Source organism: Corapipo altera, unplaced genomic scaffold (assembly GCF_003945725.1).
Source record: "Corapipo altera isolate COAL_440 unplaced genomic scaffold, ASM394572v1 58, whole genome shotgun sequence".
Classification (NCBI taxonomy): Eukaryota; Metazoa; Chordata; class Aves; order Passeriformes; family Pipridae; genus Corapipo; species Corapipo altera.
In genome coordinates this window covers 3,388,741-3,513,021 of record NW_020884898.1, presented here as the reverse complement: position 1 = coordinate 3,513,021, position 124,281 = coordinate 3,388,741, and the positions used below count along the sequence as shown (strand labels likewise).

Sequence of the window (124,281 nt, the reverse complement as noted above, 5' to 3'; positions counted from 1 at the left end):
TATTCTATTCTATTCTATTCTATTCTATTCTATTCTATTCTATTCTATTCTATTCTAAAGCTGGGATAGCTGATTACGTTATAGTCAAGCTTCAAATAGGATTATAGGCAGTGTGTGTGTGAGGGATCTTAGCTCATTCTTGCTGTCAAACTGAGTCCACAGCCTTCAGTGAGATGTTTTTCATCATCTGCAGAGGAAATCTTCCTCTAAGCAGTAGAGCTAGGAGAGTAAACATGAACCCCCTTCTCCCAAACACATACTATACCCGTCAGTGTTCAGAGCTCCTGTATATCTTTATTCTAATGTATATCAAGGCTTTTAAGTAATAACAATGCAGAAGGTTGTTACAAAAAATAATTAGCCTTCTGAGACACCTGTGTAAGTGCTTTTGATGCAGGAGAAGCAAACTTACAATGACTTTTTGTTAATATAAGAGAAGTGATAATGCTTCCTGATAACTTGGTTACAACTAGCATAGTACTGTATTAAATTTACTTCTTAGCTTTAGATGTTTGTAAACTTACTAGTAAGGATATCTTAACACAAGAAGATTACTAGGCCAGAGTGCATTAACATTTAATTAACAATAGCATTAATATTTCTGTATCTATCATATGGGGATATGGAAGGACAAGATTAGCCCACAGAATGAAGTATACTTTGAAGCATTGAATGCCAGATATTAACAGCTAGAACAGTTTGATGGATTGTAGCCTCTTTTTTATCACTGCCAGAGGCAGACTGCTGGGCTAGACAAACTGCTGCTCTGACCAGCAGATCCATCTGCTCTTCTGAGTCAGCCATGCTAATGACTTGGACCTGAATTTGCCCAGGTCCTCTCCTGCAAGGTCAGGAGAAAATCTGACAGTGGAGCAGGTGGTGCCACAGCATGGCATCAGGGATACAGAAAGCAACATACCCTGGGAACTCAATTGGTAAGCAGCACTTAAAAATAGTGTTTTTAGAGAGAAGAACATACAGAATGGAAATTTTGCAGCCAAACAGAAAGGGGAGACTTAGGCCACTGAGTTCAGGAAAGATTGTGTCCCCCCTATGGGGGTGGTGCAGGGCAGAAGGTGTGGGGTTGTGGCCTCTTAGACCTCTTACCTACCTTCAAGGCAGTTCTTCCAGCTCGTCCCATCCAGCCATTTTGCCTGCTGTGGCTGTGACTTTGTGTTAGAGGAAGGTGGCTGCTGTTCACATTCATCGAGGTGAAATTTCTGGTGGCATTTGTCTTGCCATTTGTCTTGCCATCAGTCCAGATTTCCTTCGTCATCTTATTAGCTTTTATTAAGAAAAACTGCTATTCTCTTCATGTTACACCTGATGTCATGTCTATGGGCAAGTTACATATTAAGACTTTGCACTGAGCTAATGCCCCACCACAACTGAAAGGTGAGCTCCCACATGAGATGCACTATCTGGGGTGGTCATCTGCTCCTCTGCTGAGCTTATTCACCTAAGTAACAGAAAAATATCCCTGAACAGGCAGTAAACACAAAAAAAACATGTTTGACAGTAGCACAGGGGAGGAGCCAAGATGCCCTGGCAGGTATAAGAGGAGGTGCTAGTGTGGACAGGACCTTTTCAGTGGCAACTACTACAGATCCACTAAGCTCAAACCATGTAATGTGACCTTCACATCCCTTCTTGTTCTGCTCTGCAGTGCTTGGCTGAAGTGGGGAGATGTTCTTCCTCCTGACAGGGAGATAGAGCTTCCTATGAGCTGGGGTTCCATTTACTCATTGATAGAAACTTTTGAAGCTACATCAACGTGTCACTGGCTCCAGGGCTACTTAGTAAACAACTAGCTGCCACCATGTGTCACTGGGTTTAAAGCCAGACAGAAGTCACCCCCACCTATGTATGTAGGCACTCTGAGAGCTGTCTCAGAGAACAGATTACTCTCATTTGTTACCTGACTAGATATTACATTTTCAGGCCTTCTTGGAAGCCTGTCATGAATTAAAAAGGAAAAGAAAAAAAAGAGCCCACTTGCCTGTGGGGAAAAAGTGATTTGGTTTTGCGAGTGTAGACAGCAGAGACAGTTAACAGCAAGAAAACCCTGCAGAGAAAGTTGCATGAACGCCTCAAGTGTATGTGCCACACAGCCCCGAGGCAACCTGAGCTGACCAGCAAATCAAGTATGTGGAGTTAGCTCTGGTGTGCTCCTGTGGCCAGATGACTGTGGCTGTGAGTTCTACTGACACTTCAGCAAACTGCCCCCGAATGAACCACCGGCCACACTTACAGATTGTTTGAGTTTGAACTCTGGGCATTTTTCAGGTCAGAATTGTTCTGGTACTTTTGTTCTATTTCTTCCATTGCATTTAAGACACACCTTGCTTTGTGTTTTGTTTGATATAGTATCAACTATCAGAAGATGAAGCCCGTTCTCACCTCTGACCGACAGACTGTTCTTTCACAGTGAAGAATACCCCAAGTTTGGAGACTCGTCTGCTGCCGGCTGTACTGAGTCTGGCTGGGATGGAGCCTCCAGAGTGCTGTGCTTTGGACTGGTGACTAAAGAAGTTAATAACACACCAGTGTGGTGGCTACTGCTAAACAGTGCCTGAACAGTGCCAAGGTCTTCTCTCTTTCTCATTCTGCCCCCATAGCTGGGGTTGGGCAAGAAGCTGGGAGGGGACATAGATGGGACAGCTGACCCCAACTGGCCAAAGGGATATTTCATACATTGTCGGGGTCAGCAACAAAAGCTCAAGGAGTCACTCAAACAGGGCTCTGGGTTAGAGATGGGATAGACTGACCATTGAAAATACCTAAATTCTCTGCACTGTACCATGTGGTCATTGGTTTTACTTGCTTTTACCTCTAAATAATGAGTCTAAGAGGTGTCTTTAATTTGTCTTTATTCTTAGGTCAAACAATATCATCACTGAATTGAAGAACGAGGTTACTGGTTGAAATACAAGTGCAGTGTGAGACAAATATGGAAGATAACACTTTGCAAATAAATTAATACAGAATAATTGTCTTTGCATAGTTCAGAAGTGAAAAGTAGGAGGCAGCAGTGCGCACGTGCTGTGAACTGATACACACCACCACAAAAACCCAAGTTCTTGCAGCTGCAAAGAAAACAAACCAAACCAAAAATACCCCAAACCTTAGAGAGCACTAACTATTAAAAACCAGGCAGAAAAGGAACTAATGAGATTTTTTTGTTGTGTTTTTTTGTTTTGTTTTTTTTTTCTTAACAGACCATGCTGCAGAAAGAGTGTTTTCTCCACAGACAGAGACGTTTTAGATAATCTGCCTTGGCATTCCATAGCCTGTCATACCCGACTGTGATGCTCCTTTGTTGCTGCCCATCTGAAGGCCTATTACGTTCTGTCCCTGACGAAGCTGCTCTTCTGAAAATCCTCGTCGATTCTGCTGTGCTTTCCTGTCCAGATACACACAAAAAAAGCAACATACACCCATGCCATCATTCTCCATATGCTCAGAGGACCACAAAAAGCAATCTGAAATTGGCTCATGTCCCTTGTAATGTCATTTGCACCATCCCATGTGCTGGACAATAGTGGCTGGGCTCACTGCTGCAGTTAGAAGTAATGCTCTAGTCAAGCCTCAGACTTTCACTGTACCACTTATTCCAGAAGCCCGAGGGACTTCTCTAGCAGCTGTGACAGGTAAAATATTTATGTAGTGCTATATATAACACACAAAATAGGGTTAATTTGTGTTAAACCCTATAGCTCTTAACAGTTGTAGTCCATGGGATTGATCAATGAGACACTTACCTGTGCTATACTACAAGTTGGTGCCCATCTAGAGCAACAGTACAAATTAGCATAATTTAACTCAGTGGAGTAAATAAGATCTGAATGTCCCCAGAGCAACAATGGGTTGGTGAAGGGACTTGCTCATTTTTGTGGAGTAGATGGTGGTTGCCCTCAGGACAGAACAACTGCTCTGTTTCCATTTCCAAATCTCTCACCTCTAAGCAACAGACTTTTCCCTTTGCACCTGTGTCTTAACTGTATGACAGTCCTTTAAATTCCATCAAGACACACTGACCTCTTCTGTTCGGTGTCCTAGGTCTCAAAAGCCCTTTAGATTAATGAACCTTTGCTGGAATGTAAAAGGAGCCTTTATCTCCTTGAAAATAGCACTGAGGGCCATAGTGGTAAAGAAGAAACACAGAAGTTTGCACTCTGTAGCCCTACAAGAAACTGTACGGCTTGGATTAATCTTTCATTTTAACAAGGTGGAGAAAACAGGCAATTTACAAGGGAGAAGGATCAGTCTCTTCCTATCAAACGAGCCATACGAAACAGCAGAGCTCCAGACCGAGGGAGGCTTTCCATCTACCACACCCTACTCCCACCCAGGTACAATGTTTTTCCTTGCTGTGTCTGTTTACCCTGGGATCAGGTTACGGCATCGAGTTACAGTTCCCCTTTTCTCCCCACCCCACCACTAGATGAGAATGCTAGATTAGGTACCTGCTGTGATTGAAAACCATCAACATGATCCTCTCCATGAGGGTCAGATCCTGTACTGTGCTAAGAACCTTGGCTCAAGTCCAGAAAAGCACTTACACTCTTTGCTAGGCTCAGGGTGTTGAGGACATTGCAGGAGAAGAACCCACATCCACATGAAAGCCCAGCAAAGCAGAAAGGTGAAAAAGATCCACAGGAAACCAGTACTGACCTGTCATTTTTTAGAATGAGTCTTCAGTGGTAATGTATTGACTAGTAAGAGGGCTTACAGTCGCAGGCTCTCAGATTCCACACCTCCCACCAGAAAGCATAAGCACACTGTTTTGGAGGGAGGGACACAGAACCGTGGGTGCCTCAGAAAGCAGCCCCTCTCACTGCTGCTTAACGTCTTTTCCAGAATACTTACACTGTCATGGAACTGCTGCCAGGATCTCCACAAGAGGATGTTTTTAGAACTACTCCTATTACCTAATTGAATCTCGGGTTCGCTGTGTCTGCCTCTACTTTAATTAAAAAAACAGGAAAGCATTCTATTATTTTTTTCTCTTTCCTCCTAGGATTTTCAGCTGTGTTGATGAGTACTTCCACAGAAAGTCTAAAAGTAACTGAAGAGAAAAAAAAAATGAGAACTGCAAAAAAGAAATAAAGAGACTAGCTGGAAGTCTGGGTATGCTAATAAAAGTTGATTATATGTACAGTTCGGATTATATAGAGGTTTTTTTACCATCATAAGCACCCCATTTAGTCTATGATGGTCTTACAAGATAGCAACATGTACACAATTTGGGTTTAGGTGGGTGGAAATGGCCTTAACTGAGACTGTAGAAAAAGGGTTGAGGGCAAGTCTGCTCCCTCTCAATGTCTCACACTATGTCAAGTTCTTTTTGGCTTGCCTGCCATCACCTGGCATCGCTCTTACCTCAAACCGATCTGTTACCTTTTTGTGCCAACTTTACACCAGTGCTTGTGGTTGGCAAACCACAGGATAACAAACAGCCATGGATCCATGAACCTTGGTGGGGCACGCAAGGAAGAGAGAATCAGGCCTGGTGGGATCAGGTATGTGAGACACTGGCAATGGAAAGTTAAATGGCTTAGCTCAAGTGTGGCATTATCCTAATCACTGTAGATCCCTGCACGGGTACTCTTACACCATCTAATATTGGTCTCTCAATTTCACTAAAGGAGATTAAGAATCAGCCTGAAAGCCCTGAATTATGAGTCACACTGGGTGGCAGCAAGGGGGCTTGGTCTGCCTGAAGGGATGGGTAAACTACTCAGAAAACAACTTCTGATCTGCAACATATTGTAACACCAGCTTTCCTTAAATTAGTGGCTATAAAAGAGTATTTCAGGGGCTGCAACACATATGGATTGGTTATCCAAGCAGTACGGGCAGGGCAGCCAGCTAGAGGAGAAGGGAGGTGATCACCTCTTCATCTATGCCAATGAAAACTGCTCCCACCCACAATTAAGAGTCCAGATGAAAATTAATTTTTCCATGAAGGACTTTGTTTTAGTTACATAAAACAAGTAAGCCCGTCTGGGTCATAGTGATTTCATGTCTGGTTTATATTAAAGCATGTAACTGGATTTGAAATCAATTTTAAACCCAATTATATTCCATAAATATAAATCTATTTGTGCACCGTATTAAGTTAATGTAACCTGATTTCATATAAACAATGCATAGGAGTTTGCATTTATTCGCTTAAAATTCAAGTCTCTCTTAGACTCAGTTTAACCAGCTCAAGGTTGAAGACAAACAAACTGAAGTTTGCTTTATTTTTGCTGAGCCTCTCCTAGACATCAGAAAATTCAAGGGAAGAAGAGAAATGCAGTCAGCATTCTTTTTGCTAACATGCCTCAGACGTTTCCATGTAAGAAATACTCTTGGATGGCAGAATCTCATGTCAATAATATGCCTGTGGGGCAGGAGGGCTACCTGTGGGAGGATTTCCTTTTCTTCCTGTCCCTGCTTCTCAGATTCCCTAGCCAAAACAAAAGGAGGTTCAGAACAACTAAACAGCTTTGCCAAGACAGAGATTTCTTCACAGATAAATGGTGCTCCCCAAGAGAAAAGAAGACTAGGAAATGATACAATTTTTGGTTTGATGAGAAAGGGAAAAAGGCTTCATGCCTTGTCTCTGCTTGGTAAAGGGCTCACTATATGGGGGTTTCCAGACATCCATAACAGCCTTCATTAGTCTTTCTGTCTGCTATCTGATGTGAGGCAAAAGTGTACACTTGCTGCCAGCTGCTCTTAGGACACACATATCTGTATGGCTGCTGCTGTTGTCATTCCCTTGGATTCATATATGGATACTGAGGATTAGGTGAATCTTCTGAATAGATGAATGTCATCAGAATTGGTGCCTAATTTGCTAAGTATCGTTGCTTTCTTTCTAGGGAACGAGAATCAGGGATAAAGTGTGTGAACAAGAAAATTATGCATCTTCTTCAATGATCAGTGCAGGCACCTCAAGCAGTAAGATGGATATGCTACAAAGAGAAAAAGCTGCAGTACACAGCTCCCATGGGGCTCCTCCCCACGCAGTCCTGGTGTAACTTTAGGCCAACAAGATAGGGTAGGACATACAGCTAGAATGCTGGCAGCCAGTGAAGGGTAGAAAATATTGCTGCCTGGGCCTTTGATTCCCTTCTCTAGACTCCAGCGAGAAAAATCTCTCCATTACAAGGAAACTTTGGAAAGATTCATTCTTTCCTTTCCCAGTAAATTTCATTTAATTCTAAAGGCACACAATATTACCAGCTTTCCAGGGAAGACAGCTCTGAGCAGCTCTGGACTTTACCTGTGAAACCAGGATGGATCTCCTTTGTAGCAGCCGTCATCCTTGGTGACTGCCAAACTGCCTAGAGCCATTAAGGTTCTCTGCACTGCTGCCATGTCCTTCCCTAGAAAGCCAGACAGTGAAGTTAATATATGTCCTTGCACAACAAATAGCTTGGCACACCGATAAATAGTTTTATGCAATGTATTAACTAACTCCCTCAGCTCCCCTGAAGAAGTGCATTAATAGCATTATAAATGCTATTTTACTATTGCTAAAATGGAGGTGCTGGCATGCAAGAGCTTATTAAAATGTCAACAAAGGGATAGTATTAAAGTGAAACTTAATTATTCAGACACTTCAAGGTTTCCTGGCCTTTGGTTATTTTAATGCCTTCTGCCGTACCATTTTAAGGCGATATAATCTTTTTGGTAAAATTTTCTCCAAAGAAGAGATTACTTTGGTGTACAAATAATGGTAATATACTCAGTAAAATATGTCTGAAGGAGAACAGTGTATCAAATAACAGTGCTGTGTCTCATTTTGTTCAGAGTAAAGTTGATCCCTGTGCTAACAAAGCTCACAGCAGTCCTGGTGAGCTCCTGTGCAGATAACTTTTATCAGTTCTTCCCAGTTTAACCATCAAATCACCACCCTAATCCTTCCTACTGGCTTCAATTCTCTGCACTTTCATACCTTCAGTTTCTGCCATCCAGTCCACTATTCTTCCCCTTTCTCCCTATGCTGTTTTACTTCATTCCTCAGTTCAAAAAGTCATGGCTCATCTCATCTTTAGCCAAATAAAAATTATAGAACTCATTGCCCAATCTAGATATGCTAACTTTTGGAAAACTTTCTAGTGAAACTGAGTTTGCAGCAGGTATTTCCAATTGTATGAGGTGGTAAGTTGCTGGAAATCCACCTGCTGCTTCTCACTTCTTCTGAAATTCTTTCATAAGTGTTTCTATGACTCCTTTCCCCTTCTTTCCATTCCAGTTCTCCCTCTTTCCTAAAGTAATGTATCTAGTTAACAGATCTGATTATGGTTCTTCACGTGTGAAAGCAAGTAATTCATAAAAACATGAGATACCAGAGAGATGATGATAATAGATCTCAGAAATACCTCCAGTGGTCCAGTATCAAGGAATATCACTGTACACCAGCTGGAGTGTAGAGGGAAGTGAGCACTGCACTGTCTGTGTTTATGCTGAGCATCACTCTGATTATAGGCAGATTCAGTCTGGAGCTTTGGTTCGTACAAACCTAAATGCCTAACGCTGCGGCTGAGGTGAGGAAGACACACCAAGGCTGAAAACACCTATCAGCTTCCAGTTGTGGCTGTCATACAGACTACTACAGTCTATCAGAATCCTATCTGCAGAGGACCATTTGCTCAGAAAATAAATTGTCGGTCACCCAGAATCCTCCTTTTACTGTATTTTGTTAATGCAAACTGCATCAGGCGAGTCCTTGCGTAAGGAGGGCAGCTGAAGAGCCGACATCCCACACGCGCACGTACACGGGCGCGCACCGAGGAGAGCGAGGCAGAGACACTCAGAGCTCCCCGAAGCAGCAGATGTACCATATGCTGCAACAGATGCCACATACAACGTCCTTGGGATGCCTCCCATATAACAAGGAGTGCAGTGACTGACTGGGATGAAAAGGGATGCGAAGAAAGATTTAAAACTGAATCAGCTGAATAGTGACGGCAAGTGAAGAAAAAAGAAAAAGAAACAAAAGACAGGCGGTGAAACATGATGATCAGCCTCGCAGAGCCATCTGGCAGCCCCCCCACGCTCAGCGCTCAGCTCTGCTTTGTCACTGACGAGTCGGAGATGCTGCAGGGGAAAAAGAGTGAGTGGGAGCTGAACAACACGTGACAAAACAAAGCCACGGCCATGGCTCTGCTCTGCAGAGACTCCTTGCTGCATATGAGGGGTGCTGTGAGTGAGGAAAGACCCAAAATTCAAATGGTCTTGTGTCACTTGACCTGTTCTAGCAAATCTTACAAGGGGCTCGATGGTCACTGTAAAAAAAACCACTGTGAAAGATTTTAAATTTCCAGTGAGAAAGTCACCTAATGCTGCAGCCACCTGGCAGAAATGATCATACATGTTCTCTGAAGCCAGACTTGACTCTAGCATTGCAGTAAATCCTAGTTAGTGCCTTCCCTCAGCTCCAGTACTTGTTTATTGGCAGCCACAGGGGCTGCCCACCTGGCCCACAGCTTCGGCTCCCTGAATCATGCTGCAGGGACCCACGCTGATGGCACGCCTGCATCTTCAGTGTCCTCTGCTGTGTGCTTGGAATAGCACAGCCTCCAAGAGGAACTTGGCACTGCCAGTGCAAGGAGGAAGGGGCTTCTGCTCATGTCTTATGCCTTTCTCTTTGGTGGAAACCTCTCTGGAAGGGCCTCTTCTACAAGTTCAGAAAGGGGAATGCTCAAGCACAAAGCTGGAGAACTGCTCTGCCTAGTATTCCTGAAATGCTTTTTTGCAAAGGTTGAACAAATACCCAGAGGTGCAGCTGCCTCTTGCCTGCCTGGAAACATACCAAGGAGGTATCTGCACAATACATTTATATAAGAAAAGGCCAAAAGAGAGGTGATACTTCCCTGGATCAAGAAGTCTCAGAGATGAAGAAAAATGCACCAGATGGACTCAGTGAGTTTGAAACAGCCAACAGCAAATTGTATCCTAAAACATTTTCATTAATCATTGCTAAGAATTTCAAAGCAGAAGCTCCCAGAAAACAATTAGTGCCAGGGAAAAGCTGTTTTTCACTCACACCCTTTTTTTTTCACTATAAACATTGACATCTCTCTCTGAAGAGGTTATGGTTTGAGGAGTAGGAGTGCTGCAATTATGAAATAGCGAAAAAGAGATTGTCCTTTCTGTCCAGCTGATGCATCCAGGTTCAGATGATTCATCCCTGAAGAAGGACAGATGCTACAGGTCAGAGTTAGAGTTAGACACAAAAAGCTTGCAGTGACTCACTGCTGGAGAGACATACTGTTTCATCTAAGCACTGAAATGAGCAGCAGGACCAATGAAAAGGGAGTGGGAAAGTGAGGAGACAGATTAGCTTTGGGAAGTCTTAAAATAACAGTGAATATGTCTCCCTCCTAGGTTGCAAGTTGTGTTTTGACTTCCTGTCCTCTGGAAGTTACTACCTTTTCTCCTTACATCTGTTGAGAAAAGGTGATGAGTGAAAGAGAGAAATTAGGAGACAGCCACCATCATTAGGAACTTTTTGTCTTCAAAGCAAGTCCTTTTCCTAGTAAGGATCAAAGTACTGTATTTTCATTTGCGTGGTGTGAAGCCATTGTAAGTTGCAAAAGACTGCAAAGAACATCTGAAATGAGCCATTATCATCCTTTACAAGATAGATGGAGCTTCTCTGTCAACAGCCTGCTAGGCTGAGGGGTGGGAAGGTGCTCTGTCAGGGAAGTGAAAATCCCTTCATTTAAGACATTTAAAGGTAGATTGGATGAAACAGTAAAGACTGAACTGGAAGAAACAATCCTGCCCTTGGCCCCCAGATGTATGGTTTTGTCAAGCAAATTTGGCACTCTGAGACCATTACATATCCCAGTAACTCCAGCCTCCAGCTGTCAATATATCCTTTCCCTCTAACCCATTCACAATGAGCTCCCTAGTATTTCATTCCTCCAGCTGTCCTTCATAGGAGTGATCTCTTCCACATATCCCAACTGCCTGTGAAAACAAACCCCACTTTTTTCTCTCAGTGTGTGCTCCTACACAAACTATGCTGACCAGCGTTCCCAGTGGATTGTTTTCCTCTTCCCAGTGTTTCATTCTCAAGGCAGATTTTTGACCCTTTCAAATGTGCCTTTCACTACCCTGCAGCTGTCCTTGCTCTGAGCCCTCACCCAAAGCGTTGCATCACCTTATCCAGAGAGATGCAGGATATACAGTGTACTTGGTTAAAGCACCATGAAGGGATGCATCAACACCACAGAAGTGGGCAAAGCCAGCCACATGAACGTACAAATGACTCAGCTCTTCAGCAACTAGAACAAGCAGTTTCCATTTCGAACATGGGATGGAGACAGCCTTCACCTGGCTTACTGCAAAATCACAGGAGCACCCTGAATTTTTTTGCTGTTGCCATAGTGACCTCTCTTAAAAGACTCTCTCCTTAGAGAGAGCAGCTCAGCTAGCATGGTATTAAGCAGTGAGTTTTGCTTCTCACTAATTATAAATGAGGCCTTATAAGCTTCACAGAGGCATACATGCTCCTGGGAATGCATTTTATAGCTCCAATTAAAGCTTTGCTTGTAATTTGAAAACTGCAATAAAATCTTGTCATCAGAAAATCAGAGGTTTCCATACTTGTTATTAGAAGCTATTTACTTTAAAATAATTAGCACAGAGAACAGTTGTTTTATCAGGTCTGTGGATTTCTGTCAGAATGATGGGCTTTTGGATAACACATGAGCTTGGAAAGGTTCCGTTATGCCCTCAGGGTAATATAAATCCCTCAGAGGAGATAATGCAGCACGGGAAGAACACAGTAATGAGGTAAGGCAAACAGAAACAAAAGATAATTACATTAGAGACTATGTCTTAGACAAAATGCAGATCAAAGTAAAATGAAGACTGCAAGCTGACTTCCAGTTTATTATTTTTACCTTCCCATAAATCCACTGTCTGAAAAATATCTGTTGTTCTTACTCCGTAGATTTCAGCAGCTTTTAAGAACTGAGATATTTGTTCCATCTGCTTGAAAGCCATTTTTGATTCAGAGATCTTTGTGATGGGCTCATTTCCCTTTGGATGTAAACTGTTTATTAACTTGCATAACAGCTGAGAAATAAAGACAGAAACAAAATTAGAAAAAAGTCACCAACCTAGAAGGCAATTTCTGCACATGAAATGATGCTGCAAAATGTTTTTGACCTGGTAACTTTCTGTCAGAGACATAATTTCTTCAGATAAAAACAAAGAAGTGAATTGATAATAATCACAGTATATTAGAAAAGCATAAAAGCTTTCATTAACTGAGGCAATAGCCTGACCATATAAATCCTAATCTGCTAGAAACAACAAAGCAATCACTGGTAGAGGTTATATAACAACCGACAGAGAAGAAACCTCATGCCCAAGCCAAAAATAAGCAATGTCAATTGAAATATTGTTAAAGTCACTTTGGCAGAGATTCAATGATTAGCATAGTCTTACAGCCCACTGCAAACAGCAGCATCTGCCTGTTGTTCAATAAACAAATGGAATACAATGTTGTAGCTACAGAATTATTCCCAAGAAGACAGCTATGACACAATTCAATCCTTCAAATTTGCTGTCTCTTTGCCTTTCCTTGTCAACACTGATTATTCCTTAAAGAGAAAAGTATGCATCTGATTTTAAAATGGATCACATTTAACTGTATGAGAAAAGATGCTGAAGGAATGAGTCATAACATGCATGACTCATAAGAATCATAAATATTGTACTGATCCCAGTGCACTAGTAGAATAATTTATCTTTTGAGATTAAGACTCTTGGTTGAAAGGAAATAAATCAGATACTAAGATGTATATTTCTGCACCAACCATGAGCTGTGATGAATTTAGCTGGAGGAAGACAGAACATAAGGACACTGTGCATATAAACATATGAAAATGTATAATTGGACAAAACACTTACCGTTCCATCCATCAACCAGGTCTGAAAATGTTGCCTTCCAGGAGGAGGGTGCTCTATGTGTTCTCCACACTGGACAATAATCCAGTTCACCAACCTAGACTCTAATTCCGGGTCATATTTCTGTTCAATCTTTTCCTGAACTTCTCGACTTAAGCCATAGCTTGGTCCTCTGTTAGCCATCTCTGGAAACAAGGTAAAACTTATTTAGTGGGCAGAGTCCTGATCTACAGCTTTGAAGTACGCACCGGAAAACTAAAGAATAACAGAGTGAGCAGCCTGCCCTCAATGTTAGAGAGCTGAACAGATGTTCATGAACGTGGAAAGTAACTGTATGGCACCGGTTATAGCTGTTCCACAGAACAGGGGAGGGATCAACGAGGGAATATCCTTTTCCAAAAGCACAAATCAGCTACAACATTTTTTTTTAAAGGAAGGGAAAAACAGCAGTGCCCCCTGCCCAACCACAAAAACAGAAGAAAAGCAAAATTTAAAACAGAGTAGGTTTAAAGAGAGGCTTCTGCTATGTTTACAGAGAATACAACAGGGTTCTCAGATCAGTGTTAAAGCTGCCTGCAAATCCAAAAGCACTTTAAAATTGCCTACCTAATACTTGCTAAGAAGAAGAAGAAGGTTGTACATGGGAGCTCAAGCAATCCGATTAAAGATGCAGTCAGTCTTCCTCAGCAGAGATGCAAGGATGGATATCCAGAGATCAGCAAACCGAGAACCGTTGATGAATTTAGGAGACGAAGGCTGCCACAATGCCCTGCTGCTGCTGCAGCATCGTGGTTTGAAGAGCAGTGTATTGATTTGATTTCCCTCACATATGAGGAGGGTCAGAGCAGGGGCGTTGCTAAGAGCCATTAAAGAGGCCTGCCTACTCAGTCACAGCCCGGGGATCCTGTTTATCTCACCCATCTGCAGTTTGTTTTCATGCATCTTTCCTCAGCCTTGCGCTGCTCACCCCACAGGCTCAGATTTACTCCACCTAGTCTGCATCAACCCAAACTGCACCAAGCATCCCACTGACAGATAGATACAAATACAAATAGAGGCATTCTGCTAAATGAAGGTAAAAAGAAATTACCACAAATATAATTTATTTTTAACCACAAAGCAGAAGCAAACCCTTTTCCTCCCTGCTCTGCATCCCAATGCTAACAGGATTAGAATGTGAAAAATAATTTCTCTTCTTCCCTGTTCAAATGCTGATAAAAAGTTTCAACAAGGGCACAACAGGATGAAAAGTCAAGGAAGAGAAGGCAGGTAGCAGAATATTATCATCCTATCATTAGTATATATTAGGCTATCAAACAGTGCAATAGTGTCCTGAGAAAACAACAGGAACCACTAAAAACAAGGGGAAATCACTGAAAAGTAGCAAACCTACTATAAACCACAAGGATTTTACTTTTTGCTGGTATGAGTCAGCTAAACTCCAGAGATAGCAAGGGAACTATGCCCATGTACAGTAGTTTAAATTTTGATTATACCACTGCAGTGGTACAATGTGGAAGGGGAGAGGAGGCACGTTAAGACAAGGGACTTTTCTTGTGGTCTGATTTATACAGATTTAATCCTATATTAAATAAAATAACTTTGCTTCTTTTTGAATGACACAAGACTTAGTCAAATGTCTGTCATTCATGCTGTATTATCCACCCTGGTACAAAATAGTTTCTTTTTGGCAAATGATTCATATTCACCTTGATATGGAAGGAGGTTGATAAACCTGAGGTGGATTCACAATCAGTTTTGCCAAGAAAAGTCCTCCTGCTGCATTTGGAAGGGAAAAAAAAAAAAGTGGGGAGAAAGGAATACAGTTCCTTGTATATCTGTTTCATAATGGTCTCTTCATCCATTACTTTCTCATTTTAAGACCTTAAATTACCAGATTTATACTGCTTCAGATGCTACTGGGCTTGACAGACTCAAGAGATGAAAAATTTCATAGATGACCGAATTCATTGTTGTCCTCCACAGGCATTTCATTTAGTGCTTTCTCTTCTCTGCACTGGTAGTTTTAAACCCCTATGAAACACTTGATTACATAACTCAGAGAGTGCTACGTGACAGGGCCACCACTTGAGCACTTTCCACCTCAGTGAACATGCTGTTGAAGGCACAGCAAATACCCAGGAACCAAGGCTTCAAACCCAGCCCGGAGATCAGAGAAGGACCAAGCTGCAGCTGCAACAGTAAGAGGCAGAACATGAATTTGACATCCTTTCCCTTCCAGCAACTTTTAAAGGCTGGGCTTCACACTCTTTGGCCAGTCCCACCAAGAATAAGCTTTACTTTGCATTTTTAGATCTTTTTGTGTTCTTCTGTTTAGAAGGGAACTGTTGAGGTTGCTTCGCTGCTTCTGGTCACACCAGGGTGTTCAGGCTCACTGGCACTAAGATCTCATGAAAGTCACTTACCTTTGCATCAGACTCTGACTCTGTTTCCTAACTTGGGGGCAGGGATGAGTAATTTAACTCTCCTAAGCTGCAGAGCAGAGGTCTCCCCCTTCACAGCTGTTGGCTATGCAACCTGTTCTCGAGGGACCATTCCATACTGTGAAAGCTGAAAAGGAAGCTTGTCCATCAGTATAAATTTTTAACAAGGCTTTGAAAATCTGGAAAACTCCAGAGGATTGGAAAAACACCAGCCCCTCACCAATATTTCCAAGGCACCACTAAACAAATCATCTGGCCTGCTTCTGTGCCATAAACGCTGGGAAAACCAGTGGAATAATAATTTTTTTTTATAAGTGATAGTGTTGATGCAATTTACTAAAAGCTTGGTAATACATTAGAGTTGGCTACTGCATGACACACTAATTAGGGAACTAAACTGATTCTGAAACAAGACACATTAGAGAATAAACCTGGTAACTAGTAGGTACTGCAATATTACTCCAACTGAAAAAATCACTAATGATGGTGTATATTTTATTCAGTTTGTACTAGAATATGTTCCCAGGCCTAAACTATTTAATATGTTATTAGAAGACACCAAAAAAATCCAGGCTCCTAAGAAGATCCCAGCTCATGTGAGCTGTGATGAATAAAACAAAAAAGATAAAAAAAGCCTCCTTGAAAGCAGTCTACCCGGAAGCAGGCAAAAACATGTCTCATTGCAGCTGAAGTCCAGCCATCATGAGAAACGTGCTTTTCAGAGTGCAGCACCCTGTCCTACGACAAAACAGATGCTAAAAAAAATGCAAAGGGTGATGAAGATAAGCAGGTGGGCACAGATGCTGGGTAAGACACTGTGCTTGAGGAGCTTGGCTCAATGAAAGATAGAAGGTGCAGCAACAGCAATGGGAATATTATATCTAGTTCTGACAACCACTCTCCAAAAAAAGTGTTGGAAGAGTGAAGTAAATTCAAATAATTATTCCAGTAACCAAAGGACTGAAAATTAGAGCCTTTACAGTAATTGCCTCAGAAGGATTATCTGTTTAGCTCACCAAACCCAGAAGTTAAGAAATGGCAAGTGCAGGTGCCTACAATATACCTGTCAGACACAGGTATATTAAAGCCTGATGGTTAGAAATGGGTTACAGAAGAAAGGGGAAGGTTTTCAGCTGCAAAAATACTACCATTAGAACACTTCACTTATTGCTTCTGATGGATTTTGTTCTCTCACTTTTCTTGGCAACACAAGACTGGAATTTATGACTAAAAATAGAGTTGAAGCTTGAATAACTGAAGTAGCTTTTTATGCCTGTAAGCACTATGGCTCATCTTCTGCTTTCAGATAATCACAGTATTACCTTATAAATTTAAAAATCTTTTTAAGTCTATAAACAAGTCATGCCAACAACAACAAAACTGACATTAACTAGCTCTCTACCCACGTTTAGATGCAGGGTAACTCAATAGCTTTCAGTGTCTTCCAACTGGAACACGAAGAGAAAAGTAAAACTTACCCTAGCACAGAGCAACCCTTAATCTTTGCTATATGCACTGTTTGGTGATTCACTCCTCAGAAAGAGCCTTGTATTTCAACCATTCCAAAGCACTATCTTACAAGGTATGCTGGGTCAATCCCCATCAGACAAAACTATCCAGCAATTACAATAGCTGGGAAGTCCAGGCTTCATTTTCCTGGTATGCCACTGTAAAATAATGGACCTTTCATAACCAAGTTAAAAAACAAACAATCAAACAAAACAAAACAAACCAGGAAGCTTCCCAACATTTTAAGTTTACAGAACCTCCCTTCACAAGAAAAATTCTGGAGAAGTTTCTGCTCAAAGATCCTCCTTGAAAATAGACATGAACGTCTCTGTGTGATGTCATGTTTGCTAGAGTTGCAGAGGATGCTCAGGTCCAATACAAACTCGATGAAAGTACAGGGCCTTTTTCAGGGAGTTGCAAGGCAGGAAAGTGCTCTGCAGACCCTTGGTTTTATTCACAGCCTTGCTTTGTCGTAAGATACCTGGAGATGTTCTACAAAGAGAACTACTCAGACTAGGGGGAAAAAGTAGCTACTGGAATATTGCCATCATTTTAACTGTGTAAAAACAAGTGGCAGAGATATCAGAATCAGGGAGCAACATTAATTTTAAAAATTCTAACTTCCCCATTACTTTGAAATCTACAATCTAGAGAATTTCAAAGACAAAAAGCGCTAACCTAAGCAAGCATCTTCCCTTTCACCTGCAAAAAGGTTCCTTTGCCAGCTCTGAAGATGTTAATCCCCAAGCCAGTACATAGTTTGAACACCTCCAATCTGTGATTAAAAGAAAAGTAATTCAGGAAGGAAGGACCTTCCTATTTGTGTGACAGAACAGAATGCACTAACACTGCAACCTACGGAACAAGGCAGCTCCCAAGACTGCCATGACCGGCAGTGTTTCTGGAATTTGTAAGTCACTGCCCACCGTCCATGCAGCTTGCCAGCTTAGCACTGCAAACCAATTCCTGTGGATATAATTGTCAGCATTCCCACGATTCAAGGTGATCTTGAAGGTAGATTGTGCATTTTAGTTCTCACCGTCTCTTAAGTCTTGTGCTGGATTGACAGACTCCTGTGAAGGAAAACCAATATGTTTCCTTATACCAATTGTTCATCTGTCCCCAACAAAAATGGTACCTCCTGAGAACTACTTTGGTTTGAAAATTATACATTGCAGTACACATTTACCAGTAGAACAGAAAGGAAGAGTCATCTTTATTTTTCTGAAACATAGGTCAGAACAGACAGCAAGATTTACAAATAAACAAACACACAAGATCAAATCCCCCAACTAAATAAAGGCTGCTTCTTATGGTTAGGGATTTAGCTTTGCTGTTAGGAACTTTTTAGAGAGTTACTGTCCTAAGGACTAGCACAAACTGGTACATTTTTTGCCAGCAAACTGTATTCAATTAAAACTCAAAAGCAAGGATTCTTGTAAGGATCAGACCCAATCCTAGCCAGCCTTCAGGGACTGCTTTTCCCAGACTAAAGTCCGGGCAGGCCAACTGCATCACTCCAGTGCCCAGGCGTGCTACTGTTCAGCATACCTTTGCCACAGATATGAGCACCTGCTTCCACCCCGACAGGCAGCAGTGACCTTCTCATGTTGCCATGTGGGAGGCAGTGGACAACATCGTGCAGATCAGAAGGCCCAAAAAGAACACAGCCTTTCACGTGCTAGCCTGAAAACATTTTAAATATGTATTTTAATTTCAGGACCAAATGGCTCGAAGTTTTAGGAGCTGCCATTTGCTTTTCCTTCCAAATCTGAATGCAGAGCTGCCTGAAGCCCCTTGCCAAACACAAATCAAGTGACAGTAGCAGGTTGAGAACATGTCTATTCCTCACCCGTGAGCAGATCACAAGCTACAATTACTGTGTCAGATGGAGGACGCCCCTTTCTCTTTAATGGAATAGGAGCATTGGACCATATAACATACATATGCAGGACTTGAAAGAGAAATACAAGGTCAAGCCTGCAACCAGACTGCAATAAGTCCTGTAATTTAGATTTATCCATTACAAGGCCAGGGCTGTAAGTAACATTATTGTGTTCTAGGCAAATACGTATTGAAGGGAGATGAGGTCCTACAGTCAGAAAGTCAATCTGAGCTACAGAAACCGACCAACAAGCAGTAAATCTATGAGCAAGGTATTTTCGTCCTTCATCTCTGCCTGTCTTTCCCAACAGTAATCTCTTCCCTTAGAAAACACTTGCCAGGAGAAAAGCACTATGGACGGTGCCATGAAAACCTCATACTTAGCAAGCTGCCTGCTATTTAACATAATGGCTGAGTTCCCTCTGCCTTTCCTGTCCCTGCTGGGCTGGAGAACAAAGGTAGAAGGGTGAGAATGTGCACTGATTTGTGGTATTTCTATATGCATTCCTTATACAGCTGATGAATATTAGTGAAATTTTACATTCACACACATCTTAATAAATTAGTTCATCAGCTCAAAGCACAGACTGATCTTAGAGACAGGTGAAACACATAACCCTCTTCTATTTCCAGGGAAGCCTTCAGTTTTAACATAACTTTTCATGACTTAAAAAATCTGACAGGGCAAGGTAGGGCTCTTTATAACAGCACAACTGAGTAACTTAAAAACTAAGGAAGTCAAAATCTCATTATCTCCCCAGAACATGATTTTCCCTCCCACTTGTGTTGTTGTATTTTTCCTGCCATAGAGGAGAGGACAGGGGCCATGGAGAAGTGACAAGCACAATCCTAATGTAGAGGCAGTGGTTCAGAAAATGTTGTAACTCTGTATTGCAGCACGACCAGAGCATTGAAAATACTTGAGCAGCTGCAGACAAATCACTGGTTCAAAGTCTCTCTCTAAGCACATTTTCATTTGATATGAAAAGTATGGTACCATAAATCTTTTAGTCCCACTGAATAACAGCATGTCCAAGAGAGCACATAATCAAAATTAACATAAAAATGAAACAGCAGGAGTTAGTTCTGAAGCTATGCACCAAGGGTTTTTTTGTGAACACTGATTTGTTTGCATTTAGTGTTGATGCAAGAGAAAATAGGTTAACTAAACTGAAACTACACAAAATACTTAATACCAATTAAGTAAAAAAATAAACAAAGCCAAATAACAGAAGAGACAAAACAAGTAGAATATTTAACAAGATAAAAATACATGTATCTAAACCCAAGTAAGTACAGCTCAATATAAGCAGAATAAGAGGACTCGTTTATTAGGAAACAAGTTGAATAACCTTTAGAAACTTTCAGCACACCCTGGTTTACTGCAGAGTTCAATCCCAAATACAGGAAAGCCTGCCTCATCGTTTTTTTCCTTTTCAGAAGGCAGAAGAGTTTGCTTCACAAGTTAAATCTCAAGCAGTTTGCTTTTGCAACAGATTCAGAAAGAAAATGTTGATAAGGACTAGGGAGAGTCAAGGCCAGCTGGTAATGTTTGTGGTTCTTTTACATGAAAACTACTACCTGCTCCTCTGGTATGCTAATCGAACATCCTGCCTAGCTACAACAGCTTGTTGTTATTTACTCATGAAATGTGAATGATTATGACTCCTTGGCAAAAGTTAATATTATGTGGCTTAAGCTTTACTTAGAAGGCGAATACCTCGAGGTGCTTATTCAAGTGGTATTGTTTGATCATAATCAACAACACAAGCAGATGAGTTGCTTCATTAGTGTCCAGAGTTCCCTTGTACTGTGACAGCAGTGTCAGCCCTGACATGTCCACAGTACACTCAGTGACAGAGGAGCCCAAAAGTAATTTTTCAAACCTGCCAAAAAGCAAAAGACAATGAGAATACTAACAAATTCAGCTAAGTGCACTACTGGAAATAATTAAGCATAGATTAAGGTATTTGGAGAAAGCCAATCCCCACCCCAGGCAGTACAAGACAAAACTCTGAAACCATAAGACACTGATTATTTGATGAGAATCAAGCTTATTGCTGAGGAAATGTATATTTGAATGAATATTGTATATTCACAAAATATACTTTGTATTTGGCAACAAATCAACTGTTATTAAAAAAAACAAAACAGAACATAAGAATTCATTACAAAGAATTTAAAAAGTTTGCACCATGCAGAGCTTCCCAAATGTGCAACACTGTAGTTTAATACAGTATTTCTGTAGAGGAAAGAAATACTTGTTTTTAAACATGACTAAACTGAAAATAATTTACTATATAGGCATCTACTGGCAAAGACAAAAGCAATGCCACAGGCACTAAATCAGGGGACATAACAGCAGCAATTTTGAATGACACCATAATACGTGAATATTACATTATTCCAGATTGTCAGAACTTCCTGACGGGTCAAGAGCTAGTGAGAGGTAGGATGTAAATCTCCCTGGTTATCACTATCCTTTCTATCAGGCATCTGAACATGCCAAGTTTGACAACAATCAAAACTCTGCTAATTTCCAGCATGAACACAAGGAAAATGCTTGCAAAGATAAATACCAATGGAATTACCAGGGCAAAGTTAGAGAAGAAGGTCTGCCTGCATAAGGCCTACCTCAGGTTGCAAATAGAAACTGTGGCTGCCACATCCCTGGAAGTGTCCAAGGCCAGGTTGGATGGGGCTTGGAGCAACCTGGCCTAGGGGAAAGTGTCTCTGCCCATGGCAGGGGGAGTGGAAGTAGATGATCCTTAAGGTCCCTTCCAACCCAAACCATTCTATGATTCCATGACTGAGTTAGGGAATTGGTATGGTTCAATTAGAAAATCTGCATCTAAGCAAGAGCCATCTTTTTTACTCTCCTACCAAAATTCAAATTTTTTACATGACAGCTTCTTGTTTTTTGCAGTATTGAAGCCTAAATAAAACTGTACTTCACAGAAACTCATCTGAAATTTATGGTTTTGTTGTTGTTGTTGCTGTGGATTTTTGTTTGCTTTAGTTATTTGTGTTTTTTAAATTAAAACCCATTACCTCAGCAAAGCCCCATACAGCACACTAACAGTGACACAACTAAAGCACAAAAAACCAAACTCTCTAGAAATGTCATATCCCCAGGAGCTTTACTCTTTTAAGGTAACAATAGTGATGCCATTTACTACTTAAAATAATAAAACCAGAAAAACAACTATATAATTTTGACTGATGTTTCACATCAGGGCCAGCCTGAACTCATTTCAGCCTCTTAGCTAAGTTCCTCTCTCTCAAGTGTATGAATGGCACTGTATTCTTGGACAAAAACCAGGTAATAGTCATGTTTGCAATTAAATCCATTTACTTATAAATTCTATGGATTTATCCATAGATTTATCCAGCTATCCAATCGCATTTACAGCTTTTCAGGGTTGCACTCGTGCAGCTCAAATTCCTGACTCAGAAGACACTGTTCCCAGTAAACTACAGCTCCCAAGCCATGGGAAAGAGGCAGTGGTGCCCTATGGCACTGTACCCCCACTTTAAAGAAGTTACTATAAAAGTCACCATACAGATCCAGTTTCAGTTCACACCAAGATTATATATTGTTCCCTTAACAGGAGGCCCACAATGAACTATTACAAACAGGCAGCCTGGAAATGACAACATATACCCTCCTGATAACCATAGATAAAAGAAGTCTTAAAATTTTGAGGCCCTGCATTCTCAGAAGTTAAATTCTTTCTTACATAGCACCCCAAGCACACCATCAGAGTGTGCCTTCCACTTTTTAATTTTAACAGTACTTAAGAACAAAATAATCATTTATCTGAAATCTGTTTATTGTGCTTCATGGTATTCACTATTTCTAATAGTTAACTTCAGTAAACAAGTTGTATTTTGCCTTGCACAGATGGTTTCAGACATAAGATACAATATTTTTACAGCAAAAGGACAATAATAAAAGGTGTCAAAGATGTGAAAATAAAGCTTTACTGTACAGGCCAATAGTAACAAAAATTAATCAACATTTCAGTACAAAATTGTAGGAAATCTGTGGGAAAAAAAAAGGTTTAAGTGCTGAAAGAGAGGTTCTGAACGAAAGAGCAGCACTCCTTTACATTTTGGACTGTGTGCAAATGCAGCAATAATACAATACCTGTATTTACAATACAGAGGTAAGAAAACAGCAGATAAAGCTCAGTTCCTACTGTGATAGTCACAGGCCTGCCATCATCTGGTTAAGAACAGGGCTTCTGCTACTCAAGGAAAAGAGTCAGGTGTAGAGTTCATGCACTAATGCTACTCTGCAGCTTATGCTAGTGTTGACAGCTTGTCAATTAAATCATCAACAGTATTCACAAGGAGTTTCGTGTCCTCCTTCTCGCTCATCCGATGTTGGCCAATTTTGCGCAGGATGACATCCACATCTTTGCTCAACACGCGGTCAGCAACTTGCATGGAGATCTGCCAAGGGACATCACCATCCTTCATGCCATGAATAAGTCGTAAGGGACATGTTATAGGAATAGGACTATTCAGCACACAGTGATTTTCTGCTTCTTTGATAAAGTCATATGTCAAGGAGTAATATCCTTCCTCGTTATGCTTTGTTGGAAACTTCCATTCACCTTTTTCTTCTATTTCCTTTTGTGCCTAGCACAAAGAGAGCACAGAATAGACAAGACAGATGTTAGGAGTATTTTAGAGTGCCTCAACTTATTTTTGTTCTAAAACTCCTCAAATCATTAGATTTCACCTTGTTCATTTTCATTAGCAAAGGTGTATTCCTGTTCTTCTCACAGCACCTGAGAAGACTAACCCCCAACCATGCCACAAAAGCTGCTCTGCACACCTCTCCTGCAATTTAATCTAGTTAAAATTCATCAATGAAATTAAGTTTCTCAGCCAGAATCTACCAGAAAAAAAAAAAAAAAAGATGCATAGACACTGTGAACAGTAAGTCTCCGTGGCTTCAATCAGTTCACTGAACATCAACCAAAGACAATCCTAGGAAAAGGAATTTTCCATTGATCAGTCCTTTCAGTATTTGGCACAATCGCTGTATCTAAATACTTTACTTCTGAATTTTTACCTTAGTCCTAAGTAGTAATACTGACACTACAAAGTGCCTTAGAAAAAAACCAAAACAAACAGGAAAATATTTTAATTATTCTAAAGCGCAAGTTATTTATTGCCATGATTTACTTTCCTAAAGACTGGACATTATTATCATCAAGGAAGAAACTCAGAAAGGCAGTTCCCATTACCTAAAGTCTTTACAAACACATTATTGTGAAGAATTTCCTTCCTACACACACAACCTATGTCATACTCATCTGATCCAATGTCATGTCAAATATGTTAGTAGCTACTTCTCCATCCCTGAAAACACAAGGATTCAATTTCAATGCAAATATAAGATATTCAACACTGAAATCTAATGGACTGCTAACAGTAGGGATCTGACTTCACATCCCCTATGGCACAGTAATATAAACACATTCTGGGTAGTGCTCATACTAGTCTCATACTACAATGCACAGTATTTTGCAGACTTTTAGATTAATGTTAATTTTCAGCTTACATCCACCACAAACACAGAAAACTTAACTGCAAATCTGCAGGAAGAATACAGATTGAGCAACAGGGTTTCTTAAACAGTCGATGGATTTTCAGACTGCACAAAAGCCAATCATCAACACTTACCTCAATGGGAAGCCTCTTGAAACTCGTTACAAGGTGGTCTGCTGCTACAGCTACTCCAACCAGAGCAGCTACTTTATCTGGGCGTGCTATTGCAGCATGAAGCATCAGCCATCCACCCATACTGGAGCCCACCAGAATCTGGAAAAAAAATAACAAAAAAAGAGAAGAAAATACAGTGTTTTACAGGGAAAAGGGTGATAAGTTTTTTCTTCTTTTACAAAGTATCAGTTTTCACTTTGTTTAACTACTGAAACCTTGGGCATAATCCTGCTGTCCTTACCCAGGCAGAACTGCTGTCACCTCCAGTGGAAATTTTGCCTGAGTAAGCACCACAAGATCTGGTATTTATTATTCTGTTTGGCATGGTTGGTTATTGCTGTCTGAGACTGAAACACTGAAAACAAAATGAGAGTTGAAACAATTCAGTATCACATGCATACTTTATGTTTCCTTCTTAAAATAACGCACATGGGAAAGGCTCAGTGCAGTGAAAGAAAAAATGCAATTCATAATACAAAATACAATTCATAATACAAAATTGTTTTAAACAAAAAACTAGGTATTTCCAGATTGAAGGAGATTCCAAGTTTCTCATAGTAATTTCTAAAGTAAGTGAAGAAGTCAAATACTGCTTCTGCTTGACTTTTTTTTAAAGCTATTTAATCATATCTTAGCTTGTAACCTTCCTGCAAATCCTTTAATTAATGTGTCAGCACGGGACAGCAACACACTTTTTCTTAAGAGGGCTGCACTGCACTGGAACAGTTCCCTGTCCCCTGTCAGGTGGCACCTCCATCATGAGGCTTTCTCAGACTCCCTGGGATGACAGCCCTGCTCTGAGCAGGAGGTTCTAATAAACAGCTGCCAGGAGGTCCTGCCAACGCACGCTTCCGTGATTTTATGATCTACCTGTTTGCAAAAAAGGGTTCTACAAATAGGACCTCTCAAATGATTCAGCTTGAAAGTGAGCAAGTGTCAGTTGTTCAGCAGAAGCTACTGTCTGCCAGAGCTATTATGGCATATCTTTGATCAATGTTCTACCTCGAGGGGGAAAAAAAGGATTTAAAATAAAATATTACCTGTGGTCCATCTGTAAGTTCATCCAGTATAGACAGAACATCTTTTCTCCACTTCCCAACTGTACACTCCTCAAAGATACCATCTGAACTTCCACATCCTGTATAATCAAATCTGAAAAAGTAACCATCAAAATGAAAGTCATAGTACTGTCTACAGCAACAGACACTAACTAAACACTACTCTTTAATCAAATTGACAGGGGACAAGATAACACATTAAATATTTTCTTACTTGGTCCTGCTTATTACTTAAAAAGAGGTTTAAATACAGCATACACAACTAAGTGATGCAGCGTTCTCTTATAATTTGATGTAATAATATCTTAACTTACAAGAACAGGCAATTTTTCTTACAGACAAAAAAAATCCCAAATACTTCAATTTTAAAGGTATTTTTAAAATGTACAAACTTTCTTTCAAACACTGTACACAAACAGGAAAATTTAGGACACTCAGCATTCAGCCTGGTCTATCAAAGGATGGCATCATCGACCACGGGCGTGTTCTTCCAAAACTACAGAAGACACAGGGTAACTTAGTCAGACTTGGCAGGTAAGGACCATGCTGACAGTGGTAACTTAAAAAAAGAGAATTCCAGGTCCTTCCTTTTTTATTGCTGTGCCTATATCCAGATTGTAACGTGTAGCACTGGCTAGACTATAGAAATTTATGAGAGAGTTTTCTGAATTGCTTTCAGAATATATTCTCTCGATTTACCTCAGTCTCCCTACAGACAGAAATCCTAAGTTTGGAAACAGAAGAAAGACTCCGTAGCTTATCTACAGCACAGGACACATTCCAACCCAAATGCCAGAGTTTACATTTCTCAAGAACGATACTCTGCATGTACCTGATGAAGGAATGACCTAGTGATTTGCAGAAGTCTTCAAGGGCAGTTGCTTTCTCACCATTCATATTTGAATTATAGCCTGGAAGGAAAATAACCCCCGGGCTCCTGCCTTTTACTTTATGATAAGCAAGGTTGGGTCGATCAGGTCGAGTAAGAAAGCTGACTGATGACTTCAGCCTGCAAACTAATAAAAAGAGCTATTTAGTAGAATCATCATGATAACCTTGGCAGAAATATTAGTGTTTTATGAACCTAGGGTTCAGGAAATATGGGCACATTACGTGAAAACAAGATATTTTGGACCGAGAAGAAAAAAGCATCCCCTATATTATTTAATGACTGACAAGTATTGATGAACCTGAAAGGGAAAGCTGACTATGATTCATTCTCAACTTATTAAATGCCAACCATATACAGAGTTCACTCAGCAATTAGTAAAGTGGTTGACTGAAGACAAATGCTAAGATTTCCTAGACTTCATCTGTCCTCATGTTTTATACCACCTTGAACGCATTTACTCACTTCCCATGAAATAGTAAGATTTTTTTTATCTGCTTCTTTTAACTTTTTATTTCACCTTTTTGTTTTTTCTTCTGGACTGGATTTCAAAAAAGTAAAATTTTGGGACAAGAGTATGCTGTGCAATGTTAAGTTTGCAAGTACATGAGGTGACAAGTTTTCCATGAAAATCAAAACTAAAGGACAAAACTGCAGCTGTATCAAAATCCGGGACCCACACCATATATGGAGAGGTACAGTGGGGAAGTTCAAAATCAAGAATTGGGAAAGAATGCTGTGACTAACTTTTTTAACACGATGAACATAACATTAGCACTGCTCAAAACCAAATGAAATAAGTAACATCCAGCCCTTTTCATGATATCTTCAAGAGCTGTTCTGCTTAAGTTACAGAATATTGCCAGGAACACTGAAAAAAAAGAATTATTTTAACACTGTGCTATGATAACATCAGCCGTTTTCTCAGATAGGAAGCACAGCTACATTTTCTGCAAACAAAGAGCAACACATTAAACACATCCCATAAGAAGAAACAGAATTGACCTCTGTAGAGCTGCAATTTTCTTATGCTTTTTCAAAAGATATTCTATTGCATGGTCTGGTGCATTCTTGCTGTAAAGGTTACATTATTCCAGTATTTGGATTGTTCTGTTTATCCAGAATGAAAAAAAAGCACTTTGCAACCCTAAGCAGTTTGCAAACATTAAAAAAATGAAAAATAATTTTGTGCAAATTCTGTCAAAGAAATCTGCAACACATACCAAGAGTGAGAAGCTTTCCTATCAGCATAAACTTAAAATTATTTTGTTCTGGTTTACTTCAAAATAACAAATGAGACACATTTAGAAAGCAAACACTAGGTTAGACTCTGTTATTCACATTAATAAAAATCAACCAACCCCCCTTGAGTTTTCAAACAAGAAAATAGGATTAACAAAGGAAATGTTAACTAATTAATAACTACGCTGATCTCAACAGCTGCTACAGTATTTAATCTAACTTTAGCAGGCAATTGTACCTCTGCTGTGGGTGAGGAACAAGTAATTCATAGAGACGTGTTATGGAGACTTAATCCACTCTATTATACCACTCAGCAAGGTAATTTGTTAAATTAAAAGCTTGGTCAAAGTCTTCTAAGGCTTTGATATGCTTAATTCTTAGATTAGAAGACTAGTTATTCAGTAGCGGGGTACAGAAACCATGCAACCCGATATAATGTTTCAGGGCTTCCTAGTGGCATAGTAACAGGATAAATACTGCAAAACCAGACCCCGACAGTATCACAGTGCAGCCTTGAGCTCTGTTTTGTCACTATCAGAGTGATTACATTCAAGGGGCCTGGGGGGTTGTGTTTGTTGTTAAACGTGCATGTGTGTGAATAAATGTGGGTGCGTAACAGACGCAGGATGTTTTTGGCACTTTCCTAGAGTCTAACAAATTATATCATTTGAACTATAGATTAGAACCATTAAATTTCTCCTCACACAACGGGACAATTCTTTATCCTGCTGATGCATAAATTATTATAAAGGAGAATAAATGCCACAGTAAAGGTATTCAGATGCATCCCCACTAAGGCTTTCGGTTTGTGTGTCTCTGTCACTAAATTAGTCACTTCTTAGCCCGCCAGTAACAGAGGAAATACATCAAGAAGTGTTAAATTTAACAGAAAAATAATTAGGAGTGCTTTTCTCTCACTTAAGCCCTGATAACCATCTCTGAAGTCACTGGTTTTCCTTCCTGCAGCACCCTGGAGGTGTCCTCAAGCTGGTTTGACACTGGGTAGGGTTTAAACTGCAGCTACAAGACACAACCACTGTCTAAGCTATTCCACAAACTGTTCTGCATTTAACAAGTTACTGCACCAGCAGCAATCCTAACTAACCCTAAAGCAACCACCTCAGCCAACCCAAAAGCAAAGCTCACTGGAGTAACACTCTCAGATTTCCTTTTAGACAGACAAAACCATAAATAATAGAGTAGCTACCCGGTAATTTCTCCTCCTGATTTCAGTGAAAGAGCTTGCTAAGAGCAGGGAAGCATTTCTGAAGGGTGTAAGGTGGTACTCAGTGTTTATAAAACCAAGTTACAGACAGAAGGAGACAGCTATAGGAATACCACAGGACTCCTGCCTGATGCTATGGAATTCTCTTCATATCGGAATCCCTGTGCAATTTTAATTGTGTTATGAATGTCAGAAACTGGGACTGAGACCAGGGCTGTATGTCAAAACCAAAGAAGTCCTCCGAGCAACTTTGGGAATGCTCCAGCACTGCCAACAGCAGCAGAATAACGCAGCTGTGAAAGGCAATGGACTAAACCCTGTGTCCACACCTGGCTTCATGCAACCTCCTGAGCTACAGGAATAAGGCAGGACCAGCTCTGGCAGCAGGAACTGCTGCTTAGCCGGGTCCCAAACCACCCAAAGACACACTCAAACAAAAAGACACTCTGCTCATGTTATCGATATAAACCCAGAGAAAAAACAGCAGCAGAACCCCACTGTAATCTTGTTTTAATGCAGCTACAAAACGTGCACCCTTAGTGGCAAATAAATTTTACTCACTGAGCAGCCTCAGATGAGGTTCATCACCTTTTCTGTCAAATTTAAGGCAATGAATAAACTCAACAAGTCAGACAAGCACAGAATCTGGAAGAGCAAGAAGGCGTGGGGGGCATTATGCGTTTTGCCAGAGGACCATGTCACTCAGAAGTGGATGCCAGCAAAGTTTTTCAGGTGCCTGGTGAACCTCTGCACGCAGGCGCGTTTCACATCCAAGCAAAGGAACTGGCACACTGATTCCCGGCTCCTCAGAACGCAGCAGGGGCAGGAGGAGCTTAGAGCCCCCAAAACACACGCGGGAAAGCAGCTGCCCTGCCCTGTGCACAGAGACACCGAACCGCCCCCGGGCAGGGTTGGTAGGGTTGGCAGGGGGCGGGAAACCCGTCAGGAGCGCCGTCCCCCAGAGGGGAGCGAATTTTAACACGCCCATCCCAACCCCGGAGGACGCGCCCGGGCCGCTCCCGGTGGAGACGGCGCTGAAGGGGTGTCACCCCCAGCTGCCCGAGAACCGCCCCGCGGCCAGCACAGCCGGCACCGACCCACATCCTCTGCCCTGCGGCTGACAACCCTTCTCCTCCGAGCTCCCCGGGGCCCTTCCCTTACCCGGGAGCCCCCGGGCCGCGCTCGGCGGCGACAGCGACGCCCCCATGGCCGAGGCACCGCGGCCGCCCCGCACCAGCGCCCGCAGCGCTCCCACCATGGCCGCCATGGCCGCCGCCCCGCGCAGGCGCCGCCCCGCCTCCCGCCTGCCCCGGCTGTGAGGCGGGCGGGGATCCGTGCGGTCGGTGCCGGGAACCGCCTCGGGAAGCGCGAAACAGCGTTCTGTCAGTGAGAAAGCGCTGAGTGTGCGCTTCCCTAGGTGCGTGTTTCCCTGAGCCAGTGGTGTGCCCTTGCGGCCAGGAAGGCCAGCGGAACCCTGGGGTGCATGACGGGGGAGCATTGCCAGCAGGTGGAGGGGGGTGATCCCGCCCCTCGGCTCAGCCCTGGTGGGGCGGTATCTGCAGTGCTGCGGGCGGTTCTGGGCTCCTGAGGGCAAGGGAGACGTGAAGCTCCGTGAGCAGATCTAACGGAGAGCAACAAAAAAATGATTAAAGGACTGCAGCATCTCTATTACAAGGAAATGCCGAGGGTGCGAGGCCTGTTCAGCCTCGAGGAGAGATGACTGAGAGGGGACCTCATTAATGTGCATAAATACCTAAAGAGGAGAGGCTAGGAGGATGAAGCCAGGCTCTTCTTGGTGATGCCAAGCACTAGGATGAGAGGCAGCAGGCAGAAACTGATGCACAGGAGTTCCACCTGAACATGAGGATGAACTTTACTGTGTGGGTGACCACACAGTGGATTGTCCAGAGAGGGTGTGGCATCTCCCTGATGGGAGACATGGAAAAACTGTCTGGACACAATCCTGTGCCATGTGCTCTGGGATGGCCCTGCTTGAGGAGGAAGGTTGGACCAGGTGATCGATCCACTGTGGTCCCTTCCAACATCACCCATTCTCTGATCCTGTGGAGGATCCTTCTGGAGAGGGCACCCTCCTCAAGGGCCTCTGTATCAGGCAGGGCTGGATGCACCTGCACCTCGGGTTGCCTCTCTGTATGTAGGTATAATCTGTTAGGGTTCTGTATCTGGTAGGATACATTTTGTAATTATATATACATATATATATGTATAAAAAGTCTTACACTGATTACCTGCCCCTTACAGATAGCCAGAAAGGGCATTTGAAACACCAGCTTCCCTCCCTCAGTCACCTCCCCAGCAGCATCGGTGCGTGGCTGTTTGTCAGCCTGCAGGGCCCCTGAACAGGTTCACACCTCCTCACCTTCTCTCCTCAGCCCTGGCTGTACGGGCACGGTAGCCAAAAGAAGGTCTTTCTTCACTGTACCCTTTTACATACAGCCCGTGGCAGACACCCAGAAAGGAAGAAAGCAATCATAGAATCGCTGAATCATTTAGGTTGGAAAAGATCTCCAAGATCGAGTCCAACCAGCCAGGCCAGCACCTGTAGGTCATGGGACACAGCAGCTGAGGTTTTTAAAATGCAGCCTACACGGTTTGCAATTGCCCAAGATCCTTCAGGGTAAGCGGGGGTTTGACTCCCATGGGAGTTAAGCTTGGAGAGCTTGAAGACTGATCATAAAAGATGGTGCCTACCACCATGCTTTGCTTACAGTGTCCCGATGTCCATCACTACAAAGTCCATCTCACACTTCACGATGATGACTGCAAACAGAAATGAAATAAATCATAAGAAATAAAAAAGGAATGAATAATAAACTGCATGGGCTTCCCCAACAAGCTAATATTTCCTGCAATTCAAGTCATGTCTAAGTCAAATACTGTGAAAACTAGGAAATCCTCAAACTTGAGCAATTTCTGGTTGCAGATAAACAAAAAAAATTGTCTATATCCAAGTCTGGTGATAAATTTTTCAAACAGATTAAAAAAAAATTAAAAAGGTAATAAAATATATATATGCAATAAACAGACTATACTCCTAATTTCACTGCCATCTGAAAGATTATTTTGCATAGCTCTTTTATGGGGAAACACAGGGAACAGCTCAATTAAGCATAACTATGAAACACATTATTGCTTGCACAACTGTATATGACTATTTAATAGACAAGCAGAAATGCCTCAAGATAAAGCAGCAAGAAAATATTTGAAACAAGTGTATTTTTAAAAATGTTTATTGAAATGCCTTCATTGCATCATGCAGGATACAAAAGTTATTATTAGAAAACCTTTATAACCATACTTAGGAGTAAAATCAAGATACATCAGGGAAAAATAATAATTGTATAAACAAAACCAGTTTATTTCTGATAGTGTTTTAAATCCTAAATTACAGGCTGTGATCTGCACAGACGATAACAATTATCTTGTGATAATAGTCCCTTCTTTCATGAGTCAAGTCAAAACTGATGTTTGTCATGCTAGAGCAACCACATCACCTGTGTATACCAGAAAAAATTCAACCCACTCATTAGATATAGGGTTTAAAAAATGTAAAAAAAATATTCTGCCAGGATACTTCTATTCTGCTTTCAGTTTGTTCCATCAAAAGCCATTTACTTTTTTCGTCAAGAAAAAAAGAAGGCTAATGTGCTTTCTTCTAGTACACAAACCACAGAGCACGTGAGTTTCGATTACAGGAACTGAACCTCTTTAAAGTCATAATATAAAAGACTTTCTTGAAGTTCAGTTTCAATTAAATAATTTACATTTTTGCAATATTAGTCAAGGACTTTGAAGCAAGTTTAAAATGGGAGACCACTGCACCCTCAGTGTTTTTGCTGTTTGAGGAATCTCAATCCCTGCTACTTAAAAATTTCAGGGTTTTTATTCATATACTGCTTAGTGTAAACTCTTAGAACTTGCCTCTCTTGTTTTATTCTATTTGACAGCATTATTATGTGCAGATATACATTAAACAAAAACAACAAGCCTACTCTCTGGGGCTGAGAACCTGGCTCCAAAGAATTTAGATAGCTAGAGATTGTGGTTCTGGCTTCAAGGTGGGCAATGTTTGAGAGATTTCAGTAGAGGGTTCACTTGGCACAGAGTAAGATTAGAACCACACTGGGACCTTACTACATAAAAGAAAACTGCTGTAGGATCCAGAATCAGCTCATTTTATTCAACAGTGAAGATTAAAAAAACCGCTCCTTACGAGGAAGTGAATACATGTGTTTCGTTTAACATCCTTGTGGAAAACAATTGCATCTTTATAAGGCTATCCTTCTCTTTTTTTTGTCAAGCTCCATAGATGCAGACTTTAAACATACAGTTGGTGCCTCTGAGTGCTTGAACACGCAGAATATCATAACAATTTAATTACATTAAAAGTCGTGAAGGAATTTGGCACTGTCCCCTTACAGGAAGTTAGGTAGAACTAACAATATGAAGACGTTATGATACTGGAATCTTATAACTCTTTGGCTCTGTTGTGACACTTAACTACTAAGGCAAGAACTGTGTGTACCTTAGCGTTGCTTTTTTTTGTTTGTATTTTTATAAAATACTTGATTAAAACTTTTTTAAAAAATCACCTAATCATCTATAAATGTCAAATGCTGCATATTAAAATATATGCTTATTACACCTTTTTTTGTTCCAGTACTAGAATTTTTGCACACTGATGACAACACACACGTTTGTAAACAGTTCAGTAAGAGTTTACAAAGACATTCTCCATATAAGAGAATTTGCAGAAACGTGTCGCTGAATTAAGATGCTTTAATGAAAATTGCTTGATTATCCGTTTTGGAGCACTACGATTCTCTCAACAGCTTTAGCTCTTTTGTTCCTATAAATATCAACTAAAACAGGTAACAACCAGCCCCTCCCCCCCTTTTCAATGCATTTGTAAACCCCTCTCAGTCTGAGGTTTTGGGTGCACATCATAAGGAGGACATTTCAGGGTACTCACTGGCTTTTCAGCTCTCACTACATATGGCTAACTTCATTTGTTATGTTATTGCAATATGCCCTACTGCTCCCCTTTTATTACAACATGAAGTGGGTGTAGCCTTCCGCGCCCGTGACAATGACATCCATCCATATCCTCATGGCTTCTGGCGAAGGAGCAACCATATAGTATATGCGGTCGTGGGTCTTAACGCTGAAAGTGAGCAACGGGTTGGGACTCTAAAGCAGAACGGAAAGAGGGACATCAAAAAGAATGAAATCAAAGCCACTTATTGGTACCAGAAGTGAAATTGCCTACAGGGATATTTATGAATAGGGTTAAGAAGATGATAAAATGCAAAATGCTGTACCACTGCATCTTACTGTGCAGCAGATGTGTCTAAAGTGTTTGTATCCATCATAAACCCTTTTTACAGTGTGTTTCCACTGGACTTTTACACAGCAATACAGGGTTCTACATTGTTGTTTCATGCCCAAATAACTAAACTTCGCCCCCCACTGTCCAGTGGCTTTCACAAATCCATTGAGCCACACACAACTCATTTAAATTAAAGGTGAGAGGCAGGGGGTGCCAGTTAACTCCCTCCCTGGGACAGAGGCATCCCTTGATTTGCCTAAGCCACTGATTTCAGAGGTCCTGCCACTGGACTAAGGAACTCCTTGCAGCAAATCCCACTTTCCAGATAGACACTCTTATCTCTGCTTTTATCAGTATTAAAAAAACCCCCAGTGTTAATCACTGATTAGCTTCCTCTTCCTTTTCCTCCACTCCAGTTTTTCTTTTTTCTTTTTTTTTTTTTTTAAATGTTTGTTTTGGTTTTTTGTTGGTGCTTTTTTACCCCCCCGAATAATGTCAGCTCTCCCTTTTACTTCACAGCAGTTTCCATACTCTGGGTATTGCTCTATGATATGTGGTTAAAACAGCAATAACAAAGTTTACCTTATATGCATTTTTTAGATGATCATAATAGACTTCTTCAATAGCTTGAAAATATATTACACCTTTTAATTTAGTTTCGTGTTTGTCTAAAATAGAAAAGAGAGAAGAGAATGACTTGAGAACTGAAACAAACAGTACTTTAAGAAATAAAATCTTAATTTCATTTCCATATATGTTCAGCTGATAAATAACTGGCTCAATAGTCCTGCTTGTAAAATCCCAGAGAAACCTTCAACCTTTGTTATTAGTTTGTCGGTTTTTTTGAGAAATGCATTTTTGATTTTACTACGTTTTCTTTTCCACCTGGTTTCAAAGGAAAAAAGATTCTGCAATTTGCTCCTCTATTTGCAAGTAACTCCCTTCAGTGAGGTGTCTAAACATTATGGTTGGTATTAGCCCACAGAAGGACAGATGTTTCTCAGGTACATCCAGTCTTCCAGCTGCATAAAAGCTAGCCAGACTTCACACAGCTTGCAGGTTAAGACCTCCAGTTTGCCTTCAAAGGAAAAGTGTTATGATAAGCAGATTTTCAATACAATCTGATAGCAAAACCTTTACATTAGAACATCCTTTGTGCTTGGACTTTTTAAAAAAAAGGCTTCTTCATACTTATAATAATCTCCCTCAGTCTCAAGCTAATATTTATTATTCAAATGTGGGGTTAGCAGATTGTAGGCAAGTTTCTATGGGTTCTGACACACGGAAAAGTTTACAGGGGGTTGAAAGTTCTGGGGCAGCAGCTCCAGCACCATAATCATCTGTTTGTGCTCTCCTACTCTGACACCCAAGGTAAAAGCCAAAGCAATTACACAGAGTTTGCTCTCATTGCAAAAGGGAACTCCCCATTTGCTTCAGTGTCTGAAATAGGAATGCCTGAATGGATAGTTTTCTAGGGAGGCAGCTAACAAGGAGTAAGTTGTTATCCAGTGGTACTATGTACCAATATCCCACTGCAGCAAAGCTGAAATACAGGCTGGGAATTTTTTCACTCGAGTTTTGATACTTACAATGGAGACATGGTTGACTTAATGTCCCTTGAAAGGCAATGGAAAGAAGCAGACACTTGCAGGGGGTCAGTTCTAAACTATTTCAGACATTATCTCATATTGCCGTTTGTCCCATCATTACCTAGTGAATCATTAGGGTAGGGAGGGTACAGACTGGGAATTTAACATCTTACCAGTCTCAACTATAACATTTCACAAGAAAAAGGAGTGGGACATATCAGCATCTACCCTGCATTTTCCTGCAGTGGGAAATTGTTAGGAAGCATCACAACTGCATGTGACAGTGAAGGGCAAACTTCCTTCCACTCCTGGTATGGTTGTATTAGGGGAGTATAGTGCTTTCTGACCCCAAGTTATAGTATCACCTTAACACTGAACAGTCATCTTTATCACTGAACAGAACATCTTTATCAGTCCCTTGAGAGATCCTGCCGTCATTCTGAACACTCACAAAACTCAGCTTACATCCTATCGGTAGCTGCAGGCAGTTTTGAAAGCTACATATGATGGCAAAATGAAATCCCAGAGAGTAAACGATACAGGTGTTGGGAATCTCTCTGCCAGCCCCCAGAGGACCAGCAGAAGTACTGAGGTATCAGATTATGAGATTATAGCACAGATTATACTCAACTAAATGCAATACTACACGAAGTATACTGTCTGTGCAGTACAAGGAAACAGTGGATCCACTCTCCTTTCAAACACACCTGGGAACTTGGTTACAAGATTATTTCAGGTACCCACAAGCTCCCATCACAACAATCTACAAAGTTCCCTGTGTTCTTCAGGTCAGAAAATGCAGATGCTTCAGTCACTGCTCCAAATTGTCAGACTTTAGTGCACTTTGTCAAGTGCACTTGCAGAACTATAGCAATGTACCGGTATATTCACTTAGTGTTGAAATACTCTGAGTTTACAGCATCAATATTTATTTTGTAAATCTACTATGTATTTAAAGATCTAGACAGATCCCCACTCATACAAGCAGTAGCATTTTAGTGCAGCTGGTACAGAATTCTCATAAAACTATTCTTCTGGGCTGAAGTCCTTCAGACTTTATGAAAAGTTTTCTTTTGTAATTGAAATTAAATTATGGCAACTGTAATGCAGTCAAAACTGCATATTCTTAGTAGTTATGTTAACATAACTGTTAACATAACTACTAAGAAAAAAAAAAGAGATCAGTAGCAGGCCTTGCTAACCAACAAAAACCATATGTTAAGAACAAAATAAAAAATATTTGTCACATTCTTCATAGTATTACTGCAAACTAGTAAGAAATATTTGGTGAGAATGTAATGAATGAATATAATGAATTCAAATATATGTTTTAAAAGAGATAGACAGAGAGCAATGCATAACCCTACCATCAATTTTAAGTTCCTTATGAGCTGCTAGAAAGCAGTAATGTCATAAAAATAAATGAAACTGTTTGGATGGGTTTTGTACTCAATGTTTTCTTCTGCATTTTAGCAATGACCATCCTACATATGCCTGGGTCTGGCCTCTCCTAACAATAAATATTCAGAACACAGTATCATTTTTCTGGCTTCCTCTGAAACTTCAAAGTCAAATCATGTGCACAGCAATTGGAGAAACATGTACATTCCTAAATTCCAAATTTCTGGGTTTACCCCAAGATAACAAAGTAATGTACTGTTTAAAATGTTTCCAGATATTGTATAGCACAACTTAGTGTACAGAAACCTCTTTAGAATATTGCATGTTCTTCATCTGAAATTCCTTAGACTCTCAAAATAAGGCAAACTCAAAAGTCTACCTCCGTATATTTAATTTCCTGAAAGTCTTTTCAGCACATCAAGCAATTGGACTACAGAAGCATTCCATTCAATTTTCATGGCAAATATAAAAAATTATATTCTTGTATGAAGGGTACAAGAAATCATTCTGTCATTGGGGGAAGTATGTAATATTTAAAAATAAATTATGTGCAGCCATTATTCTGTGTACTTGGAACCTGATCGTCTTCCATTTTTTTCTTGCCTATCTCCATGTCTTCCTTTGTTTCTCAGTTCTGCTTTACCTGACATTAGGATTGAACACTGTAAGGAAGGGATTGCATGAGCTCTAAGTATATGCGTAAAACACCGGATGAAATGGAAATGTTTTATCTGAACTCCCTACATTCATAACACAGCTGAGGTTGATAGGAGAACAGAGACAGAGATGTACCCTAGCAGTGATCCTGCAACCTACCTGCGTAGTAACTAAAAGTTCTCTTGTTTCTGTCAAAAACAAACCATCGTTTTTTCCACGTTTTAATTTTTCCGCCCATTTTAATCAGAAAGCCTCGGCAGGTCTTCTCTGTGAGGGAGATATGGTAACAGGTCTCGATGTTGTGCCCCGCTGTTTCGATGTGACTACGTAGGTCAAAGTCTTCCTTTCTAACGGGCAAATAGCGAGTCAAGGGACGGGCCTACAGGAGAGAAAAGAAATCATATTATTTTTTAGAGAAGTCTTAACTTCTCCTTCACTTTTGCTGCTGCGAGGACGTAACTGCAAACTGCTCGCAGGCTCTAAGAATGAATATAAGAAAAATAAAGAGTTTTTTGCTGCAGCCCTAATTTTCTTTAAAAGAAAAATCCTTTAAACTTCCAACTTTACAGTGTTGGAGAACTTTATAAAAGCCAGGTAGAGCATGGTAGTTTCTTGAAATCATCAGCTGATAAGCTGGTAAAACACAGTTTGTTTTAGAATTAAGATGCTAATTGAATTTAAAGGTGTGTTGCTGCTTTAGATGAAGTCCAAGAACTTCCCTTCTATGATGTTAAGCAAATCCTTTATTTTTTTGGGCTAAATACTCATTGCATGTATCTCACTCTTTAATATTTCACTGCTACAGGTATTTTCCTGCAAAGTCTAATACAAATAATAAAAACTTGATATTACAGGAAAAATTAACAATGGGAGTAAACTGTAATCACTAGTTAGTTTCAGAGATTACAGTGAATAAAACAATTATTTTCTTCTGAATGAATGAAATATGATATCTAGTTCACAATCAGCAACATGGTATAGAGAGATGAAATGCATCCCTCTCCAAGAGTGAGCAAAGCAGTGCAGGAGATGGTGCCTCATTTCTGACTGCAGTTCAAGACTGCACATCAAGCCTGGATAGTGTCAGTTGGGAGAACAAGCAGGAGGAGATAGTAATTTGGGATCTCTGCCAGCTGAGGGAATATGCTTGTTTTCTGTGTCTGGAGGGTGTATGCATAACCACCCCTGCTCATTTTAAACATAAAAGACATGTCTCCCAGGGCACCTGCTGCAGTCAAGGCAGAGAGAGGCTACTTTGAAACAGAAGCTGATTTAAGGCACTTCGAATGATCTGTGAAAGGAGCATCTCCCTCTCTCTCTTCCCCTGGACACCAGAGAAGTCAGTGACCTGGAGAAACTAATCTGCCCCTGCTTCACTCCTAAAGTTAGCCCATTAAATCCCACTGTGACTCTAAAATCGAAGGGACTTTCCCTCCTTGCATTCTTAAGAACCTCTTGACGCAATGAGAGCTGTGCTGCCCGCAAGAACTCTTAGCGCCCTTCTAAAACTATGCAGTCCTGTATGATACAAGCTGGCACCAGCTTTGGCAAGTGCAAAGGTGGAGTTCCTTCCTCTAGCTTATGTTTCTAAGTGTCAAAAACTGTTGGAAAAAAAATTGGGTCTCACTCTACAAAGGAAAGAAAAAAGTTAGCAAAAAAATTGTAGTCATTTCTGGCAGATATGTTTTGTCTTCCTGCCAACTTGGTATTCAGCCTCTCTACCAACTCTGCTAATCAGCAGTAACTAATAGGGCATTCTATTTACAACACATGCACACTGTAATTGGGGATAAAGATATCAGCATTGCATTGTTGTTTATGTCATACTTGAGTTGTCATCAAAATTTCTTAGAAAAAAAGGCCATCAAGTAAGTATAATTTAGTATCTGTAATTACATCATATATTAAAACAAACATAGAAACAGCTGGTTAAATAGCAGCAAAGGTAGCACAGATAAAACAAGAAAGATGTTCAAATATGATATAGAAACTTTTGCACTCAAGTACATCTATTATGGTGGAGACATTTTCTTGCTCTAGTATACCAACAATGGCTGCCTATTCTATTTGCTGTATCTTATAGATATTATTAGTTTTGGCAGAATAAACAAATAGGTAAGACCTCTAAGCCTAAAGAAAGCTCGAGATGCCTCTATATCCTAAAGAGAAGCAAAAATGTATAAGAGGTAACACTTTTTAAAATTCAGTAGTGTTTCTCATGTATAGTTTCAGTAATTTTAGAAAAAATACTATTTCCTCTCTACAGTAGATATGGAGCTGGAAAAGATTCTTTATGTTTTTCTTGTGGGTTTGTTTTGTTTAGCAGGTTTTTTTGTTTGGGTTTTTTTTTGGTGTTATTTTGTTTTGTTTTTTTGTTAATTATTTGGATGCAATGATTCACATTCTAAGGTATTTTATGTATTAAAAGAAAAAACAAACCAAACCAAACCCCACAAACCCCACACCAATGGTTTACAAAATGAACAAACTCACAAATTTCTGTTGCTCTGCCTAAAAAAAAAAAATCTACTCTGCCCCTATTCAGTAACAAACCTTATAGGATTAATATTTATACTTTATATGTAAGATGCTAAATAGATATCTATGCTATTATTTAATTTTAAATGAATACTTGGGCATCTAAGGCTCCAAGAGCCCAAACATACTTTTAGCAAAACAGTTGCACCTCAGAAATACTAAATCCATCTGTGCAGCTGAAAGCTGTTCTGTTTACCACTGGCAGAAATACACTTAGTCCTTTCTGTATATGAAAGGGAAGTCTTGCACTTCAAAACTATTTCACATCAACATATCTCACCTGTGCTCTTTGTTTCTCACGTATTTTGACTTCCTTTTCAATTAGTTTTTGCCTCTGACTAGTTTCTTCCTCCAGTCTTTTCTCCAGTTGCTCTCTGCGGCGTTTTTCTTCTTCCAGAGCTCGTTTTTTAGCTTCCATCTCCCGTTCCTAAATACCACAGCACACGTAGAACTTCAGTTATATGTGAAACTTATAGTTGGTAATGCAATTTCTAAGCTAGGGCTAAATACCTTTTTGCCTCTTAAGTAGGCTGACCTAGCTTCTCATAGGGTTTTGCCATCAACTCGCCCACTGAGACAGCAGATATTGCATATGGGCTCAAAGGTATAGTGTGAGGGTGAAACCAGGAAAGGAGAGGTACTGTTTACGTGTTTATTAGGTTCAGTATTGCATTTAGGAGGATATTATCTAAACTAACTAGTCTTAGTTTTACTCAAAGTTATGCTTACCCTGGTCTCAAGCAGCCTAGTCTTTTCAGCATGTGCTTGTTTCAGAAGTCTCTCCATCTCTTCTATTCTTGCAACGTTTGAAGTGCTAGCACTGCACAAAAAAACCCCAAATAAATAAACAAATAAAAAAGAAGCCCAGAGTTATTAAAAGAAATACTTGGTATTTAAAGTAGTATTTTTCAGTCCAACATCAGACAGTTTAAGAATGGAGTTGATAGGTTTCTGATCCAATTCAGTGCAATAGCCACTAACAAAAAAAAAAAGATGTACTACTGTTTGGCACGTGGATGAATGACTACAGTTCTGTTTCTTCTGTACCCTGAGCACTGACAGATGTTATGCATTTCCAGGAAAAAAATTTCTTTCTCACCTTAAACATGGTAAAATATAACTTAAGTATTTTAAATATGTCAGAACAAAGCATCATAAATTGTCTTCACTTACAGTCTGACATGGCTAGAAAATATTGTCAAACACCATCTAAACCAATCTGAAATTAATTTTGCTTAAGGGAAGTTTTGTCAAGGAAAATTATCTGCCTATCTTGCAAATTTTATCAACAAAATCAGCCCACACTCTTTTCTTCCCTCACCAAAGTCTGCCTTGTGAGAAACTGAAAGATCTGTTGTACTGGGTCCTTTTCTGGTTTTTCAATTGGTTTTGTTTATTGGTTTTGTTTCTTCCAGCATTGGCTGGAAGCTTAAAAAGAACCAGCATGAGGCAGAGGGACAAAGAGCATCAGTGAAATTCAACAGCCATTCGGGGCTCCCCCATCCTGGGCTGGAGATTGGGTGTACCAAATGGCCCTGATGTAGCTCAGACACACCCCATCCTCCTCCAAAATGGTCAGAGCAAAGTCTCAGAGACACAAATCTCATACCACTGCCACATTAGATCACTGCATAGATAGAGTTAATTCCCAGCCTATCTCCAGCTATCAGAAACTGGCTGACTGTATCTATTTTAAACAGAAATGCTCAAAACTTGAGTCCTAATGTTTTTACTTTAAAAAACCCAAACCCAACACCAACCAACCCAAAAAAGCCTAAACAAAGAAGTCAGCAGAGTGAATGCCACTGATATTTTATGAAGTACTTAACATTGCAGGGATAAAGACTACAAGGGGAAATCAGGGGGCTTCCCTGTCACAGGAAACAGATGTTGTACAAAACACAACGTGCTAGCCAAAAAAAGCTGTCCTTGTGTTCACAAGGGATTCATAATGCTGTGACAAGGCTGTACTTAATTATCAGCCTTCACTTATGCTTGTGAAACTGCTGGGGCAGGACTGTGAGGAGGAATGAAAGCACTACCATACTGTCAGAAATGAAAACCAGACTGTCAGAAGGAAATTGTTTGCACACAATTTTGAGACTCAGCTGGACTTTTAACACAGATCGTGGATGTTCCTTTTGATCTGAGGAGTGGTGTCTGAGGATGAGAAAAGCAGCCAAGGGCTCTAAACCTTTCAGTGTCATCTCTTCATTTTTACTGACCCAGAAAAGGGAGAGGGCAAAAAAGACTCCTGGAGGAACCCTAAGTGTTTCATCTTAAGCATCTAGTAAGTTAACATGCTGGACTTATGGAACAAGTGTACATCACTGATGGCATGTGTCTTTGAGAAATTTCCTATCAGAGGAAATTCCTTCCCTATAGTGACCAGGGGAGAGGAAGCACTGTAAGGATGTCTCTGTAAGCTTCAACATTATCACTTAACCTTTTCATATTTTTATTTTGCATCTTCAAATAAACAGGTGAGATGTATTTAAACCTGATGCTACACAGATATTATGGCTGTCTAGTGATCTTCTATTTTCTTAACCAGTTAGCAGCATTCACACTACCATAGTATCAACACGTGCATATTCTCTTTTTTCATTATGAGCCTGTGACATTACAAGATCAGAAAGAAAGATGGTTTACCTGGAAATGTTATCTGGTGAGCATGCTGATATGCTTGTCTCCATACTGTCGGAACTGTCTAAGCTTAATGTGTCGAAGGCATGGTCCTTGTAGCTGCGGTCTGGGTAATGGAAACTATTCAAATACACATTGGATTCGGATGCTGTTCTGCTGTAGAATTCAGGAGACTTCTGCCTTTGGTTTTCACAGATGCGCTGATGGTTATACCCTATAAAGTACAGAGAAAACCTTCGTTTTACACAAAAATTTTGTGACTGGAACGTAACCTGTTAGCAGCACAAGCATTTTGAACATCGCCTCAGTCTTAACTCCACTGTGACCAAGGTGCTACAATATTACAGTTAATTTCACAAGTTAATCACAACTGAAATAAAAGCTTTAAATACCTGTTTTAATCTATGGTGTATGCAAATATATGCAGATTAGTATACAGCTGACTTTTCAATAAGTATTCTTCTATGTATATGATGAAAATCTAATTTGAACGAATAAAATTTTCATTTTAAAATGAAAATTTTAAAATTTTCATCTTAAAATGAAAATTAAGCCTAATCTGGAAAGTAAGGCAGTTAAACTCAGGGATCTAATCTTTGACACTGATTAAATTAGGTGAAAAAAAAAAAAAGGGTCTTGAGTATTTGTCTGATTGATTTTATTGAATGTGGGTTATTTTTTGTCTGTTTGGGAAACTTTGCCTTCTGGTAAATGCAAGTTGAAGTTTTAGTTTCAGCTGAAATAATACACGCTGCTTGTCACATCACTGTAGTTACTAGTGTAGAGGTACTTTCCTGGAGTTTTGGAACTGCAGTTCACCCTACATGACGGAAGCAGATCCTTAAAGCTTAATGACTGTAAAGAAAAATCAGGTTTATGCAATGGTTACGTTCTTTATCCACACAATCATGATTTTTCCACAAAATCATTTTTTCTGAAAAGCCATACTTCTTGAACACAGGGAATTTTATTTGGCTATATGTCCTTTGAAAATGTTTCTTCAGAATTATTTTTATCTCATGTCTCCATTGCTCTTTCAATATATTGCAGCAGTATTTATACAGACTTACAGAGAGGTTGTTGAGCTTGCCTGATGAAGAGGAGAGTATAATGACAGTTGTCAATTTAACTGCTGAAGTATTTTACAGTGCCCTTTTAAGGGCTGTTTAATCTATGTGATTACAAATCCAACTGTACTGCTCATCTTTTCCTTCAGTGAATGCAAGAAGTGAGACTTTCTCACAGTTCTGATACTCAGTCAGGTTTATAATATTCTCTGCGCGTTCCTGACCCAAATTCTGAGCTGCTGGCAGAGCTGGAGATTAGAAAGGACTGACAGACCACATGAAAACCTCCTATTTGTACAGGAAGGCAGCCACTGACATTCCACATATTTAAGATAGACATAGGAGAAATGCAGACAACTGTAGAAATGCAGCAAGGTCCAGATATAAATGTTTACTAGACACTATTAAGACATTAATGTTAGGAAAACATGCTTGAAGTGGGAATATTTTCCTGTCTTTTTTCTCTGTCTGCACATACAAGGTTACTCTCTGGTATTTTTTGCCATGCCAGACTGGGGAGAGTCCCAGTTCAGAGAGACAACAGCTGCAGGTATCTGAGAAGTGTGTCTGCAGCTGAATAATTAAAGCACATTATTAAAGAAATTGTGCCCTACAAGCATTTTCACGGCAGATTGTTTCCTCCTCACTTCCCTTTGTACAGTACAAAGGTTTCTCGCAGTTAAAGCTGGTTTCTAAGGAACTAATGGGACTTTACTTGCCATTTAAAAGAACACTAAATTTCAATAAAAGTTCAGTTGCATCGATTAGTAAAAGAGACAAAGGGGACACAAACACACCTCAGCAGCCATAAATAACAGCGTCACACAACACAGGTGTTACTGATTCATATGTGCAGTTTCTTTTTTCCCCCCATTATTTTGGCAGATGCTGCTGTTATTGCAGATAAGCAATTACCTTTCATACGCAAACCTTTGGAATGACTAATTGCTCCTGTGAAATGGTTATCAATTATTCATTAGGGAAAGAGAAAAAAAATAAATTACTGTAAGAACTTTATTCAAATGCATGTTTTTCTATTGAGCTCTCTGCAAAACCTTGCCTATTCAGAAATCTTAATTCCACATCTTATATTTCACTGAAAAATAAATCCGTCTAAAAGGCACAGAGAAGCATAGCAGTTCTACACTGTCCTAAAGGAGTCAACTTTCCATTAAGATAAAGAGCCCATTTTTAAGTCAAACATTTATCACTTAAATTTTTGTACTCATGCAAATGTAAATGAACACCGTAAGAAACACACATTTGTTCGTTGCAAAAAACGAGACTCATTCACAGAAACAAAAAAGCATAACTCAGTGTTCTCCTTTTATCTTCATGCTGTAAGCAACAGGCAGCTCAAAGCTCAGGATGAGCTGAGCACGGACACCAAGAGCCTCACAACCAACCTGCCTCCATTACAGCCACACTTACACAGGGGGCAGGCACCATCTGTTGTTTAAGGAATTATTAACTGCTCGGGTGCCTATTCACACAACATGCACTTAAAAATATTAGACTCCTTGTAAGATCCAGCACTTAACTAAAATTTTCCCACAAGACAAGATTTGTCTTAGACCAGCAAAGTCTAATCTGATACAAAAGCTGAAATGTTTCTTACTGCATTGGCTTTACTACAGAAATCCATTGCTCTGTAGTAAAACAGTAAACTTAACTGTGTTAACAGCCATACTGTTGAGCAAAATATTGCAAATATCCATAAAGCCATATCATTAAAGCAAAATATTCCAAAGGAGTTACTGCAGAATCACAAAAACCAGGTATACCACCACAAAATTCTTGTGAGGGTAGAAATAAAGGTGAAAGCTATTACTGAAAGTGGCACTGTCAAGTATGTAAAAAACCCACCAGTATTTAATGCAAAGGATCCCATTACATTTTCTTTTCTTTTTCTTTTATTTCTATTCTTCCTTCTTTCCTCCTTCTTTTTCTTTTTTTTTTTTTTTTAAAGACTGACATTAACATGTCAAGATACATTTGTTGTGTGGAAACATGCCAAAGCAGGAAGCCCAAGTCTGTCTACCTTGTCATTGTCACCCATAGAGCTGCAAAGATTTCTAGATTTTCTGCTCTACTTGCTGTGAGCAAAGAAGAAAAATTAGGCCCGTGCAAATCCATAGCTCTGCAGATATTAGCATAAATCAGAAGTTTTGTTGTGATAGGTTATTTGACAGCACAAAGAAAAGAATTTTTGAAGTGCTATCATTATTTAACAATTATTTAAAAGTTTTGCAATATTTTGGGAACTACTTGACAGTGCTGATGCAATTGGTACTTTTGCAAAAACACGACACGGTAGATAAAGCCAGGTAAAGGGTTGTTTCATACCTTTTCTGGCTTTTCCTGAGTTTGGTAAGAAAAAGAGTGAAAAACAGACAAACAACAACGACAAAAAAGGCAAACTGCTTTGAAAAGCTTATAATTTGTACAAATATCCCTTGCCTGCAGTATACTGTTTTTTCTATAGAGCTTAGAAAGAATACAAATAATCATCTTGCTGGTACCTCATTTCCCTGTCCCAATAGCTTTGTTCCCAGTGCTATGTCTTGTCTTACACCTTAATTCCCAGATAGCCATTCCCTTTTCCCTTCTGGAGTCAGTCCTGCAGTCAATGGGACTGAACTGGCTAACTCTCCCTCCTCACTCCTGCCTGTCCTTGTGCAGGTTTCTGGCACGCTGTGCTCCATGGGAGCTCCCTGTGACCAAGTCTCAATCTGTGCAGTGTGAGGTCTCTAGCTTGTACCAAACAGCAGCTTCTTCATTCTTTTTTTTTGCATGTGGTTTGGTTACAAAGGCATGTACACAGGAGGTGAATTTATAAATACAGTGCTTCAAAAATACCTCATGAATGGCAGCTAAGAAACAGCTTTTCCACTAAAGATTTATAACCAATATGCATCCTCTGAAACAATTTATAAGTTGCTCTTAACTCAGGCTATGATTACTGACAGTGACCTTTTCTTTCAATAACAATTCTTGAACTCACATGACTGCCTAAACACAGTTTTGGTAATCCTGGAGTAAAGACAATTTGGTACTTAAAAATCTATGAAATTATTTCCTACTGCATTCAGCCTAAAATTTATTCATAGATATTACTTGTTCCTGCATAAGGAAAATGAAATTGAAATTCATGTTCAAGTGGCTGTTCTTCATTTCCTGACTTCACTTTTAATTTTCATTTTTTCATCTCAGAGTTTTACGTTTACCTTCTTGGACTGAAAGAAGAAAAACTGGAGAAAGCATATTAGAGGAGACTTATTTCAGACCATGACTAGTTTAGGGATAACACTAAGAAAATATCTTAAAACTAGCTGAGCTGCCACTTCCTCCAGCCAGCGTCGACTATACTTGTTTTCAGATCTATACACACCCCCAAAAACATCTGGTCTAGAAGTTTGCTCAATGCTGTCAAGCCCTAAGGAACATAGGAAGCTACTAATACCACTTCAGGAGTGCACCATCCTCTTTGGATAGCAGTTTGTGGGCCACTGCATGATATCCAGGGCTCCAGAGTGAGGGGATGAAATGGCATTTAACACATGAGACCCTGGCTCTCCACTGATCCAAGGCACTGGATCAGTGCAGCTCTATGCTGGGTGCAGTTCTATGCTCAAGGCATCAGGAAGACGAGAGTCCCGTGTCGTTTGCAATAGTTCACCTTGAACACAGAAAACTGACGGAGTGAAAAACCTGTCAAGTGGGAAAACAGACCCAAGGAAAGCAAGCACTGGTTCAGTACATGACAGATAGAGAACACTTTATCTATTCATCACCTTTTTTAGGTGAACAACTAATTTCTGGAGCAGGAACAGAAGTGAGCTCGTATTTATCAGTATAATCAGTCTCTATACATTTGCAGAGTTCCACTGATTTGATAGCAAATCTTATTCCTCAAAAATATTCACGTAGTCTGAAAAGGCAAATCTGACCTGCCTCAAGAATGGTTTTGCAATAAATACACTGTATTTATTATAAACATTTGTCATTCAGTGATAGAATAAGAAAACTTCTCCAAGTATGTCCGCTGACATGGCATTTGGCTTGGTTTTCAATGATGTATTTAAGGGAGCCTGCTGAAATTCATCCTAGTTACTCAGACAAGTTGCACTGATTTTAGTGGAAGACAAGTAGGATTTCAGAATTTTAATGAACAGTGGTATTCCATTTCAGTTTTACTGTGTGGTGTGTGGTTTAAATAGCACATTGTGTTCAGAACATTACCCAAATCTCACCATTCCACAGAAATGCACTTTTTCTTTACTTGTGATCTTGAAGAAAGTTTACTTTCCCTCTGTGTGCTAAGCATGGGTATGAAGTGCTAGGGGAAACTCAGTTCCTTCCCTGTGACATTTATTAAGGCTATGCCCATAATGCTGAATGAAAGGTGCCTGAGTACTGTTTGTCTGGCCCTTCTGTATAGCTGGATAGAAACACTGGACAGAAATCTGACTCCAGCCACCTGACTTGGACATCTCTGTCCTTGCCGAGTTCTGTCCTGCAGGGCAGAAAGAGCCCTGCAAACACTTCTGTGGTGTGTTACCCCATCAGAGGAGCTTTCCCCAACTTACAAACGTGGCACTTCAGTGCAAAAGCAGTTACACTCTTCAAGTTCCTCCAATAGCAATAAATTCAGGGAGCTCTATGTTGAACATAAAGGAAATAAACCTTACACTAACTACTAAGAGAGGACACAAACAATCCTTGTGTTCCTCTATCCTTCCTGTTACAACTCTCTTACTTTGCAGATCCTGTGACAGTTCAAATAAAGCACCTGTCAGCAGCATTATTTCCCTTTGGCAAAGCTGATTTTTCAGAAAAGGATATCTAGAACCGTCCTCTTTCCCAGTAACAAATTAATCCCTTAAGGCTCTCTTCATAATTTACTATTTCCACTCCAACTGCTGGATCTTTCAAAAAATAATGGTAACCTAGCATGAGAAGCAGTACAGCACATGATTCCTCAATGGCATATGAAAAGCACTGTGCCAAGTGCCTTAATGAATACATCTCTCTCATTCTCCCCTGCTTCTCTTCTATGTCAGGCCATGATTCGTGAGGTTTCTCTCTTTCTCACTCTTGTGACAAGAAATCTGACCCTACTCTTAGATTGTCTTAGTTGCGCAGTGACAAAAAATTAAATATTAAAACTGATTTATTTTTAAAACTCCTTGCCTGCGTTAGGTTTGGTAACACTTTGTAATCATGTTTTAGGTCACCCACTAATGCGCTTTTGCAACCACTTTACAGAAGTATTTCCAATTTTAAACATGATCTCTTGTCAAAGTTTAGCCAAGACATTCTAATTGGTTTTCAGACTGAAAAAACATACCAACAATGAGTCTGAATGTACTTGCAAGATATTCCACCCTTGCACACACATGACTTTGAAGTTGAGCATGAAGCTCTTTTTGTATTGCATCTAAAATACCTCAAGGTAAGTTAGCTACAACACAGTAGGTTTGTAGAAGGCCTGCTGCATAACTAAAGCTCAAAACCAACAAATCACAACTATATCAGCTCTACAAAGGGGATGTATTAGGTCATGATCCTTTCTCAGCATGCTTGTTCCATCCCTGTATTGAGTCATCTTGGTGCTTATGACTAACATCAGTCATCTGCTTTGACCTTTAACAGCTGCTAGCTCTGACAAGTCCTATAACAACGGGATGGATCCTATCTCAGCTCAGCCTTAGTCAGTGCAATTCTACATAAGAGCTTCTTGCACTAATACCCATAACAGCAGTGCAGATGCTGGAAAGAAAATAAATGGAGAGATGGCACTGAGGAGTGAATCCATTTGAAGATGGGACACTTATGAATAATCTATCTTATTAAAGCAGAAAATAAGTGTATTGACTCAAGTCAACAAAAAACAGACACAGAATCCCATAGCCTACAAGATCATGTTTCAGAGATGTAACTTGCTTTCAGGTCCAGAATTGCCATGTCCCTATTACAAAACGCAGCCATCTATCCACAATGGAACATATCTCTCCCTTCCTATTTTGTGGCCTGAATATTTAAGAACACTTACAGTACCATAGTCACAGCTTCTCAATTACCTGTCTGAGGAATTTATGCAGGCAAAAATATATGCCTCTGAAAAACAATTTTTAAGATCACATTAAAAAAAAAAAAAAAGAAAAAAAAAGCAACATGTAATATATTGCCTCAAAATCATTCAGAGAAATTACCCAATTAACACAATGTGTATTTTTCAATATACTTTTCTTCTTTACTGGATTATATTTGGTTACCATGTACTTTAAAACTACACGTGCACCTACGTCATAATATTAATATCTTATTTTGCCTATTAAAAAAAAATTACACTTAGAAATTGTTTTTTTCACCAAGAAGTAAATTTATTATTTCATATCTGTTGATTATAACAACACCAGTTTCAGGCTTATTTCCTGAAGAATTGAACACTGACTTTAAACAGAAATGAATCAAATAAAAAGGTCTTACCTTTGTGCATCCTTCTTGACTCTGACTCTTTGGTCATGGTTGCCAGGCAGTGAGGCAGTACGCTGCCACAGCTGTTGCTTTGTCCCAGTGGTAAATGTCCCTGCAGGAAATATTGTACATGCTTAAAACTACACTACAAGACTTTTTTTTGTATCAGCAACTTGCTTTGTCATGGGTATCAACATGTTTTCAAAGCACCTTCCTGCTGTTTGTTCATTTACAAATGAAGAGTATTTCACTTTATACATAACCGTATCTTTACCATTTGAAGGCCTTAGGTAGGAAAGAAAACGACATGTTGTGTCCCTAGAATCAATTTAAACTAGCCTTGAGATAGAAATCATGCATTTGTGATTACTGTACTACAGCATGGCATTTCCACAGGTCGGAATAATGGCTGGAAGAATGGAAGACTTTGTGTACACTCCTCTACCTTAATAAACCTGAAGTTCTTTCAGAGTAATTTGAGATGTGAATTTGGGGGATTACCTAATGCTTATGGTGCGACCTGACCTACCCTGTAACAGGATACAGGTTTTATACAGACACTGGAAGGTTATAAACAGCAGCCACGTACTTTGGATGCGGTGTTCCGTCCCAGCGTGGCGCTATTGAAGTGCGGTGACACAGACGGAGTCGTTTTCTTGCGAGGCAAAGTATCGCTCATGTACGTGCATTCCCTGTGCTGCTTCTTGCGCTCTTCCAGATTTCTGAAATGCTTCAAATGCAATTTGTTACAGTTTTGACAAAATGAACTGACGTACTTGCTCAGTTAAGCTCTATATGGAAAATACCGAAGGCAGAAGCCTGGAAAGAGCAAAATCTAAAATACAGGGTACGTCCCACTTCGCAGCACTTTCCAGGAGTTTTACAAATATCACATTAAAAGAATACTCATTAAAAAAACCCATCAAATTCATGTGCACATTTTGTGTACATGTCCCTGTACCTTTTGTTTTAAAAATTCAAGTCTAGCATACAAGTAGAACCCAATTACAAAGAAAAAGTTTTATTTACAAGTTATTCTAATGAATTGGTGGCTTAAAACCAATACAGTTTTTTAAAGGCATTGTCCAAATGTATATGAAAAATTAATTTAGGATTTCAAATATAGGCACATGAACTTTATTGTTGCAAGTCCTCTGACAGTAACAGTGGTTCTTAAATATTAGTATTTGCCTCTGCATTGTTCATATAGGGAGAAATTTTGTTCAGTAATATTCTAAAATACACTGTGTTGATTTTTAAATTATTTTTGCCTTAATGATTTTTGCCTTTAAGTGCAACACTCTGCAAGCACGATCAACTCATGATCTATCATATTACTCTAAAAACCTCACATGTAAATTAACTTCATGGCCACCATAAGAAAAGCAAACAAAACAAAATAATCCCAAGTTACCAGCTTTGAATCTGTTACCTGTTGTTGCCTGCGGTGTTTCTTAGCTGGCAGAGGTGGAGGTGTATCAGATAAAGGAATAGGATCTACATGAGTAGCCATGACCTCAGGCCAATGGACTGATGGAAGTTGAGCAATAGAGCGAGGAGAAAGAGAGTGAGGAAACACAAATCCAGAACAGAGAGGTGATCTTAGCTTTATAGAAAAAAGAGAAATTACACACAGAGTTTTCTTTTTGGAATTTCTCAAAAGATACGGCACATACAAGCTGCAGTTCTAGCACTGTGTTTGTTGCAGTGTTTAGCAGGAAAGGACATGTGTTTTATTGCAACTCCCAAGGCATACTGAGCTAAGAGAAGCAGCACAGAAATGCCAAATTCTAAACCACTTGCTACCTTATTGCAACATAAAGGTAGGTGGCTTTTACAATTATAAGGTTATTCCATTCCTTTAAAAGGGGATTTATTAAAAATTCGCTATGGTCATTACAAAGCCAAAAACATCACAAAGACTGAGGAAAGGAGAGTAAGCTAGAAGACAGACTGGACAGACTGCATGGAATAGCTAAGATAGGTAGAAGCTACCCATCTCCCACAAATATTCGAGATATACTTCTACCACCTTACAGGGGAAAAAACAAAACAAGAAGAAGCTGGAAAACATACCAAAAGAACACCTGAGAATCACTGATCCAGTCATCATTAAGCTTGTCCAAAGACCGTTTTCCAAAGATGTTTTGTGTTTGACAGGCAAAGACTGTCATTTAGTGCTGCTCGGGTCATAAGGATTCAGGTTTTTTGACCTTCAGTTCCATCTACCTCATCAAAGACACTTTACAACTGGAACAGTCCTTCAACTTTACTATTAAACCTGTTACCTGACTTGGTAACCGCCATATGGCAGTTTGCCTTCGGGTCAATTTGTTACGTGTTTAATTACCAAAAAATGAAAAATAAATAAAATAAAAAGGCACTCATGAAAAGACAATGCAAACAAAGGGAAATGTCTCTCAAACAAACCTCTTTATTTTGTGGCTGGCTCGTCAGCACAGCCGTGGAAGGCTCAGTGGCAACTGCTTCAGCATCTGTGGGGGTCTGAGTGGAAGGGGATATATTCGTGGAATTGCCATACAGCTCACTAATTTCACTTACACTGATATAGCCCTAAAAGGAGGAATTCAGAAGTTAAAAGGAGCAAAAGCCAAAAGACGTGCAAGAGTATTAATGTATCCAGTACAATGAAAGTTAGTTTTAGAGTGATACAGCCAAATATTTGTTATCAATTAAATACTTAATCACAACTAAAATAAAATTAGCATCAAGCTTTTTCAGTGCTAAATACTTGGATTCTGAAAATTGTTCTTAATTTATTTTCAAAAACATTTGTGTAATCAAAACCCAAATGTACTTTAAGTGTCAAAAAGATTTTACTGAAATGTAAATACCCATTCCAATAGAAATTACGTAGCTCTTTCTCAGGAAAGCAAACTGGGGGAAAAGGAAGGACAAATCTTATTTTTATATCCTAATTTTTTGTCCATGTTTAAATAAAATAGCCTAATTTGTCTCTTGCCTACCTGCTAAGCTAATTTGAGTAAATCAAATGATTAATGAAACTGGGAGGAACTTAGATAAGGACAAGCCATCCCTTAAATTATGCTAACACAACATCTTTCAGCTGCATTGTCTGGAAGATACTTCTGACTTTTATATCTTACCAGAAGACTCAGTTAAGATGCTGTTATTGTCAGCCCCTTAGCCATTACAATTTGATTCTTTTTTTTTCTTTTTTGCAGAGAAGATGTATGCAGGCAGATTTTGGCAAAACAGAATTAATGGATGTGCTTTGGTGTTAGCTGAAAAAATGTTATTTAGAAAATAAAATATGGATTCTAATTCATTGTGTATAGGATTCCAGGCTGAACAAAGTCAAATGTCATAATTTCTTATCCAACGAGGCTATACAAAAGGAAGGATAAATCACTGTTGAAGCAATGTCATAAAGATGAGATAGAAATATGCTTATTTTTTAAATCAAGAGGGTAAGCTGCTTTCACATTGAGAATGTGTTGAAGGGACTATGTTTCTATCCCTGTGCCAACACAGTGACATACCACTATGTCTACTCCAGCAGTTCAGTAAGAGAAGCCACAGACTAGTATAGTATTTCTTCTTTTTAAAAATGCCTAAATTTAGCAATGATTATAGAAGGCAAGTTGAAAAAAATACCAGCATTGCTATCTGTTGGCATAATTGTCAATGTATTTTATCAGTTATCTCAAGCAGATAAGACAATTCTGGAAGATAAGGTATCATACAATGAGCACAGCACTATACAAATAGGAGGCAAATCTTAATGCTGATATTATTTCACGATCTATTAAATGAGGAAACTGGGTAAGATACTAAAGTTTATCTCTCAAAACATGTGACTACAGTAAAATAGGGTCCAGTATGAATTAACATCAAACTTGCTTAATCATCTCATAGTAGCAATAAGCAAAGCTGAGCAAGTCTATGGATACAATATTGTGTTCATTTTTAAAGACAAAAGCACTGTCACCATTGTATGAAAAACATTCACTTCTGACTTACAATGCCAATGAGGATTCATCATGAGGATAAAAGACAAAGTAAAGAACAAATGACTGTGCTGTTCATTAGCTCAGGCCCCTATTACATTAGATGAATAAATGGTTTCAGGTCAGATTAGTCATCCAAGTAATTTTGTCAATGCTGAGCTTTTAACCAGCATTGATTTTCTGTGCTTATTCAAGTACTAGGATAAGCATCCTGCTTCCTTATGTAAGGCCATGTTACTTCCTTACTTTGCAGGAAGGGAGTAAGCTTCACAATGGATGGAGGAGAGTTACAAATGGGTACTTTGGTGAAGAGGGCCTGGGAAACGCTGGAGCACAGACTCGACTGATGCTTGAGCAACTGCACAGTGAGATTAACTGCTGTGTGCCAGCAGACTGTTTAACCCTGTGTGCCATTTGGTGCCTGATTTTTAAAGTGCCAGAACAGTCAGAGAGAAGTTAAACTGGACTGAGATAAACACAACATCTGGCAAAGAAAGGCATTTCTTTTATAACACAGAACCTATGGGAACACTGAGGATGAAACAGATAACTCATGCTGTTCCTTCTCTTATTTGCCTTGGAGTAAGTCCTAACTGACTTCACTGCAGTGAACAAAATGACACCACTGAATAATCCATTTCATTAAAGAGTGTAGGCTCACTTAATGTAGTTGCATTTTGAAATATGTGATTAAACAAGCCATTATGTGGATATGAAGAAAAAAACTCAGAGATAGCACCCACTCTAGTGAGAGAATGAACAGATCCATCTCTAAAAGAAAAAAAAAAAATGAAGCTTAGACTTGCTAGATGTCCTGGTGGGAGATCAGATGTCCAGGTCAGAACACACCCTAAGGGCACTGGAAGTCTAAGCATCTGCAACATGGCTTGCAGCAGGGAACAGTGCTCAGCCCCACTGGCATGTGAAGCTGCACGCCAGGAACTTGGAGACCACATAAGCAAGATCCCAATTCCCAGGTGCTGAAAGGACACATGGGTGTTTTAGACTTCAACAGCCCAACTTCCCACAGTGACACCTACATCATTAGATGTGGCAGACCTTGTTCAGGGCTTTGATACAAGCAGATCCAGCAAGTCCAGTCAGTCCTCTTAAGCAGAAGTTAATGAAGCAGCCATAAATAACTGTCAGTGTGTTTTAAATGCTAAATTTTCCACTTACTCTAGCTATTAAGAAAAGATAAATAAATATCTCAATAAGTATTTTACAAGAACAATAGCTTGAAGTCTTCAATTTAGTGCTTTTTGAAAAGAACAGAATGTACATTTGTCATGCTTTAATGCAGAGCCTTAGAATAGGGGAGGGGATGCAATGATAAAATCTACAGTGCAAAAATAAGACTGAACTGTATTTGTACTTGAACAGAGTTATGCCCAGACTCATTTGTCTTCATTTCAATGAGGTTTAATTGTCTATTTTGAGAAAATTAGACATACACACACACTCCACACACATAAAAGCAATTTTCCAAAGCAAGAGATTAAGGCAATACCAGTCATATCTGGAAGACTGTCAAGAGAAGCTATTTTTGCTCACTCATTCATCTGGACTTCCATCAATAACTTAAAAACCCTGAAATTGTATGAAATTACTTTGGAAAGATGTGATGACTAGGACTTCACTAAATACTAAAGTGCTTTTGTAGGAAGTATTATTAAAAGTTACTTATGGTAAAGTCAAAGACAGTGAAAGGCTTTACCTCTTTTAGACTATTTGGACTGACAGGAAATCCCTTTCCTCCAGAAAGTGTGGAATATTTCTTTTCCAGATTACAGAGATTTTCTTTTTCCTGTTAAAACCAGACATTTTATGTTAAATGCCAACAGTTTTGTAAGTAAAAAATAAATGCTAGTCATTTTCTTAACTGTATGAAGAAACACACTGGAATGGAAAGCTAAAATTGCACAGCAGAGTTTTACCTTCATCCATTTAGAGTAGAACTGAACCAAAAATGGAGGTGCAGAAGGAAAAGTTAGTGGAATATTTTATTTAATAACCACAGCCCAGCCAAACCAAATAAGTGTTCCTTCAATATTTTGGAAATGATGATTCTGCTCAGTAAACTAATGTGATTTTTCTCATAATTAAAAGCAAAACATGAAATGGATGTGAAGGGTTCACACCAGCTTCTTATTACCCAGCTGTTAGCTAATGTTAAGGAGCTCATCTTGTGGCCTAAGTATAGGCTATTACACACCAAAAATCTGAGCTCCTTGTGCACAGTTCCAGCAGCCACATAGGGAGCACAAGCTTCTAAATTCAGCATCCAGGTGAAGCTGAGTTCTCAGGTAGAGCCCTCTGAAAAGGGGGCACCTCTAAAACCCTTTTATATACCTAATGACACTAGCATTTCTCTTAAGAAATCTGCTGATCAATGCAAAAGATTTCTTTTTTTTTTTTAAAGGTGAATGGACATAAACCTTGTCTGACATTACACCAACTTGTTAGCTTTTGCAGAACTGATGCTTTACTTGTGCTCTACGTTCTTTTATTCTATGAAATGCTCTTTTACTACATGCTAAAAATGTCTGGAAGACAATAAACACTTACCCTTTGCAGCATCATTATTAAGTTGTTTTTCTCTTTTACAAAATGATCTTGTTCTCTTTGTGCTTGTTGGACAATATGATTGGCCTGTTTTTTGAGAGCAGAAATCTTTTCCTAATATAAAAAGAAAATAATCACAATTTATGTTTCATTTTCAAAGTACAAAACAGTCTGCATCAAGGATCCAATTCATGAGAGTTCACTGTTGATGTTCTATTATTATTTTAACAAAATCATTTAACATCAACTAACAACAACAAGCCTAAAATAAGTGTAGTTTTGTTCAGAGTGTACAAATCTCCTTTATTAAAGAAGAAAAAAATATGTTTTGGTGCTTTTTTGTAGCAAATTAAAGGGTTTGATTTTCATGTGCAAATATACAAAGAGGGCAGGAAATACTGTCGATTTACTTTCTTTTGGAAAAGTGAAGATTCGATCTGTGTAGGATATCACTGGGCTATTGTCTTTGCTCTGCTACAAAAATTTTTTCAAAGAGGAACATTTTGCATTATTTCCCAATGATGGCAGGTTGTAGAGCCATTTCATTACCTTTATACTCAACAACAAAGAACAAATTAATCGACTATTAGTGCTTTTACCTTTCTACTGACAATGCTGCGCTGATATTCAGCTACTTCATGCAGGAGCTGTTGGGTCAGATTTTCTTTCTCTTCATCTAACCTGCTTTCATGTTCAAGCTGCTGAAATTCCAAATCTTCAAAGTGTTTGCTTTCTATGTCTAGAAGATCAGCATCCTTAAGGTGGGGGGAAAAAAAGGTAATATATATATAAAAAAGTAATTGTGCTTTCACTGACACCAGAGGTACTTACAAACAAACACAAAAATCAACCTAAAATGATATTTACCTATCTCATACAACATGTTCCACCAGGAGCTTTTAGTGGCCTACTGTCATAATAAGAGAGGAAATAGAGCTAATTATTATTTTGATGTTGCTTTCTCCATCACTCCTACTGTGCCTCTTGCTAAGAAGCACCTTCAGAGTGAGGGAGCCGTTTTGCCGTGTTCAGAGTAAGCTGAAGCCTCCCAAACTGGCTGGGCAGATCTCTCTGCTGTAGCCTAACTGGGACACCAACAAAACATGAACCCATCTGCTGAGGTTGTCAGATGCCAAACCGAGAGAGCATCTGCTTACCAACTGAAAAGGACAGAAAGGATCATGCCAGTAACACCAGAGAACTGCACACAGAATTAACTGATTATGGGAAATCACACTAAAACAAAGGAGTCTGGACTGCAGTTAGAATTTCTTCAGGTCTATCCCAAGTACCAGCACTGATTTTATTAAAAGACACAGTCAGATAAGACAAAAGATATGTGGAGCCATGTGCCTTCAGCGCACTTCAGCACCTCAGCAGTGATGTCCAACCGTGTAAGTTGCTCAACCAGAGGCTGATCATGGACACCAAACTGGAGCTGAAAATTGCTCTCTGTGCAATTAAGAACTCCAGTCACCCACCCCAGCCAGTAGAGTCCAGAGAAGAGCAATGAGGCTGGTGAAGGGACTTGAGCACAAGTCCTCTGAGGAGAGGCTGAGGGAGTTGGGGTTGTTCAGCCTGGAGAAGAGGAGGCTCAGGGGAGACCTCATCACTCTCTACAACTCCGTGAAAGGAGGTTGTAACCAGGTGGGGGTTGGTCTCTTCTCCCAGGCAACCAGCAGTAGGACAAGAGGGCATGATCTTAAGCTCTGCCAGGGGAGGTTTAGGTTGGATATTAATAAGAAATTTTTTACAGAGAGAGTAATCACACATTGGAATGGGTTGCCCAGGGAGGTGGTGGATTCTCCGTCCCTGGAGGTTTTTAAGATGAGACTGGATGTGGCACTTAGTGCCATGGTCTAGTGACCATGGTGGTGTTGGATCAAGGGTTGGACTTGATGATCTCGGAGATCTTTTCCAACCCGGCTGATTCTGTGATTCTATGAAATAAGAACACACCACTTAGAGAAGATGAGATAAAACTCATGGTGCTTTTCAGCACAAGAACTGAATGCTAATCTTTCTCATGAAACATCTGTGCATTCATAATATGAATTCCTGCTTATAAGTTCTAGAATTCTGAAGAAAAAGGTTTTTTTAATAATCAAGCATCAGTAAATGCTAAGGCTCTCTAAAATAAGCACATTGTGCATAGCTTGTTACACAAGAAAACCTACATCCTGGAAGCAATTTATCATTTTAGAGGAATGCAAACTTTCTACTTTTCTAATTTCAACCTACAGCAAAGGTTAGTGACTGAGATAAGGAGATAGGTCCCTGTAAAAGTCACTCAAACCCAGCTTCCAATGTATCAGGGAAAGACAAAGGATGCAGAAACTGAAGAATCCAAGTTACTATATGAAATACCAGCAACTTCCCATTACTCTCCAAAGATGTACCCTTCACTTGTAGGAGACAGTGATCAAAAGCAAAGGCATGGGCTAAAAGTTACAGGAAAGGAGTTACCTACAATACAGAAATGCTTTGTTCACATTGGTCAGACATCTTCAGCACTTAAAACAAACAGAAGAGCTTTGCTTAGGCCATGAAAGTCAATAAATTCAGCCTATTGCATACCACATTAATTGCTACTGAGGCAGAAGAACAGACTTCAGGGAAGGCAACCGATACCCAAAGACAACTGGGAGCATTGAAAATATCCTTCCTGCCCAAGAAGAGAGTGTATATGCATTTTGGACACAGGAAAGCCAAGAGTTTGCCAGCTGCACACCCCAATCCAAACTCCATACCCTCCCTGCAGCCAGCTGCTGCAGTGAAATTGGCTGCCCACTCCCCCAGGCACAAATTAAGCTCCTGAAGCCCCTGAAGGGAATTCACCTTCACACCTTCTTTGTCAGCAGTAAAGTAGCACAACATAAGCTGCTGCAGACTCAGGTATTTCATAGAATAGTTTGGGTTGAAAGGGACCTTAAAGATCATCTGGTTCCAACCTGCCTGCCATGGGCGGGGACACCTTCCACGAGACCAAGTTGCTCAAAGTCCCATCCAACCTGGTCTTGAACACATCCAGGGATGAGGAGTCCACAGTTTCTCTGGGCCACCTGTTCCAGTGCCTCACCACCCTCTGGGTAAAGAATTTCTTCCCGATATCTAATACAAACCTTCCTTCTTTCAGTTAAAAGCCATTACCCCTTGTCCTATCACTAAAAGATCCCTCTCCAGCTCTCTTGTAGCCCAGCTGCTACAAGGGAGGCTGCTTAATGTCTCCATGGAGCCTGCTCTTCTCCAGGCTCAACAATCCCAGACCTTAGCCTGTCTTCATAGGAGACATGCTCCGGACCTCTGGTCATCTTTGTGGCCTTCTCTGGACTCACTCCAACAGGTCCATGTCTTTGCTTTGTAGGGAGTCCCAGAGCTGGGCTTATTTTGGAGGAAGAAGACTTTCTATTTTGGGTACAATACTTAGAGTCATTTCATGACTGTTCTCACACTTGATATCCATTAGAGAGCTACTGTGCACTAACTCAGTGATAACTTCTACTGCACTGACCACAGCAGCCACTGCTAACTTCCACTACAGCTGGCCTGAAATAATATGCAATAGGACTAACTGGACACTTAACTACACTGCCACATTTCAAGTTTTGTCCCACTTTCAAATCCAAAATTGTTATTAAAACAAGTTGGAAGCAACAACCAACCAAAAAAAATTTAAACATATTTCTAGAAGCCACTTGATGGTCAATAGTGAAAAAAGATTTACTACCCTCCCATAGCAACAACACTGCAGTTTCTCACAAATTAATACCTTTAAGTATGTGACTGCAGAGGAAAGGCTTGCTTTCCTTTTAAGATGTATGAGACATTACATAACACTGCCTTTTTTTTTTTTTTAAAGGTAACACAAAAATCTTTAAGCATCTCAAAACCAGCCAACTTCTTCTGTACTAACTGAGAATTTAACATTGTTATTTCCAAAGCTGGACTTTTTCACTTTTTGTTCTCTGAAACAAACAAACAAAAAACCAAAACAAGAAAAACCAAAACAAAAAACCAAACAACAACAACAACAACAACAACCCAAAAAAAACCCCAAAAATTAATTCTGCAAATAAAACAACATATAAAGAGTATTTCCTACAGAGCCTTTTTTTTTTTTAATCAGTGCTGTTACAGCCTTTTTCCTGATACAAACAATCAAGATAGAAAAAATGATTTGACTTTCTTGAGTTTGCCATACTGATGCTTTGAAAATGATTTCCTCCCCCACTAAAGCAAACTACATGTGCTGTATAGCCCACTTCACGTTAATGAATACTAAGATTTTTCCACAGAAACTAATGGTACCTTCATAGACAGTATTGCAGCTTTTTTTTGATTACAAATTATAGAAACTAAAATCAAGTTGCAATTAGACAGTATGAAAAGTTTATTTATACCAATGTGTAACTGTTGAAAATGAAAATGAAAATGTAGGACAAAACAAAGCTATTTTACTAAGTGGCAAAATCTTCAAAATTAATTTTTCCAATACAGTTCAGGCTAACGGCTAAGTTATATACTGAAAAAAAGAAGTTACCCATGGCTTCACTGAGACAGACATTTACTGGCTGATTCCTGTCTTTGCTCACACAGGTAAAGAATGATGCTCCACCATTCATCTAAACATCACAACAGCTTCCACATCACTCAGCAGGCCTAAGGGGCTAATTACAGGTAAGTAGCCCAAAACTTTAAAAACATTCAACACAAAATGATTTCTAATCCACCCATTTGCACTCTACTTGTCTGCCATCATGAACATCATCTACTATAACCATTCCACAAAGAAACCCCACCCTCGTGACTATTAAAAATTCTAAGTTGCAAATATGTTCAGACACTGGATACTTGAAAGAGAATATGTTACACTTAACTAAAAAAAAAAAAGAAAAAAATTAAAAATCAACAAAATAAAAAAGTGCACTCTTGAAACTTGCTACTAACCCTCTTCAGCTGCTGCTGTAACTGTTCCCTCATGGACTCAGGGCAATTATCAAGCTGCGTCTTCTGCTCGGAGTAAAGCTCCTGAAGCCTCTCTAGTTTTTCCCTCTCAGCATCAAGTTTTAATTTTTCCTGAAGCATGAACCAGAAAATAAACACAATTACCTTCAAACCCAAGCAGTTGTTAGTGATTATGACAGTGCGTGGCAAAACCTTAATGAACAGTTGAAGCACGTTGGTCAAAGACAGAAACCTCTTGTTAGTTGAAATGCAATGGTGGGATGCAAAATGATCAAAACAAAACATAAATCATTTTAGTGGGGTGATTAATTCTCTCCGTTGTCACTGTGTTTTGTACCCGTGCCTGGATGATGCTTTTAAAGCCCACTGCCTGTCTCACCTAATGAAAAAAAAAATAAGGAAACAGTTGCCATGTTAGCGAGGTAACTGGTAAAGCCAAGAGAGAAAGAGTAGCTTTTAGAAAGCAAAATGGATGGCAAATGACTGTAGTCTGGCAGTGAGGGATAAATGGATCTTCCCAGGAGAATGAATTACATGCCTGTGTGGCTCTGTACAGACAAGTACATTTAGCAAGCAGTGAAAAACCAGAATGAGACAGAGCTTTACAAAGAAATAACTCTGGGCCAGGAAGTCCTGTTGCAGCAGAAACACCAAGTGATCCAGCAAATTTGCTTTAGGAGACAGGAACTGTAACCTGTTCATGGGGATCAAAGGTGACAGTTTCACCTCCCTGGTCTCCACCAACTAGGTCAGCTTTCCTCTCGTTCCACACAAGCAGCAGTACTCAGCACACTACTTCTCACCCTCCAAAGCCTTTGGCCTTTTAATCTTTGTAATCAAATACTACATGATTTACTTTGCAACGCTGCTCTGAAGACTGGCTGCAGATCACTTAAAGCTACCCTGCAGACTATTATTTATCTGGGGACCAAAGTTTGGGAAACAATAAATCAGAGCACAGAGAATTCTTTTAGCACCTTTCACTTGCATCTATGCTGGCCAAAACAGCAGATGCATTTTCTTCAAATGAGCAATTAGTAACTGGAAAAAACAATATGCCTGATATGCCAGGCATAAATAATCAACTAAGTCTCTGAAGCCTGGCTCTCTGATACCTTGTAGAATAACATTGGTATAATTCTCTTTTCCTGTTTGTTGTTCTGTAGTAATGCATCTCCTCTCAGATGGTCTCTAACTCTCCTTAATAGTCAAAAATTGACAGTATCAGCCCCAAAATTTTAGCATCTTCTGGCTACTCCAAGAACAGTTCAATTCTGTCACAGCATCTACTCATTTCTCCTCTTTCCAGTCCCAACTAGTATTTAAAACCAAATGTGTGGTGTAACAGGTGCTATATGATTAGACACTCTGCATCACTCTTATGGCACATGCCATGGAGAAGGAGTGTCTTTTACTATACAGTATGTGCCATTTCAAACTGTGCCATTTCCCCAAACCTACTCTCTGCTATGCCTGACAAGGTTCTCAAACCCTTATGCATGGCAGAGGCATAGTAACATGTATTAGTTGCCTGCTGTCTTTATGATTTTATCTCTAAATCTGAGTGGGAACAGGGGCTGGGATTTAATTTTCCCAGTATTTAAAAATAACAGCAGGAAACATTTTAATCAAGACCAATGTCAACCAGATTGCCAGTGCCCTTATGCTCACTTACACATGCAGCTTCTCAGTTCATACAAGCAGATGAACAAAATGCTGAGCACAAATATATTTTTTTCAGCTTATGAAAATGAGCAACTGAGCACGAATATTCTATTACCTGGAGTTCCTGTACTAGCTGCTGTCTTACAACAGCGGCAGCAGGGATCAGAAATACAGAGGATGTAGCACGTGCAAGCTGTACAGTGAGGGAGAATCATGCAGCTCCTGAGAGATCAGCTCTAGATCTCTATCCCCAAGAAGCCCCATTTGCTGAATCACCTTTACTTTCAATACGGAAGGAAATCTATGGATAAACTGGTAGTTCCTCTCCTCACAAACCTTGTTGATCATTTAACATGCAACCTATGGTCTGCCACATTATTTCACACTTTCTTTTTCTACCCACCTTACCATCCAAAGCAGCAAGGACTTCTCTGACCTTAGCTCTGAAGACACTAATAGCTCTCTAAATGTCTATGCTCTGCAACAAGTGTGCTCATTGATTAACAAGCAAGTCAAATCTCGAGCGTGAGGAGACATCATCAGCAAGTATAAAACTCCCTGAGAATCTTGCCAGAGATACTGTTACATCCCTCAAGAAATTAGAAATGTATTCCTTTGAGATTGAAAGCGATACTCATCTGGCCTATTTATAGCATAGGAAGTGCTAGCATCTCACCAAACTGGCTCCCTTCACAATGTGCAGTCTTAACAGGAAATATCACTTTCAGCAACGAGATGCATTATATGTTTTGCAGCTGTGGAGTTAAGTTTGCTGACGTCTCAGGCTGTGCATTGGTAATCTGATAAATGAATCAATAATTATAATTTTTTCATACAGTCTTTTCCACAAATGAATCCAGACAAATTCTTCTAGAAGGGAAAGGATTCATAAGTTTGCAAGCCAAGTGCAAGATGCAGCTGAGGCAGGCCTGTGGCTGACTCCATGAGCTGTTTGCCCAAGAGAAGCCAGCAGCAGAGCTGTGAACAGAATCCATGTGCTCCTCCTGCTCATCCTCATTTAACCGCATGAGCTTGTACTTGTTAAGTATTTTTTTGCAGACAATCGCTTCCCAGCCCCAGCACTGATGCCAGAAGCACATTAACTACAGTCTGGTTGAGTCCTATTTCCAGGGAAAAAAGTAGAACATCTGGTCTTAGCCTACTGCCCAACTTGCCCTATGGTCTGCCTCTAGATGCACATTAAACGAACTTAGGGCCAGCCAGGAAGGATACAGAGCAGGGCTGATTTGGGGTTTGATGACACTGGGACACAGCTTGGATCACTTTTGGAGGATTTCTGAATATTGTGAAGGACAGCAGTAGAAAGAATTGACATGTCACACTTTCCCCCCAAGAGCACAGACATGGGATGTCAGCAAGAGCACGTGTGGTATGAACACAGACCATTACTGATTAACATGGGTCACAAAAGGAAATCAATCTTTAGATCTGGCAGAAATTATTTTAGGGCAAAGAAAGAGAAAAAAACCCCAGAATATATACCCAACACATCTCAGAGATGATGAGGACACAGAGGAGATAAAAGGATGGTTTTAAAGACAAACGTAGGCCCTAGATGAATGGGAACAACAGAAAGAAAGCAAAACAAATTGCTTCAGTGTTGTCTCCGGCGGTTAAAGATGCTCTATGCCTGATCAATGCTGCTACTTTTAAAGCCCTATGGATCTCCACATCCCTTCTGCAGAGAACTTCTGCTTTTCAGTTTGTCATTCACCACAATCTCCTACTGCAGGCAGGCTGGCTAAAACTGCAGAGCAACATGTGGCTGCATGCACATGTGCCCTCTGAACCAACCTTCTTGCATAAACTGGTAGGAACTCTGCAAAAATGGGAGTAAATTTGATGAAATACAGAAAGCTTCTCAAAAACCCAGATAAAAACTGGGGGGGGGGGGGGGGGGGGGGTGGAAGCAAACCCAAACCCCAAAGATAAGAACCCTATCATTTTTACCAGGTCACTGTGAAATGGCTTGTATGGCTAAGTGAATTTGGTTCACTGTACAAGCTTCCAAATCACTCCACAAAAAAACACATGAACAAAAAACTTCCAAAAATCAAGACGTGTCATTTTCATACAGAAATGGCAAATAAACCTATAAGACAAATGGAAGAAAAAAACCTTCAAACCTGAATGTATTCCCATCTAATAGGCTCTTAACTTTCAATGCTGCAGTCCGAAGTACTCCACAGTCTTTCTCAGTCCAACCCACCTATAAATCATCTTTTAAGATAACAACATTTGTAACCCACACTAACCTTCAGATATGCATGCTCTGTTTCTCATTACAGAATCAGTCTCACAATTCTCATGGGTTTCTGAGAAATAAGGAGAAGCACATGCAGTTCTTTGAAAAGCTTCTCCACCACATTTTCATGCTTTCACCTCTAGCCAGACCTTTTTCTTTACACTGCAAAAGAACATCCTCCCCTTCTCCAAAATAACCTACTGCAAAAGCTAAAAGTGGAAGAGAAAGATGAGACTACAGAAAATATTCCTTTCTACCTGGAAATGGTGTGGTGCTGCTGGCTTTGCCTATTCAGTAGTAATGGAGAATAAGTGGAAAAGCAAGAAAATTTTATTTGAACACTGATGAAATTGGCTTAACCCTTCCCATGAATTTGTATGAAAATAGTCTACTCTCTAACAAAAAAGTAGATACAAAGATAACAACAACAACAACAAAAAAAATCATCTGCTCTTCAGTGGTTATCCATTGAAGGAAGAGGGCAAGTGGTATATTTGGGGAAAGTGTTAAATGTGAGGTCTACCAACTTGTCCAGCACTCTGGCAAATTAAAAGCATTTACAATACTGTGGCTGATACAAATCAGACCACATACAACTGTTTAAAAAAACAAAAAAAACCAGTTGAAATAAAAGAGAGCCTCCTGTTCAAACTGTACGTGCTCATCTTCTATATTTTCAGACTACTCTTTCTTACATTCCTCGGTCTCTTTCACGACAGAAGCATAACACTTGTAACAATTTAACTGCTTGTCGTTAAATCTCTGTGGGTTTCATGACAGAAGCCATTAAGAGGAAAGAGTATGTCAGGTGTATTAAGAGGAGCATAATAAGACAGAAGAAGGTATTTCACAATAGTTCTTTTTTCTGTATGAATGGTAACTAATTTATTATATAACTGATTGTATTCAGTGATGGCAGAGATCTCGATATTTCTGTTTTGGGTGCATGCATAAAGCTACTGTTAAAAAGCATTTTAAACCAGAGTAAGCAATCTCTCTGCTTTAAGTAAAAGAAAAAAAAATTCACAATAAGTGCACACATTAACTTGCTACTAAGACAACTCAAGTTTTTTGCAGTTTCTAAGCTCATTCTCTGACCATTGTAATGTCTTGTTCTAATGAACAGGTGGGGAGGCAAAAGAAAAGCCCTGACTCATGAGTGTAGAAGAGAAAATAATCATCCAACCAGCAGAAAAAAAAAATTTCAAGTTAGAAAATTCAAATTCTGTATAGCCTTTAACATCTAGATGACAATAGGAGGATTCCCATTAGCAGTATAACCCATTCTGCTATTTCTCTCATGACTGTTTTAAAAGAAAGCTTGCGAATTCAGATTTTTCTCCTTTGGTCTTTGTAATCATCTTTATCAGTGTTCTCTCTACAAGATATCCTTATGTGGTTACATCCAGTGTATGCAAGTATGCCTCAAAACCCTTAATCTTTTGTATTGTGTCTTAAGGAGGTAGATAATGTTATGGACATGACAACTCATCCATATGAAACACTTATATATTGCTGAACTGGAATCTGACCAGGATATATGAGACATAAATTTGTCAGATTCATCAGGATAAGAGCAGCAGGAATTTTGCATTCAGAAGAGAAAGGACTGAGGAGAGACCAGCAGTATATTTAACATGTTCTTTCCTCGACTCTCTTCTTCAAAGTCTTTGCAGTACTAATTCAGCAAAGAGGTTGAGTTCTAAGTGTTTTGGCATGTCTGGGATATTCTGTTCATGACTAAAAAACATTTCCACAAAAGCATGTGGACAAAATTAAATGTATTCCAAAAAAAGATGAGTTATCTGCTGCCAGCTGCTCCTGATTTCTGCCGTTGAACAGAGATAGGAAACCCTGGTTGATAAAAGAGTTCCAAAGGCATCATGACGTAAGGCAAAGCTCCTCCAGAAGAACAGAAATAATTATCTTCTAAAAAAGTCTCAACTTTTGCATAAATAATTGTTTTGAAACTCTATGCCAAAACTCCCATTTAGCTATGACTGCCTCCCACAGCACTTCTGCTGAATTCATTATTAATTTCCAGTTACTCCAGTATATATGTGCTCACTGATCTTTTCTTTCTTTCCCTGGCTACACTGTTACTTTTAACCTCATGCTTTAACTTGGAGACCTCAGGCATGGGGGATCATTAAGCATCCTTCTCCACGTATGCTGGACTGCATTTTTTAAAATGGCACATATTAAGGAAGCACTGTATGAAAAGAAAATACGTTGCAGAACTGGATAACATTCAAGCAGGTAAATGCAATTTTCTTCAGCTCCCTTACAGACAAATGCCAATCCTGAACTAAGTCTCATGAGCAAAGATTCACTGGGAGGAAGTTGTAAATGTAAATTCCACCATGGGCCTGAGGTGCTGTTCCACTGCAAACAATACCATCATTATTGTACACCAACAGTACAGTAACATGAATGCCTGCTGTGTAACTACAGGGAGCTGGGCCTGGATGGCAGGGAAAAGGAAGCTTGGTTCACCTGCTTGCTTATTTCTGGGTCTGTCCAGCTCAGCTCTCTCCAGAACAGGCTGTGCTCAAGGTATTTTTCTCAATATCTGCAGCACAGCTCCTTCCCTCAGAACTTCAAGCTGTATCTGTCAAATTGTGTTCGTAGTGACTTATCAGGGCTGCCCCTGCGTAAGTGGAGCTTGTGATTAATTGCTTAAATGTTGATATTCCCATATGTCCCTACTGGGCACTGGAACAGGTTCCCCAGGGAAGCAGTAACAGCACCAAGCCTGATAGAGTTCACAAAGTGTTTGGACAATGCTTTCAGGCACATGGTGGGACTCTTGGGGATGATCCTGTGCGGGGCTAAGAGCTGGACTCGATCCTTGTGGGTCCCTTCCAACTCAGCATATTCTGTGATGTAGCTGGTCACCTTCTTCTGTGGATAAAACCAAATATGTAGTGCAAGGTAGTTAAAAAAAGAAAAAAAAAAAAAAAAAAGAATGAAAGATTGTAAGCTTTTCTCAAGAGGCACAGCCATGGAGGCAAAGTGGTACCTTCCTCCATTACCCTAGCAAGGTTCCCAGCATAGGTGAAAGCACAGGCCCTACCAAGCAGCTCTGGAAGCAGCTACCCCAGTCATGACAACTGAGTCCTGACAGCACTTACACCTGACAAAGAGGCACCACAACCAGAACTACACCACGTCCTGCAAGAGTGCTAAAAGGTTCTACCATCTTTTAAACATGGCAACCACTCATAGCTCTTATTTCTAAAACCCAAGTAAATCAACACTAATTTCTTCGCTCCTTACATTTTGAGTGGTGGCATAGTCACGACGGCAAGGGAAACACTCCCAACTCACCCCAGGGTGTGTGCTACATCATCTTTTCCACCAATTAATTCATTCTTCCTCACCATTAGTCCTGCCACATGTTCAGTAGGGTTGAACACAGGACTCGAATGAGATCAGGATGCAGTTTAACATATAACATACAAACCTGCTCACAAAATACATTCCTGATGTACAAGCGAGGTGCTGGGACACAGAGACATTGTACCAGAGCAAAGAGCATGCTGACACAGCCTGAAACTAAACTCACAACTCTCCTGCCATCTGCCTTCAAGTATGTTTTCCAGTCAATTCTTTTACCTCACAAGGACTAGAAACTGTGGCTTTAAAATTGTGCGAAAGTTGGCAGAACTTTGTGTCCTCACCTAAATGAATTGTGCATGAGGCATTATAAAAAATAAATCCAATAATCAGGTAGAAGGTAGTACAAGAGCTTCTACCGCAGTCCATTTCAGGTACATAACATGGTCCAATAGTTAGGCTGTAGTTTGTGATTCCTCTTTTCAAGAATTTCACAAATTTTTCAAACACGTGCATGGGTAAGGATGAGACACAGCCAGGCAGGGTTTTCCTGTCAAACAGGTGCCAAGATCAGTGGCAGATTCCATGAGATGCTCAAGTCTCTTCAGGGACAAGTGCCATCATGTACGAGACTAATGCCCCACCATCATTTCACAAGTCAAATGAACTCTCCCTCTCACCTCCAGACAACCAACACCATGTGGTGTATTAGGGTATCACTCCCTTACCCTGACAGAAACTGTTTGAAATATGGGACACCAAAAGCTTCTTGCCTTGAAGCCCCACCAAAACCAAGACCCCAGGTATCAGTAGGGGTGAAATATTCAGGCAACTAATAAAAATCGTGACCACCCTGTGGACAGTGGGACACTCGTTCTTGCAAAAAAACCCACAAAAAGTACCATCAGCAGAGTGGCTACTGTTTCAAGCCAGCCCAAACTTTTATTTGTTGACATGATCAGTGCCATCTGCTTTGCTGGCTGACACTACTTTCTCCAGAACCCTTCAGCTGTCACTTTATATTTTGCCTGTTCACAGAGGCTCACGTCCCATTTCTATTTTAAACTTTCACTTTTATGCAATGCTTTATTCCTACAAAGAATATTTCAGCATTAACTGAGCCATGGCTTTAAGTTTAGAGGACACACTCACAGCTGGGGTTTTTTATTTTGTCTGTTTAAAACAAAAAGAAACACAAAAGACAAGACAACTAATATTTTGTAACTGATCTGCCATGCTTCATACTGAAAAAAATGTTCTGAGTGAACTTGCCTTTTAAATAACAACATGCTTTTTCTAGGCTGCTTTCCATGTTTCAGTTCAACTGAAAATCTAAACTAGACTCGGCACTTTTATTTTCTGACTGCTACATACTAATGTTCTATCATATGACTGCAAGGAAATTTAAATGACCTACAGATTTTACAGTAATTTCCATTAGCTTAATTCAACTTTGAGGCTACTAGAGAACCAATATAAAAGGCAAAAGATCTCTTGAATTTCTGGACATGTTATTTTTTACCACTTACCAACCAAAACTTCTAGCAGCATCCTTCTGGAGGGTATCTGCTCGCACGATCCTATCTGCCCACTTTAAACTCATCTTTATACTAAAAAGCAAGAATGAAACATGTCCCATAGGCAACTTAAAACATGACCACAGGTAACACTGAAAGCTGCAGGATCTGTGTGGAGTACACACGAACAAAAAAAAGTGCAGGCAGGGAAGTTCAAACTTAAACTGGATTGTCTCCCCACAGAGCAGAGAAGTGGGAGCAACATTTTCCTTCTCAACCACAGGCTTGATGAGCACAGCCACAAAATGGCAGTCAGGCTCATGACAGGGCAAGCAGAAATCAAAGACAAAAAGCTCAGAATAAAACAATGCAAGCTGTAAGGTGAGAATTAAGTGGGAACTGCAAAAGTGCTAAAAACATGCAGCTTGTCTAAGAAAAAGCAAATAATGCAGAAGACTTCCAGATATTTCTGGAAAGCTTAAAAAAGAGGAGAGACTAGCTAGAGCGCTTCCACAAGTGACAGGTCTAAGTTATGAGGCAGAGGATGAGATTTAAAAAGGAAACAACACTGGCTGAAATTCCTGGAAAAACTTCCTGACCTTGAAGTATTATTGGCCCTGGCATATCCCCTGTGGAGAAGGGAACTGCATGCCTGGAGAGGCCAGTGAAGAGCCTGGTGCAGGGAACTGGCAGCCCATGGCTTGAGGGGGACAACTTCATCTTGCAGGCCCTTTCCATTTCTACTCTTAAAATCTTATTATAGTGCTATCCTATTTTGGAACATGTTTTGCTATATAGTTGAGAGCAATTAAGTACCTGACTGTATAGGAAAACTAATTAATTCCTGGGACTTAATCACAGAGAGAATATTCTACAGTACTAAAACTGTCAGTCAGCAAACAAAATTTAAAAAATGATTGCTTTAAAATTACATAATTGACAGATGTCTTATACATCATTCTATACAATAATAGAAAAAACCTGCAGCCTTCTTTCATTCTGTTTCTTTGTTGAGAAAGGATTCTTTTTCTTTTTTTTTGTTCTCCAAATTATATAACCTACAATGGAACAGCTCAACTAGTACTGTTCTTTTAAACAACAGATAACCCAAGTACAAACTCTCTCTCTAGTTTTTTATTAATAAAAATTTCTTTACAGTAGATCAGGCCTTTTTACTTAAGCATACTATATTTTGCTTGTCAAGCATACCTTGGAACACATTACTGTTAAAGGGAAATGATGGTGAAGTAACTATTTTTTTCTTCCATATTTATCAAGTAAATTTACTTATAGACAATACTTCATAAAATAACTTCCATCAAAGTTAATCATATAAATATATTTTGGAGATCAAGGGGAACAGAGCACACAGCTAAGATAACTGAATTACCTTTGTCTTTTCACCAATAACATTTCTCTCCAGTTCAGCTATTTTTCTGTTTAGATGATCCAAAATTTCCTTCTCTTTCAGCAGCTCTGTTGTTTCAGATTTCTGTTCCCCATCCAAAAGGGCACATTCCATATCCAACTAGGAACACAAAACATCTTTCAGAAGCAGTCCAGACTCAGAAGAAATCTTGATACACATTATTTTCTGGGGGAAGGGTAGTGAGTTGGTGATTATTCACAAGAGAAGTATTTTAAAAAGAGGGGAGGGGGGAAAAATGTTTTACTGCCACAGAAGTTAAAAAGAGATCACAAATCTCAGAAGAAGGAAAATTGAAACACAAAATACTGCAAAATAAAGTCCAAACCAACTTTAGCTTGAAGATCCTTTTTTTCCCAAACTACTTATTTTCTATCTCTTCTCTGTGCTCCCCCCTGTTATGATACTGTACTGTCTCTGTGCCCAGCTCAGTCAGGAAACCCTTCTGGAACAGCTGTTCCTTTCCTGTTGCTGATAATTGGAGCAAGCAAAACCCAAATGCCTGGCCAGCTTAGTTTGCAACTGAGAGATTCCAGAAGTCAAGGGGGTGTCAACACACCCTTGCCACCGTAAAGGCAAGGAGGTTTGAAAGGAAGTTGTCTCACTTCCTTTCTCTTGAAACAGTCATAGGAGATACCACCATAAAACTCCCAAGTGACACAAGGCATTTGGATCAGCTGAGTGGCTGTTAGACAAGCAAGATTGTTCCAATTCCACTTAGGAGTGTAATGGTTACAGCTGGGAAACGCTAACCCCACCATCATATCCATCTCCCAGCTGGGGAAAAATAACCTTCATAACAGGAGACAGCCAGGTCTGTGATTCTGTGCCTAATCCTGGTGAAAATCACAGAATATGAAGGCTTCATACATCAGGGAGTTCCCCACATACTCACTGGACCCATCAGACTTGTACTATGTAGACATACGTAACAAGCAAGACATTCAAAACCAAAACATATTTCATACCTCCCTCGAGGATTCATCCATCTGGTCATTTAAATCTTTGATCTTCTGCTCAAGCTCTTCCAAGTTGTTTAGTATTACTATGCGCTCCTCCTCCAGCTGAACAAGCTCCTGCCTTCTTTGCTCATCACTGGTGCATTCTGGTATCTGCAGTTGCACACCACGAGAGGTTCATTAGGAAAAGAGTTAAACACTGTCTTTTCTTCCCCTCTTCATATAGTTTTCATTATGGACAAGTAGAGCACTACTGGTTTTGAACCCATTACACATTTCCCATCTACTGTATTGCTATTTCTATATTTAGAAGGTGTACAAGAGAAACAAACATGATACTTTACTTCCAGGCATTGGAATTAAATACTATACTTAACAGTAAATACTATTCATTCTAAAGGAATTACTAAAACTTAACCTTTGAAAATACTTTACGTGCTGTGCTATATAGGTGGTAAAAATCCAATTTTTCCCTTATAAAAATAACGCAGATAGATGAAGATGCTTTTTATGTCAGCTGTTCATATAAGAGAGGCTAGGAGGTAGAATAGGACATTTTTGTAACCAGCCATTAAGATGGGCAGGCTATACAAAATAAGGACAAAAGTTGGTTCTGTCCCCCCAGGCAGCGCTGAGGAAGTAGTACCCTTAATGTTCTTCTTTTCGTTGCCATTTACTTACCAGTAACTGTGCCAAGAATTAAACCACTTTATGAAGAAAACACCTGTGATCTTACAGTAGCAAATGCTAGATCAAGCAGATCATGCATTCTTCACATTTGCCTGACCCCAGGGGTTTGTGATCCAATTACTCTGGTAAGGCTGCTCGCTCATTGTCCCCAGTCAGAATTAGAGGTGGGCTGCGTGCAGGGCTTCACAGTAACCACTGGACCACACAACCTTGCTCAAAAGAGGCTCAGCTCTGCTACTGAATGGCTATTCTGAGAGCAGCTGTTTTATCCTGAACAAATCTGAGCTCGGTATTTTAAAATAATGTACTGTTTCATTAACACAGTTCTTGCTTGCTACTGCTTTTCTAAAGGGCTTAGCAGAACACCCTTTACAATGAATGAATGAATGGTATTCCTTGATTTAGCAATAGTAATCCTAGCAGGAAAGCCTCTTTTTGTCCGGTCTCCTGTTCGGATAATGCTGACAAAACATCTTTGATTTCAACTTCCTAATAAGGATTTAAAATAGGATCTCTGACTTTCATGAAGAAAGCAGCAAATGGGAAAGAAATGCAAGAACACAGCAACTTGAAATGTCCTACTACCTTTTCAACATGGAAAGACCAAGTAAAGCCATAATAGCTTTCTATTCTATTTCTATACTGTGTTGAACATTTCTGTTCAACACAATTTCACACCAGAAGACTCGGCAGACAGATTTCCAGAGATAACCTTTTAGAGTAGAAAACGTTTTTCTACCACACCTCCTTCTTCTTCTACATACACATACTTCTATTAAGTTGTAAGTTAACCAGGGTTTAAATACAATTCACATGTAAGCATGCTGGAGATCATACAGTGTGTAAATAACATGAAAGAGAAGAGAAACAAAGTATTTTGAAGGCGTGAATTTGTTAAACAGAAACTTGCTTTTATAGCTTTGCTTGGTCTTATTATGCTCTTGATTCTAACTCCTGAATCCAGTTTTTAACATAATAATGTCTCTGGGACTTGCTGTGCTGCTGCTCTGGCACGGCAGAGCCTAGGAACTGACCCAAGGAAAGGAAAGGCTCTTATCCTAGCCCAGGGAAGGCTCCTCCTGCTCTACCAAGCAAATGGTTAGGAATGCTGTTAGTTTATTTTTTAAAGGACAATTTCTCTTCAGTAATGAAAACAGCAGTGTGAAGTGTACAGGAAAGGAGGTGCAGCTTATTAAATGCAGGAGTTGGGTTAGAGGGGCAGGAGCCTGGCTGCTGCCATGTGCCCCAAGAGACAACAGCTGATCCAACAAATGGCTCAAATCCAACCCTGGGAAAGGAGACAGGACAGTAAATTCAGCTCAGGCAACAACCTTCCATGTGACTGTTCTGGTTTGACAATGAGAAAACATGCTCCTCTTACAGAAGACAGGAGCCTCAGGTTGGAAGAAAACAGCAGAACTTCCCTTCCCTCCTACAAGCCAGAATGATGCTATAAGCAGGGTTCCCAAAACCTTCCTTATTGAAGTAGCTATAATTGTTCAAGCAAATCCTTTTCTCCTGGAAAAACCTTAAACTCCTCCTGAACTGTACATCCCTCTGAGAAAAAACCAAACTTCCAGTACCATTAGCTTCCACAAAATACAAAATATTGTTGTGCTGGCTGCTACATTTTGCTGGCTATATTTTCTACACTTGCAGGCTTATAAAACTGTATGAGATCTGAGATTAATTCTCATACCTAAGCCAGCCTAATCATTGTCCCTGTCAGGACATCTAGAGGAGGATTTCAAACAGCAAAACTTGGTTTATACTCTCTGCTTCTACAGAGTGTTACCTTTGGTGTGATGCTTAGGTAGGATGACTCAGTGGCATCCTTCAGGAAGCTGGGAGCAGGAAAAGGTGGAGGTTTCCCACTTTCACTGAAGTGCTCATCAGCTCTCAGCCCCCTGGAGGGAAGGTAAGCAGCAGTGCCACGGCTGTGGTTGCTCAGCTCGGAGAAGTCTGAATCGCTTGCAGATGATTTCAAGTGGCTTCTGAACCTCGTTTCCAGATTCATCTGGGAGTCTTCGAACACTGAATCCTCGTCAGAAAGCTGAAGTTTTTCGAGTTCTTTGTTAATTTTTTGAACATCAGCAACTGTGGTAGCTGCAGTAGGGTTGCTGTCAGATTTGGAGTATTCTGCACACAGATTGAGGATTGTCTCGAGCCGCTGTCGTTCCTAGTTTAAAAACAGACAACAGCACTGAGTGTTACATGTGAGCTAAAGATGAAGTGAAAAATAAAATTTTGCTGGGTTTTTTTTGTTTTGTTCGGGTTGAGTTTTTGTTTGTTTATTTTGGGTTGGCTTTTTTTCAGAGTGAAGGATTAAAATCCATGTAAAATCGATCTCCCACTTACAGACAATAAACACAGATACATAAATAAACTACAGTGCAAGTGACAAATCAAAGTTAACATGGAAGAATAATTAAAAAATATTAAAATGTTCTGCACTGGAAAGATAAATAAGTATTAGGACATATTTAAGTAGCTATTAATTTCTGTGAAATGTACTTTTAAATTTTTCATTCAGGTTGTTGTCTCCACACCCCATTTGTACATACACATGTCAAGTGATCTCACTGTGTAAATCACAGGGTTCCACTTCACACTTATGCTATATTCCTACCAAGCTGCAAAATCTAGCACAGATTTTCCATGAACTCACTCATTCCTGACTTTTTTGGATTTTTTTCCATTTTGTTAACTACGATTCCCTTTTTTGAGAGAATTAGTCCACATTTTGAAACTCACAGTTTTAGGAGCATTAAGAGAAAAATCAGACATCGCATCTATAATACAACAGCTGTTAAATGCACAGAACGGGGGAAATCTTTATGTAACAGTTTATTCAAATTCCCTATGGATTCATACCAACATTTCAAACATGAGACTCTGAATAGCTGTGCCAGTTTAACTTGATGTGCTTCAAGTTGCTATAAACATTTAATTCCTATAGGATTTCTAGATCTCTATGATACTGTTTATAAACTATCAGAAAGCTATATTTGTTTTATGTTACTGTATGCATAGCTTCCTGTAACTTCTATTTCAGATGGAATTTTTTTACCCTTTCGTTTTTAAGAGGTAATGATTTTATGGAATTTCATGTTACCTTTGCTAACCAAAAAGTAAATAAGAATTGCTTACCATAAGCCTATTGAAAATTTTGCTGGAAAAAAGACCACTGTGAGAGTTCCAAGCTTGGCATTAATACCTGCAGTAATGATGTCATTTCTGATTTCTAGGAAATCCTTCTTACTTTTAGTAGTATTTAAAAAAAAAAAAATCAAAAAAACCCAACAGCCTCAGCCTCCTTCCCCAGGAACCACTACAGACATGTTTGATTTCCAAGCTCTATCTGGCATTAGATTTGCAAACAGGATTTGTAAAGCAGCTACTTCTGACAGCCCTAACACTTCCTATGCCCAACAGCAAGTGATTACAAGGATCAAGCAAAGCAGTTGGGGCAATGCATTGCCTGCCCTTTTCCCCACAGCAAGCCACTGGCCTGCATGAAAATTTAACACTGGTTTACAAGCACCCAGCTCTTTATACAGCTACCAAGAGATTAGCCGGTTGTACGCACCACATGTTCGCATCACCCCACATCACCCACAGTTAAGAGCTCTGTTTCTGAGCTGGAGAACCCATCTGAACCCACCCGTTTCCAAGCACTACCCAAACAAGAGAGCGCTGTGAGAGAGAAATTTTGCCTTTGGGTAGCTTATTCCCAGGTTCCCACTGTAGGTTTCCTCTGAAGCCTCCTGAAGCACCAGCAGAGACGAGATGCTGAAATAACGGAGCCTGGGGCAGCAATTGCAAGCTTCTATTTTCCACAAAATAATCCAGCAGATTCTGCAGTCATCCTTCAACCCCAAATGACTGACATAATTATAACTCTCAAAAGCCTTGTTCCCTCCAGGCAACTACTGCCAGACCCTAAGACTCTTCCCTTACCCCTTCAACACCGCTATGCTCCCTCTTACTAAGTCGTTTGGCCACGCAACCCAATTCCTAAAGCGCTGAGCAAATGCTGGCTGGGACTGCCAGTAATTATGCAGCTCTCCCTGTTGTGACGGCATCGGGCCTCTCATAATGGTTATAGACAGGAAACATGGCATCAGGACATGAGGTCCCATCCTTCCCTGCAACAACAGGCTGTATCAGGTTACCCCATGTTAAACCTCCATCCCGTTGGTAATAAATAATAGGAAATGGCAAATTTCAAAGAGGGGCCCCTGCTCATCCCAGCTGAAGTGCTCAGGTGAGAGGCTCTCATTGCAAACCTGCCCTTTGCTGAGCAGTCTGGAACAAAAAGGGATTTCTTTTTCCCCCAAGTCTCAGATGCTCAGAAAAAGCTTAAAAATTGCAGGAAAACCTCTGTCAGTCTTAAAAAAATTCCTGATGAGCTTTCAGACACATTACAGAAATACTGATATCTCTCACTTCTATTTTGACATGTGCTGAGAAGCTTACGGACAGGAAGCTCTGTGGTTATTTTATACGCTCTATTCTCATCATTTCATCTCAGTCAACTCATTCCAGCTCCAGCACACCTGCATTTAACTGTTTCCAAAATAAATTTCTCAGTGAAGCAGCAAGCTAGGAAAGTACCCCTGCAAAGAGAAGTGCAGAAGGAGTAGCCAATGGAAAACCCAGTCAACAATTTTACAAGAAATACAAAACAAGTTATTTGTGATGCTGAACACAGCAGAGGGGAAGAAAAAAGGGGAAAAAAAAGGGAAAAAAAGGTATGTAAAAGCAGGAATGGGTTTAAAATTTCCTCTGGTGGGAGGGAGGAGTGTTGAATCAAGCCTTATAAGCCTGCCAGTGTATTTCCCCATAAAATGTTCTTTCTAACAGACTAAAACACCTCCGTGTATTTTCTGTGGTTCTCTTCGCCTTCCACAAAAAGAGGTAACAGGTCTTGTGTGCTTTCTGCCTGAGCAGTTTCACTACTCCTGGCTTTGAGAAAGCTACACATCACCTATGGTTGGCTGCAAATTTAGGTGCTGAAGGAGAAGGGTGGGATAAGGAGATAATAACTCTCTTCTGCTATTGATTAACAATGACATTAAGAGACATCCCTGGCACACTGTTAAAAGAAATTTCCAAAACAGCAGAGATAAATATCCCACTTTTTTAACAGTAACCAAGAGATGATTCCCAGATTTGTTCATCTGCTGCATTCACGTTTATGAATTTTACAAATGCGTAGAGGGGATGCTATATCTAGACATCAAGGCAAGACTTAGTTAATCAGCTGTGGCAAGCAAGAAGCTTTTTAGATAAGTGCCATTAGCAACTGAATAACTTCACATTTCATTAAAAATACATGTGCAGTCTATCCCTTGTGGCAAACACTAACACGAGTTACAGCTAGTCCATGCAGCCAGGTTTCCTTTGCCTGACGAAGTGGTTGTTGCTCTATTCAGATACCAAAGAACAGCACTTTTCTACTGTTGCTGATGCAGACAACCAACCACCTTCTCAGCAAAAGCTTGGAGCAGCGGCTAGTCAAAAAGGACGGTGGAGAAAGAGGTAGAGAGACTGGGGAAGAGAACAGCAGAAACTCCCCAAACTTTCTTTCTTACAAATACATTCAGTGCCCCAGAGACAAGAGGCAGGAGAAGTTTTCTCTTTTCTTCCTGCATTTCTCAGGAGCTTATTTCAAAGTTAAACTTTACCTGGGACTTATAACAGTTTGCCAACTGTTATTCCCTCCAGTTTGCACCAGTTTCTCACTCCAGCCTCATTTATTTTCTCATTTTCAGTCCTTGTTTCGCTATAGTTAGTGTTTTGGCTCTGAGGTTACCACCAACAGCACAGAATTCAGAAGAAGCGCCTGTATTTTGTGCCTGTCTCTCACAGGCAGCCTTTGACAGCAGAGGCACCTGCACAGTGAGCTTGTGGAAAGACCAGCCCAGATTACAGCAAAGGCCTGGGTGTGCCTCGTCCTTACCTTCCCAGTACAGGCACAGCAGAAACAGACTGGTAAAAGCAGAAGAGATCGGTGGCACAGGGTAGAGACAGCCTCCAGGGAGGAGCTGAGCAGATGACTTCCTGCAGAATTAGCTCCTATATCTGCAGCCATGTATTTGGCTCCTAAGGGAATGCCATCAGCTTCCAAAATAACAGCGTTGTTCAGCACAGAACTTTTGTCCCTACAGTACCTATACAGATAGATGCTCCTTTTCAAATCACACTGAAGGCAAGAGCCTGAAGACTAGAGCTGCACTGCAGTATTTAGGTTCTGTAAATGAGAATAGGTCTCCTGAAATTGATTTCTTCCTGGTCCATACTGTTAGTGTGCATAAAACATAGCTGCAAAAATTATGCATATGTAATCCACACTTTGGCTTATTAAAGATCCCACAGAAATGTTTTACAACACAATTGAAACTGAATGTTCCTGAAAAGTTACGGAGTCATCAATATTAGTTATATTCTGCAGGGGGGGTTTATCCTATTATACAACACTTTTTCAATTTCAAAACTAAACTGATGTTAAGTAGCTATTCTGTAACACTATAGAGACTGTCAAATACCAGTAGTGTGAAAAATTAACTTGAAGGTAGCCTTTGTCTACTTGGCTGGGGTTCCTGTAAGAGCTAATCACTTACAGTTTTACATACAGCTTGGGTACTTTATGCTTAAAGACATAGTACCAATATAAATTTATAAAACATGTATATGATGTTTTCCACAAGCTGTATGGGAGATTTACATAAGCTCTATTAAGCATGATTTTAAAGCAGTATCACATTGAAAACTCAGAAATATTTTCATTTCATTTTCCCTTCACAATGAGCACATCTTACTAAACTGTAATCCGCCAGTGCAAACCAGGCACAGGGATATTCTGTATTATTCCCTACTTCTAAATTAACTAATGAAATTCGGTTCTCTTCTGACTGTGAAAAAGTGGACTATGGAATAAGCTCCGTGAATTTTATTACTGCTTGTTCAGGCATTGATAAACTGAAATCTCTCCCAGTACAACTCCTGCATCCAGTAAAACCTCACTAACAAGCATATGTTTACAGATCCATACAGACAGCTGGCCTAGGAAGGCCTCACACAGTCAGTGTACATGTAATTTTTAAGTACCTACCACCATCTAGAGGAAATACGTTGTACTGCCTAAAAACCAGCGGTAGAAAATTCAGCTTCAGTGCTATTCAAATGAGCGGCTATCAAAGAAAACAGATGGCCTTTAATATCTACCCAGCTATGTTGCCTGTGCTGTTCCACCTCTGACCTTCCCATGGGCTGAAGAGAAAGACTGCCTTTTAGTTCCAGCAGGAACCACAATTGGGCTTTCATCTCAGATAGGAAAAAAAGAGGGAGATTTCCTCTCTAAATTAAAAAAAAAAAAAAAATAAAAAATTTAAAAAATCAATAGCTAATTGAATCGCAGTGAATATTATTAGATCAGAGTGATAATTTTTTCCCTTGTTTATAAGGCTCCTGGGCTATCATCAGCAATAGCTCCTCTCACTTCTACTTGCATACAGCTTGTATAAACATCCCTACACCAAGATGCAATGTCCGGTCAGCTGAGCTGGAGAGGAAGCAGAAGCAGATCATGACCCAACAGCCTGATGCCTGTGCCAGCTCCAGGAGCAACCCCATGCTGTCCCACCTGCTCCCATAGCCCATCAGCCCACAGCAGTAATGCCAGAGGGATGGCAGCCACGAGAATTCCAGTTCCTCCTGCTCTTCAAGTCACAGAGGAACAGGCTGGCAAAACAGAAATGGCATCAGTCTTCAGCTAGCTTGAGTGAACCCAGCCTAGAAAGCAAATCTAGAGAAGGTGATAGGGAAAACCACCAAATTCTACCCAAGTACACACGTCTTCTATGTTTGGTGCACAAAAACAAAATACAACTCAGACTTTTAAAATATGTTTTTAAGAAAAAAATCTTGCATATTTTCACTATTTGTACCTTTTTTCTAAAATTTATTCTCTGTTTATTTATTTGGGCAATGACAGCAGATAGTTTGGTTTCATATGGAGGCTGTAGCAGCAGCTCAAAACGCAAACTTCCAGAGGAGCCTCTGTCACTTAAAAAGCAAACTAAAGACAAGTAAAACTCATAAAATAATTTATACGGAAAAGAAAAAGAAAACAAGGTAAAGTAAACAGCAGAGCTCAAGAGCAGATACTAGGTCAGATTACAATAAGTGCATAGATTTTACTACCCAAAAAAATCCAGAAGTAAATAGCAGCTATCAAACACAACGTTCCCAAACCACCCTGTGCAAGCACCATAGCTACAGAGGCAGTGCTGGTGCAAACAAAGATATTCTCCACTTCATATCTGAGCCATAGAGCAGTCTAGTCCTCTAAAAAGGCTTATGTTTCTGATGGAGTTGCCTGAATAGTCTTACATGGTTCTTCTGCCTACCTTGCTTCAAAAACCCAGTATGGAAGAGTCTGACACTTGTGCACAGAGGGACTACATTTCCCCTGCCATTCACCTACCAGCTACTCAACCTGAACTTTTAGACAGCACTGAAAGCTCAGAGCACACAGTTTTGATATCCATGAGTGCTTCTTTAGTTGGGGGTTTTTATTCACACCTTCCCCCACCGCTCAAAAAAGAGAGACCTGAACAGATATGGATCTCTGACCTTTGTCTAACCTTTGTCCATGTACAGGCAAGGGCAAACAAAACTCTTCTTCAGAAGCTCAGGCTGAATATATCAAGTCCCTGTTTGGACAGATCCCTGACTGTCCTTTGGGCAGGGATTCACACAGAAGGACAAAAACAAAACAAAACCAAAACAGGAAAACAGGACAGGCCCTAATGTACAAAGTGCTAATGTGTGGATTTCTTTTTAATATATATTTTTACTTCTCAGAGACCTAAAAACCTGTTCACGGTGTTTTTCAGACTCTCAAATCATTGGAAAAGGGCATTCTCCTCTTCTACCAGATAGCTCTAACAAGGGGAAAAAAAAGGTATTGAGGAGGATCTTGATTATAAGATGAACTCAAGCAGAAGGAGGTTCCTTCATGTTCAAATTATATGCAACACACAAAACTTCATTTTTTTTCCATGCTTGGAAACACAGTATGCAAATTCTCTTTTTAAAGAATCGGGACTTGAAGGAAGTACTATTCAGCAAGAGAAGAAATATTGGGGGGGTGGGAGAGGATGTAGCCACTACATCCAAATGTAAAATCAGAATAGTTTTACCATTACCAAATAGTGAAACAACCCTGTCTCTTTCATCCCTCACCACAAATTTAAAAAAAAAAAAAAAAAAAAAAAAGGCAAGCTGTTCTCTTTGAAATACAAATACGTTACTTTTATGACTGATTATCTCAGGTTTTACAGCATGACTGTCTGGAAAACCTTCTGATAAGAAGCAAAGAAGAAATCACCACGTCGTATACACAAAATACCAGGACTAGGGAGAAGGAAGGAGATTTCTGAAAGGAGCAGAAGAACAGCAGGACAAAGGCAGCAAGAAGAGAGAGAAACAACCCATCACCATTTCTGCTGATGCTTCCCACAACCCTTCCTAAGCCATCCAGCCGTTTCCACTCACAGCTAGTCCTTCTCACCCTGGGGAGCCCAGTCCCTGCTCCTGAGAAGCCCCAGCTTCAAGGGGAGCCAGCAGAGGTTCTGGGGGGCAAAGCAGGGCAGGGGTGCACACACCCTGACCCTCGTGGAGCGTGAAAGGGGCAGTGCCTGCCACCCTCTCACACCCATGCCTCAACTCCACAGCCCTGGCTTTGAGCAGGCAAAGATGAACATTTTCACATCTTGCAAACAACAGTGTGCACCTCATAAACTACAGTGCTGAGTGGGTTAGGGATGAAAAGGAAGGCTCCTGCCTGTTTAACAGGTTCCTCACCAACTTGCATCAAGGACATCAGTGAGACAGGGCAGGGGAGATATCTGAATGGGTTCCAATTCTTTAGCTGAACCTGCTCACTCATGCGATTTGAGATGGGAACAGTGGCCCTGCACAGGTACTGGGTCATTGCTAGTGGCCCTTTACAGGCAGCCCCTGCTCCCACATTCCCACTACCCCTGCATTCTGTCTCCCCATGGCTTTTCACCCCCAGTCCACCCAGGAAGTGAATTCTCCTGCAGCCTTAGTGTCTGTATGCAAACTAGATAGGTTTAAGAATATCCTACCGTCATTTTGCTCAAATTCATAATTTGAATTAAAGCACAAAAACATAAAGTTAATGTCTCCAATCTAAGACTCAGGAATATCAACTGGCCCATCTGTTTTTATGTGGATGATAAAATCAGAAAATATCAATGCATAATAACAGGGTCAGGGACTCCTGGAGCAACTTAGAAAACCTTTTTGAAGAACTACTAAGTATTCCTCCAGAGACAGTTTCAATAAGAAGCTGTTTCAAAGATCTTTGTTTGCTCTGAAGACCTTTCTGCTTTTCCTACTCAAAAGTTGTTTCTGTAATACGTAAGTTACATTTTACTACCAAGTTTAATCCCAAACTGAAGCAGCATGCACTGCTGCTTTGACTAGAGGCAAAGAAAGAAACCCTGTCCCCCTCTGCTACTTGCCATTTTGGGAGGGGGAGAAGCAAGGAGGCCTGTATTTTAATGAAAACACTCAGGAGGAAAAGTAAAAACTAAGCAGAAGAAGCTCTGTTGATGGATGTTGAGCCCACACCAATGTATACCTAATTTCACAGCACACATGGCTCAGCAGCTTAGAACAGAATCCCTTTTATTTCCCCACTTACCACAAAATAGTGCCATCATCTAAAACTAAAAGTCCTGGATCCCTGCAGTGTAATTTATGGGTTTTATGTACATAGACATTTTAACAGAGCCCGCAGGATAACTGAATGCAATTTACATGGGTTCCAACATTTTTTCAGGATGGCTGAACAGTACTATCCAAGCTGTTACTGCAGCAAGCTATTTAAGCGTTAGCTTCGTGTAGCGCGATAATAAATGACGTGTCTGAAGCAGCCAACATTTGAATTTCAGAACAGAGCAGCCTATGCTTTGCTGTCCAACCATCAGAAAGGTACCTGGGATGGACATTTTGCAAGTGCTAAATGTCATGAAAAACTAAGAGGAAAAGAAAAAGTTACCAGGCGTTCCATCTCCTGCTCCCGAAGTCGCTCTTCCCTCTGCCTCCTGTGGTAGTCCATGAGATCTTCTCTTCCTGAAATTGAGCTAATGCTGTTCTTCCGCTCTCGCATGGATGTTTGCAGAGAATTTGGCATCTGTCTGTAACTTTCCAGATCTGGGTCATCAAGTTCCATGGAACTGGTGGAAAGGTTTCTTCGGACAGAGAACGACCTGTCAAAATCCACTGGGGAGAAAGAACTACTCGGACTTGTTCCTGAGAGCCCAAGTCTATCAAAATCATCAGGCAAATATGGGGAAGAAGGTGCTAAAAGCATTTTTTTAGCAATTCGAGGGCTTGCAGGAACACTAAGAGTTGAACTGACATAGGGATTACTCCCAGAGATAGAGTTTGCATGTGGTGAAACCCCTGAGCTGCAAGAAGAAAAATTCAGGTAATTATCAGCATCTAAAGCATTCTGAGGTAGATCTTTTTCTCCAAGTTTTTTCCTTTTACTATTACCCAGAGAGCTTCTGGGGGGCAAACTTAATGGCACCAGCTGGTTTTCTGTTGATTTATAAAGTCTGGGTAGGGAACGACTGTATGCTCCCATATGACTTAGAGATCCACCAGAGTATTTCCTAGGCCGTGAACCCAGAGTTTCCATCATCACATCCTTGTACTTAACTGGCTTCATGTGAAAGGCCAGGCTGTTTTCAACATTCATCCTCCTACCTTGCTTTGGGCTAGAAGGCATGCTGGCTGCCCCCGAATTGCTTGCAGGTGAAAGCACCAGCTCATTCCCCAAGCTTCCATTCCACATAGTCAGAAGAGAGCCTGAGATCTTCTTTGTCTCCAGCATCCCTGGGAAGTAGATGTTGTCATAAGATTTATTTTTCTGACTGTACTTTGAGTAGTGAAACTTATCCATGTGTCCAAGGGATTTTTCATTTTCTCTGCTCGCATGAGTATCAAAGTCTGTCCTTCCTAAATTGTACCCGCTGAGGGATGGTGATGCACCTGATATGGAACCCAAATGCTTTACAGAGATGCTTTTATCTGGAAGATATGGGCTTTCACAGGGGAACTGCTTGCCTCCTTGAATTTTGTTAATAGAGTGTGTGTTTTTAACACTGGAGGAAGGATTAGGTTTAACTGGCATAGGTTGTGAAAGGGTTAAATAAGAGCCAGCATAGTCCCCGTTGGTTTTAAATTTGAGAGTTGATGAATATTTCTTCGTATTGAGGTTTTCCATAATATCCTGGAGACCATTTTCAAGGGAATTTGCCACAGAACCCTTTCCCAAACTAGCATTTTGTAATTCCATCTGTTTTTGTGCGTGGCTATATTCTGCCATAATCTTACTGGAATCTGTAAAGAAGACAAAAGAAGAAAAAAAAGTTTTTAGCAAGGAAGTACCCTCTTACATGTGCATGCCTTCACATTAACTTAAAAAGAACACTTCTTGGAGTAATTACTCTGCTTGTACTAAAAGGTGAGGATGCACAATTTTCCCATCTCTGTTTTTGCAAAAGATGAGAGACTGAAAAAGGTAGAGGGACATCACCAAATCCATACCACAAATCAGCAACACAATTGCAAAGATGCTATACTCTTCCTGTGCTGTTCTATCTGTTGCAGGAGTCTGTGGGTTAGCCTTTATAATTCTGAGCCTCTTAAGATGTCCATGACGTAAGGAAGCATTACTGTCCTGATGTATTACAGCTGTGGAACTGAGGCTCAGGGAGAAGATGCAAAGCAGACAGCAGAGTAAGGAACCAAAGTCAGGTTTCCCAGGGCCAAGGACATAAGATCCTGCTCTGGATCACCTCTTCTTTTAACTTGTGCAGCTAGTGCATCCAAGCCCAACATACTAATGAGCTCAATTCAAAGCTCAGTAGGAGTTTGTCACCCTTTTGCTTACCCTGTGGATTATCCTGCAAAGCTTAATGGGAAAAGTAAAAAATCAAGGCACATTTCTCAAGGTGTTTCAGCTCTTAAAATATAAAGCTGTAACTACATCTGCAAAGAGCACTTTGGATAAAATATAACCTTAAGGAAGTACAATGCTAGGCTCCATGACTTCATTCAAAACAACAAAACCACATGACTGTTAAAAACACTGATGGGGGTTAAGGTTACAGGTCCTAATGTTTCATGCTCAGAACTACAATTTATATTCTAGAAGAGGGAAGAGGCCAAAAAAGCCTCTACTGTGGTGAATGTTATTGTTCAATGATGTGTCAAGCTCCAGCCTACAGTTCTGAGCTCCACTTTGCCAAAAGCAAAGAAAGGAATTCAGCTCCTGACAGTGCCAGTCACTGCAGGAGATAAACAGGACCCCCAGCAGGCCTACACTCAGATCTCAGCTGATGTAGATATGACATTATTTAACATTTACAGCAGCTCCTGGGATGTGCTAGGCTGTGCTTCAAACTAATAAAGGACTTGAGTGTCAGTTCCTTCAGTGCCAGTGAGTGTTGATTCTGAAAATAAGGGTCAGCTCTGGGATTTACTCTTGGCTCAGTCATATTTCACCTGTGACTTCAGCCACCTCATGCAAAACCTAATTTCAGCTTGTCACTCAGCAGGAAAACCTAAAGTGCAAAGTGCCCTTAAAATCCTTGGAGGCAATATTTTAGTCCTCTTCCAAGTACCACTTCAGGCAATTATAAGAACCTAGAAACAAAACATGGGATTCCTGCCCCCCACCAGAGTTCATATGATCTGGTCTCACTGAGGATCACTAGGTTCAAATATCTAGTGGAAGGTGGCAATGCATTCTTCATGAGAGTCCTTGTTTCTGAGACCTTCCCTGCTAATAAGGCAAAACCCTATGGAATTCATTGCTGTCCAAGGCATCAACAGACCTCTGTTGTACAGGCTTCCTCTGTGCAAAACACAGTAAGTACATGACAACAGTAAATACATGACAACACATTCTCCTAAATTCTTATGGAAAAAAACCCCATAAGTTTAAGAACAAAGGTAACCATCACTAAGAACAGAATTGAATAGGCAGAAGATAAAAGGAGTCATCATTAGAGAATGTACACACAAACCCCAAAATTAAATCAAACACCTTCTTGACCATAGTGGACCTGGCTAAGCAGCTGTTAATTACAAGCTCTGATAGTGGCCAAAACCACTACCTTGCACCTTCAAACCTAAACCTCAAGTTTACTACTACACAGAATTTAATATTTTTATACTGGCTGTGATTATGTGATTTATACTACATGTATAATTTTAACACATTCGTAATGATAATGCAGCTACCTAAGTTGCCTTTGAACCAGTGAGTTCACAGAGTCCTCCTTACACTTTGAGCAGTGAAACTGCAGTTTCTTATATTAAGACATTTTACTTGACATGTTTTAGCTACTTTCATAAATTTTGATAACAGCAATAAGTAAGTTCAAATGAACAAAAGGAGGAACATGACCCACATTCAAAAGAACTCTTGTCAGGACAAGACAACATCACCTGGAAAATCAAGCATTCATCATATTAATGGTGTTTTAAGGAAGAACAACACAATGTAGAAGTTATTTAAGAGCACAGATACAAAGGACTGCCTTCTATACTTAGCCTTCCATTGTGGAACCCAATCTAAGTTCCATCTTCATTCTTTCTCCTTCTCTCTTCCAAATCTCTCTTAAATTTGAAACCTAATCTCATATCAAAATTTTACTGTCCAAAACTTGACTTGAACACAGCTGAAGTTCAACTATTTTTGCATAAATTCCACTGGCTTATATATAAATAGCTTAGCAGACACATTAATAGGACATTAAAAATTGTTCATTACTCTCTTGCTAAACCAGTAGGGCACATTTAATCCTACAAAGACTGGATGCTTTTGCCAAAAAACAAGTTAGTTCACGGAAACTTGCATGCCTGTTCACCACAGCAGAGAAGGGTTCATTGTACTTGAAATCCAAACAAGTACAGTAAGAAAAGGTGACGATACCTTCATGTAGCCACTCAATTTCAGCTTTTCTCTACTATACCTTACACCAGTTCCTCTGCATTTTTGGTTCCAGCACCACAGTGGTTAAATCTCAACCGGATGACAGCACATGTTTAGATGAAAAGTAGCTGCTTCCCGCAAACCAGATCTTGTTTGTTTTGTTTATTTTTAGGACAATGTTTGGGTAGAGACTTCATGAATATGCCAGGATGCGTTACACATCCTGGCTGATGCTGTCTTCACATGCAGCTATAGAGACTGAGGCCAGGAGCATTGGGACATGACATGCCCTGAACCCATCCTGCATCCAGGTCAGCCCCAACCTTTACACACAGCACAAGGGTCCTCTGTTTAGCAAAGTATTTGCTGCCTGGAGCTACAGAAGGAAATTCTTCCAGGTTTTTATATTCTCTTTTTCCCCCCCCCTCATTCCTTTTCTTCCTCTCCCGAGCTGTTTAGCTGGGGGTCACTGATATATACTCCAGCCAGGCATTAAACTGATGGGGGAGGGTTGGCTGTCTGCAGCGTATCCAGCTGTGGCCTTGTTCTGCCTGGTAAATGGAGTTAGGCATGGAATAAGAACAGAGCACTGATCTTATCCATGTGTCAGGAGAATTAAAGGACCAAAATCAATCAGAAATGCTGAAAGATCTCAGTACATTTACAAACAAATTTCATTTTAATTGATTACCTGATCCAACATTCTGAAAGGAGGAGAGGTTACTTCTGTTCGGCATCATATTTGTCTTCTACAGGATGGTTAAAACAACGCTAATTAGAGTGAACCAGATAAATTTTGACCTGCAAATAAATAACAAAAGAAAACAAACAAATAAACATTGTGTTAAGAAGTGCATTCTGAGAACATTTTTGAAGTATATATTATAGACAACAACTGGCTTTTCTTAAAGGGAAATTTCCCAAGACACCGCAAAAAAAAAAAAAAAAAAAGAGTTAAAAGGATATTTGGAAGGGACACTGTGCTTAATGTGGAGACTGTGGAAAAAAAACCAAAACAAACACCTATCTGCAAAGTACATATAATTTGATTTGATAATCAGCTATTATCTATGATCCTCACTCTCTACAGGCAGTTACTAGTCACAGGTCCTGAGTTTTGTCTGTGATCCTGTTGCCTCCTTAAGAAATCATTAACATGGTTGGACTTTGATTCTGAAGACTTTATTTTTGAAAGCCCACAGCACAGTTTCAGCCCATGCAACACCAGCATCCTGCAATCACGAGCAAACCTATGCAAAACCAGGTGTGTGATCCAAAACATAGAAAACGTTTTGGCATGCAATGATTTCTGAGTTTCCAAAGAAGCTAGACTAGGAATGCAAAGAGATTCTTTAAAGTTTGTTAAAAAAAAAAAACACACCACAAAAAAATTGATATGGCTACAAGAGAGACTTAGCTTAAAAGAAATGCCAAAATTAAATTCCAGCCACTAAAGACTAAAATTAAATCTAAATCCAAACAGAAGATCCCCAGTGAGTTGATCTATTACAAGATTTATTTTTTTTACACACACATCTGTTTTTAAATGGTTGGCAAAAAAAAAAAATTTAAATTGCATCAAGTGACAAACTTAATGGCGACCATCTGTAGGTCCTCTGGGCTTTAACTCTGGACAAGCAAATAGAAACGCATCAGTAAAACAAGTGAAGAATGGAGACAGATGTCTGGGGTTGTCTAGAGACAAGCCACCTATTTAATTAACCACAGTCATCACAGCCCCGAGGTTCCAGGTTTCTGGTGCACAGACTTTCTGTGCCATGCTTTTTCATATTAGTCTCCTGGGAGGACAGCCCTGGGAGAAGGGAGCTGACTGCTGATCCTTGCAGAGGGAGGCTCCTTTATTGTGATCTCTGGCTTTTACCTCATCTGCTCCTCACAAGCTGCTCTCCCAAGGGGAAGCCAATCCCTGTCCTTTTGCTCTGTTCCCCCAGGAATCCCTCTGTGCTGGTCTCACTTTGTAGTGCTTTTTCTTTCTCTGCAGAGGTCACTTCTTAGTCCTAAGGGGAGTTTCCACCCTACCAGGCACCCCGTCCCCCTCACAGTGAGAAGTGGCCTTCCTCCAAGATCACGCAAGACCGTTCCCCAAAAACAGCACTGCTTTTCAAGGAGCCAGGATGAGGAGGGAGATCCCTGGAGCACCACACTTCATGAGGGGACTCACCCACCATGTCCACCCTCTCCAGCATCACAGGACTGAAATTCTCCAAAGCAGATGGGGGGAAAGAATCTGGACAGCAGAGAGCTTTTCCACCCAAGTTTTGTGCTCAACAGATTGTTTTATTGATATGAAACATTTACCGTCCTTTTTACCTCACTGGGTCTTCCACCCCACAGACAGACTCCCTCCCTAATTCCTCCAAGTTTGCCTCAGCTCCTCCAAACTCAAAACCTGCCTAGCATCTCAGGAGCCTAACTTTGCTGGAGCAGGTCTGTGGGACTGCCCACAGACCCCTAGCAGGGCTGTGGCAACAGGCAGCTGAGCCCAGCAATAGGTAACAGTGTCCACTTGTCTCTGCATTTCGTCTGCCTTCCAAACCTAAAGCACTAGGACACAAATCCAGTTAATACTGCCAATACATTGCCATCTTGGCATATTGCTTGTGTAATCTCTATTAAAAGTACTGCACGTCAAGCCCAGAGCTCACCAGAAAACAACCAAAACTTCAACTTTTTGAGAATGTGTTCAAGCTGACACAGAAAACTAGTGACTCTCAACATTTCACACTGCTCTGCAAAAAAAGTGTCACTGTATCACTGAACAGGAAAAAACAAAATACGGGCAACTTGGAATTAAAAGACAGAAAAAAGGGTCAGTTTAAAAGAAAGGAAGATATAATTGCACTTCCTGTGTCTCTAACACTGCTGCTTTACGGTTAAGATCACCAAAAAAACCCCATTCTTTTTATCTCGTGAGATGACGACTACCACTTAATCAATGTGACAAACATTAAGGAGAGCACGGCTAGAAGGGAAGGGTTTCTACGCAATTGAAAATTCAATCTTCAATTCAGTTTGGTGAACACCTGGGTTTGCTAATAACTAAAAGGAAAAATGTCTTTTTTAAGGTTAAATATTTATATGGTTTCAGTTCGAGTTTGAGAACTCATTACACATCTCTTTTCTTAGAGGATGAGAGATCAGAGAAGTCATCACCTCGTAATAATTGGATTTGGGGGGGGAGAACTTTCTAAAAACTCTCCACTGTGAGCAAAAAAAAAAAGAAACAATTAATGAATTAATGAGCTAAGATAACAAACAGCTCAAAATCCACAGTATATCTGCTCTCATGAAATCATATGCTTTCAGATGAGGTTATACAGAGCCTCCAACTAGGCCTCCAGCAAGGCTGACTCTCGTTACAGAGCACATGCCGCACTCTGCCTTGTCTGGAACAAAGCAAAATTATTTCATCTGGGATTTATAAAGTCATCTGAAGTGAATGTATACAGCACTACCAATCATGTTTCATCTCTACGGAGCCCAGGCCAAATTAAGTTTTGTTCCACTAACGACCAGAAGAAACAGTGATTCACGACTCAAACAGGCAGCAAGTCTAACAAAGGATTCCAATTTTAAGACATTATAACACCAGGTGGCTCTACAGTAAAAACTCCTTTCCCTTGTGCAGTGGTTTAACACCAGCTGGCAACTCAGCCCCACCAGGGGCTCACTTTCTTCCCCCCCAGGATGGGGGAGAGAATCAGAAGAGTAATAGAGGGAAAATTAGTGGATTGAGTTAAAGACAGTTTAATGGGTAAAACAAAAGTGACGCACAAGGCAAAGCAAAACAAGGAATTAAATCCTCAGGAAAGTAGGGTTCCATCACACGTAAGAGTGACTTGGGAAGACAAAAAACACACTCTGAATGTTGCACCACCTTTCCCCAGCTTTATATGCTGAGCATGATGCCATATGATGTGGGATATCCCCTGGGTAAGCCTGTCACAGTTGCATCCCCTCCAAACTTCTTGTGCCCCCCTGGCGTGGCATAAGAAGTTGAAAAGTCCTTGACTTAAAAGAAACACTACTTAGCAAAAACTAAAAACACTGGTGTGTTATCAACATTATTCTCATTCTAAATCCAAAACACAATGCTGTAACAGCTACTAGGAAGAAATACCAGCCAAAATCAGGACACTTTGGCTTAAGAGCCTAAAGCTGCAGCTCAACTAAGCTACAGGAACAGCTGTACACAGCAGTTAGTCCATAGATTTAGGGTGATGTTTCTCAGTGTATAAGTGTCTCACCTCTTCCTTTACTTCTGCCTGGACTGATTCCCACCTCCCTTTAGCAGAGACTGCTATAGCACCCACTTGGTTCTTACTTTACCAAGGGAATGGATTGCAGTGCCTCAAGCATCGCTAAAGCGCTCCTCTGACTGAAAATAGTCAGTTTTAAACAAAGCTCTCAAACTTGACCATCTCTCTTTTAAGGTTTTTTTGTTCTTCATTGTTTTTTCATTTTCAGTTTCTCTCAAAACATTACCTGTAGCTCCCTGCAGCTCCTGTTACCTCTAACTATCTCTGACACTTCTCCTCAGAAACTCCTATGGCAGAGTATTGCCACTCTTGGAAACAGACTAAACTCCAAGAAGTGGAGAGTGAGGACAAAAGCCCATCACTGGCACCATCTTCTCATCATTAGTTTCATTTGTTCTGCAACAAGATTTTCAAATTATTAGAGTCTGTTCCAATTATTCCAATAAAACACACACTGTTTTGGAAATAAGAAAGGCTCCTGAATTTTCACACCTTGAACAAAATTTGGTGAATGAGTGCTGATAGCTTCAGTATCCAGGGATTTTGTTTTTCCACAGTATAGCACACCTGTGTGCATAAACAGACTGTTCCATTACCAAATTGATTTACCTTTTTCCTGCATAATTTGAGGACAATGTACTTGCTCCTGATTAAATTAAGCCTGTTCCCTCCCTCCCCCGATTTACTTCGCTTATTTACAAACAAAAGTCTTGATAGGCTCAATCTGATGGTAAAACTCACTGGGATCTACTGTTTACCTCCAAAACACTTATGTGTAAATCCATCTTTCCTCAACCCCTTGAAGCCCACTGTCAAACTAAAACAATATATGCACAGAAAGGCACCTGCATAATTTGGTGGAGATTCTGTACCCATGAACTATTGAATGGACACATCCTTAAGAGACAGCAAAGCCATCTCTGCCAAAAACTGGACAACTCAGCAAAGCCATTATCTAAAGATCATCCTAAACATCCTTCTTCATTTCCACCTCCCCCACAACACAGTACATTAGATCCCAAAAGTTACAGCTAATTTCCTCCCAGCACAGCCCTGAAATCTGCTCAGTCCCTGACTTTTCACAAAATAAGTCCTGCGACACATAGGTTCCTGCATGCAAGTGAGCACCAAGTCTGGTTACAGGCACAGGGTGTTTTAGTTGCTAAAACTCACAGTTTGGCACCTTCAGCAACACTAAATAAGTTAAAAATCAAATATCTGTGAATCAGATTTGACTAAGTCACTCTCTTGCAATCCTGCACGTTTCCGATGTGGAAAAGGGAGTGGCACAGGAAGTTGCTCTTATGGCTTACCTCTTCCTCTGAGAAATTAGCGTGTTGGATATTGAAGAAGCAACAGAAATAAAACAATACAGCAGAAAACACCCTAAATAACTTTACTCCCCTCATAAACCACATCTATTTTCCTGTAATAACCACCCCAGCTACTCCAAAACCTAAATACGATAATTTAACCATTGTCTCTTACTGTTAAAACATGATTCTCTCTTATTTGATAAGTATTGATGTTGTAGGCATTGTCACATCAATTGCTCTTTCAAGTAGACAGATGTAATCATTTTAATCAGGTCACGACAGCTGACAATTTTAAATGCACATCAAAAATGAAAACATTCATTACCATCTAAATACTATGGTTTGGTGACTACAAATTGAGATTTAAGCCACTGATATAAGAGATACCAACTGCTGAGTGATGACTGGGGAAAAGTTGAAGCGTTATAACTTTTGTGCCATAATAGATACTCTTACCTGAAATTGAAATTGTACACATTTCAATGAATTTAACCTCATTCCTATGCATTTGGCAGGACAAGAGAGTAGACCACCTAGTCATACCACATTATTTTAGTGGACATCACTGTCTCCTCCTTATCTTACAGTCACACAAACCACTGTTTCATCTGGACTAGTTCACCAAGAGAAGTTAAAGGAAGAAGGAGAGTTAATTCTTTTCTGCCCAAATAAAAGCCACTGAGGGTAAAAACATACTAGAAGAGATCTCTGTTAAAACACTTAACTCCTTTCTTCACACAGAAAAACAGGTTGGACAACCCTAATACCAGTCATATGCCTCTTCTCCATCTTGGAACCTTTCTGGTAGTTAAGCTAAAGAGTCTGACCAATGACTGATTCATCTCATGACAGTAATGACAAGCTCCCTGGTATTGTTCTGACGCTATTTCATTAACTCCTTTCCTATTGAAATTGTGAGTAAGCCCAAAAGATTTGCAAATTGAGACTTTAAAATTTCACACAGAGTGGCAAATAGAAAGCTCTGCTGGTGGCTGGTGGGCTGTGACTGCTTACATCTCATTGTGCAGACTAACAAACAAAACAACCACTAACAAACCAAACAATATAGCTGCTGTAGTAGTATCTAGATTAATATAATTTTCACTCCTGAAGCCCAAGATATACAGACTTTCTTCATCTGAAATTTCGGGAAGGGGATGGAGCACAAAACAGTTAGGTATCCAAATTCATACCATAAAAGAGCAGCAGTTGTCACTGTACAAGAGCACAAAGGCCTTAAAGAAAAGTTTCTCCTTTTTCCCATCCTACTTGACATGATCAACTTGCCTCTGGGACACCCCTAACAAATTCAATGAGAGCTTGCTACAGGTAAGTAAGGTAAGCAGGTAAGTAAGGCCTAGAAAATCTAAGCAGATAGAAAAACTAATCAGAACAGCTTCAAAGATCATCTACTCTTTTTTCTTTCTTTCTTTCTTGTATGTCCTTACCACTTTCCCCCATCTATTGCATTTTCCCACTCAGACAAATTTTTCCCACTATCTGCTTTCCTCTGTGCTGATTTCTTTCACTGCCACTTTGTGCCTGTCACTTCCTTTTGTTAATCAGTTCTCTCCAGTGCCCACTTATTCTGACAGTTTCTGTCTCTCATTTTGTTCTTCCATTTCTCCTCAACTTGTCTCCTTTCTGAAATGCTTGCCCCATATTTCCAAACGTCCCCTCTAGCTCTTTAACGCTTCTTCATTTTCTAGCACTCTCAGGGCAGCAAGCATGCCCCCAGACTAAATACTTCTCATCACACTTGCTTGGCAAACCCCATCATGACAGTGATAGCTCAAGTGGCATCTGCTGTGGCTGCTGTGCTACCAAGCCATGGGTCTTCTTGCACAAACACAGGATAGCATTTATCAGCAAGTCCCAGGGCTGTGTTCCTTAAGCAAGGAATACGGGTACTATACCTGCAGTTACACCATTTACTATAATTAATGAACTTAAACAAAATGGTTCACTTAAAAACTGATCCCTGCATGAGATCTAAGTAAGGAAAAAACCAAGTTTGGTCACATTTATGGAGCTCACTCTACATAACCGTGTCTGGAAGACCTCCTTTCTACAGGGGAAAACTCCCCTTCAATTTCTGTGACATCTTGGGTGTGTTCCACTGGTCTAAAACAAAACCTAAATGAACAGCACCTGCTCTGAACACCCCAGAGCAGGGCATCATCTTATAGGTAGTCATTTAATTCAATGGGAAACACTGCTTCCTACACTGACAGCTACTACGCATCAGAACCAACTGTTTTAACAAATTAAAATGGAAAGAATACACTCCATGTGCAGTGAACACAGCATTAACAATCACCAGCACTCCCCCCCATCCACTTTGCTTATTTCAGCTTTTCTCTGGATCTTCAAGTGAAAAAGACAAAAAAAATCTTCCTATCCAAACCCTTTTAGTCCTTCTGATCCAACTCCAGCCTCAAGACAGATCTGCAATCTTTACCTCACCCATTCTCAGCTTCCTATCTACAACCAAAATACTTCAAATTTTTCACGATGGTCTTTGTTCCTTCCCAACAATGGTCAACTGGTGCCTTTGCCTGCTTTCAAGGAGCTGGTTGATAACTGCATCTGATAAGCGCAGACAGTAACTGATATGGAAAAAATTACTACTCTTCCCCTCCTGCTTGCTGGCAAATATTTCCATTCCCTCAGTAAAAATATTGACACACAAGTGAGTCCATTTAGCATTTGTCAAAATGGAAGGGAAATAAATTGCTGGTGTGGAAAAGGAAGTGTGTAAAATGAACTATCTAGAAATGACAGTATTACTATTTGACAGCCCGAAAATAATCTCTCTCTCTGTTATCCTCTTGGTTCAGACTACCCCTCCCCATGACAGCAAATGTAGGCGCTCTCCCATCTTCTGATTACTTCATCTTCTTTCTTTCCTACATTACTTCCTTCTGCTGTGGGAAAGCAATCTCATCCTTTGAAATTCCATTTGGTACTATCATGCTTTATCTTCTCCCATGTTAATACCTTATCTTTGGTGACATTATCCATGAGACTATAGTGAAAGGAAAAACTGAGAAGTTCATCAACACAAAAACTTGCAAAACGGGCTGCTCCTGTGTCCCTCTTCCCCCAAAAGAGAGGGAACGTGTGGCACAAAGATGAAATGTTCTGACTGGCATCATGTCCACACAGATGCCCTGGAGATGCAGACACAGAGAATTTGGGCACGTGCAGAGTCAAGGCTCAGAGACAAGATGACAGGTTGTCAAGAGCATTTGGGGGAAAGGAACTGGTGACAAAAGCCATGTGTTCGAGATCACGCAAGCACTGTGGCAGGAGCAGAAAGCCCATCTCTTGAGACTCTGTGCAAGCACACTCAGTCTATTTACACTTCTGCACAGGGGGAAATTCCTCGGGCAGCTTTGGAGCAGGAGGAGAAGGAGTGGGGGCTGCAGTTTTCATCCCGTTCCTCTTTTTGCTGGTGGGCAGCAGGTATCTTGCCGAGAAAGCTCTGATTTCCAAGCTGAATTCACCGCCGAGCGCGCGGCTCCCAGCGCCACCGAATCCCACCCCGGCTGCTGACAGGGCTACACGAGGGAGGACTTACGAGGTCTAAATCTGTCAGGGGAGACAGAGCCCAAACCCCTCGATTTCCGTCCGCAAACCGATCAGCCGTAACGCCGGGTTCCTGTTGCTAAACTCCAGTGATGCCGAGACGGCATCCATCACCGGCTCAGCCCCGGGAACCCATCCCCGCCGGGCACGGCAGCCCTCGCACAGCCGCAGGAGCCTTTAAAAGCCACTAGCCGAACAAAGGAGCGCGGACAAAGAGCCCTGTCCCACGTCTTCCCTTCCATCAGGTAGACTACTGACGATGGAAAACCAAGCCAAGCCAAGCCAAGCCAAGCCCTGCCGTTCCTCCCTTGCCTCCCCGGACGACGGACGCGCGGGGACGGATGCCCCCGCCGCCGCCCGGGTCAGAGGCTTTGTTCATCGGCGGGGACGCGGCAGAACCGGGGAGAACACCCGGACGAAGAGGGAGGGAGAAGCGTCCGGTGACGAAAGGGACAACGGGGGGAGCCCCGTCTCTTTCAGCTGCGGGGTCCCTGCCGAGACGGGCGGCAAGTGGGGGACCCCGCCGCCCACACCCGTCAGACGTGCGAGGGGGTCGGAGGCGAGGGGGTGGCACAAACTCCCCTAAAAGTAGCCAAAACCAGGGCACGACTGCGAGTGGCTGAGCCGGCGTCAGCCCGGGCTCTGCGCGCGCGGGAGGGACCCTCTCCCCACGCCCGCGGGGCTCCGCCGCCGGGAGCGGGGCCGCCGCTGCCCGGGTGGGCTTCACCCGCCCCGCGGGACGGCGCTTCCCCCGCACTCACCGCCGGCTCCGGCCGCCGCCGCTCCCCGCGCATCCCGGTCCCCGCTGCCCGCCCGGCTCTGGGAGCGCCGCCACCGCCCCCGGGAGCCGCCCCCCGCCGCAGCGCCCGCCCCCCGGCGCGGCCGGGACACCCCCGCGGGCGGAATGGTTCGCTCCCCTCAGGCCGGGGTCGCGGGAGCGGGGCGGCCGAAGGGCAGCCGGGATGGGGGTGTGCCGGGGGCGGGCGAAAAGGGGCAAACGGGCACGGGGATGCCCCCGGAGGGGCTACCGCGGGCTATTCGCGATCCATAAATATGAGTCGCCAGGCAATTTCCTGCCCGCGAGATTAGCTGAGCAAATAGGGCGGCGCTGGCAGGGCGCGGGCCCGGTTTTCCGTGCCCGGGGCTGCCTTTACCTTCGCTCGCCCTCCACCTCATCTTCCTCTCTTCATCATCTCCGGTGAAGTCGTGTTGCAGAGGGGGCTGCCCTCTGACCTCCTGACTCCGGAGCGGAGCCGGGTTGCCTCTGCGCCTTGGTTGGGGTGTCCCTGCCGCTCACCCAGCCCGGGGTCACACCCTGCTGCCACCTGCCAGAGGCGTCCCGCGAGTCAGTCTTACCTGAGGAAAGTACGCCTCTGAACGTGTGTGTGTGTGCACAGACACACGTGTGTGCACACACACACAGGGGTCCCAAAAGACCCCCATCCAGGCCCCATGCATCAGCGAAGGATGCATGCAGGTGGCAGCTGCCAGCACCAGCATTTCGCTGTCCCAAAGTGGGCAGTGGGCCGGTGAGCCCGTCCAGCCCTTGCTGGAGGGGTTTTCACACCAAAGCAAGCCTACGAACCAGCACTGGCTTGGCAAAGCATGTTTGCCAGATCAGCGCATCTCACCCTTCCCGCGTTTGGCAAGTGCCTGGGGATGCCAGTCTGGACCCTTCAGGGTTCCTGGCTCTGAAGGCTGCTCATTGACAGAGGCAGCGAGGCTGACCACTGGGTTGCAGCTGTTACAGGGAAAAGAGGACAAAGCCTCCAGGGAGGTGTCATGCCATCCCTGGGATCACTGGGGGCTGGGAGCCCAGGGCATATAAGCAACCTTTGCTTTCCAAGTGCTCGTGTAGTGTCAGCTTGGTAAGGCAAAGCCCGGCGATGAGAGATGCGAGCCAGCCTGGAGGGCTGTGCTCAGGGCAGTGAGCCAGAGTATCCTGCATAGCGATCTTGTTTCGTGCTGTGTGGCCTCGTCACTCTACCTTTTCCCGTTTGTTTCTCAAAGAGGAAATTCAGGCATCGCAGCACATACCTGCTGTTCGAGGGTCCTGTGGGATGAGTCAAAGCTCACACAGCCCTTGGCCAGGTAACCCATTACCACGATTGCTGACTGTTCCAGTGTGCCACGAGGAAATGGGGGCCCTGGTGATCCGGTTCCTACCTGGCATATTCCAGAGGATATTTTACTTGGCTAGAACAGTTACTTTACCACAATGTAAACGTTGTAATAATTCATTAATATCTGGAATCTGTCTAGTAACACCCAAAATACCAGAGAATATTTAAAAAAACCCAAACCAACCAACCAAAAAAAAAAAAAACAACCAACACCCCTGGCTGTCCTGTGTCTACTGTAGTTTACATACAAAAAGACATCTTTGAGACTACTTACACTAATAGTCCAGAACTTAGATGAGCTCTTCTGTGATGCCTCTACAAAGATCCCAATGCTTCAGTTATCACTAGCATTGAATCTGGCTTTTCTGTTTTGTTCATTGAACAAGAAAGAAGGAGTACACACAGGTAAAAAAATAAAAGTAGATGCACCTAATTAATACAGAGTTAAGGACATGCTCACAGCTGGTAGAGGTGAGAATGACTCTTAACCCTGCCACAGCCAGAACTGAAAGCAGCCAGCCTTCCCTTCATCTAACACGATCTTCTTTTTCTTTTTAAGTGGGAAAACTCTAGATAACAGTCTGCAAAAAGCTCCCTAGAGAAAACGAAGCCTAATAGTACGGAAAGCTGTAACTTTGCTCTTGTGGTTAAGCTGTTACTCTGAAGGACTTTCGATATGCCAGCTGAAACACACCTTCAGTTAATTCCTACACAACACAAGAGGTGGCAGCACACCTGGATAAGGCAGACCATGTGCTTCCCCTGATACCTGTATGATTGGACAACTCTATCTGAATAAGTGTCATCTGTTTCTTGGCAGCAAAGGAAATAAAAATAAGGAATAGGACTTATCTCTAAATAATAAGAGGTACTTAAAACCAGCCATAGCTGAGGCCCTAAAATAACTTGGTGGGTTGTAATGTCTAACAGGTAAGACTCTGGCAATTTAAAACAACAACAAAAAATCCCCCTGTCTTGGAATTTTTATGAGTGGGAAACACTTAAAAATTAGCAAACAAGTGAAACTCCAAAACCTAAAGAGCTGAAAACTCTTGCTGAAATAAAAGCAACAATGCTACTATTAAAGAAAGTCAGGAAAAAGTGTATGGAAACTGGCACAAGAGCTACAAGCCATAGATGGGTTCAACAATCCACCTAGCTAGTATAAACTTTTTCATGGCAATTGCTCAGCTACCACAACTGTACTGCATATTACAGAGCTTTTAAAATTCTCCACCCCTCAGCATGCAAGCATGCCCAATAAAAGTTTTGTTTCCATGGTAATTCATATAAGTAGAAATCAAATGTTGGAATGTTTGCAAAAATCATGCTTTAATCAGGAGCATTGCAAATGGTAATAAAATATCATTTTATTGCCATATTTCAATGTCATGTTCCTGTAAGAGGGAAGGAGAGATCAGCTGCTTTAGAACCTCTGAGCAGGCACCCACAATCACAGCCTGGTCCCTTACCTTTACAGATTTTATCCACATCAGGTGTGGACATGACTGCATTTCTGTCAAATGAGCCAGAGCCCACAGCTGGGAGTTGGTTCAGGCTTTATGTCACCTGCAGGAGGAGAGCCTGACAAAATCGGTTGAGATAAAGCTACCCATTGATGACTGGGTGCTGTTACACCCAGTCTTTTCTTTGGTGGCAAAACTGGTCTGGTTTCTTCCCTTTCCTGCTTTAACTATTAATTTGGGTTCCTGATTTATGGTTTGTGACCTTCTTTGGAGGGTTGATGCAGTTATTTGTGAAAACCAGACCAAGAAAATAATCCAGGTGAAACCTCTTCCTTCCCTGCACCTTTACCCCTTCCAACAAATTTCCAAACAGTACTTGCATTAGGGTGATTGATGAGAAGAGAAACAAATAGATCTGAGCCACTGTGCTTGAGACCAAACCTCTGTTTCTTGAACTGGCATCACCAACACACTAATGGATTATTAAATTGCACCCTCTTTGAACAAACATGTCACAACAAATGAAATCATAAGGTTCAGTGCTTTCCATCATTTCACCAGAGCATTTTGAACCACTGTGAAAAAACCCAGCTGTTGTTTGCCATTGAAGAATAAAATTTTACAATTGTTTATAGCTTGAAAATAATAACAACCATCACAATCAGAACTTCTGGTGAAACTTCAAAGCAAGCAGTGATTCTTCCGCTGTAACTTCCTCAAAGACATTTTGAGGCAGTGTAGAAGACTGGATGCTAGGTACTGAAAGAAACTTGATTTTTATGGCTTGTTGGGAATCTCTGCAAAATCTAAAGGCAACATGAATGGTACTGCATTCATCAGTACCATTCCAGTGGAAAAAAAAAATCACATCCAATAGTTACAGTGGTCATCCTAGTTAAAAATCTAAAAATCTGTAAATGCAGCACACAGTAGGGGATGCATATCAAACAATAATATAATAATGTAAATTGGTGTTCAACCAGTGGAGTGTTCTTATGACTCGGCCTGAAACCTAAGTCGTCACACAAGAGCTATCAAGAAGAAACTGCCCGGGGAAAATAAGTTACATGAGTAATCAAATCTCATGCTCCAGGGCGCAAGTCAATTGCTGGAAGGGTCAAGAAAGGAATTTCCTCACTCTCTTCCTTTGCACAGTTGTACACAATTAACTAGGTTGTAATTGCAAGGCAAGAAAGCAGTTAGGTCTTGCATTCCTCTGAATCATTGGGCACTGGCTGCTTTCACAGCTGAATTCAGAGCTGAAGGGACAGGTCTGGTAGGTGGGTTTTGTTGCAGTTCTGTGGGGCTTTGCCTGGAGTTGCAGTGCAGTTGTGAGATTTGCTCTTCCTTTGTGCTGACTGCCTAGCCCAGAGTATGACTGTGTTGCAGAACTACCATTAAAGCGAGACTAATTTAGGCAGTTAATTTTCTGTTAATAATAAGTAGTTACCTTAAAAAATCTCTCTGTCAATAATTGCACAACTCATAATGACTCATTTAAGTAGCAGCAGTGTTGTAGCCATGATGGCCTAAAGATATAAACAAGACAAGATTTGTTGGAGAGGTAACCATTTTTATTAAGCAACTAGACCATTTAATGCAATAAAAGATCATGCTGTTTCTTCTTTAAATAGAGCATTTTAGCGATCAAAAGAATTTTTGCTAACACAGGACAGACATTGCTTCAACTCACAAGAGCATTCCCCTGTTAGCTTGTGTATGGCTCTCTGTCTTCACTGCTGATTAATTGCTTCCCTTTCCTACAATCAGGGTGTGTTGGTGAGTGGGGGTGGCTTAGGGCTTCATTAGCTGCTACAGCAGCTAAGCTCTCTACAGTGGTACTAAAATGTTTTTTTCCTGTACGCAAGTATGTTTTTGACATATGATCTGTGAGAAAACATGTTGAAAACTGCAAGCATTAGGTCTACAGGCAAAACCTTGGTCAGTGCTCCTCATAGATGCCAAAACAGTAGGAAAACAGTTGGCAGAAGACATGGTGTGAATTCTGTAGCTACACTGGCTTACAATTATAGTCATAGATTAGGGCAGCTAATCATTCTGTACTCAGTGGTACTGTACATGGGTACCTTCACTTTACAGTTGCCCTTCTAATCTTGTGTTTTTCCCAGCAAGCAGTAAAGCTACTCATAGAATTACAGAATGTCCCGAGTTGGAAGAGACCCACAAGGGTCATTGAGTCCAAATCTTAACCCTGCACAGGACAAAAGTTCCTATATGTATGTTAGTCTGGGGCCTTATGATTTGCTTCTGATGCCAAGCCAGGAAGTTTTCTGTTCTCCTTTGGTCTCTATTTATCAAATCTGCATGTGTATATAGCAATATTGCGGGTCATGTCGGTGAGATAGTACTTTCTTTAGTAGGAAGTGAGAAGAAATCTAAAAGAATTTAAGCTGTTTGCCAAGGGTTACACGAGAAATCTCAGTGAGGGCAAAGTGTGGAACACAAGAACCAATATTACTACTTTAATTTCACAATTAATCTTTGTAAAGATAGATCTCCCTGTGCTGAAATAAATTCTCACTTGGTTTCTTCCTCCTGCAAAAAGTGTTCTTCCCCTTCAAGTGGAATTAAATTAATTAGTACAGTCAGAAGAGGTAAACCAGTGTATTTGTACCAAAAGGAAAGATGGTTGACAAAACTTACTTCATTCTGTTAAGAGTCATTTGGTCTTTTGTGAAGTAAAAAGCTTTGCCTAACAAAGTTGAGATAAAATATATTCTCACAACTGATTCATGAAGCTGCCTTTGCTGGCAAGTTTTTATATGTGCATTGAGAAGGGTTGTAGAGATTTTCTTCTCAGCAGATGGCCCCCAAATGTGGAATTATGTCCCATTAACAGCACAAAGGATGACACAGTATCGCTACTACTTTCTCACACTAGTAGGGGCAGAGTAAGATGCAGAGATATATTTTAGCCTCAGATTTCTGTTTCTTTTTCCTCCTAACAGAGAAAGGATTATAAGCAACTGCAAAATGCAAAATATAACCATTCTCTCCCTACGAAGCCTCTACTTAAAATTGCCTTAAATGCTTAGACAAAATATACTAAACTTAATGATAAACATCCTGAAGATGCATTAATACCCACGGCAAAATCAACCTAAACCAAAATAGAAATCAAGTGAAAACCGACCATCTAGCTTCCCCACTGCACTTGCATCCTCTTCAACAAAATCCTAAAAGTATTACAGGGTAGTAGAGAATGTCACAGAATGGAATACAGTCATACACTGGGTTGGGCAGTCAGCACAAAAGAAGAGCAAGTCTCCCATCAGAATATGCAGGGGAAGGGGGAAGGTAGTTCAGCATCTCCCAACAGGTTTTTAACTGATGGGTGCTGTTGAAATCTGGCTCCTGAGGCCAGGACAGCTTCTGTACCAGAGAGCTTGTTGGTGTGCAAGGCACTGTGAGATAGGATGTGGCACATACCCATCATATACGCCCTGTGCCAGATTAATCCGTATCCTGTCCTTCCCTTTCCTCCTTATGTCAGCCCCATTTTGGGTTACCCTGGGGAATAATGGGGGACCATGCCCAGCCATCCTACTGGTAACACTGTTTCCCTCTGCCTGCTCTTGGGTGTGCCACCTTCCTCACAGAGTCTGTCCTCATGCTAGTTATGGGATTGGGCTCTGGCAGGCAGGGCAGGGGATGAAACTGGGAGGGCTCCAGATGACCTCAGCCTCTGTGCAGGCTGCAAACTGCTGGAAGAGCTTTTGGTACCATGATCTTTGTGTAAAGGAAGAAAAGCACTTGGGTGCTTCAGATTCAAAGCTCCACACCTCTCCACCTGCCCAGCCTGCAGCGGCTGGGAACCCTGCACTTTAACCAGAAGCTAAAGATTTACAGAGCAGCACCCAGCTAACAGTACAAAGTAAACTGAGAAGAAAATAAACACAGAGATGTTGGGAATACGAGTAGTTTGGAAATGCTATTTTACAGGAGCTGGACCATGAGAAGTCTGCTGACTTACGCACATATCCTTGTCTACACTGCTCGCTGGAGAGCATCCGTCCCCATCCCACAGCGCTGTTCCTGGCAGCCTGGGTAGCCTGTTTGCCACAAAACCCTGTATGTGCTCTTCACTCTGGGCCTGCACTGGTGTGGCCATGACACCACATGCTTCCCATGAAATTTCCACTGACTGATGTAGGATTAGGCCCACAGGAAGTAATAAAATATGCTTGCTGATCCCACAGTATCACAGGAAATTAACATATGACAATATTTAACACATTGTTTTAATAAATTATAATTTTGTACTGTAGTTTAAAGACCAGTGTGAAATCTGAGGTAGGAAGCTGGGAATAGTCTGGCTTCTTTTTCATAATGCCTTGTTTGCACGTTTCTTTTTTTTTCTTTTCTCTTTGTACTACTGAAACCTTACAGCACTCAGGGGGAGGCATCCCAGTGCTGGTGAGCAACAACCTTCATTTTGGTTGCAGGCTTCCCAAACCATCCTGTGAACTAGAAGCCCATTCTAACCAAGAAGAGAAATGCACTATCTCAGTGATACACTTTGCTAACAGGACATAAATTACTGAGCAACATGAAATGAGGACACAAAACTAGCCCATAGGAGCCAGGCGATTAGTGCATAAAGAGAGAGAAGGGCTGACAGCAGATCCTCATTAAACTTAGGAACAGTTTGTCATTAGCATGTTTTCTTAAACCTCAGAATTTTAACGGGAGATAAATGCTTCTTTCTGCCTCCGATCTCCTCTTTAGTTAACGGAGGTTTCAGGTTCCCCCTCCCCCTTCATTTCTGGAGAGGCTGCCAAGTTTTCCCAGAGCTAAAAGCAACAACTTTCTGTTAAACGTTACTTCATGCTTCTGGTATTAATCTAATAGGAGGCTGGTTGGGGAGGAGGGGGAAGCAGCAATGAAAGCTGATTTCCTGCCGTGCAGTGGGAAATCCATAGAAAATTCAGATTTAACACTAATTTTAACAGCTGGATGGCTGCTTTGGCTTTTACTCGCCATAGGAACATACAACTGCATACTATTTTTTTGTTACAAAAAGAAAACAGATGTCAAGTAAAAGGCAAAATAATAAGTAGGCTTGCATTTGTAAATACCCTGATTAAACCATCCTATTCAACTATGCTAGAAATATCAACAAATTTTGCAAATTACCTCTCATTTCTGTTAACATTTCTAATAAGAATGTTTATGGAAACAGAAAATATCCAAGGAAATCGTCTTGCTAATAAGCAGTTCAACAAATATTTACTTGGGAAGTGGTCCAGTGACCACTTTGAAAAGAGTATTAGTGGGTTTGAGAATCACACAATCGGGGCATTGAAATAAATCTCCTTGATGGAGGTGAAAAAAAAATCATAACAAAAGGAGCAGATTGTGAACACTCAAAATATAAGTCAGAGACAGCAGTCCTGAGCAGTTTATGGCCATAGACAACATACACCACAAAACTGTTAGCAGCACCTCTCTCAGGCATGCAGCACACCAGTGGATAACTTCTTATATTCAGCCTCCATTCTCTAGATAAGTTCTTTATTAGGAAGGCCTTGTCTATTTATTCTGATAATAATTGTTTGGAGGATGATGGCCACAAATATAGTCCTTTATCTTGACTAGTAAAATAGTGGTTGTTTTTGTCTTTCAGTGCTTGTTGCTCAGCCTTTGCTCCACCTGTTTCTCACACACCATATGGCTCAAATCCTGACATATTGCAGAAGATTTTTTTTACATTGATGCAAAGAAAGCTTAATACAGTACACATGCTGAAACTGAAGGCTGTTTTGGAGATGAAGCAGGGCTGTAGCTTGTTTGTGCATACTGAGTATCCAAGGAAGGACCCTTACTGCAGATTATCTTGATTATAAGGCTTTACCTGCCCGCTGATGCGTGCAATCAACAGAACATGGCAGCTGGTTTTTATGTCTCTAGCTGCAGCCAGCTGTTAGACTGAAAGTGTTAATCACCCTTTTCATCGGTCCCAGGCTTGCATTAAGCAAACTGGAAGACGCTCAGGGGTAGTGATGTCTGAAAAATCCCAGAAGCTAACACCCAAAACGTGAAGCAGAAGTTACGCTATGTGAGCTGGAAAGCTTCTCGTGGGGCAGATAAGCACAGGACTGGAATATTTGATAGCCTGAAGTACTTAAGGGCAGGAGAGACAAGAAATGAAAGCCTTGAAAACAAGAGAGAGCATGAGAAAAGTTCCTGTGGATGTCACGTTAGGAAGAAGTTTTAACAGATGAAGCTTCTTAGGGGTCTTGAAAAAGCAAAGACCTCTAAAAAGAAAATTGTTTCCAGTTTCTTTATTTTGTGTTCCTAAACCTCAGGACACTACGCACAGTTTTTAAGTCAGCAGGACCATTGCCATTGCACCCTCTGTACTCCAAAAATTCCAGCTGGTATCAGGTTTTCCTTGTAATGGAAACAAGCTGGCAGAACTTCAAAGTCTTGATAACAGTTTATACAGAGAAGGGACAGCAACAGTTTGTTATACTTCACTATTAAAAATTTTTTTTTCACCTCTCTTTTTTCTTTCTTTTTTTTTTTGATTTTTTTTTCGAGCAGTTGGACAGAATATGGCAATGAAATGGTGCCACTTGTATCTGGTCGCAGCTCAGGAAGAGAATGTCAAAATGTAGCTGTACTGGAATTTGTCTGGGAAATGCTATCTAAGAGCTCAACTTTCATCAAATATGCCATTGCCAGGGGCTATGAGCACCATGAAATCACTGAGCTCAGTTGGACAGCTTTTAAATGGCTGAAAAACTGAAATGGGAGCTTTGAAAAATAGGGATATATGAGTATCCGATCTATTTTTTTATTGGAAAGCACAGAAGTCACACCACTGTGATAAACATTGTCTTAAGGCAGCACAAACACTCCAAAGAACATATGAAACTGAGTGAAAAAATGTTAAGTGAAAATAACACTTTAAATAAATTTGCCTTTGATTAACAAATGCAGTTCAAACAATTCCCTCTGAGTCTTAATGTTGTATCTTTTCTAATTTTCGACCCCAGTAAGATTGTAGCTCCAGTTTCCAGGCTGTCCTAACTTTCCATGTAGTACCAAATGGCACACGAAGAATGTTAACGCAGTGTGGTCTGTGCCACTTTGCAAAGATTTAAGAATTATGCTGGGGCTCACAGTAACCAAAGGCTGCGTATCTATATAAAGAAGACATTTTTACTTCTCTGGAAAAAAATGTTTCTCTTTTAAAAGTATTACAGTCCCTCATTTCTTTTCTTCCTCCTTTACTTCTTCTCTGATCATGTGCAACAGTAGAAATGGCCTTTGTTGGCTTTTTCTGGGCTGGCAAGAAGCCCAGAGATCCAGCTGACAAAAACCTCAAGTCAGCAAATCCAATGTGAAGAATGTCCTTTTCAGAGTCCCTGTTTCACAGTCTCCCTGTCACGGAACACCTCAATAGTACCACACAGCAGAGCCTTGCCTGGCCCTTCCTTACAAGGTGAATTATCCTTACCCTGTTCCTCATGCTTAAGTAATTAGCTCTTGTAACCCACCCATGTCTGCCCAGCATTTGTATACTGAGCTCTGGGGGAGGCTGATGTGACAGCATCGGTCCAAAACGAAGCTGCCATCAGTGGGTTCAAGGAGCCATTGCAAGGCTCAGTGGTTTGGCCTCTGTCCCTCCCACCCCTCATTACATCTGAAGTGTAGCATTCTGCACTCAGAGGCAAGCAGCCTGAGAAGTCTGTGTTATCCTAGAGGAGGTACTGCCAGCAAAAGCTCCCCAAGTTAAGTACGTGTGCTGCTGTAATCCTCACTGGGTTTGCACCAAAATTTCTAACACAAAACAGTCAAGGATTTCACAGAAACTATAATGGTCAGCAGTCAGAAAAACAACTGCTGTGAACAAACTCAAGCGTCTGTCTCATGCATTAGTTGAATAAGGTGAATTTTGATTTTTTTTTTTCCCCGAAGGAATTCAGTGGTATTTAAAGAAATAAAGAACACAGTAAATAAGGACTTCACTGAGTGGGACAACAATCTGCACTACAGCTTCGCAGCATGGAAGTGGTTCATCCTGCAGTCACAGCATTTCATATAATATCAAAATAAGCACTTATTTCTCACGCAGTTTTCTTTCCTGAGCCTTTCCTTAGTGGACACAAGTGAACACCGTGCTTTCTGCTCTTTCTCCTCCCCTTTCCTCAGTGGTCCTTTGGTATTTACCTCCTCTCATTTTGGATTTCCTGTCTCTACTCTAGGGAAAGGATTTTCCTGTGAGAAAAAAATGTCACATTGCTGCTCTGCCTGGATGCCAATAGTCCAAGCCTATCCTCCATCTGAAGCAAAGCTCTCATCTACCTGCTATCAGAATAGTACTGCTCTTAGATTTTATTCTTTTTTCTTTTTTTTTTTTTTCTCAGATTTCATTTGGAACTAGCTTTAGGTCCCCAATAGAGCTGCTATTTCCATTTATTAGATTAAGATGGATGCAGCTGTTTTGGGTAAGTGAAGACCTAAACTGCACTAAATCTCAAAATTAAAACCAAGCATCTTTTTGAAAGCACACATACTTTCTATAGGGTCCTGCATAGCACATATCTTTTTGGGTACTATATCTGATGTTGTGCTCTGAGAGAGGAAGAAAAGTGTCTGTACAGACAGCAGGGCACAGCAACTCTGCTAGAAACATCCAGATATGGTGATATTTAACACACACAGCTGTTTCTGAAATTACAGAAGGTGGTTTTGCATGAGAGGATAAATATCCCTGGCAATTCACACCTAATTATTCATGGAAATAAAAGTCAGCAGCAGGATGTGAGAGGAAAAAAAGCTCTGCATCTGAGCAGTGAAAATCCCAGGATATGTTTCTGCTCAGATGGTTGGGACCCAAAACTTGCTCCACCTCAAACACAGAGTAGAGTTTTTTGTCTTTTTCCAGTGACCAAAGAGACCAATAAACCTTTAGCCTCTGGACTGGGTCATGACCAAGGCTGCTGAACCCTCAGTTGCCTTGCTGACAGGTTTTGGAAGTGCTTGGGGAGGACAAGCTCTGGCTCTGGAGAGGCTAGAAGACAACAGAAATGTGCCATGAAGACAGAAGAGCAGTTTTTGAAAGCTCAGCAGGTATCGTGTTTGTGTGCATGCATGTGCAAGCTCAAGGTGTGCATCCTGTACTGAGTGTATGTAACACCAGCAGGGTGCTGAAGTCTGGCTAAAGAATGGGGTAGGACACATTGCTTAGTGCATTTTTGTTTAGAGGCCTTCAGGGTGTTTGGTGCTTAGGATGTTGAAAATGCCTTAGATTTCTTTGCTATCCTCTTGTGGTAATGTGATAAGAGATGCTAGGTTGGCGTGATTGCAACAGCCTGACTGTGGCAAACAACGGTCTGTGGCTTTGAATGGGTTGTACTGTACCTCTTAAAGCTGTTATAGAGCATTGGGGAGTGTTTTGTGGCTTGTGGTATATGCAGAATGGGTGATTTGTAGACCTTTTGGGTCTAACCAACTATTACCTCTGCACTTGTGAGGCATTGGATTGGATGGCCCTGGTGGCTTATTCCATGTACAGTGCATGATATCTTACACTGCTCACTATTTTATACTGATTATGTTCTCACTTTGAAAGTTGATGAAAAACTTCTTTAATACGTATGAAAGAATGTCTGGAGGTTGAACTCTAGGTAATGCATTTTAGAAAGCTTAGAAAAGCCAGTAGTCTGGCCAGTGCATCACCAGAGAGCTAGCTGGGGTTCAGAAGAATGCAGCAGGATTACGTGCAGCCTGGCTTCATTTTTAGCTTGAACCCATTTGCTTTTCATTTTCTGCAATGAAAGTATAAGAAGAATCTAAATCTACACTTAGTGATCATTCATGGAACTAATGAAAGTCAGATGCAGACAGTGCTTTAATAAAAGTCAGACTCAGTTGCACGGGAAATTATGTGGAGCCTGCAGACACTTTCAAACCAGGGGAAATATCTGTGGAAGGGACAGTTTGGATGGTCTTGAACTTTGTCTCAGTTGCTGGCAGCCCAAACTCATAATGTTAGAAATCTCTTAAGGTCAGAAATCTCTTATAAAAAGACTGTCCAAAGTTTGGGGTTTTTATAAATAAAGACATAAGGAACAACCTTTCTGTCATAGCCAGACAACCTATTCACATGCTAAATGTAGTCAGCAAAGCAAACATTGTGCAAAAAAACTGGTGTCTTCTAAGCAATAAGATAGGTGAATAACCAAGTAAAGCTCTTTCAGTGTAGAGAGCATGTGGGACACTGTAGTAATCAAAAAATAAAGGTGAACTGTGAGCAAATTGACTGTATAATAGGGAGAAAAAGGAAACCTCCAAAGCCAAGTGTAAGTCTCACTTTGCCAAGTTCAACTCTGCAGCAAGAAAATATTCCTATATAGAAAGCTCCAGTAGAATTGACTTAAGCCAGGTGGGCCTAGTTTGAGTTTTATTCTGATCTGACCTTTCCCTTCTAGTTGATGTTCATTTATATTTTCCACACTGAAATCTGAAGTTTCATTCCATATAAAAGATAAACTTGTTTAACTGCAGTTAGAAGCAGAGATACCTGCTTCTTTGCCACTGCAATAATGAGGAGATCCATAAAGCATTGCCATGTTCTACCTGGTCAGTACTTTTGTGTCATTTCTCTCTTGCAGACAGACAGATATTGGAAACTGGTACTGCATTTTTCTGACACAAAGCCTTCTGATTTCAGAGCAACTCCTTAAACACAAGTTCTCACATATCAGTGACAATTCAGAGCAGATAACACCTTGCTTACTTGGAACTCCAGGTGCTGGACTTCTGGAAACTCAGCTTCTATTCAGTCAGGCAGAAAGTATTTGTTTGGCTGTGACTTTCTTGATGCCTTCTCTGCATGCTGCCCTGATGTCTTTCTGGTTTCTCTTACACATGAACAATATTCAGCCACCTGCATGTTAACTCTGCCTGTTATCAAACCCTCCACCTACGCAACACATTCTTAAACAGCTTTGTATGCACCCTCGTTTTCGGGGTGGTGGCTCCTATTGTTTCAGCTATCTATTCCCTAAAGCCTAATTGCACTTTGCAGTTGACTTAAATGAAAGGTGGTTGTTACACCCACTACCTTCAGCAACTGCCAGCATCACAAGATGAGCATTTTTAGTACCCAGGCAAGCCATTGTGTTTGTGTGCCTCAGAACTGCTCAACAGGACACTAACCACTGATGGCAAGTTTTCTCAGACGCACAGATCGCTTCCCATGAAACTTCTAGAGCTGCAGAACACCTTCCTCTATATCCCTACAGTAGAGAAGCTCTGTATTTAAATGCAGCAGCTCCCTTTTCCTTAACAAAGGCAGAATCTGTTCCACTCTTCTTCCTGCTCTTTAAATCATCCTCATCTCCCCAACAAATTCAATTTTCCAGTTAAATATGCCAACAGGCTGCTCTATTTGCTGAAAAATCTGGATTTTGCCTTAACCATAGATCCATACCTTTGAAACACAACTCTACACATTTCAAAATTAACCCATATTGTCAGCTAGCCTTAATGTGGTAAGACAGAGTAGCCAGAGTATCTTGGGGAATAAAGACATTTTTACCTTTTGGTCAAAGCTGGCATTTTTGGCAATGAGTAGAAGCTGCTTTCATACTCTGGAAAGCTCTTGACAATGAGACACCCACATTCGAGTTCCTGATGTATTCATCTGAGCAGGTGTGGAGTAAAAACCTCTGCTCCAAGTTGGGCAGAACTTTAAAGTGGGGGATCCTGTGTCAGGTCAGTGCCTGATACCAGAAAAAAAAGGTTCACAAATTAAGACATCCCATTAGCATCCAAAAGCAAACATTAACATAACTGAGTTAACAGGAAAAATATATATGTAAAAAAGAGAGGAACATTTCAAACAGTTCTCCTTTCACTCTAGCAGGGAATAAACAAATTTCAAGCCTCTGACACTGCTAAGGACCAAGCACTGTACTCCAGCAGTGACAGAACCATATCATTAGCACCAGTGGAGTTTGGGTAGAAACCTTTAAGGTTCCACTGTACATAGGGTATTTTCAGACTTTTGGGTGGTTCTTCAGATATGAGTCTCCTAGGAGCCAACTTGGCACTCCACAGCTTGTTCAGTTTTTTTACTTCCTTTGCTTCCTGGGAAAAAGCTGATGTGTGATAAAACAAGGACTAGTGGCCCTTGCAGAGCTTCCCAAAGCACGGGATGGTGCTCTGAGTACAGCAGCAAGTTCTCCTCCCTGTGGTGCAGCTGATCCCCCACCCTGATCCTGCCCTTTGCAATCATCTCCTTTAGCACAGCTTCTGCATGCTGAACTCTAGGCTGGGCCAGCTCCAAGGCTGAGGAACAATCCCTGTTTGCCTAATGACACCAGCCTTGCCTGGAACAGGGATGTCCTCTCTCTGACCCACTTGACAGAGGAAATTTATCAGCTTTGGAGCTTTTCCACTTTAAACAGAGAGACTTGCTTCAATGCTGCTTGCCAAGACCTGCTGCACAAAGCACACAAAGGAGCACAGTGTCATGGAAATAAATGAGCCACTTCCTTGGGATTCTTCAGCCTGGCAGGTCGTGCCCTGGCAGGTACCTCACCTGGCACCTGTTTTTGCCAACCAACAGGTCATTACCCAGAGGCAACACACTATTGAGAACAGGCACAAGCTGTTCACAGGAACAAAGAAAACTGAATGCATGGGCAGGCTTGGGAAATCCCATGAAATTTTTACCTGATGAATGACGAGCAGATCACAAAAATCCTTAAATACTTCTGGGAAGTACCAGATCCCATAACTGCTCCATCCCAGGAAATTGCCTCATCACTAGGCAGAGGAGTCATGCTACCGCTTGCTTTTCACTCTGTGGCTTGATGAGTCTTTCCTTCCTTTTCTGACCAGATCATGACTTCACATCCACATGTGAGGTGGAGAGCCTCTCTGTGTCAATTCTTTACCTGAATAAGCCAATTATCCTGCACAGGAGGTGTAAATTTGAGCTGCCTCAGGAAAGGGCTCATGCTGAAGTGATACCCCTGCTTCCTGGCCGAGAGGTGGGCACTGACACAACTCAGAAGAGAACAGCAATTCCCCCATATATAAAGACACAATACAGGTGCCTCAGCTCAAGCCATGAATCTTGGTTTCAAATAATCCCTTATTTCAAATCTGTAAGCATACATTCAGCTTGGGAGAGCAAAGGAATTTTTGGCACATTTTTATTCCTGTCAACAGCCTTTCCATGGCTTTTTGCTCTCTCTCCAGTATGTAATGGCTAGTAAGTCCCATTTTAAACACTTGGACTAGGACTTGGAATTGCAGTGTGAGCCCTTGCTTTTTAAAAGTTAGGTATGTTGCAAATCATTGTTCCCATGCTGCTGTTGTCCAAAATGACATATGCTACTGCTCTGTAGACCCACAAAAGATTCACAGGGTGACTGACAGCTGGAAATTTTCTAACTTTCAAGCAATCATTTCTCTTTTAACAAGATTCTAAAAATACACCTTGATATGTTTCTAAAAGAAAGTTTAAAAAAGCATGGAAGTAATATCACATAGAAACTTCAAAACTTAGTACAGACCTCTGATCTGTGGGGTTAATGGTAAAGTACATGTGACAGCCAATGTCACATATTTGCCTAATACTAATACTTCTCTCTGAAAAGGTATGTACATTTCTCAACTTAAGTTCAGAAGCCTTCAGTGAAACATCCTATATTCAGCATGAGGCACATGTCCCTTTACTGCCTAGTTCATCCTTGGCTTTTGGAATTCACAAAATCCTAAACTGTCAAATAGAACCCTCAATGTGTATATTTTTACAGTAGCCCTGAATGCATATATTTGTATCTGCTCTTTTTGTAACAATACAGTGCTCCTCAAGGAATGGCTGACAAAGCATGGATCCTTACTATGCTTTTAAAATGGGCAGTCTAGGAGAGAGTGAGCTTTTGCCATTCAGTCATGCACGAGCTGGCAGAGCAAAAGAGGTAACAAAACCAGCTGTTCAACTTAGCTGGCTCGGCAACACACTGTCCCCATAATTAGCTGTGCCCTCTGCAACCTCTTATTAGGCCAGCTGACCTAAGAAACATCAACACTTCCTCAGACCTGAAATGTGTAGAGCCCCAGTCAAGAAATGGCACGAGCTCACCTTCACAGCGACGCGGTAAATCCTCAGTGTGAATGACCCGCACTCCTCAAGTTTAGTTGTCGCTTTCCAAAAGCTGGGGTCAGGACACAGGACTTCACTGATGAAGACATGCTAAACCTTGTCGGGCTCAGAGCACACACACACCAAGGCTGCTGGAAGGCAGAATAACCATACAGTCAAAGCCAAGTCACACTGATATTGTACGGAGTGTATTTGGAGGCTTGGCCTCAATTAGCATATAAATTAAGCGGTACACGCAGTCGCAGCTTGCCAGAAAATGAGACAGAATAATCTCCCCAATTTGGCAGCTCTCTAGAGCATTTAGTTTGTGAATGAAGAGCCAGGCGCACTTGGAAGCCAAACTGGGTCCACAGCTTACAGCCAATTGACTTTACATGGCGAAAGCAGGTCTTGAGAAGGTGTGAGGCAGCCCCGTGCTTTTTCTGCTCTTAAACTAAGTTTCTATTATAGGAAAGTGACTGTAAAGATACTAATCACCGTTCCAGTGGACTGATAGCATTTCACCTATTGCATCCACAGGCCCAGATGAGCTGTGGTATGGCTCGCCCGCTGCAGGCATCTGGCCATTAACAGAGTGCTTGATTTTATTCCAAGTAAAGAAGAAGGAACGGAAAGTTCACAGGAAAAACGATACGGAAAAGTTGTGACCATGTAGCTGCTGAGCTTTTACACAGGCAGAAATTTTACTTGGGGATCTTTATTAGGGTAAAGAATAAGGACACAGAAACTGGCACACAAGAGCCCAGAGGGAATGAGTAGATGTGTTTATCTGTATAGCCTACACAAGCCTTTTAGGGTATTTCAACTGAAACAGAGGGAAGGCGGCTTGTGTTTTTGTGCAGATGCCTTTCACATTGGTTAGGTTTTTGTTTCTCTTCTTTAAATATTTTCAGTTGTCAGGGGCTCAGCTCAGACGCAAAAGCAAGGAAATGTAAGCACAAAGGTATGCAGATTTTTCCAAGAGCAGTGCAGTCTTGCTCCTATGGCTACATAGTCTGCTTTGGGGACGATTTAATTTCTAGGAGAGAAAGCACGACAGATTTAAAAATAGGTAAAATGTACAGGGGAAAATCAGTGTTGGGCACGAATGGTCTTTTTTCTTAATACTTTAAACTCTGGTTTAAATAGAGTGCCTTGAAAAATAAAATTCACAGTCAAGCCTAGTCTGACTATATACGTAGCTGTATCTTATTCTCCATCCTGGTACGAATACTTCTATTCATTATAGGGTAGGAATGACAAGAAAATGTTATAGGTTTCTCTTAAAATCCTCTCTGCATCCTTCAGCTAGCCTGCAGTTTCTTTTTACACTGAGTTTGTCCTTTTCCCTTGTTTTTAAGCTCCAGCTTAGTGCTTTCCTATAATTCTGTAGCAGGTGCAGTTTGGAGCTGCACAGATGACCCACACATTGCAAACGGCCTGGGACTCCTCCTCAGCTGGGCTGAGGTAGGTGCTGTGGTTCTGCACTCCTGCCCGTTTCCCCTTGTTGGCAGCTGAACATGTGGGTTCCTATCAAAATCCAGTCACTACCTGCTCCTGGACTTGCTGTAGCAGTCAGGTAGATACGGTCCCATCCGGTGCTCACAGCTAGCAAAGCTGTGATCTGAATAACCTATTTTTCTATGGCATGAAATAGTCAAACAACCTTAATGAAAAGCAGAAATGACAATGTGCTTGAGCAAGAGCTGGGAATTTTAACAACTTGGATAAAAGAAACGTGTGACATCCAACTTGCTTCAGTAAAAAAAAAAAAAATTAGATTAATGTCACAAGACAAGAAAAACGTCGAAATAAAAGTACTCCTTAAAAAGCCACCTCTCCCCCCTTGTCCATTTCCTTAAATGTTACCCACCCCTTGGCAATCTGCTTTCCTGGTAAGCCATTTCTGGCACAGCTATTGCATGAAGGGTGGTTTCTGATCTTGCATTCTGTAAAATATCCCATTCAAGTTTCAACAAGGGAGAAATTTTTCTCTGAGGAATTAGCATTTGTTTAACCCACCCTTACAAAAAAAAAAAAAGGAGCAAAGTGGTTCATCAAGAATGAGTATAGCAGAACAAAATAAACCCGTGACTCAGGGCTGAACCAGAGTTGTGATGTAAATCTACTAGTGACTTCAACTTGCATCTGTTCAAATTAAAGGGCAAAACTGCTCTAATCTTGTTAAGTCTTGCATATTCTGACACCACCACCTGAACTGGAACAGCAACATAATTTTCCAGTTGTCTCCACACTTTGCTTTCTTGTGGTCAGAAAGAGAGGGCTGCTTCCCAAAATTTTTGCTTTGTAAATACATTTCTTATTCATGCTTCTAGGCACATAACATCACCCCCGGGATCATGAACCTTTTATGACCATGACCTTTAGCTTAGAAGTTAGTTTATTACAAAATGAAGCTGTCTCCTGAACTCACCCACAAAAGGCCCTGCACAGATTAATTCATAAATCTTGTTTCTGTCTCTCTTCCCCTATCTCAAAAACTGAAAAAGCAAAGTAGCACGGATGAGTAGAGCAGAAATAATGATAATTACATGGAGCTTTTTCTTGATCCGTATTATCTCAGCACACAGTCACATCACCTTCCTCTCCTTGCCTTGATGACTGCCAGAGCTGCATCCAGCCCTGACACCAGCTCCTACCTCTGGTGAACTTCCCCATTTGGAAAGTCTATGTACTGAGCAGTTTGTAAATATTCACTAACCCCCAGCTATTTCTATTGAGCCTTCCTGTACCTATTACTTGTAGAAATTAACATTAAGAAAGGTCAGAAACAAGGTTGATTTCTCCTTCAAAAGGAACTAATGTGTAAAACAAAGATCTCAGAGGAGTTAACAACCTTCTGTGAGTGTAAACATGAACTACAGAGACCAGCTGCAGAATAACAGTTCAGCTTCACCTATAAACAAACTGAGTTTTACAGTGGGTTTATGTATCTATTTCGGTGAAGTTATTTATTCTACAGGAAAAATGCTATTTGTAAGGCCCCAGGAAGGCAGGGGGATGAGAGGAGAAAAGGAAGTCCTGCTTATGTTGTTAGAAGAAGCTTCACTGCTAGACTCAGAAAGAGACTCTAAAATAAATATTTCACAAAGCCACAAATTTTGAAAGTCTTCAGGAAAATGATGCCTTTTTTAAAGCAAAAAAAAATAATCTCACAGTTCTTCCAACAGGATATTTAAAGCTACTTTCCTGTCTTTAAAAGCACACCCTACTTTTTGTTTCCTGGCTGGGTGGGGGGAAAAACCCCACAGAGATACAGAAATTGCAGCCAAAGGTAAACAAGGATAGTATGTGTTTAGTATCTGCATGAGGCAGTGAGGTGAATGGAATGAAAACTGGATTGAATATAAAGGACAAGAAAGAGATTGATTGCTCAGGTCAAAGACTTTTTGAAGATTCAGATTAAAAACTGCTCTGTGTGGCCTTAATACAAACAGTATGTTTTAAATTAATTAATTTCACACAGTAACTTGCTGCATATAGGTTAAGGCCACATTGAAAGAAGGGTGGCTCTAACTGAAGGAGGCTTCTAAGTGAAAACAAGTGATATCTGTCATCTTCATCTAATGTAAAACACACAAGTACTAAAACATGCCATTTCTCACGCCATCCTATTTTGTCCCTCAGAAAAGTCCAACTTCTTCTGTAGCTAAAACTGAAAAGCAGGCTCTTAGTTTCTAAAAAGATGAGATAGTTGTTTTTTATTCTCAGATTTCTCCAAAACACCAAAGTGGTCTGGAAACCTAATCATGAGTAACAGGCACCCAAATGGCACCAAGACAGGAAACATTTCCAGAAGCTCTCAAGCCAGTAGGACCCTGTGAAAACAGCACAGATTCACAGAAAAGCCTTACTTGTTCCTTCCAAAGATGAGCTTTGGGGCCCAAGGAGCCATAGGTCATATTAAGAGTACACCAGCACTGATCTGTCATTACTTTGTTTCTGCTGCCACCATGACCTATTCCACAGATATTTGGAGTTTTTTTAATCATTAACTTAAACTAATATTTAAAAAACTAGTCTTGTGTCCCTCTTTTCTCTGATTCTTGACTTTATTCTCTGCTGTATTAATAATGACTGAAGTATTTATCTTGTTTAATGTACAATAAATACTATATATAAACTGCTTTACTCTGCTAATTCTGTAACTTGTATTATACACTAAATTTAATGATTTAATCCCAAAGCATGCTCTATACTCCTGCTTCATGAAGCTTGATGCACAAATAAAATTCTTTTCTTACTCACTATTAGCAAGAGAAATAAATATTAGCGTAATACAGTGACAAATTTATTTGAACTAAAAGTACAAATTCAGATCAAATCTGCTAAACCATTTCAGGCCAAATACAAAAGAGCACAAGAAGCAACAAAATGTCTGTCTACGCCTCTTGATGGACTTTGAATGCATGCTACTAGAAAGAAAAGCAAACCGTGGAAATTTTTCAGATCCACTTTCTAGAAGGCAAACTAATGACATTTTAATACTGCCTGATTCATTCAGAGTCTACTGGAGTCACATTTCAGAAGGATGCAGCTCTGTATCAGTATCTCCAGCAGCAATCCTCTGATTTTTATTATCTTTAAGCAGGAACTATTCAGACAAACAGCATCAACACACACCACACAAACAGCTGTGCTGCTGTTGCTCAAAGAGGGACAGGGGACCAAGCAGGGATTCTGCCACAAAGGACTGGCCCCAGAGAAACATTAACAGGGTACTTTCAGTTTGGCTGAGCTGATATCCCATGTGGTTTAGGTGCATTTCAAATGTTATCTTTTATCTCAGCACAGGAGCTCAATGTGTGTCCTGCTGGGTCTGAGTAGTTTGGTAAAATAATAGCATGTGTGGTCAGGGACTTGTTTAAAGCAAGTAACTCCCATTTTCTAGGAAGCATTATAAGCATTGCAATGGGAGAAACATCCAGTATTTGGTTTTTAATTAGCAGGTTGTCCTTTTGGAGATTAATCCAAAATGAAATTTCACTATTACTGTTTTAATTTAAGGTCTTTCTACTTATTGGTTACTACTTCTAATGCTTCATGCCTGCAACTAGGCTGTTAAATTTAACTCCCCGTATCTCTAAATAAGCAGCTTTTCTTTTTCTAAACCATAAAGTTCCACTTATTGTTAAATTTCAGAAAATATTTTAGCAAGATGGAGTTAGCATCAATTAAAACATGGCTTTATTTTCCACAAACAGATTGCTCTGTACTTTCAATTTGAAATATTGAAAAAATAAATATACATTTTAAGACTTATGTAAACCTTTTAAAAATTTGATCTGAAGTGATTCTTCTTCAAAAACAGGAATGTTTATCCAACTTGCAGAAAGTACCTAAGCAATATTGAGTTCACTTGCCTGTAAATATGAGTTAGGTATTGATTTTGGAAGAACAACTATGGATCTGCCTCAGCCTGAGTAGGGAATTTAGATCTTACCATCCAGTGTAATGGGAAGGAGTCAGAATAATTTTTTATATTTGCACAAAATGCTTTTGTTTTTTGGCAGTTAACAAAATGTATTTTAATCCATCACAAATGTCATTGACATCTTGGTAGAAAGCCAAAAGCTTTTTCTTTGAACATGTTGGGCTCAATTGGCACATCTGGAAAAACTAATATTTTGAAGTCTTGCTCCACTTCATTTAGTTTTTGATTCATGATATACTAGAAAATCTAGATTTGCAGAAACATGCAGAAAAATCTTAGTGCCATGGTCTAGGTGACATGGTGGTGTTCAGTCAAAAGTTGGACTTGACCTCAGAGATCTTTTCCAACATAATTGATTCTGTGATTCCATAAAAAGACTGCAACATGTCACCAGTTAACCAAAATTCTAATTATGATACCCAAGCCAAAGGCTAGGATTTTTCTCAGAATTCAGTCAGAGCAAACAAGTCTCTTAAAAAAGGCTGGGATTTTCTTTGCACTATAAGAACTGCAAGTATTATAAAGCTCCCATTGCTTAAATACCCACAGCAATAGTAATAAAACTGAAAGCCTGACAACATCTATGTCAGTGGTGAAATCAAGAGAATTAGTCCTGGAAATAAAAATATGAAGAATTCATTTTTAAATATTCTAGTCTGTATTTTCTAAAGTAACTGTGAGTTTGGATCTCTGATTCTGCATATGCAACACACAGAGCAGCTCAGATGGCATTGTTTTGCAGACAGTATTGAAGACTTTCCCTCTGAAAACCCAGATCCTACATGGTGTATTTTAAGAAGACACCACTGGGAAGACGACACCAATAGTCACTGCAGAAAATTATGCTGTGCAATTTCAGCCTGTGCTTCAGCAGGGACTTCATTATGGATCACTCATAATCCACATGCAGTTTTTGGTCACAATTCTCAAAGTGAATTTTAAACAGCTATTTTCATTGCCAAGGGAAAGATGGGGTAGTTTCACTGCCTAATTGAGGGACCTACCTCAGGAGGTTACATTACAGGACCAGTCTCCTCATGCACCCTCTTTGATCTTTCTATCAGGGATATATAAGCAGCTGGTGACACCAATACACCCTTGAAGAAAGGACAACTCAGTATTCGGGAGCTGTGCCATGAGAATCCTTTTTTTCTTCCTTTGTGAACTGCCAGATACCCACCCAGCCATCCCATGCCAAGGAATAGGGACAGCTTTGGTCTAAGGGGGATTTTAGTTCCCTGGGGGAAGAGACAGCCTGAAGTTGCTGCTTCTGCAGCTCATTCATGACACAGATGTCTTAGGACAGCCATGGCCTGAACCCTATATATGAACCCCAAGGGGCTGCTGGCTGCTGTGGGCAAATTAACCCCTTTCCTGCTGTACAGCAGCTACCGAAAGCCCATAATGTTTAGGATGTAAGGAATGACCAAGTACTGCACTGAAGCAATGCTCCTGCTCCAAGCTGCCTGCATGAGGAAAGGCTTTCCCAGCCTTGCCCCACTATTTAGATGGGCCAAATGCCCTTGGCACTTACCTTGGTGATACAAAACACTTCCAGATATCCAGCCCAAGTCCTGGATTTTCTGGCCAGCTGACGTTTGCCTTTAGGAGTGTAGTCACTGACCTTGACAGCATCCAAAGTGCACAGGGAGGTACTGGGTGTTTCAGCCTCTCCCATCACCCCTCATGTCTGTTCTGCCTTTCTGTCCTCACAGACAGCTCTTAAAAGTGACAGAGGGGCCACAGAGAGGCCAGGCAGAGACACAGGTGTGTGCACATACATGTGCTGCCTTCTACCAGCTTCAGGCCATCCCTGTCCTGTGAGCCAGGGTGAGAGGGGGTGTTCAACCACCTCCCTTTTATATTTCCTCCATATGCCAGGGCTGCCTGTGTTCAGACATCGACCAGCAGCCCAAATAATGTGGTCAGACATGCTAGAACATCTTCTGGAGGTGCAAAGAAAAGGAGGTGGGGTGAGAAGATTCACATTAAGAAGATAAATGTGTTAAAAGTGTCAATATTTAAAGCTGGGTAAAAAAAAATTATATTCAAAGCTGAAAATCAATCTTCTATAAGCTAAGAACTATTCTTATAGAAAAATCATCTGTCAGCATTAATAGCCTAAGGAATATTCCTATATATTCAAATCCTAAGTCAGCTGCAGTCCTTATGCAGGTGTACCTTCATTTCTTATAAAATTGAAGAGACTGGTTTTCTGACTGAGTCTTTAATCATCACTAAAATATACATTTTTTCAGTTGGTTAGAAGCAGCCATACCCAGAGGCTGGGAGGCACTGGGCAGGGGTTCTGCTTACATATGCTGGGGATCTCAACTTTTGATTGGTACCAGAGAAGCCCAAGCTAGATAGTGTGAACAGGCAATACCTCAGGACTAGACTGAAGTCAGCCATACTAGGGTCCATCTTCACACTTTTCTTTAGATTTTGCTTTATTAATGAAGAATGATGACACATTAAACATCTTCCTCCAGACTGTTTATTTCCTGTGCGAGGCACAGGGATGTTTAAACTCACCAACAAAATAGTCTCAAAAAACCATCTTTTAATACTATCTAACGAAGTAAAATAATCACATACCTATGCCAAATGAGTCAGCAAATATACATAATCCTTTGTAAGATGAAGTAATGGCTTGTCAAAGGCATAGTCTGTTTTAGGCAAGTTGTACTGCTTCTTACAGACAGGCCCATATTATCAAAACTGATGACACTGGAACGACTGAGACAGTGATGTATTTACTTCTGGATATCAGTGACTCTGTGAGGAATGGAAGATTGCTTTTTTCCTCAGTGCTAATATTTTCTCCCTTAACCACATCAT

The 124,281-nt window shown here is 40.7% G+C and overlaps 3 protein-coding genes across 11 annotated transcripts; all 3 read right to left on the bottom strand.

The window, feature by feature from the left end:
* Positions 1 to 2,853: 2,853 nt before the first annotated feature.
* On the bottom strand, positions 2,854 to 13,917 carry TAGLN3 (transgelin 3). Its single transcript, XM_027648731.1, has 5 exons — positions 13,531 to 13,917; positions 12,928 to 13,109; positions 11,913 to 12,087; positions 7,277 to 7,379; positions 2,854 to 3,403 (listed from the first exon to the last, which is right to left on the bottom strand). The coding sequence occupies exons 2-5, from the start codon at positions 13,105 to 13,107 to the stop codon at positions 3,262 to 3,264; spliced, it is 600 nt and encodes a 199-aa protein (XP_027504532.1). The 5' UTR covers positions 13,108 to 13,109; positions 13,531 to 13,917; the 3' UTR covers positions 2,854 to 3,261.
* An 8,415-nt stretch (positions 13,918 to 22,332) lies between these two features.
* ABHD10 (abhydrolase domain containing 10) lies at positions 22,333 to 30,179 on the bottom strand. Its single transcript, XM_027648744.1, has 5 exons — positions 30,076 to 30,179; positions 26,391 to 26,574; positions 25,541 to 25,652; positions 24,462 to 24,599; positions 22,333 to 23,408 (listed from the first exon to the last, which is right to left on the bottom strand). The coding sequence occupies exons 1-5, from the start codon at positions 30,170 to 30,172 to the stop codon at positions 23,067 to 23,069; spliced, it is 873 nt and encodes a 290-aa protein (XP_027504545.1). The 5' UTR covers positions 30,173 to 30,179; the 3' UTR covers positions 22,333 to 23,066.
* A 1,970-nt stretch (positions 30,180 to 32,149) lies between these two features.
* PHLDB2 (pleckstrin homology like domain family B member 2) lies at positions 32,150 to 113,489 on the bottom strand. 9 transcript variants are annotated; one of them, XM_027648699.1, is made up of 21 exons: positions 99,024 to 99,071; positions 89,767 to 89,876; positions 85,838 to 86,473; positions 85,125 to 85,348; positions 75,822 to 76,205; positions 73,346 to 73,489; positions 72,342 to 72,479; positions 62,147 to 62,275; positions 57,799 to 57,954; positions 57,203 to 57,313; positions 56,352 to 56,441; positions 53,073 to 53,216; positions 52,075 to 52,248; positions 51,232 to 51,372; positions 50,655 to 50,754; positions 43,102 to 43,309; positions 41,179 to 41,269; positions 40,730 to 40,876; positions 38,071 to 38,290; positions 34,847 to 34,932; positions 32,150 to 34,125 (listed from the first exon to the last, which is right to left on the bottom strand). In XM_027648699.1, exons 2-21 carry the CDS (start codon positions 89,813 to 89,815, stop codon positions 33,985 to 33,987), a joined length of 3,513 nt encoding a protein of 1,170 aa, XP_027504500.1. In that variant the 5' UTR covers positions 89,816 to 89,876; positions 99,024 to 99,071; the 3' UTR covers positions 32,150 to 33,984. The 9 variants fall into 9 exon arrangements, with proteins under 9 accessions (XP_027504500.1, XP_027504493.1, XP_027504501.1 ...); XM_027648692.1 differs by having other exon boundaries at positions 85,125 to 86,473; XM_027648700.1 differs by having other exon boundaries at positions 85,125 to 85,966.
* Between the last annotated feature and the right edge of the window lie 10,792 nt (positions 113,490 to 124,281).

Excerpts from the sequence above, each read along its gene's own strand:
- PHLDB2 (XM_027648693.1), bottom strand. The coding sequence starts at position 89,815 with ATGATGCCGAACAGAAGTAACCTCTCCTCCTTTCAGAATGTTGGATCA. Across the intron at positions 72,480-73,345 it reads TGGATGAATCCTCGAGGGAG|TTGGATATGGAATGTGCCCT; the intron begins GTATGAAATATG and ends TTGTGTTCCTAG. Across the intron at positions 34,126-34,846 it reads ATCTAAAAAATGCATATAAG|AGTCCCAACCCGTTGCTCAC; the intron begins GTAAACTTTGTT and ends GTTCTGCTTTAG.
- TAGLN3 (XM_027648731.1), bottom strand. The coding sequence starts at position 13,107 with ATGGCTAACAGAGGACCAAGCTATGGCTTAAGTCGAGAAGTTCAGGAA. Across the intron at positions 7,380-11,912 it reads GACAGTGGATTTATGGGAAG|GGAAGGACATGGCAGCAGTG; the intron begins GTAAAAATAATA and ends CTGGCTTTCTAG. Across the intron at positions 3,404-7,276 it reads GATCCATCCTGGTTTCACAG|GAAAGCACAGCAGAATCGAC; the intron begins GTAAAGTCCAGA and ends GTATCTGGACAG.
- ABHD10 (XM_027648744.1), bottom strand. The coding sequence starts at position 30,172 with ATGGTGGGAGCGCTGCGGGCGCTGGTGCGGGGCGGCCGCGGTGCCTCG. Across the intron at positions 26,575-30,075 it reads CGCGGCCCGGGGGCTCCCGG|TTTGCAGGCTGAAGTCATCA; the intron begins GTAAGGGAAGGG and ends TCTTTTTATTAG. Across the intron at positions 23,409-24,461 it reads TCAAGAGGCTTCCCATTGAG|GCACAAAAGGAAATAGAAGA; the intron begins GTAAGTGTTGAT and ends TCTTTGTGCTAG.